Source organism: Pseudorasbora parva, chromosome 19 (assembly GCF_024679245.1).
Source record: "Pseudorasbora parva isolate DD20220531a chromosome 19, ASM2467924v1, whole genome shotgun sequence".
In the NCBI taxonomy this organism is placed as follows: domain Eukaryota; kingdom Metazoa; phylum Chordata; class Actinopteri; order Cypriniformes; family Gobionidae; genus Pseudorasbora; species Pseudorasbora parva.
Window position 1 is genome coordinate 39,459,678 of NC_090190.1, and position 121,896 is coordinate 39,581,573.

Sequence of the window (121,896 nt, forward strand, 5' to 3'; positions counted from 1 at the left end):
GATGTGTATTTGTGTAACAAGGGAGGGTGTGGCCTAAGGAGATCAATACCCTATATCAAGGTGTGCATAATTATTAGGCAGATTTTTCTCTTCAGGACAAATGGGCCAAAAAAAGAGATTTAACTGACTCTGAAAAGTCAAAAATTGTAAAGCCGTTCAGAGGACTGGAGCACTCTTGAAAAATCTAAGATTTTGGGACGTGATCACAGAACCATCGAACGTTTTGTCGCAAATAGTCAACAGGGTCACAAGAAACGTGTTGAGAAGAAAAAAATGCAAATTAACCACCAGATTTGAGAAGAAAACATGAAGCTACCAGGAACCCATTCTCCTCCAGTGATGCTATATTCCACAACTGCAACCTACCTGGAGTGTCAAGAAGTGCAAGCTGTTTGGTTCTCAGAGGTAAGAAAGGCTGAAACCCGACCACCTTTGAACAAGACATAAGTTGAAATGTTAAGAATGGGCCAAGAAATATCTGAAGACAGATTTTGCAAAGGTTTTGTGGTCTGATTAGATGAGAGTAACTCTTGACAGACCAGATGGATCGGCCCGTGGTTGGATCACTAAAGGACACGGAGTTTCACTTCAACTCAGACGGCAGTAAGGTGGAGGTGGGGTACTGGTATGGGCAGGTATTAATAAAGATGAGCTAGTTGGACCTTTACGGGTTGAAAATGGACTCAAACTCTCAGACCGCCAATTTTTAGAAGACACTTTCTTCAAGCGGTGGTACAGGAAAAAGTCTGCATCTTTCCAGAACACTTTGATTTTTATGCAAGACAACGCCCCATCACATGCATCAAAGTACTCCACTGCGTGGCTTGCCAGTAACGGCCTTACAGGTGCAAAACTAATGACATGTCTTCCCTCTTCACCTGATTTAAAACCTATTGAGAACTTTTGGGCCCTTAAGCAGGAAATTTACATTGAAGGTAAACAGTACACCTTTCTGAACAGTGTCTGGGAGGCTGTGGTTACGGCTGCACAAAAAGTTGATCAAGAAACGGACTCTGGGAATGTAAGGCTTGAGACTGTAATCGAAAAGAAGGGTTGCTATATTGGTCACTGATTTAAAAAAAAAAAAAATTTATTGTGTGGAAATTTCAGCAATGTTTTTTTTTTGTAAAGTGAGATTGTTTATTATTCTTACTTTAACCGGTGAAAATAAGCGAGTGAGATGAGAATCTTTTTTTCATTTAGTTGTCTAATAATTCTGCATACTAATAGTTGCCTAATAACGGTGTACATATACTTAAATGTTCAGGTTTGAGGTTTTTTTTAACATTTTGGATTGACCAAGAACACTGTAGTTGCACAATAACAAATGTGATCCTCAAAAATACAACTTTCTTAATAATTGTGCCCACAGTGGAAAGAAAGGTGTGTGTGCCTTTCCAAATCATGTCCAATCAGCTGAATCAAAAAAATTTTTATATATATAAATTTGCTCATATTTCAAACAAACTTCTTTCATGTTGTCATTATGGGGTATTGTTTGTAGAATTTTGAGGAAACTAATTACTTCAATCCATTCTAGAATAAGGCAGTAACACAAAATGTGGAAAAAGATAAGAGTTGTGAATACTTTCTGGATGATGTATGAAAGTTCTTACATTGTATGGTTATGTTTTGACAAACAATTTGGTCAAAATGTAATAAACTTACTCATGTTTTAAGATTTTGTGTTGTCTTGATCTTCTGAATAATTAGAACGAGCTGTTAATGCTATCGCAATAGATGCTCTTTAAGATGGCATGAAGGCTTGTTTCTGCTACAGAACAAAAATAAAAAAGGTAATTGTTTTTTGGGGGGTAATGCATGGGGGGGGGGGTAAATGCGCTATTGTGTCTCCTGTCTTACCACGGTGACACAAAACAATATAAATTAAAATGATTTGAAGTGAATGCACATTCGAAATGAGACACCAAAATGCTTAACCTCATTTGAAGAGAAGAGCTCATACACAACACCACTTTAAACATTAGAATGTAGCTTTCGCATCATTTCTGATTTGCAAATAACAAAATAAAACCTGCAATAAGAGTTATCAATAATAATAAAGACACTTCTTTTTGAACACATTAAAATCGTAAAACCGTGGTTCAAAACACTTTATTAGAACAACACACACTTATCAATACATTAAACATGGAGATACAGTTCATGCAGGGCCAACTCTGGAGCAGGTTAGCCTGGACCGTAAGTTACTATGGAGGTGAATACTGCTAAAAGCCAAACCGCTTTAATGGTACCTAAAACCCAGGATTGGCGCAAACTAAGCTTAAACACATCTGGCTAGCCAGCTAAACCGGATTCATGGTATAGGCTCCTGGTGCCCTGTGTATCAAGTTTTTGTAACGCACTGATGTCGTTTTTATTTTAATTTTATTGAATCCTGAGTCAGACTAAAAGATCTTACCTGCTAAAAGATCTGGGGGAAAGTGAAGAGATCGGAGCTGATGTAATCAGAGAGCTCCGATCGTCAGCTGATCTTGCTCTCCGTGCCAACAAGGAGATGGTCAGATCTGTTGGCTGTTCTATGGCAGCCCTGGTGGCTACAAGGAGGCACTTATGGCTGAACCGCACCAAGATAAAAGATAGATATCAAAAGAGCTTTCTGTTGGATGCGCCGTTGTCTCCTGAGGGTCTGTTCAGTGACGCCGTCACTACTGTCACCGACAGATTTCAGAAGACTAAGAAATAATCAGCGGTGCTCCAACAGTTTCTCCCTCGTAAACCCCAGACTTCTGCTGCTGCTGGGCGGGAGCTAGAGAAAGGCAGAGAGGAATTTTCATATATGCATATGCTGTGCCCTGATGAGCAAACTTTATTTTTGATGTGATACTTGTGAACTTTTGTCTTTCCTCCCTCAGATCAAAACTCATAGGTGGAGAAAACTATTTGGGGGCCACGGCCACCTAAAGAACATGGGCCATATTTCTGCACACTGGACTTTGAACTGTCTACACAAACTTTTACATTTTTACATTTAAATTCCTTCTTTTCCCTCACAACAGGGAGAGGGGAATCATTCTGAAGGGATGGGATAGAGAAACCCTGAGTGTGGTACTCAAAACCTCTCTGGATGCCAAACTGATGTCTCGACAGCCTCTTGTTTCCCTAGGGTGGTAGTCGACCAATGTTTCGATGCGGTTTCTCTTTTTTATGTGCATAATTAACGCCCAAGAAGCTTGGAAAAATAATATAGAAACTCACCTTAACACATTAGTTATCCTACTCTAAGTCACTCAACAAACGTAAGAAATATATTGCATTTAGCATGTTACCTTGTAACTGTTAAGCAATAATTCCCAAAATCTGCTGAGAACAGCTTCTGAAATCTTCAATGGGAAATTTTCCATCTCAGGTCAGTCATTCTGTAACAGATTGGTTGTGGAGTGGAAGGAGAGGGCAAGGAGAGTTGAGGCAAGGATTTATTTACAGCTTTTAATACAAAACAAGAAGATAATGCAAAACTAAAGGGGAAATACCAAAAATAAAAATGGCCTATAACAGCAGAATGAAAAAGAGGGTTATAAATACACGGGGAAATCAATTAAACTCGAAACAGTAAAGGGAAATAATGAACTATGGAAGTGAACTCAAAAATAGGAAGTAAATTCAGGAGATGAAGACAGAAACAATGGAAACAGTCCATTCAAATGATTTAATGGATTTACTTGGTTAAAGACACTTTCAAAAGTATCAACAAAATAAACTAATTCTCAAATAGGTAAAAGTATTACAGTCCATCATGAACAGTGGATCATGGCAATATTAACACTTTGGTGAATGTTCTACATTTTTCGATTAAATAGGTTTATATAGTTTTTGTTTACAATAACAATTCTGTCTTGCACGTGGTTTTTGTTGCCTTATTTTGAAAAGCTCATCCGACACTGAGGACAGGCTTCTCTTCGGTGTGAGTTTTAATGTGATTCTCAAGGCTTCTCTTCACTGTGAAACCCTTTCCACATTGAGAGCAGGTGAAAGGCTTCTTTCCGGTGTGTATTCTCATGTGATTTTTAAGATTATCTTGTTTTCTGAAACACTTCTTACACTGAGTGCAGGTGAAAGGCTTTTCTCCAGTGTGAATTCTCTTGTGATTCTCAAGGCTTTTTTTCTCTACGAAACTTTTTCCACATTGAATGCAGGTGAAAGGCTTCTCTCCAGTGTGTGTTGTCATGTGATTCTCAAGGCTTTTCTTCACTGTGAAACCCTTCTCACACTGAGGACAGGTGAACGGCTTCTCTCCGGTGTGAATTCTCATGTGTATTTTAAGTTGACTTTGCTGTACGAATCTCTTTTCACACTGAGAGCAGGCAAAGGGCTTCTCTCCAGTGTGAATTCTCATGTGATTCTCAAGGTTTGGTCTGCTTCTGAAAACCTTTTCACAATGAGAGCAGGCAAAAGGTTTCTCTCCAGTGTGAACTCTCATGTGACTCTCAAGGCTTTGTTTGATTATGAAACCCTTTCCACAATGAGAGCAGGCGAAAGGTTTCTCTCCAGTATGTATCCTCAAATGTCTCTCAAGGCTTTGTTTTCCTGTGAAACTCTTTCCACACTGAGGACAGCAAAAAGGTTTCTCTCCAGTGTGAATTATCATGTGTCTCTCAAGGCCTTGTTTGGCTGTGAAACCCTTTCCACACTGAGAGCAGGCGAAAGGCTTCGCACCAGTGTGAATTCCCATGTGACCCTCAAGGCTTTGTTTTCCTGTGAAACACTTTCCACACTCAGGACAGGTGTAAGGCTTCTCTCCAGTGTGAGTTCTGATGTGACTCATAAGGTTTTGTTTGATTGTGAAACACTTTCCACACTCAATGCAGATAAAAGGCTTCTCTCCGGTGTGAATTCTCATGTGAATGTCGAGACTTTGTTTCGTTGTGAAACTCTTTACACACTGAGAGCAGGTGAAAGGCTTCTCTACAGTGTGAGTTCTCATGTGATTCTCAAGGTTTTTCATTGCGAAACACTTTCCACACTGAGGACAGATGAAAGGCTTCTCTTCAGATGTGTTCTGCTTAAGGTGGCAAGAGACGGAATCTTCTTTTAGTTTCTTCCAATCTAAAATGAACATTAAAAGATTAATGTCAAAAATCAATTGAAGAACAATGCACATGAGATTTACATGGAAGGGGTAATTTCCTCAACCACAACCAATGTGCAGTATCCCACTGTACGATGCGACAGCAGCCATATTGTGCCAGAACGCCCACCACACACCGGCTGGTTGGTGGAGAGGAGACAAAGTGATGAAGCCAATCAGTATGTTAAAGAAACAAATTAAAATTTAAATATCCAAGTCCAAGCCGTGACTTTAATTCAAAAGATTAAAAAAAATGACCATAATAAAGAAAAGCCCTATTCGGACTGGATTAGTTTAACATGGGGACATGGGGGTAAAGTCATTTTACCTCAGGACGTCTGTAATATCAATGGCCAATTCGCACGGGATAAGACGTCTCAGTAAAACTAGCAGAAGTGGGAGGAGTAACTCGCTTTACGCACCTCCTTGACGTCATGTGCGTATGACGTTACCCTTATAATGTGAGCAAACACACAACCTGAGCGCCAGTCTGAACTCCGTCTCCAATATATATGTGTTTTAATAAACAGTTAGGTCCAGTCTAACGATTCTGATTGGATTATGTTGGTAATAGACACTTTCCTAGAGCTAAAATGTGTTGTGCCTCTAATAAGTGCTTTTGATCTTCTTTTTGCTTTAAATGATATGCGGAAAATACTGGACATTTTCCACACAGATTTGTCCCACCACCTACAACGCAACCGAATGCTTCAAGCGCCTCCAAGGTCGCAAAATGTGCTCTTTTTTTAACTTTTAAACAGGCAATGACGGAATTTTACCATACATTTTTACAGCGGGTCTATTCGAACGGGATTAGTATTACCTGAGGTAATTTTTCCGGACCTTTTTACAGAAGGTAAAAGTCTTGGTAATCTTTACTGACATTGTCCGTAATGATTACCGAGATGGCACATTCGGACGGGACTAAAATCACCGAGAACCTCTGGTTATAATTACTTTACCCCGACGTCCCCATGTTAAACTAATCCAGTCCGAATAGGGCTAAAGAAGTAAATCAACTTCCTATGGTTGACCAGGCTTTTTAATAATTCCGATACTTTTACCAAATCAGATTAGAACTAAGGATTGTCCCAAGTACCCAAATACCTATAAACTAACGTGTGGTTTCAATTTTATTATGTGGCCCTGTAAAATACTCAATTGATTGGTCAATCATCCATGGCAAAGCTATCAGTATGCTCATCGGGATAACAAACAGCACTACTTTAACATCATTCGCGGACTCATGCCTTCATTTCATACGAATGCAACTGGTGCCATCTTGTCTCATTTATTGTGTCTTCAGGTATTGATTGCAGTAAAACTAACCTCAGTGTACTTCAGTGTATTAAAAGTACTGTAATATTCCTCTATTGTTCGTCTTGTTTGTTAAGATAACAGGTTTTCTACGAAAGAAAATTAATGAAATATCTTTTTGAAACAAAAATGCTCCCTATGTGCATCAATGAGCCTTGGCCGCCCATGACCCTGTGGCCGGTTCTCCACTGTTCCTTCCTTGGAGCACTTTTGATAGATACTGACCACTGCAGACCGGGAACAGCCCACAAGAGTTTTGGAGATGCTCTGACCCAGTCGTCTGACCCATCACAATTTGGCCCTTGTAAAACTCACTCAAATCCTTACACTTGCCCGTTTTTCCTGCTTCTAACACATCAACTTTGAGGACAAAATGTTCACTTGCTGCCTAATATATCCCATCTACTAGCCGTGATGAAGAGATAATCAGAGTTATTCACTTGTTGTTATGCCTAATTGGTTTATATTTAGATATATTATTTAAAAAAAACACTTATTTAGACCGCTTATTATACTGATTGCTATATGGATATGAAGAGACTTTCAACCGGCATAACAAAAAAAAAATTCTGTAGATAATGCACCTTTTATTTTGCTTTTAAAATTGCTTTAGTGGTTAAAATTCAGCAGAAAATTCAACATTTCAAATCTACTGGGAACTGCAGGAATATCAGTAGAGTGCAAATTAAAGATCTCCTGTTAGTCAGCTCACCAGCAGGTGGTGCAAACGGCTGTTCACAAAGTCCAGGAGCAGCAGGCAGAGAGACTTGTTCATTTCATTCACAAAAACAGATTTACAGAAATGGAGCCGGAAGTAAGTATTTATAAAGATTTTTAGGGCCAGTACATACACTATCCCTGCGTCTCAATTCGCATACTATCCATACTAAATAGTATTCAAAAATTGAATTAGTATGTCCCAAATTGTAGTATGTTGAAAAGAGTATTCAAAAGATACCTGGATGGGGTATCACAAAAAGAGTACATACTTTTAGGACGTAGTATAAGTAGGTGAATTGGGACGCAGCAAAAATTGCCAAAAGTATTGGGCCAGCCCTCATAATTATTGAATTCAGGTGTTCCAATCACTTCCATGGCCACAGGTGTATTTCAAGCACTAGGCATGCAGTCGTTTCTACAAACATTTGTTAAAAGAATGCGTCGTTCTCAGGAGCTCAGTGAACTCAAGCGTAGTACCTTGATAGGTTGCCACCTGTGCAAGAAGTCCATTTGTGAAATGTCCTAACTACTAAATGTGCCTCGCTCAACTGTTCGTGGTGTTATAATGAAGTTAAGGCAACTGGGAACAACAGCAACTCAGCCACAAAGTGGTAGGCCACCTAAAGCAGTGTCACAGAGCTGGGTCAGCGCATACTGAGGCGCACGGTATGCAGAAGAAGTCGCCACCTTTCTGCAGAGTCAATAGCTACAGACCTCCAAATTTCATGTGGCCTTCAGATAAGCCTTCATATACAGATCAAACATTGCATCTGAGGAATTACAACTCGGTTATTTAGCTTCCTCAACTTCATATCACGGCACTGTGCTGCAGTACAAGGGTTTTCCATTACATGTCAGGCTATGCAGGAAAAGTAACCGTTTCAGACACTGAATTAAACAACCACAGATTTTGTGTCTATCATCTTTTCCGCATATACTGACCCTGATAATTATGACATACTAATCGCTTGCCATTTCTGTAAAGCAGTTTTTGTGAATGAGTCTCTCTGCCTGTTGCACCACCTGCTGGTGAGCTGACTAATAAACTACAAATGTGTTTGAAATAGGGGTGTGCAATGCATTGCGTAGATGCTATTTGAGCCTCAAAATTATATCAAAATATTTCTAGAATATTTGCGATGATATTTATGACGATATAGAAAAAAATATTTAGAACAACATTTTATTATTATTATTATTTAGTATTATTATTTCACTTTGTATTGGTTATTGCAGCTGGCAGGCAGCAGCATTTATTAGTGCAAACTAAATGAAGGGCATTTTCCATCCTTTTCCAATGAGCTACTGTCATTAATGAATGAATACCTTATTTAAAGTGCAAATTTATTGTCTGGCAGCAGCAGCATTATAGAGCAATAGTAGTGACACAGTCCAGCACGATTCAAATGTAACCAAAGTTGAAAAAAAGTAGCCTTGGTACAAGTTGGTACTGGTAGTGTTAGCCCTAAAAATCTTAAGTAAAAGTATAACATTTCCGTAACATTTTAGTTTAGCAATAACTAAAATAATTTAACCATGTAACGTTCCATCCTCTGTTTACTCTCAACTAATGTGCAGACATGTACACTCTATGATTATCAGTTTACGGTCCACAATATTGTTATGTTTAAAGACATTATGAAATTAAGATAATGTCTATACTATGTTATAATTATACTGTACAATTAAATACAATCGCTGCCAAATCTGCAACCTGAACATTTTACCTCAGGCGTAGTTTAACTGAATTCATTGAAAATCTCACCTGAAAATCTGAAAACATCAGCAATCTTCAGCCACACAGCTGATCCTGAATCTATTTTGTCCCTCAGAATCAGTGGTTTGTCGCATATAATTCAAGGGATTTCCCAATTGCATGCTATCGCTATGCTATTTTCAGCAATAGTATCCAGCTGAAGTTTTTTTTCCTATAGGCCTATGTTTAGGGTGTATTACAAAAATTTAACTATAATTGAAAAGGTAAAGACATTTTGCAGCACATGGTGAAAATATGTACATTAACGATAATTTGAGACAATTATAACGTAAATTTAATATAAAACTATATGTAAATGGCGCAGCAAGGTTTTTTAACATTTGAGGCAAATTTCAAAATATCCTATAGTGTGACTGTCTCAAGCATGGTTCGATATGCATAATTTTACAAGTGTCTATTTTAGTAAATGGCAATCCTTTTTTCCCATCCATATATTTCTAAAAGCATAAGATCTTGATACATTTTGTCTCTGAAAACTGTCCTTCGGTGTGACACCATATCCTGTAAACTGGGCAATTCCACTGACAAGTTGAATTAGTTAAAAGACTGTTTTCAAGGTAATTTTACTAAAGCCCCATGACACAAGCACATGGTTAGTTTGTGTCTAAGTGTTCGTGTGGACAAGGCCTAAGAATTGTTCAAATATTTAACTCTTCTGGAACCACTATAAAAGTGTTCCATTTTGTTGTCCCTAATTTATATATTTTTAAATAAAAATGTGTGTTAAACTACATAATTATGGAAAATTATACAAATATGTGTCTTGCTAACTGCTAATGACAGCTTAGCTACAAATAGCAAGATCATTAACTGACTCAAATGCTGAAACATCCTTTGACACCTGTACTGTCACACACTTTGTCACACCAGAGATTTTTCTTCTTTGATAGTCAAATTTAAATAAAATAATGTAATACCCCTCACATTCTTTAATACAATATAACTGCCATTTCTGTCCTTTAGAGTGACATAAGGTCCTCTGGTGTGACACATAAAAGAACCTCAGATTTGTTTTATCTCGAAATATCTTAAAAGAACAGTTGAGTGTTGCTGAAGGGCAGATATAATCACTCATCTTAAAATAGCATCTTTTACAGCAGTTTTGAAAGGATGACAGCAAAGTTTGTCTCATATTTATTAAAATGTCCAACAAATCATGGGGGAAAAATAATTGTATTCGTAATTAAATACATAGCACTATATAAAAATAAGTGTCTAAATAGACAAACAGACAAATCTCTCTCATGCTATGTATATCATTTAGTTTTTGCTGTCACACCATCGGAGACATTTACAGTACAGTTCAGTAAAAAAACTGAAAGAATTGATAAAGTTAGTGACCCCTTATATTTTCTCAAACAAATGACGTCACTACATTAAAAAAATTGTCTTCTTAAAAAATGGTTTTTCGCAACAAACAAAGAAAAAAAAATACTGTCTATTTGTCAACTACCGAGTACATCTTTGGTTTTTGCAAATCACTAAACAGCCCCATAAGTATTTTCTATGGGAGGAAAACGCTTAACTTGTAATTAAACGCGTTGTGCTCATATTCCGGACTCATCTGCTTTTCTGTATGTTTAATTATTATTCTTTATTAGTTTGGCGTTTACCGAATTTGGTCTTTTAATACCACTAACAAGCGTGTTTCACGTTTGGGTTAAGCTGAGGGAGGTTTATTTACTGTTGGTTACTAGGTTACCAATACCACCGTCATCCGCTCAAACAACTCGATAGAAACGCGCCCCTAATTCACATTTTTGTTTAGTTTTTTGCAAACTTTGAAAATATTCGCTTTACGTTTGAATGGAAACCAAAACGGCCTCTGGTCTCCTTCCTTGTGTACCGACCTATGGTACCGACACAGAGCCGACCGTTAGCATTAGCCGTTTCGTTTTTCGGCTAAGTTATAGGTTGCAGGCTTGCCTTCTGGTGACCGATTATAAAGCAGCGACATATTTCGCATTCCCATGTGTACGAGTTGAAGTCAATACAACGAGAAAACAATTCACCTCTTACGTTAGGTTTTATGAATAAGTCGTTTCACGCATGCAAGTTAGCTTTGCATTAGCCATGATCAACAATGAACAGATCGATTCTTTGTAAGTTTAGATAATCAACTTACCCTGGTTTGACGTTATATCCGTCAGATCTCGCTCTGGTGAAGACTGGCAGGTTTTCGTCTGCACATCTGTCGTCTGGCTGTTTTCATGCTGCTCCATCTTTATAACCAGAGAACGTTTGCTCCTGCTCCTGTCAAAGATCACTCCATGTCTGCTTCTCAAGTGAGTCTGTGTCCTTGCTAGTCCAGTCCTGCGGTAGAATGAGACGCTCTAGCGACGCGTTTCTCATCGGGGGGCGTTTATTTACATTGGGGGCGCCGCCGCTGGAGCCAGTATTTTCGTAAAGGGGGCAGGGGCGTTGAGGTCTTCTTGAGGAAGAAGTTGCGTTAAATATTTTACATGTTGAAAAGTTTCACATCCATGTGTCCGGTTATGTGTTGTGTGTCAGAACTAGAACGGGGCAGCGACTTTTCAGCCGTTTACTGTTCGATTCTAGACAAGACTAAATCTCCCCATTATACAAATACAACTTTGTATTTTTACACTAACTACTGTAATGTTCTATTTATCAAAACCAATTAAAATGTATTATATTATATATATATATATGTGTGTGTGTGTGTGTGTGTGTGTGTGTGTGTGTGTGTGTGTGTGTGTGTTTATATATATATATATATATATATATATATATATATATATATATATATATATATATAGTGTGTGTGTGTGTGTGTGTGTGTGTGTGTGTGTGTGTGAAGCTCTGAAGGTTGTGCTGCAATAAGGATTACAATTATCGCTCATACTTTTCTTAAAAGTGTTCATCGCTTTTTTTCAGATAAAAAGATAAATTTTTATAAATAATAAATAGTGATGAATAAAGGGTTTATTCTTGAACATTAATAAAACTTGATTATGCTAACAAAAGACAGTGGAATTAAAGACAGGTAGTACACAAAATAGTATTTTTTTATTTTATGTTTTTACATTATGACCTAATATTGTGTCGGTCCCCCTCTAGACCCCTGAAGGTGTGCTGTGGCATCTGGAATCAAAATGTTAGCAGCAGATCCTTTAAGTCCTGTAAGCTGCGAGGTGGGGCCTCCGTGGTTCAGACTTGTTTGTTCAGCACATCCCACAGATGCTCGATTGGATTGAGATCTGGGGGATTTGGAAGCCAAATCCTGAACCATTTTGGCTTTGTGGCAGGGCGCATTATCCTCCACAGCCACCAGAGAAAACTGTTTTCATGCTACAGATTTCTAACTGAATAATAATTAAAAAAAAAAAATCTTTATTTAATTTAAATGTTAATTCACATCCTGACAAATATTGTCCTACAATGTTCATATTAAAGACCATGCAGTCTGTGTAAAAAAGGGGTCAAATCACATTACATTCCAATATTGTAAAATTACAATCTTACAAAATAATGATAATGAATTTTAAAGCAGAAGTTTAATCCCCTAAACTAATATTAAAATAAATAAAAGACTAACACACTAATTATTACGCTATATTATTGCCCTACAATAGTCACTTTACAGTTACTGCTATCATAAACGCATGGCGCATTATGTTCACAGTAAAATGGAAATATTTGCTTGAGTTCCCTTTTCGCTGCATATTTTAGCGCACAGACAATTTGGATTGCAAGGTTTCTGCAGGCTATAATTTTTAATAATTATTCCAGTCTCGTGTGAGAACTCCGGACTGGTGCACATGTGATTTTGCTGTGTTTCCTTGTCACACCTCGCGTTTGTATTTGTTGTGAAACGTAGTTTGTGGCCAGACCGAGTTGTCGGCGGTTCTTCCTATTATAAAGTCATACAGTGTGAAACCACCGTTTGCCGATCCATCGTGAAGTGCATCGTGCATAGTGCCATGCTACCCCAGATATTTGTGCAGTGTGAAAGGAACTGTGATCTGACGAGTTTGAAAATCGTGCAGCGTGAACTCGGCATAGCAGGCACTCAGGTACGAGCAGACGGCGGCATTCTGCTCATGGCACAGTCGAGTCCAGCACTCTGAAAGTGGGTGACTCCATAATCAGAAACCTTAGCAGCAGGGATAGCGACAACTACATGCTTCTTTCCTCAAGCAACCGTTTCTGATGCAAACAAGGAACTCAAGAACGGTCTGAAGAAGCACAAAACTGCAAAGGGTTTTATTATTCATGTGGGGAAGGAAAATATTTGGAAAGACCAGTCAGAACTCCATGAGAGGGATTTCAACAAACTCCTTGAAATGCTTAGAAGACTGAAAATTCAGTCATTTATCAGTGGTCCCCCAAACCCCAACAAGAGGAACTAATGTTTTCACGTTTGCTTGGGCTTAATACATAGCTGGAAAAAAACATGCAACAGAAGAGGACTGAACTTTTTTTGACACCTTAAATCTTTTCTTGAGTCCAAGATAACTGTTTACATCAAACGGCCTCCACCTAAACAAACTTGGTGCAAGAGTGCTAAAGGACAATTTCTACTTCTTCCTCCATCATCCTTTAGCAGTGTGTGCCACTACACTTAACCAAAATGAAACGCACATGCAGAAGAGTTGCGACAGGACTTCACACCAGATATAGCTCTCCCACTACTGCTGCAGCCCCCAGATATCAACCAAATCACGGCGAGCTCTGCAACCACTGCTAAAGCCTCTCTGGCACCCCGCCCTCCTCCTCCTCCTCCTGTGAGAGCTCTTCGGCCTCAGCCACAATGCCAGAGCCCACCCCTCTTCCATCTGCTCTAGGTGAACCAAAAACACCAGATAACAGCTCTCAGTGATATGTGTCGGGTCCCTGCTAAGTAACTGTCTCGTATGTTTGCAGAACAAGCAGGAACCCAGTGTGCCTGTAGCTTTTTCTATATCTGTTCTGTTGAGTGATAGAAATTCTAAAGCCTTCTCAAATTGTACATCTAATCTGCTGCCTATTAAACGCCAATCTGAAATTGCTTTGTGGACAAAAACTAACACTAAGTTAACGCTTTTAAACAGCCGCTCACTTCAGAATAATAATTAAAAAAAAACACTATAATAACAGTTTAATACTCTTAATACGCCGATCAAGCATAACATTAAGATCTAATATTGCGTTGGTCCCCCTTTTTCTGCTAAAACAGCCCTGACCCGTTGAGGCATGGACTCTAATAGACCCCTGAAGTTGTGCTGTGGTATCTGGCACCAAGATGTTAGCAGTAGATACTTTAAGTCCTGTAAGCTGCGAGGTGGGGCCGCCTTGGATCAGACTTGTTTGTTCAGCATATCCCACAGATGCTCTATTAGATTGAGATCTGAGGAATCTGGAGGCCAAATCAACTCCTTGAACTCACTGTTGTGCTCCTCAAACCATTCCTGAATCATTTCTGATTTGTGGCAGGAGCATTATCCTGCTGAAAGAGGCCACAGACACCAGGGAAGTTTCCATACAACATTTTTCTATTTGAATTAAAAAAAATTTTTTATTTAATTTAAATGTTATTTTACATCCTGACCAATATTGTCCTACAAACAATGTTCATATTAAAGGCTATTAAAAAAAAAATGTGAATGCAGTCTGTGCAAAAATGGGGTTAAATCACATTACATTCTAACTTTGTAACATTAAGATTTAAAAACAAAATAATGATTTTCAAAGCAGAACTTAAATCCTCTAAACTAAAGGTGAAAATAAAAACAAAACAAAAGCGACAGACTAATTATTAGGCTATTTTAATTACCCTACAATAGTCACTTTACTGCTGTTATAAAAATACACTAATTTGTAGGTTTGAAATTCTACATCTGGCACATTTATGTTCACCACCAACTATTCAACAACTAATATTTGAGCAAATGTGTATTTTAGTCAGAATTATTGCGCTCCAATACTATTTGATCTATTTAAAAGTGATCGTTGTGTTGCCGTCTATGGAGCAGTCAGAAAGCTCTCGGATTTCATCAAAAATATCTATATTTATTTTGCAAAGATAAACGATGCTCTTACTGGTTTGAAACGATGTGAGATTGAGTGAACTAACCCTTTAATTTTGTGTGTGTGTGTGTGGATGGATGGATGGATGGATGGATGAATGGATGGATGAATGGAGCTCTGAAGGTTGTGCTCTATGGATTTCACCAAACCCCTGAATGTGTGATTCACCAAGATGTTAGCAGCAGATCCTTTATGTGTTCATAATGTTATGCCTGATCTGTGTATAATATATTGTCCAATATTTGATCTGAAGTAACTAGCTTCTTGAGTAGTTTTTCATTGGATAACTTTTTACTCTTACTCAAGAACCAGTTAAGATTATCATAGCTAGATTATCTTCAATAAGATTTGTATAGATAGTTACTTTTACTTGAGTACAGTTTTGTTGTTAACTGGCTAGCATGTTTAAGCATGTTGTCCTTTACTATTGATAGACAGCTACTCTAAGTTATTGTATGAACGTTATGAACCCCTCAAAGAAAGTTTATGGCAGGGGTGCCCAATCCTGTTCCACGAGATCTCCCTACCTGCAAAGTTGAGCTCCAACCCTGATCAAACACACCTGAAACCTTTAATTAAGATCCTCAGGAACACTTGAACATTAAAGACACGATTGTTGGATCATGGTTGGATCTGAACTCTACAGATAGGTTGGTCTCCAGGAACAGTATTGGGCACTACATGATTTCGGGTCTATGGGAATGTTTGGAAGTTTTATATGGGATTTCCCAAAGTTGAATACGTTAGAAAATATATAGCAACCCGAGTCAGAACAGTATGAGTGAATTTGATGTTTTTAGCTTTATAGTGGTTTGTCGGATCTGTACGCTAACACAGGTTGAAGTATTTATAGTAACTAACCTAATAAAACAGACTGTGTGAGTATGAGGAATGATGACCTCATAATGTGCAAAATGTAAAAGCTGGTCTAGCTCAGAGTGAGTCAGAGGAGCCAGAGACCAGAAAAGAAGAGAAGACCATGGCAAAGCCAAAGGAGATTAAGACCATCATGGTGAAGATGGTGGAAGAAGAGACCACTCTAGAAACGGTGGAGGGGAAAAGCATGGGAAAGCCTGAGTAAAGGACATCCCTGGTGAAGCCAGAGGGGCTGCTGACCATGGTGGAGACTAAGATGGAGCTGAAGGAATGGAGGACCAAAGCAATGACTCAGGCTGTAAAGAACATGGTGGAGCTATAGGATCGGAAGACTGAGGCGGAGCCAGAGAGATGGAGGAGCCAGTTGGAAACAGGGTTTAAGGGCCAAGACAAAGCAGAAGGACCATCATCTACTGAGCATCATTGCCTGACAGAGAAGAGCAGGGAACATTACTCGTTTTCACGTGAAAAGATCTAAGACAGCCAGGCAGAATCTCTACCACACCATGAGGATCACTTGGAGGAGAATCATTCACTCCCCGTACAGATGATTCCCATTGCTGCCCTTTTTATTATTCCTAGAAGATTCATCACAGGTAATGACAGGTTTTTGCTGCTCCACATAATCAGTTTTTTTGCTAAAGATGTGAAGCTTGTGACAACGTACTCTGCTGATTTATTATGCATATTGTATTGTCCGTCCTGACCAATACATGATGATTCTTGGGACAATCCACAAAATGTCTCAGTGCTAGGAACATTGTCATTAGCTCTAAAAAATGAATGTGCTTCATTATCTGTGCAAACCAAACTCCTCCCCCTGTTCTGCCCTCGAACACCACCCCCAAGCTCTTGAGAGATCCATCTGTCGTCACCACTTTCCTCAACACTGTAGGACCCAAAGGGCATCCTGTCCTGAGAAAAGACTGGGCTCTCCAATGACGGAGAGCGCTCATTTATTCTGGTGAGACACGCACTGTGTGATGACTCTTGGAGCGAATGCCCTGCAATACTGCAAGGCCTGCAATGCTGTCTAGTTCTGAACTTCTCCTCATTTGTAGTATTCCCAGGGGAACCACTTACACTGTTAATGCCATTAAACGTAGTAACCAAGGACACGTCTTGAGAGAGACTGATCTTCCTAGTTGAAAAAGGGAGACAGTTGTGAAATGTCTTGATGCGTTCCTAATAGGAATGCTTGAAACATCACTGAATTCAACCTGAGACCCAAGTAGACCATCTCCTGTGAATGAGTTAGAAAACTCTTGGTCTGATATATTTGAAACCTAATCTCTCCAGATGTGTGTGTGTTCACATCGCTTACCTTTTGCTGCGGACACGTCAGGCAGACAAGCAGATCATGAAAATAAAACTCTGACCCCTGGATTCCTGTACATGTCTCAGAGCCCCTTCCACACATTTGGGGAATATCCTGCGAGCTTGAGAAAGGCCGATAGGAATTTTCTTGTACTCATATGCTGTGCCCTGATAAGTGAACCTTAAATATTAAGCATTGTAAGCCTGTAAGCATTAAAATAATAATAATAATTTAAAAATATGCATCCTGGAGACCTAACAAGGTGAACCAATCTTCTTGATGAATATTCTGACACAAAGTTCTCAGTGAGAGCATTTTAAATTTGTATTTTCTGAGGTGTTTGTCGAGAACCCGTAAATCCCAGATGGGACAGAGACCTCCCCCTCCCTCCCCCCATGCCTCAGTGTTCCTATACCGAGATACCAAACAAATGTTAGAAAGAATGATAAAAAGAAGAAGCAGGAACCATGTAACTGGACGAAAGCAGAGTCAAGCATTCAGGCTTGACATTACCAGTGGAGGAAAAGTGGATAGGGAACTGAACAAGATTAGACATTTGTCAGCAGTGCTCAGGATCTGCATATCATTTGATCCTATCAGTCATCTTTCCTTACTCTCTTCATGTGGTAAGAACAATCTGATGTACCATGTCCCCAGGGCACTGATTCCAACCACATTCCTGGAGGCCCACCAACAGTGCACATTTTGCATGTCTCCTCAGTAAAACACACCTGATTCAGTTCATCAGCTCATTAGTAGTGACTTCAAAACCTTATGTGGGTATGTCAGACAAAGGAAACATGCAAAATGTGCACTGTTGGTGGGCCTCCAGGAACGTGGTTGGGAACCACTGCCCTAGGGGTTACATAGAATGGTTAGTTCATTTTCTGTGCATTTCGGGTTATGGATTTAGGCTTACAGGCAAGGTAGAGTTCAGATCCAACCATGATCCATGTCTGTAATGTTCAAGTGTTCCTGAGGATCTTAATTAAAGGTTTCAGGTGTTTGATCAGGGTTGGAGCTCAACTTCGCAGGTTGGGAGATCTCTAGGAATATAATTGGGCACCCCTGCCTTGGACTTTCATTGAAGGGGTTCATAACGTTTATACAATAACATAGAGTAGCTGTCTATCAATAGGAAAGGACAAGAAGGTGATCAGTTGTTTTGATGTTTTTGATGTCAATACGACCGAAAGAACACTTTACTGTTAGCAATATAAAGGGGTAGAGGCTTAAATCTGTGGCCAGTGGAAGGCTAATCCCTGGCCAGCCTTACAACACATGCTATGCCTATATTTGCTCATTCCAAGAGATCACTGGTTCACTCATTCCAGCATGGTAAAACGAAATCAAGAGACTATCCAGGAAGTACGCTGAAATAGCCAGTTGGATAAACTCACAGAAGTAGGAGACAGATGGCTGCTTGATTCATCTTAGTTCAGTCTTTCTGTAATGGATTGGTTGTGGTGTGAAAGGAGTAGAAGGCAAGGAGAGTTAAAATGAGGATTTATTTACAGCATTGACCATCATTAAAACAAGAAGATAATCCAAAGCACTTCTCTTAGCTTCTGTTTCTATGTTAAGCAATTTTATTTTAGTGTTCTCCCTCCTTAGACAATGATCTACAACAACAGACAGAAAAAGAGGATTATAAAGGGACACAGGATAATCAACTAAACTAGACGCAGGAAAGGGACATAATTAACCATGGAAGTGAACTAAAAAAAGAGGAAGTAAACTCATCAGATGAAGACAGAAACAGTCCACTAAAGCAAAAGCATAAGAGAAAGCATGACATGTAGTCAGAGCAGTTATTCTTTCCATCAGTTAAGACATTTTCAAAAGTATCAACAGAATAAAACTATTTCTTTAGGAGGTAGAAGTATTAGAGTCCACCATGAACAGTGGATTCTGAAATTAAGTCAACAATTTTGTACTTTTTGTTTCAATGGGTTTATATAGTTTTCTTTTACAATAACAACTCTGTCTTGCACATGTTATTTTTTTTGTGCCTTTTTAAACAGTATTGCTCATCCGATACTGAGGACAGGCTTCTCTTCAGTGTGAGTTCTCATGTGATTCTCAAGGCCTTTTTTCAGTGTGAAACCCTTTCCACACTTAGAGCAGTTGAAAGGCTTTACTCCAGTATGAACTCTCATGTGAATTTTTCGTTGACATTGTTGAGTGAAACTCTTTCCACACTGAGAGCAGGTGAAAGGCTTCTCTCCAGTGTGAATTCTCATGTGATCCTCATGGTTGGGTCTGGTTCTGAATCTCTTTCCACACGTAGAGCAGGTGAAAGGCTTCTCTCCAGTGTGAATTCTCATGTGACACTCAAGGCTTTGTTTGACTATGAAACTCTTTCCACACTGAGAGCAGGCAAAAGGTTTCTCTCCAGTGTGAATTCTCATGTGACTCTCAAGGCTTTGTTTCTCTGTTAAGCTCTTTCCACACTGAGGGCAGATGAAAGGCTTCTCTCCAGTGTGAACTCTCATGTGTTTCTCAAAGTTTTGTTTTACTCTAAAACTCTTTCCACACTGAGAGCAGGTGAAACGTTTCTCTCCAGTGTGAATTCTCATGTGACTCACAAGGCTTTGTTTGATTATAAAACACTTTCCACAGTGCGTGCAGGTGAAAGGCTTCTCTCCAGTGTGAACTCTTGTATGAATCACAAGGCCTTGTTTCGAAGTGAAACTCTTTCCACACTGAGGACAGGTGAAAGGCTTCTCTCCGGTGTGAATTCTCATGTGAATCCCAAGGTTTTGTTTCACTGTGAAACTTTTTCCACACTGGGAGCAGGTGAAAGGCTTTTCTCCAGTGTGAATTTTCATGTGAGTCACAAGGTTTTTTTTTATTATGAATCTCTTTCCACACTGAGGACAGGTGAAAGGCTTCTCTCCAGTGTGATTTCTCATGTGAAGCTCAAGGTTTTGTTTCATTGTGAAACTCTTCCCACACTGAGAACATGGAAAAGGTTTCTCTTCAGCGTGAGTTCTCATGTGAATCTCAAGGTTTTGTTTCATTGTGAAACTCGTTCCACACAGAGGACAGGTGTAAGAGTTCTCTTCAGTGTGAGTTCTCATGTGAATCTCAATGTTTTGTTTCATTGTGAAACTCTTCCCACACTGAGAACAGGTGAAAGGCTTCCGTTCAGTGTGAAGTCTCATGTGGATCTCAAAGTTGTGTTTCATTGTAAACCTCTTTCCACACTGAGAGCAGGTGAAAATCTCTTCCTTTTGAGTTGTCATGTGCTGTTTAAGGTTTGCTTGTTGAATGAGACACATCCCAAGTTGATGGCAAGAGACGGAATCTTCTTTTAGTTTCTTCCAATCTAAAATGGACATTAAAAGTCAATGTCGAAAATCAATTAAATGACAACACAGGTGGCTAGCCAAAATAATTTATGCTCCCCAATGACAGAATGCAACAGGTCCTTTTTATCTTTGACATGCCAGTACTAAAGATTAAATCTGTAATTCTCATGTTATCATTAAACAGTAATATAAGTAATAACATTTTTAGATGTAATTTGCTATAGCATTTACTCTATTAGACACTGTTATTTATGTTAAAGAAACAAATTGACATATAAATATCAAGGTCCAAGTTGCATAGGCTGTGACTTCTTTTCCTCTGAATCTGATGCATTTTAATTCAAAAGATAAGATAAAATGACCATAATAAAAAACTAAATCAAGTGTCAAGCCATTCTTTTAAATAATTCTGATATTTTTAACAAATCAGACTAGAACTAGGGATCATCAACCAAGTACCTATAACAGGGCTATTCAAATCTTACCCTGGAGGGCCAATGCACTGCAGAGTTTAGCTCCAACCCTGATCAAACACACTCACCTGTGATTTTCTAATGATCCTGAAGACATTGATTAGCATTTTCAGGTGTGTTTGATCAGGGTTGGAGCTAAACTCTGCACCGCATTGGCCCGCCAGGGTAAGATTTGAATAGCCCTGACCTATAAACTAACACGTGCTTTCAAGTTAATTATGTAGCCCTCTAAAACACTCAATTCCGGTTGGCCAATCATGGCATTAAGTGGTCGATACTTCCTAATATTCATTGTCGTTCATGGCAATGCTTTATATAAGTCCGCTCATCAGGGTAACTGAAACCAGTGCTACTTTCATATTACTCAGGTCATATCACACCGTGGAATAACCTCAGTGTACTTCAGTGTATTAATACTACTGTATTATTCCCCCAGTGTTCACTTCTATGGAAGAACATTAATGACACATTTTTTTGAAACAAAAAGCTTGTTGAATTGCACTAATAAAAAAATAAAAGAAGCATTGCATTAACCACGCTTGCATTTTAACGAGCTGCAGCTCTTGTGGGCTGTTCCCGGTCTGCAGTGGTCAGTATCTATTAAAAGTGTTCAAAGGAAGGAACAGTGGAGAACCGGCCACAGGGTCATGAACGGCCAAGGCTCATTGATGCACATGGGCAGAGAAGGCTGCCTTTGTGGTCTGATCAAACAGACGACCTATTGTAACTCAAATTGCTCAAAAAGTTAATGCTGGTTCTGATAGAAAGGTGTTTGAATACACAGTGCATCTCAGGTTGTTGTGTATTGCGTATCTAGTTTATCCTCAACCAGGACCAATGTGCAGCCCCCATCTGGATGATGTGACGGCAGCCATGTTGCACCAGAAAACCCACCACACACCAGCTGATTGGTGGAGAGGAGACCGAGTGATGAAGCCAATCAGGATATGGGGATTATTAGGAGGCCATGATGGACAGGGGCCAATGGGCAAATTTGGCCAGGATGCCGGGGTTACACCCCTACTCTTTACTGAAGGACATCATGGGATTTTTAATGGCCACAGAGAGTCAGGACCTCGGTTTAACGTCTCATCCAAAAGACGGGCATTGTTGCAGACCATGTACACCAGTAAACGGTATTCCTTGGCGGCTGTGGCTCTTTCCACAGGATAATGCGCCCTGCCACAAAGCAAAAATGGTTCAGGAAATTGTTTGCGGAGCACAACAAGTTTGAGGTGTTGACTTGCGCTCCAAATTCCCCAGATTTCAATCCAATTTGAGCATCTGTGGGATGTGGTGAACCAACAAATCCGATCCATGGTGACACCACCTCGCAACTTACAGGACTCAGGCCAGATTCCACAGCATACAGGGGGACCAACACAATATAATTTCCCCATATATATTTTATGATCTGCAGCCATATCACCCTGTAGCCCAAGACTGGTTTCCCACTGAAGCTAAGCAGAGTTGAGACTGGTCAGTAACTGGATGGGAGACCAACTGGGAAAACTAGGTAGCTGCTGGAAGAGGCGTTAGTGATGCCAGCAGGGGGCACTCACCCTGTGGTCTGTGTGGGTCCTAACACCCCAGTACAGGGTGGGCTACAGGGTGATAATGATGGGGACGCTATACTGTAACAAGCACCGTCCTTCGGATGAGACGCTAAACTAAGGTCCTGACTCTCTGTGGTCAATTAAAAATCCCAGGATGTCCTTCGGAAAAAGAGTTGGGGTGTAACCCCGGCATCTTGGTCATATTTGCCCATTGGCCTTTGTCCATTATGGTCTCCTAATCATCCACATCTGATTGTTTTTCATCACACTCTCCACTCCAGTCTCCTCTCCACCAATAAGTTAGTGTGTGTGATGGGCCTTCTGGTGCAATTTGGCTGCCATCACATCAAAACCACCACATTGTGATGACGAAGAAAACAACATTATCAAACGCTTTATTGAACTTATTTTTTATTGATTTTGTTTACGTGTCTATCGCGATACATATCATTATCGTTTTATCGCCCAGCCCTAGTCACAATCATACTCAATGGTGGTCAAATGTGACCATGCACCTTAACTATTTGTCAATTTAATAAATGTTCTATATTTTAGTTCAATAATATTTATTGCATATTTTGAGCAGATATTTTGGTAGGCTACTAAATACTAGTGCTATAATTATGGTCCTTCAATGACCACTTAAAATATTTTTCTTATTATTATTTATATTACAATTAGTTTAGTAATTAAGGTTAAAATAGATAATTCCAATGCAAGGTAAATTAGTCATTTTGTGGCTGGAAAAATAGGCGCCTGTATGGCTCTTTAATAAATGTTGCTCAAAAAAGTATTGCGGATCATAACTGTTTATTTATTTTTAGAGCTGAATAGGGAGAAAAAAAGTGTCATAAATGGGTGTCCCTTATTTTGCTAAACTATGGGTGGCAACCTTATGTTGAACATTGTGGACATGGCAGTCGATTCCTGCAAAATAGCTGATATTTCCTCACAAAGGCCGTTTATGCACTGTAGTGAAGACTCTTTCACATAGACACCCATTTAAAAACGGCCTCTGGTCTCCTTCCTTGTGTACCGACCCGACACAGAGCCGAGCGTTAGCATTAGCCGTTACACTCCTCGGCTAAAGGTTGCAGGCTTGCCTTCTAGTGACCGATTATAATGCAGCGAATTATCCCGCATTCACATGTGTACGAATGGACGTCAATAGAACGAGGAAAGGTTTTATGAATAAGTCGTTTCACGCATGTAAGTCTGCTTTGCATTAGCCATGATCAGCAATGAACAGATTGATTCTTCGTAAGTTTAGATAATCGACTTACCCTGGTTTAACGTTATATCCGTCAGATCTCGCTCTGGTGAAGACTGGCAGGTCTTCGTCTGCACATCTGTCGTCTGGCTGTTTTCATGCTGCTCCATCTTTACCATAACCAGGGAGTGTTTGACGCTGCTAATGCCAAAGATCACTCTATGCTTCTCAAACTAGTGAGTCTGTCCGGAGGAGGTTACAGTCCTCCTCATCTAGAGAGTAGAGACTCTTCGGGGCGTTGAGGTCTTGTTGAGGAAGAAGTTACACCAAAGATTTACATCTTTTTATGAGGCTGCATATCCGGATGCACGGCTAAATTTGCAGAATTAAATAAATAAATGTATAAATACACGAATTAATAACTAAATATATGAAGAAATGCATATAGAAATATAGAAATAAATAAACGAATGAAGAAATAATTAAATGCTGAAGTAAATACATATAGAAATAAATAATTATTTAAATGCTAAAATAATGAATGAATACATAAGTAATTTTGTCAAAAGTATAATTTTTAATTGTGCTAGTTTTGTACCATTTGTGTTACACTTAGACTATATTTTTTCTACATTTATTTATGTATTTCTATCTTTATTTCTTCATTTATTTACGCATTTCTATATTTATTTATTTATTCATATATTTATTTCTTAATTAATTTATGTACTTCTATATTTATTTCTTCATTTATTAATTTATTTCTACATTTATCTTTTTAGTAATTCTGCGTTTATGTATTTATTCATACTTTAGTAATTTTTATTTACACTAATTTGAATTTGAGCTGCTGTACTCATTTCAACCACTAGCTGTCAATATTACATACAAGTGCATAATATTGTGTGTGTGTGTGTGTGTGTGTGTGTGTGTGTGTGTGTGTGTGTGTGTGTGTGTGTGTGTGTTGAATGCAGCCGTGATGAGGATCATTGCTGTTTTCAGACTAATAAACATGCTACTCTATCCCTTGTATTAATTAATAAAGCTGGATTACACTTACAAAAGACAGAATTAATGACAGATAATTCACAAAATAGAAAAAAATGATGACCATAATCCATTTAAGACAGCATGCAATGTTACATAAATCTTTTATTGACATTTGCCTTTGAACATTATTGTAAAAATGCAGGTTATAGAAAAGACGTGTGTGATTTCTATAGCAACGGACTGTAAATATATTGCTTTGAATCTGTCTTTTTTAACATTAAGTCTTATATTAAGAGCATATCTATATTTACATTTGCAAATTACAACAACACCCCATAATGTTTGTCATCTCAGTGGCTTTCTGTACTTTAGACAATGGCAGGTCTGTCCAGACTCCTCCCGACTAAAACTCAGTTGTAGACGCTCATCAGTTCAGCACAAGATCAGACACAATCCACGAGCTTGAACAGCAAACCTCAAAATAATTCACTCAAAAGAGAGAATCTCACAAAAACTCTCACAAAAAAGATCCACTGGCCAAGTTAACACTGTTTTAGGATCTAAACTGATGAAATAGCAATTAGTTAGGGCTAATCAATATTACTTTACGAATTCAAATTAGTCAATCTACTTTTTAATGTAACTGACTTAAAGTTATGACCAGTCTAGAAGAAAGAAATTAGATGATTAACTTGTAAGATTAGTCTAAGCAGTTTATGCAACCGGCCACAGGTCATATTTCACCCCTCCCAAAAAAAGGGAGGCTTAAACGTGTTTAAGAGAAATTAAAATAACGCATCAAAGCGGGGGAAAGTTGAATGAGGTCTTTAAAACCTATTTAATTCTTATATGATTATAAAATAGAATGAATCACATTTATATAAATATATATATATAAAAAGTTGCTGCCTTAAACATCCAAGTTGACTGCACTTAAAAATTTAAGTAATTTTAACTTAAATTACATTAAAGACTTAAGAACATTCGTTGAATCTTGTATAACTTATAAAAAGTTGATATATACATATATAAAATCATGATTCATACTATTTTATAATCATGTAAATAAAATTAAATACGTTTTAAGGACCGAATTAAAAATAAATTCTCGGATTGTGACATTATTTCCAAGAAAATTAAGCACATTTAAACACCCTCGCAATTCTCTTACTGCAAATAATAAAAAATAATAATTCAAACTTCCATTCCATTGTGAAGCATTCATCATGGTAGTATTTGTTGTACTGAATTAAATCTTATTAAAAAAAAATAAAAAAAATAAATGTATTTCTTATTTATTACTCGTTGGGGTGAAATGTGTGACCCAGAGATATTTTTGTGAGATTCACCAAACCTTCAGACAGCCAGTGTTTTATCATCATCCTCCTCCTCCTCATCTCTGTCTGTTCTGCACCCTTCAAACACACACTAACACAAGTGCTAAAGATAGATAGATATATAACAAAAGCTCTGTGTTGTCAATCACAGGACATTCAGGTGAGATGTTTGCACTTCTGTGTCCGTGTGGAAAATGTGGCAGTGTGGAAACAGATGAAGTTCAGAGGGCACAGCGAGCCGAATTACACCGTACAAATACTGTAGAAAATCAGACGTCTGTGGCCTAAAAACTCGGACTCTTTCCTGAGCTGTTCGTTTAGAAACCTAGAATTCACTTTAATTTAACAAAGCAAAGGAAATCAAGTGACGCAATCAACTCAGGCTTCGACATTAAGAAGTTTTGTTCTGCGCACCGGATCACGTCACGTCAGAACGAAGCAGGGTTCGTTGCTGCAGCTAAGGCTTTTATAAAACATTTCACAATATTAAAATGTCCTCATATTGCATTGCTCTCCCATAATAGTGCTTGGCACAGAAACGTGTGTTTGCAAATGACTCTCAACTTATCTCTTTACAACGTATTTACATTCTTACACGATAATGTACAAACAAAGATGTAAGTGCAAATACAATATGCATGCATGTCACTTTAAAATCTCTTAAACGGAAATGAGTTTCACACTAGAGCTTCAGAACTGCGAATAGAAACGACGGTATCCAAACGCGACGGCAGAGCGCGAGTGAAGGGCAAAAACTCCACAAAACGAACATCTTCAAGAGCCTCGGCCATCGAGCGGACGAGCAAATAATGACTATGAAATAATACTGTCAGGTCACTGTAACAATCACACTGGAGAAAAGCTTCAGTCACTGCATGTCTAATGTGGCCAGTCACATCTGGACTGAGCTCCGACTGGAGACATTAAATAACAGGAAATTAAAAAGCCCTCGACATCATGACGAGATTCAGTATAAAGAGAGTACTTGGCTCTATATGACATCATCATGACCTTTGACACGTTGTGTTTGTTCGTTCGGTTTACACCATAGGGCCGGGCGATATTTTTTTGTGTGTTTATAAAATATCACATATTCATAAAACGAAGCGACATTGTGATGCTTTTATTTGGCCATTGAGCTTCTGATTTTGTCTGTAAAAGTTTGATTCTTTTCCATGAATCAGTTGAACAGATTTGATTCATGATTTCGTTATATGTTGAGTTTTGCTGTATTTTTACTTTCTTGCATTAATTGTCAATCTAACTGGCAATTATTTCTATTTGGTTGAAATTACTAAAAGAAATCAGCCTTTATATCTATATCAGTGGAAATATATAAATATTAATATATATCGGACATGTTCAAAAGGCTGAAAAATTAAAATATAAATTTTTTAAAATAAATAATATCCTATTATCTTTATAATATCGCCCAGCCCTAACTATCTAAGTAATAAATTCATATATAAATATGGTCCAGAATGCTGGTAGCATTTCAACAAAACAATGCTGAAACGTTTACACTCTTCCTGTCGACTCTTCGACTCTCTATTTTTGACATTAAGAAATAAACTTTTATTCACATGAGGAGAACATCCTGTTTGCTCAAGCAGACTGACTGACTGTGTTCTCTCGTTAATTTGGCTGTGAAGGAGCTCTGTGGTGGAGTATAACCCTCTAACGGTGTCCGTTCGGCCAGTGCTGGGATCTGGAATCGGTCTGTGTGTGTCCGGTCAGGATGCCCGCCTGCGTGTGTGACGGCCACTCGACCTGTATGCGTTTCCAGAGAAGGTCCAGCAGGCGGCGCTCTCGCCCTCTTAGACTCTGGGCTCCAGTCTGTGGGACAGTTCAAACAGGGTCTGCTGATTGTCAATGATGTGGAGGTAATGGACACTCGATCGCACTTCAGCACTGTCACACGGGGAAAGCTCATTTCCTGGGAAGTGGAGAAATCGATGGAGTTAATAGATTTATTCACCTCCGTTCAAATGAAGAGAGAGAGAGGATACGCTGATGCATTTTATAGAGCTTGACCCGAGATATTAATTAGAGCATTACATCAATAAAGACATAGAGCTGATAATTAGCATCTATCTATCTATCTATCTATCTATCTATCTATCTATCTATCTATCTATCTATCTATCTATCTATCTATCTATCTATCTATCTATCTGTCTGTCTGTCTGTCTGTCTGTCTGTCTCTGTCTATCTATCTATCTATCTATCTATCTATCTATCTATCTATCTGTCTGTCTGTCTGTCTGTCTCTGTCTATCTATCTATCTATCTATCTATCTATCTATCTATCTATCTGTCTGTCTGTCTGTCTGTCTGTCTGTCTCTGTCTGTCTATCTATCTATCTATCTATCTATCTATCTATCTATCTATCTATCTATCTATCTGTCTGTCTGTCTGTCTCTGTCTATCTATCTATCTATCTATCTATCTATCTATCTATCTATCTATCTATCTATCTATCTATCTATCTATCTATCTATCTATCTATCTATCTATCTATCTATATATATACACACAAACGCACATACACACACACGCACATTTTATTATTATATTGATAATTATTTATTTTTCTTTATTACCTATTTCAAATATTTAAGGCTGATCGATCCAGTATGACAGCTGATGAATTGTAATGTTTTAATATCAGAATAAAAATAATATAAAACACTAAGATTGGCTGATACTATTATAATAACTCAAATATTGTATATATTTATTAATAGATAACCAGAGATTAGAAATGTAAAGCATGTATGGTTTTGATTTGGCTGATATTTTGGTTTGATAATTGCTCTTTATAACTTTAAAATTAAATTAATTAATTCTCAAGCCAGAAACAATTAGAAAACGAATTAAAACAAATGTGATGGGTTTTTTTTTGTTGAACATTTAGATTGCACACCAAAAAAACTATTAAAATATTGGAAATAATAATAACGTATTATTTATAAGTATAAATTTTGTATTCTTGTAGTTAAATAACAGCTTATAAACAAAAATATGCAATTATGATACATGTTTACAATATATGTAATATTGCTTTATTAAACAAATTATCATAAAAAGCAGCATTATTATATTTGAATAATAAAATATAAACTAAAATTATGAATATACAGATAGCTGATAATTAGCAGTGGCTGTTTATATATATATATATATAAAATGTTTTTTTTTTTAAATCTATTATTTAATTTTAAATATAAATGCATATTTTTATATGCATATAAAATGATATATGAATTATGATAGCTGATGAATTTGTAGGGTTTTATTATTATAATCACTCAAATATTGTATACTTATTAATTTACAGTATATAACCAGATTTTAGAAATGGTTCAAGGAACCAAACCAGGAAGCACGTTTCTTTTAAATAGTTTCAGAGTGAAAACCTTACAAATTAAAACATTATTTTGAAATGCTGGTAACTGGTTAATAATGTTATTTTGTCATTTTTAATTAAAATTTCTCATTAAACCAAAGACCCACGGTTTTTGTTCCACATATTTACTCCGAATTACATCACTAAGAGCAAAACATCTGCATAAAGATAGTTTCTGCTAAGAATGCTAAACAAAAACAAAATCACTTAAAATCCCTGATGTCGAACATAATGTGTGTATATTAATTACACCTTATGGAATATCAATGATGTAAGGCTCAGTATGGGGAAAGACTGACCTGTTTGATCAGTCTGACAGTGGCGGATGAGCCGGACGGTGTCGGCTATCATGTGCTGGAAACAGACAAACACATCAAGAACACATCTGAAGACCGACATGTGAAGACCGTCATCACACACACACACACTCACCAGCTTCTCGAAGTTCACCAGGTTATCATGAAATGTTTTGTTCCCCTCATGGATGAAGGTGATGTCTGAAAACCAACAGAGATCACGACATTACGAGACCACGAAACAGATCACCGTGAAGCGTGTCATCATTTTCTCTTCATCAGCGGGCGGCACGCTTACCTTTCAGCAGCAGAGGCATGAAGGGGATCTTGGGCGGCTTCATTTTCTTGAAAGCGTCTCTGTAGGCTTTGTGATTCATAGATGGATCCTGAGGGAGAAGTCAGATGAATCTCTTCATGTTAGTCTTGAGGCACGACGACTGATGTACATTTCAGAAAGTCGACGGGAAATCAAAAGCGAGCATATTTATGTTTGTTTTATGTTTATGTAACTGGGTTTGTCTTACCGTCAACAGCTCGAGTTCAGAGAAAAGCTTCTTGAATTTTCCAGGAACTTTCTGCAGGAATGAGAGCGACAGAAACTGATGAAGAACTGAATCTCCTCGTTTAAAGAAATCAAAATCAAAATTCTTTTTTTAAGGGAGTATTGCAGTATTTATTACAAATTATTTATCTGTGCACATCATTATTATTGAAATGATTGACTCTTGCAGCGACTTCTCTTCTCTGATGATGAGGGCGGGGCTACCTGTCACTAACATGAAATCGACCAATAGCAAACCACAACCATCCAATCAATTCACCCTACATTTGTTCTAGTTCCAGAAACCATTTCACTCTGGAAGAAAAGACTATCACAACTTCCGGTTTATGCCGACTTTTTCTTTGTTAACTCAGACCTTCATCCCAAAACTGACACAAAATCAGTGTTTATCAGCTGTGTAATTATTTTTCTGTGTGCTGGTTAGTCTGTATATTAAACATCTTATGTTGTTCACGGTTGGTGAACCAGGAGCAGGCCGAAGACTAATACAATCAAAATACAAACTTAGACTTTAATAAAGACGCTCAGGAACAAACGGTACACCGTGTCCTAACTACACGCGACACGCCGCCACGACACGCGATAAAAGGTATGTTTCCATGTTAATTCGAGTTTTTGTCCTAACCAGCCGCAACCATGACACGCGATGAATCTATTTTAGAAACGGTTTCAATTTTTGTGCGACGTTGCTGCTGGAACAACAACACAAAACATGGCAATGTTAATCTCAGTGTAGTGTTTATGTGCTTTATTTAATGTTAAAAGTGTGTAATGTTACTTTGAATATCATTTAGCGCTCCCAGCTTTGTCATACTTAAAGCAGCAACGGATAATTCACCTCAGATCTTGAAATTAAACACATTGAAACAAAAGCGTTCAAACTGTGAACAACAAACAAGTATATTCTATGACAAAGATTGTTTTAGTAACTCAGTATGTATTTTAGTAGTTTAAATAGTGTAATATTTGTGAATTTGATAATGTAAACGTATTCATTTCCTTGCGAGTGCCGTCAAGATTAATCTCCGGTGTCGTGCACTTGCCGCTAGAGCCCGCCCACTCGCTGTTCTGATTGGCTGTGGTTTTTGATTGATTTGTTGTATCTTGTAGTTGCGTCGTGCCTGGTGTCTACAGACAAGTTGCTTTTCGCTGGAATCTTATCGCGTCGCGTGTAGTTAGGACCCGGTGTCAGGCAGGGAAACACGCAAACATAACAGTGACTAGACACAGCTGGGACAAATTAACTAACAAGGGTAACCATGGGGACGGAGAAATGGCGGGAAACTGAACAAAGGAACACAGGTACAAATCAAAATACAAACTGAAGTGATGAAACCCTAAGGTAACCGTGACATATGTTCTGTGATTTTGCCTCTGTTCGCTTTCAGCAAAGTGAGCATGTGTAGAGTCAGTACAGCTGTTTTACCTCCCATGTCTGGTTGAGACGGCTGACGGATGCGGTGTTTAAACCCATGATGATGGCAAACGAGGTGTTCAGGTTCCTCTGCGCTTTACAGCTGAAACACACACACACACACCACCCACACAGTGATTAACCTGCATCATTAACTCTAGCTCTCTGACTGGTTAGAATACAGATATTAACCGCCCACAGACGGTTCCCTGACCCGCTGACGCATGAGACACACAAACACTGGCGGCGGGTAAAAACTGGCACTGACACATTGTTGGTTTATGGAATCAAATCATATTTAATATACATAGATTTTTAAATATTTTAGGTAAAATATTTTTGGTTATGATATTTTGGTAAAAAAAAAAAAAAAACTGAAACTATTGAAAATAAATGTGCGAACATTTAGATTGCAAAACAACACCCCAAAAGATAAACACAAAATTACAAAAATTACGAAAATAATAAAAACGGAGCTTTTCTCTGAACTTAACTGGCCCTAAAATATTAGAAATAATATATAATATTGTATTCTTGAGGTTAAATAACATCATATAAACAAAAATATGAATCTATATCTATTTATTTATAATATATTTAATATCACTTTATTAAACCAAAATAATCAGTGTCTGTCATAAAAAGCAGCATTTAATAATTATATAAAAATTTTAATAATGAAAGCATTTTAATAATAAAATATAAATAATATATCAATAATTGTTTATTAACATGAGTAATTCTCTCATAAAATATATAATTATTATATTGTAATTATAAAATAAAAATGTATTTTAAATATATCAATATTATTTTATTTAAAAACAATCAGTAGCTGTAATAAAATATAATATTATTTTAAATATTAAAATATAAACCCAAATACACTTTTTTTGGTATATTCATATTATTTTATTAAATATAAAAACAAACACTATATGTCATAAAATAGTATTATATTCTTTTAATAATAAAATATAAACTAAAATAATAAAATGTTTAATATAGTATTCTATTAAAGATTTAAAAACAGTATCAGCCATTAAAAGCAGTATTGGTTGATCAAAGCAAAGCTGCATATTCCAGTTTGTGTTCTGATTTATGTCTGTGAAATGATCCGTGTAATAGTTTCGGACAGATGTGCTCTGAGCTGTACGTACTGAGCGGCGATCTTGATGAACTTCTTGAGCAGCTGGACTCGTTTCCCGAGCGACGGGCACAGCAGCACCTCTGACATCACCCACTGCTGCACCTCATTACAGCGCTGCAGCAGGAACTCCAGCGCCACCGTGTGTCCGCTGCTGGCCTGACGGCTGAACGTGTAGAAGATCAGCTCTTGCTGAGAGAGAGAGAGAGAGAGAGAGAGAGAGAGAGAGAGAGAGAGAGAGTTAGAGGAGGGAGGGGGAGAGAGAGAGAGAGAGTTAGAGGAGGGAGGGAGAGAGAGAGAGAGAGAGAGAGTTAGAGGAGGGGGGAGAGGTTACTGTTTACATGCTCTTTCAAAGGTATCACTTTAGTTTAGATTGTTTAGATAGTTTAGTTTATTTGTTTTTAGGGTGTGTTCACACTTGTCATGTTTGGTTCGATTAAAACAATCCCTGGTGCGGTTGCTCGGTTAGTGCGGTTCATTTGAACATATGTGAACGCTGCCATCCGAACCCTGGTGCGCACCAAACAAGCGGACCGAGGCCGCTAAAAAGATGGGTCTCGGTCCGCTTCCAAACGAACTCTGGTGCGGTTCGATTGATATATGAACGCAACACGGACCAAAGACATGTAAACGGACCAAAAACCAGACGTAATGTCACAAGATGCGACGCATAGTCAGCTGATTTGACGACGCGGAAAGATCGGTGTACGTTATCCAAAATGAGTAACTTTAAAGTTAGAGGGCAAACGTGGAGCAATGAGGAAGAGCCTCATCAATATTTGGTCAGACGAGCATGTTTCGAAAATGCTAGAGAAAATGCACAAAAAGCATACCTGGCTCTTCTCATCAGAGGACCTGTTGTCCATTATTAGCAGGTGCAGACGACAGAACGGCCGTCTCTTTTCTGCACAACGGAGGAAATCCTGCTGCTGTTTTGAATGTTTTGAACATTTCATGAGCTCTTCATGAGTTCTCAGCGGGTACAAATAATGCCATATGTACGCGCATACAATGCCCGCGCGTGTAATCCGCACACAGCATTGTTCTGAATGTTCGGTAAACGAGCTCCTACGTCATATAAGCCGACCAATCAGGTTGTGACCGTCTCCCTATGCCTTTGGTTCGGTAACTTTAGGTTCGCTGTTAAAAATGCCCGTGTGAACGCTAAGCGGACCAGGACTATTATGTTTGTTTTTATTTTTTGGTCCGGACCAAACGAACCAAACTAACCGAACTACAAGTGTGAACGCACCCTTAGAGAGACAGAGATATTTTATAGATGTGCTTTGTAGAATATAATTCAAAAGTTTGTGGTCAGTGAGATTTTTTTCAAAATAAATTAATACGTTTATTCAGCAAGGATGCATTAAAGTCACAATATGTAATTTTTCACCGCTAGAAGTCGCTTATTCAAATCAAGGCGTGGCTTGATGATGCCTTGATTTGGCGGAGCTTTTATTCTGCCACAGACGAGCTCTTCCTCTTCTTCCGCTCATGTGTATGTGTGGATCGCTGTGCTGTTTTATCATATTACACACATTGATTTGAGTGTATTAAAGTTATGTTATAATGCTACTCTGTGTGTTGGCTCGGCTGCTACTATGAGACGCACACTGCAGTGATATTAGCCATGGTAAAACAAGGTGCTCGCGGTAAATCAAGAAAACCAAGACTAACTGTGCTAAACTGTAGAACAATGATTCGTTTTCTGATGATGAATGTCTAATTAAACACATCATATATTAAAGCATCTTTGGTGTTTTCATGGTTTCTACAAAATCAAAGCAGAAATCGGGTAACGCGGGTATGCTGTCATAGGTGACGCACTATCCTGGTTAAAATGGCTTATTTCTCTGGATTGAGCGATTATAAAAATCATCGACAACGATTCTCATTATCGATTAGTCGGGTCTGCCACCAACGTCCACCAGTGGCGGTAAACTACAGCAGCTTTACCTCATGGATGGAGTTGAAGAGATTCCAGTCGAAGTTGGTAAGAGCCACGGCGACGTCCCACGTGTTGATTCCCAGCAGTCTGACGGGTCTCTGTCCCAACTCAGGACATTCAGTCAGGGGCGGCTGAGACACACAAACACCATTACAGAAGAGTATTTTGGGTTTTCAACAGGTTCAAGATGTTTAAACCCCAGAAGCGAACACAAACACAATGCAGAGCTGATATAGTCAATCCTACCAGGATCTCGCTGAGGTCTCTTCGACAGGCCATCAGTCTGCCCGGCGCCACCAGAGACTCGGAATAAATACTGTCGTGCGGCTGAAGGACGCGCTTCTCTGTACACAGAAGAAAGAGAGAGTGAGTGTGTGTGTGTGTGTGTGTGTAGAAACTACAGGATGAGGTTCATGTCTGAGTCGCGTGTGTATGAACCTCCGCTGTACGTCTGGGCCGTCAGCATCATGTCGTCTTCAGATCTGTCCATCCGCTGGGCCACGATGTGCAGCAGCTCCTGAGCCACGACCGCAGGCTTCACACGCATACTCAGATACGAGTCACTGCTCACGTACACGCGACACATCACTGACAGACACACACACACACACACAGAGATAGTCATACATATATTAATATATTAAAAAAGATTTAAAGATTTTGTGTGTGTGTGACTTTGTACAAGTGTGTGTCTGTGTGTGCGAGAGTGTCTGTGTGTGCGAGAACGTGTGTGAATGTGTGTGTGTCTGAGAGTGTGTGTGAATGTGTGTTCGTCTGTGTATATGTGTGCGCCTGTGTATGCAAATTTGTGCGAGTGTGTGTGAGTGTTTTTGTGTGTGTCTGTGTGAGTGTGTTTTTGTGTGTGTGAGACTGTGTGTGTGTCTGTGTGTGTGTGAGAGTGTCTGTGTGAGTGTGTTTTTGTGTGTGTGTGAGAGACTGTGTGTGTCTGTGTGAGTGAGTGTGTGTGTGTCTGTGTGAGTGAGTGTGTCTGTGTGAGTGTGTGAGACTGTGTGTCTTTGTGAGTGATTGTGTGTGCGTGTGTGTGTGTTTGTGTGTGTGTGAGACTATGTGTGTCTGTGTGAGTGTGTTTTTGTGTGTGTGTGAGAGTGTCTGTGTGAGTGTGTTTTTGTGTGTGTGTGTGAGACTGTGTGTGTCTGTCTGTGTGAGTGAGTGTGTCTGTGTGAGTGAGTGTGTTTTTGTGTGTGTGTGAGACTGTGTGTGTGTGTGTGTGTGTGTGTGTGTGTGTGTGTGTGTGTGAGACTATGTGTGTCTGTGTGAGTGTGTTTTTGTGTGTGTGAGACTGTGTGTGTGTGAGAGTGTCTGTGTGAGTGTGTTTTTGTGTGTGTGTGTGTTTTTGTGTGTGTCTGTGTGAGTGAGCGTGTCTGTGTGAGTGAGTGTGTTTTTGTGTGTGTGTGTGAGACTGTGTGTGTCTTTGTGAGTGAGTGAGACCTGGTAATCCTTACGTTATGGGGACAAAATGTCCCCACAAAGATGGCAATATCCGAAATCCTTGTCCTTGTGGGGACATTTTTAGGTCCCCATGAGGAAAACATCTTATAAATCACACAGAAGGAGTTTTTTTGAGAAAGTAAAAATGTAGAATGTTTCCTGTGATGGGTAGGTTTAGGGGCAGGGGCAGTGTAGGGGGATAGGATGTACAGTTTGTACAGTATGAAATCAATTACGCCTATGGAAAGTCCCCATTAAACATGAAAACACGACAGAGTGTGTGTGTGTGTGTGTGTGTGTGTGTGTGTGTGTGTGTGTGTGTGTGTGTGTGTGTGTGTTTGTGTGTGTGAGACTATGTGTGTCTGTGTGAGTGTGTGTGTGTGAGAGTGTGTCTGTGTGAGTGTGTTTTTGTGTGTGTGAGACTGTGTGTGTGTGAGAGTGTCTGTGTGAGTGTGTTTTTGTGTGTGTGTGTGTGTTTTTGTGTGTGTCTGTGTGAGTGAGCGTGTCTGTGTGAGTGAGTGTGTTTTTGTGTGTGTGTGTGAGACTGTGTGTGTCTTTGTGAGTGAGTGTGTGTGTGTGTGTGTGTGTGTGTGTGTGTGTGTGTGTGTGTGTGTGTTTGTGTGTGTGAGACTATGTGTGTCTGTGTGAGTGTGTGTGTGTGAGAGTGTGTCTGTGTGAGTGTGTGTGTGAGAGTGTGTCTGTGTGAGTGTGTTTTTGTGTGTGTGTGAGACTGTGTGTCTGTGTATATAAAAATTTAATTTTTTCCTAGTTTGAATCGATTACTTTCCTCATGACATCCCAAAATGTAGGGTTTATATATATTTGAATATTTTCGTTTTTAATTTAGATACAGCCATTTAGCTTTGATTTCTGTTTAATTTCTATTTATGTTATTGTCAGAGACTTTCCCATGGGTATATGAGTGTGTGTCCTATATATGGGTGTGTGTGCTATATGTTCTATGTTCACACTCAGAGGAGCTCTGAACACGAGAGGACTGAAGTATTACCGTCTTTAGTCTCGACTGGAGACACTCGAAGAGGAACGCAGTTCTCCTTCAGACTCAGCTGCTGGTACAGCGCTTTATTCTGGAAGGACAAGGAACATTTGAGAATGGCCTCCAGTTTATACCAACCAACCAGGTTTGAGTTTCATTTTTGTGCATCTTTCTTTTCACAATTTCTTCTCTCACCTTTTGATGTGGAGAATAGTCGTCCATCGTGCTGAGGGAAAACAGGGAGAAAGCAGTTTAGAGACACTCAGATGAGAGTCTGACAGACGCTGCAGCAGGCAGTGAGCTGAGAGACGGGCTGCTTTAACACCTCTGTCAGCCAGTCACGAGTGAGACGGAGAGACGTGTGGGCCAGCTGTCTCCTGCGAGACTCTTCTCTCGCTCTACATTTGTCTCTGTTGCAAACTACATCCATCTATCTGAAGAGCGACACTCTAACAGGAAGCGAAAGCCATGTGTGGCTGCGCCGCAGACTGAGAGACGGTTTGTTTTAACAGGAAAACAGCAGGATAAATGACTGTTTTAATCATTGTCCCATCCCTCATTTCAACACAAAACCTTTCAGCGGAGAATAAAACGCTCACTTTCTTTTCTTCCCTGTGACGGAAGTGGGAGGATTGGGCTCAGAAGGACTCAACTGTCAATTTTCTCTCAAAGTCCATAAGAAGAAATGAAAATAGACACAAATGAACAAGTTAATGTCGTACAAATGAATGTACACGACAGATCAGATTAGTTTTGGGAGAATTTAATGAGAAATGAATAACTGGTTGAGTTTATAATGAGATTTCTGACTTTTTTTAGTGTTTTGGCCAATCTGAGCACAGTTTGAGATATTGATGAGATCTGAAATTTTATAAGAGATGTGGAGAAAAAAAGTTTAATCTTGTGCTGTCCAGCAGAAACAAATGAGATTTTAAATAAATTCAGATTAACCTAATGAGAAATTGACTGGGGGAACTGTTATAACTATGTAACTTTACATCATATAATTATATTATATTTAATTTTAATATTATATTTTTGTATAAAAAAAAATTGTGTAAAATAAACTTTTAAAATTGTATATAAATATATGAATTAAAATAAATAAACTGATTAAATATGTAAAATACATATTTATGACAATATTTTAATAACAGTGAATAAGAAATATTTAAAAATACAAAATTATTATAAAAATATAATGCATAAATATGAATAAATGTCATTTTTTATTACATTTTTATTCAAATGAGAAATAGATTGGCACATCTGAGCACAGTTTGAGACATTATTGAGATCTCTTATGAAACACGTGAGATTATTAAAGGAAGTGTATGTAAGATTGTGCCAAAACTGGTCCTGCAATCCCTTCCAGATGACTGTAGAGCGGTGTATCCCCCTCCCCCCGACTCGAGGTTGCCAGATTGGCTGCAGGAACGTTTGAAGATCTGCAGCTGTGGTAACTAGAGCAGATCTGGCAACCCGGATGCCGAAACAGTTCTGACTTAGTGATTGGTCGATAGGTGGAGGGCGGAGCTTCAGGCCAAAACACAACATGTCAACATCAACATCAGTTGAGGGCTGCAACAACAACTTTTAAATGACAATATCCTGGCCGGACTACTGTTGTCAGTGATAGAAGTATTTGAAATGAACATGATTTCTTAATGTCTAGCCATTTTATGATTAACTGAAATGCATTTCTTACATACAGTTCCTTTAAAGCTCCACTGTGTGATATTTTCCCCCATCTAGCGGTGTAAAGGTATATAACCATCTAGTGAATATTAGTTTCTGTTCCTCTCAATTCTGATTTCGTTTTAACTCCTACGGTGGCTGATTTAGTCCAAGATTAACATGGCAATCCCCCTCTTCACATTCAACACGGTGCCATCGAGTGTTAAAACACGAAAGGCGAAGCCTGAATTTACGGGTATGTCCCTCTTTGGCTAATGTACTTTCAAGATGGAGGAGCAACATGGCGACCGGCATTCGAACCCCTCACCCGTATGTATTTTCAATGGCATATTATTAACTTACGAGAATACTTTATTACTTAAAAGAAGTAAATATACATTAATGAGCACATATATTTTTGAAAGAACTAAGTGTTTTTAGCTAAAAATAAACTAAAAAAGTTACACAGTGTAGCTTTAAAGAATCAATTCTCTATTTAATCTCAATGCTCAGTTACATCAATGACGCTTTTCCCTCTTTTATTCCTCTCGCATACGTTACGCCCATCTGCCGCTCGGGAGCCAATCAGATCTCTTGGAATGGGCGTGAGCGCAGTGTAGCTCCGCCCCTCACAGCAGTCATCATTACACCTCTGAGTCTGTCAGCTCATTTAGTGAGATTACAAACATCCGCCTGCCAAACCCAGAGGATGAGCGCCGCTCCAGCGGGACCAACGGGAACGCTTCCATGCTGAGCTCAATTCACTGAGGCTCAGCTGAGGAGACGACAAACGTAAGGAGCTCAAAAGAGACCCGCTTCTAGAGCCGCAGGATGTGTATGTTCATCTGCAGTTGCTTTACTTTACTTGGAAGGGCCACATCTGTCTAAATGTCCTGCTAAAAATGCTCAAAGAGTGTCTCAACTCAAATAAAAAATGTAAAAGTGTGTGAGACTCACTGCCTCCGCCGCAGAAGCTTCTGGAACTCCTTCAGGTCCTTCTCCAGCGTGGGGAACTCATAAACGTCCTCCAGCACATATCGATACAACGTCTGCAGAACAACACAATATATTCACATCATCTGGAGACAGAATCTGCCAAACACGCTTCTCACTCGGATGATTATACTTCAACTGCCTACTATGATTACATACATACAAATATACAATAATAGAAAATCAGGGGAAAAAAAATAAAAAAAACGAAGACATGGTCATTGCACATATGATTCATGCACACCAGAAAATCCCATTTCATTAAAAAAAATGCCATATCCCATATAATTTCAGATCTTTTATCTTTTAAAAACTGTTATTTTAGTATAATTTATATAATATTAATATTAGAATTTATAAAGTTTTTGAATTAGATATTATTTTTATATTTTCATTTTAGTTTTAGTTAAGTTTTACTAATTGTCCCAATTTACTATATTAGTTTTTTAAAGATTATATTTCTATTTAGCTAAAAAAAAATTTTTTGTAGTTTTAGTAATTTTAGTTCTTCGGCTTAAATGAAAATTAACTAAATCAACGGAAATTAAGCTTTTCATCTATTATTTATATTTTGTTTCATTTCAGCCGTATTTAAATTAACAAAAAAAAATGTAATAATTTTTTTTATTAATAATAGTCCCAGTTATAGGCTTGAATATACATTATGCATACAGGTATAAGCAGAACGGGATGGCGATTGAATGTGTGTATTTGTGTACTCTGTGTTTATGCAGACTCTTGACCTTGAATGCATGCTGGGCAGTAAAGGGAAGATTAATTACCCAGCATGCACTAGGAATGTAGGTTATAATGGACATAATGTGCATTCCCTCAATGTCAGTACACAAGTACAGTGAGGAAACAATGTACTTTTACCGTTTCAGCGCTGTAAAACAACAGCACCTACATCCTCATTTGCGTGCACACACACACACACACACACACACACACGCACACACACACAGTGCTGTAGCGTGATGGAATCCAAATGTATTTGTGTGTGTCGTGTCGTGTGTAATCGAGCTGGTAACATGCAAGCGTCCGCTGTGAGTGCGCCTGACCCATCACTGGGTCTGCCTGTTACTAGGCAACTATCACCTGGGAAACGCTCCATGTAATGATCTATACGGCGACCGTGAAACAGCCTCGTCACTGAAATGACACTACAGTTGTCATGGAAACACTGCTTGAGTGTGTGTGTGTGTGTGTGTGTGTGTGTGTGTGTGTGTGTGTGTGTGTGTGTGTGTGTGTGTGTGTGTGTGTGTGAGAGAGAGTGGGTGGAGACAAAAGCAGGTAAGAACAAGATGTGCATTTGAGCTGTGTGTGTGTGTGTGTGTGTGTGTGTGTCCTGAAGATGACAGACTGAACATCGACATACATGCACATATTAAATACCTAAACACAAAATGAACAACTACACAAACACTCTGTTTCGGTGAACACATGGTTAGTGCTTTTAATGACGTTTGAAAGCGTTTTCTGAAGTGTTTTGCTCTGCGTGTGGCCTTCAGCAACGAGCAGAAGGGAGAAAATATGTTTTCTGGAGCGAAAATGAGAAAAGCCATTAAACTCAAGTCCTGACATGAGGCCGGGACGATCCCTGAGGAGAAGAGCAGGTCCGTGAGTCACCAGAGCTAAACTAGCAAACACACACAATCCCAGATCGTCATCACAACACCAGTGACAGATCACTGCAGCTCAAAACATAGTAGCTGTTTTAATTATATAACTTTATATTATATAAACATCATATTAATATCACATTTTAAGTAAATATGTACAATTTTACTAACAGCTCTATTATGAATTATTGATTATTACAATTATGAATCAGCGGATTGATTCATGATTCGGATCGCGTGTCAAACTGCTGAAATCACGTGACATTGGCGATCCGAATCATGAATCAATTCGCTGATTCATAACCGTTTGAATCTTTATTTGAGGATTGAAAACAAACGCGGAAGAGAAGACAATGCTGAATAAAGTCGTAGTTTTTGTTATTTTTGGACCAAAATGTATTTCCGATGCTTCAAGAGACTCTAATTAACCCACTGATGTCTCATATGGACTACTGTGATGATGTTTTTATTCCCTTTCTGGACATGGACAGTATAGTGTGCATACACTTAGATACGCTCTCGGACTAAATATTAAATATCTTAAACTGTGTGTGAAGATGAACGGAGGACTTACGGGTGTGGAACGACATTAATGACATAATTTTTGTGTGAACTAACCCTTTAATACTTGCACACAGATTTCACTCTCCGTGTTAAGCGTGGAATAATAGCTTCCCAGAACATTTGGCTAACCTTCATGAAGAGTTTGACGTTCTCCTCCTCTCGCAGGAAGTCCTTGTAGAGCGTGCTCCACTGGGAGACCAGGTGCAGGACCTTCCTCTTCCTGAAGAGGGCCTCCTTTCCTTCCTCCTTCCCTCTGCAGCGCTTCGTACAGTAGGTGCGATCGAGTTAAAGACTGATATAACAGGCATCGGCTGAATCTACACTTAAGACCTTTACATAGCAAAGCCATGCTGATGAATTATATAACATACACAATAAATCTGCATCTGGCATTTCAAAAGCCCTTCCTAACATGCTATACGCTGTGCTTTTATGAGCATGCTGAAGGATATTGTCCCAGCAGGGCTTGGCAGAGCTCACTGGTGGACATGAAGACCAGATACGTCAACAGGAAGTCGTCCAGAAGCATTTCTGAAAGACAAACGTACAGTAAAACGTAATGAACCACCACATCCAAACAGATTAATGATGTCCCCATCATCAGCAGATATTAGCCCATGCAAAGACAATTAATCAGACCTTCAGCTGATCTACATTTCACTCCGCTGGAAGGCAAGTTTAATGAGAACTTTAATGAGATTCATGAACGCGGGGCTAATTAGTGCTGTTTGATAAGGCAAGCATCACTATTACTAGTGCTCATACTTGGGGTTAGCGGTTTGAACGAGCCCCTCATGCCAAGTACTGAACATTAAGGGATTCTTGTAGAGGGAATGTGTTCTAATACTTCACAAAACCTGTTTTTCAGCTGGTGGGCGATAAAATGGGCATTTGAAGGATCTGAACTTTCATTAACGCCTGAAAACATCTGCTCAGTCTCCTGAAGGCTATGAAAATCTGCTCTCTTCATCACAGCTCCTGTTAGTGGGTGGGATATATTAGGCAGCAAGTGAACATTTTGTCCTCAAAGTTGATGTGTTAGAAGCAGGAGAAATGGGCAAGCGTAAGGATTTGAGCGAGTTTGACAAGGGCCAAATTGTGACGGCTAGACGACTGGGTCAGAGCATCTCCAAAACTGCAGCTCTTGTGGGCTGTTCCCGGTCTGCAGTGGTCAGTGTCTATCAAAAGTGCTCCAAGGAAGGAACAGTGGAGAACCGGCCACAGGGTCATGGGCGGCCAAGGCTCATTGATGCACGTGGGGAGCGAAGGCTGGCCCGTGTGGTCCAATCAAACAGACGAGCTACTGGAGCTCAAACTGCTCAAGAAGTTAATGCTGGTTCTGATAGAAAGCTGTCAGAATACACAGAGCATCTCAGTTTGTTGTGTATGGGGCGGCAGAGCCGCTGACCAGTCAGGGTGCCCATGCTGACCCCTGACCCCGCCGAAAGCACCAACAGTGGCACGTGAGCATCAGAACTGGACCACGGAGCAATGGAAGAAGGTGGCCTGGTCTGATGAAACACGTTTTCTTTTACATCACGTGGACGGCCGGGTGTATGCGCCGTCACTTACCTGGGGAACACATGGCCCCAGGATGCACTATGGGAAGAAGGCGAGCCGGCGGAGGCAGTGTGATGCTTTGGGCAATGTTCTGCTGGGAAACCTTGGGTCCTCGATCCATGTGGATGTTACTTTGACACGCTCCACCTACCTAAGCATTGCTGAGACCATGTTCAGCCTTTCATGGAAACGGTATTCTGGTGGCTGTGGCTCTTCCAGCAGGATAATGCTCCTGACACAAAGCACAAATAGTTCAGGAATGGTTTGAGGAGAACAACAACCAGTTTGAAATGTTGACTTGGACTCCAAATTCCCCAGATCTCAATCCAATCGAGCATCTGTGGGATGTGCTGATCAGACAAGTCCAATTGAGGCCTCGCCTCACAATTTACAGGACTTAAATGAATTGCTACTAACATCTTGGTGCCAGATCCCACAGCACACCCTCAGGGGTCTAGTGGAGTCCATGGCTCGATGGGTCAGGGCTGAGGAGGGCAGCAAAAGGGGGGCCGACCCAATATTAGGACTGTTTTTAAATGTTGTGTAATACTGGTAGAAATGGCTATTACTGGCAATCATGAATGGAAACTATTTTCAAATATTCAAACCACTAAGACTTTCTGCACTGTATTCCTCTTTATCCACAAACCCCTTCTTCATCTCCCTTCATCCTTTCTGTTTGTCTTCTCTGCGTCTGCTGATAAATATTCATTTCCATTTTTATCATCGACTGCCTGTGCTAACAGAACGCTGGCCCACAATGCAGCGCTCCATTTTCACCAACTGCTGAGAGACTGAATCAAATAAGAGTCCGAAGAAGCAGGAGGGATGGAGGAATGTGGGAATTATACAGTGACTTTCAGAGAGGTCACAGTCAAAACAACATGTCTCGATCACTTTGTCTAACACAACTCAAACTGTCGGACGACGCTTCCAGCACAGTTTAACAAACACTTATCATCTGGGATACATTTCATACTAAAAACTGATGTATTTTTGATTTGTATTTAGATGATTTATGATGATCCTAATAAAAAAATAAAAAAAATGTGGATTAAGAAAAATTATCTATATATTTTATAAATATTGTGTAAAACAAAAAAAACAAAAAAATCTGCTAACAGCTCTAATACATATTTAAACATTACATTACTATAAAAATGTAAATAACCTTTTTTTATATAAATATCTGTAAGTACTGATAGAGATTAAAAAGTAAAAAATGTCAAAATATTATACAAAATATACATGTCATTTTTTAATGGTTTTTAAACACTGGTAGAATTGTTATTGACAATACCAAATAAAAAGATATATTAGAAAATTACATAAATGTAAACAAATATATATGTGTAAAATACATAAAGATATTTAAACTAATTCAACCCACATAAAAATATATATTTTGATAAGAAATGTTATATATATATATATATATATATATTAAGTTAATATTGTGTAAACACTTTTACTAACAGCTCTAAAACATATTAAAATATTACATTAATTTTAAAATGTAAATACATTTTTATAAATACTTTTTTATATTAAATATTGGTGTAAAATATTTTAATAATTTAGAGTAAATATTGTGTAAAATACTGATAGAGATTAAAATAAATTCAACCCACTTGCCAAAGAAAATGAAAAAAAGTTACAAATTCTAATTATTATACAAAATATACATATCATTTTAAATTTTGTTAAACACTGGTAGAAATGTTATTGACAGTACCAAATAAAATTAATTATTAAAATATTACATAAATATAAAATTATAAATAACAAAAAAAAATATTTTGAGTAAATATTGTGTAAAAATACAGACAGATATTTCAAACAACATATATAAAACACTTTTAGAAATTTGAAATAATAATATTAAATAATTGTTTGTTTTTTTACTATTAAAATATTACATAAATATAAAAGTATAAATAACAAACAATTTTGATTAAATGTTCTCGTCAAGTGAAGATATACACTATGATTGACTTTTTAATCAAACTTGGCCACCGAAATGATTAAAAAGCAGATTTAGATGATTAGTTCTGTATATTTAGCTATTTTTAATAACCCCAAAGCGTTTTGACTTCTTCTGGAGATGTTCAAGGTTTAACTGTTGCAGTCAGACTGACCCTTCTACATCAAATATGAGTTTGCATCACCCATGAAAGCTAAAGCAACTGGATTTGAGCCTCATTCATAGCCCTGATGATTAAATTCACGCCTCTTTCTTCTAAAAATACTGAACCGCACGGTTCCCCGCCGGGAAACACTAACACGATTTCTCATGAAGTCTCTGAAAAATTATCACTGAACACGGACGCAGGTCTGAACACAAACACTGACTCAGAGTTACTCTTCTCTATCATACACCGTTTGACATTTACACCGCTCGAGGCGGAGCACAGTAGCGCTTGAAAACAATAGTCAGCCTGATATCAGTATCTGAAGGCCACCGGGAGTCTATGGGAGTGTCTAATGAGAAACTACCTCCTAAATATACACGTCTGCACTGATTTGGGAGGAAATGGTGAGACTGTTGGCGTTTAATAAAAGGTTAAAAAAAGCCTTTCTCTCTTCTCACTAGCAGGAGGCACATTTTAATGTTAAACACAGCTGCCAACACACCGGTAATTACCCAGGATGCACTGCACTGCGAGGTTAATTTATCGCCTATGGGTGTGTTATACATCACACAGGGGTCATTGAATTACACTCACACACACATATATTAAATATACACATGCACAGACATGCATACACACAGAAAAGCTCATTATCGTGTTGCTTTTCTGTGTTTCCTTCCTCATCTCGCATCATCCCACAGCCTCGTTCTCCTTATTTGGGTTTCTTTAATTAAATACAAACACTGAAGACGCTTCAGTGAAGATGTTTAAACTTCTTCTCTATAAAAAGAGGTTATATATCACTCTGGATGTCTCGGAGAAGGTTTTTTTCCAGTCGAACACTAGACTCGGGAGTCTGGGAATTTGCATTGAGGTCATAAAGGACCTCACCTGACCTTCAGAAACGAAACACACACACACACACACACACGCGCGCGCACACACGCGCACACACACGCGCGCGCGCACACACACACACACACACACACACACACACACACACACACACACACACACACACACACACACTATCAGCCCTCCGCCAGCATTACACCGTGTGCAAATGCACTCATGAATAATTATGCTTTTGCCAGAATAAAGGGAGTAAGTGTAAGCCCCACTCGGTGCGAGTCAATCGGTTTTGCATGCAGCCTCAGAAACTTGGCTTGAACTGCAGCGGTGTAACTTCACCTGGAGGCACAAACTCCACACAACAGAAAGCAAAAGAAAACCCCGTCGGCTTTAAGACACAGAGCATTCCAGGAGCATTCACGGACAGAGTCGTCCTGACACGCCACGCTGTGAAATAACTGACAGCTGGAATGCTTTATGAGTGAATCTGACCAAATGATGGGAGTAATGTTACCTGCGCTGATACTCTAGTCCTGAAGTACTCAACAATAAACCAAAGGTTATTTAGCCGACTAGTTCCGGCTGGTAAGAGAACGCCATAATTACACCGCAAGGAGTATTACTATAGATATTTATTCATGTAGATTTAATAGCTTAACGAAAAAACCCTTTTCTGAGCAGTTATTACCAAAATAAAAAAAAAGGATATCTATCTATCTATCTATCTATCTATCTATCTATCTATCTATCTATCTATCTATCTATCTATCTATCTATCTATCTATCTAGTCTTCAATTGATCGTTGGTCATATTATATTAATATATATATATACATATATATATATATATATATATATATATATATATATATATATATATATATATATATATATATATATATATATTATACATTTATTAATACATATATTAGCATTTGTAATATATAGATATATATAATAGCCTGACAAGCCAGACCCACATCAAGATGTTTGGTCTGGAAACTCACCCATGACAGCTCAATCTGAGGGGCGGATAAACGGTTGTCTTTCAAACTCCCTCTGCACGCGATAGGATAGCGCTACACCAACCAGAGCAATGAAGGTGAAGCAGAGCTCGCTGACAGATTAAACATTCGCCGTATCCGGTCGGCTAAACTCTGAACACATCTTCCCTTCTTAAGAATGACTTCAGTGCCGTTCTTTGTTCTTTTCTCAGAGAAAAGCTTAACTCCAAGTCTTCCAGAGTCGCGGTCAAAGCTGATTCGAAAGACCGCCGTCGTTCGCCAGTTTCTGTGTTTACTAGAAGAACGCAAACGCAACTCGGCCGTCGTTATTATGACCACCGACTCTATACATGATGTGATTGGCCCGGCCAGATTGTGAGGAATACAGCTCAGATAGGAATTGAGAGTTACTAGACGACACTAGCGGGCAGATTAAATTTGCTGCCGCTAGGGTGCGTCTAGATTTCTAGGCTATATATATACTATTTAAAGATATATTTATTAAATGTAAAAATAATATACATTTCAAATATTAATTTCTAACAATTTTTGTATTATTGTTGTTATATATATATATATATACTCAACTATAAAGTTTTTTATTTAATATAAAATATTCATTATATTAAATATATTTAACATTCTGACATTTATATTTAAATATTTATGCTGTTTAAATTTTTGACATTTATATTTATATTTCATATACTGTGTGTGTGTGTGTGTGTGTGTATATATATATATAGATAATGATGTTAAAATAGTAAGATAAAAAATTACTTGTATGAGGATACTTTTATATATATATATTCCTGCATTATTTCCCACTTAATACTCAATTTCACATCGAAATGCTTCAGATTACGCAGGTGACATGCCTTTCAAATTTCATTCACTAATGTCAATCATAAATTCCTCCTGTGAAGTGTCAGGTCACTCACCCGCCTCTTTGCTCTCCGTCGCCCCCTGGTGCTCGTCCAGACGCAGGTCACTCAGAAGGTGCTCCAGGATCTTATGGGGCGTCCCGGACACCACCACGTACCTGTCGGACAGAGCAGAAGAGGAAGAATCGCATGGGTACTCTTCATCAGAGGAGGAACATGTAGAGCAAGAGCCGCTCCACCGCTGTCTGTTGAAGACATAATCATCCTCCTCCTCCTCATCTTCATCATCATCATCATCGTCAATGAAACGAAAATGAGGAATATTAAACGTGGGAATATCATCGTCATCCTCCAGGCTGCTGCTGTATTCCCAATCTCCATCTTCATCATCATCATCATCCTCTTCGGCTTGCACAAGCGTGACGGGTTTAAGTTTCACAAAAGTCTCGTCGTCCATTCCAGCAGGGACATGTGTGCTGCGTCCTGCCCGACGCAGGCGTCCGTTTCAGGGCTGGAGAGAGGACAGACTCCCCCGTGTGCAACCTTGCAGCAACCTACAAACAATATCTGTGCACAAAACCCTCGCAGTGTGAGTGTGTTTACATGCACACGCAAGTTTTAGGCTGTCGAAGGGCTGCGGTCCCTCCTCGAGCCCTGCTGACGGCGTAATGAGGAAGCAAACATCAGGAATGTGTTAGGAAGAGAGAGAAAGACACTGATTGGAGGATGAAATGTGCTTAAAGATATGTAAAGAAAAGGGGAGGGGTAGATAAGGGGGCGTGGCCTCACCTCTTATCACCATCGTCGTCTTTGACTCCGGCCGTTTGGGGAGACGCAGGATCTGACGGGACTCGCTGGAGGACCAACACGTCCTGACCCCTCTCCTTCAGACAGACGCGCACCACACTTTCCCCCTGCGCCTGAGAGATCGACACAATCACTCACTGATTCACAGATTACACAGCAAACACTCTGTTATCATCGTTACCGACTGAATCATTTGACTCAACAGAATGAATCAATTATGAAAGATTCATTACTACTTCTCTTAAGAAACACTAGGGTGAATGTGAAGATCTTCAGTGAACAGTGACTTCAATTTAAACCTGTTCCACCTAAACGCTTAACATTTGAGTAATATAGCACACAAGAACTTCTTTTAATGTTGTTTATATGAAAGTTTCTTGTCATTTCTGGACATTCGTGTCATATTAATTATAATTTTTTTAAAAGAGCAGTTCAGATATTCTTCATATATTGTCATTTTGTGTTTAGGAATTTAAACAGGTATGGGATGACATTAAGATGAGTAAGTGATGACAGGTTATATAGTACAGTAAAACAGTATTCATGTCAATACTGTAATTCATATCTAGTGAAATATCAAAATCATTCATTCTCAAACTACGCACACTGTAAAAACAGATTGAGACTATTCAAAAACACATCACATGTGATCAAAATGTCACGTTACACACACAAAGGAAAACTGGTGCGAGGACTCAAGTGCAGAAAAATGATAATTTATTATAAAATAAAACAAACTCAAAACAAAACCCACAAGGGGGGAAAAACACATAATCATAAAACATAAACCAAAGACTCAAACATACCAAAGGAATGACGGGGAACCGGGAGACGTAGACGAGACATATACAACGATCCGACCAAGACTGACAAACACAAGGAGCTTATAAAGGGAATATATCAAAAGGGAATCAGGGAACACAGGTGGGGCCAATAAACACTAATCAGATAACAAGGGGGAGGGAACTGACAGGGACACGAGCACATGCTCAACATAACAAAACCCACAAGTGCACACAAGACAGGACAGGCATGTGACATTACCCCCTCCTTAAGGAGCGGCTACCAGACGCTCCACTAGGGACGGGAGGGACAGACCCGGGTGGGACGGGAGGGACAGACCAGGGAGGGACGGGAGGGACAGACCAGGGAGGGACGGGAGGGACAGACCAGGGAGGGACGGGAGGGACAGACCAGGGAGGGACGGGAGGGACAGACCAGGGGGGCACGGGAGGGACAGACCAGGGGGGCACGGGAGGGACAGACCAGGGCGGGACAGACCAGGGCGGGACGGGAGGGACAGACAAAGAAGGTACAGACAAGGGAGGGGTAAACAAGGGAGGAACGAGGAAAACAAAAAGTTCAGGAGGCCATGGTGGCCCACAAAGTTCGAATGGCCAGGGCGGCCCACCGAGTTCGGGAGGCCCACCAAGTTCAAGCGGCCGGGGCGGCCCATAGAGTTCAGGCAGCCAGGGCAGTGCGGGTAGAGCAGGGCGCCAGGGAGGCGTGGTGAGAGCAGGGCGCCAGAGAGGCGCGGTGAGTGCAGGGGGCGCCAGGGAGGCGCGGTGAGAGCAGGACGCCTCAGTGGCGCAGGGAGAGCAGGACGCCTCAGTGGCGCAGGGAGAGCAGGACGCCTCAGGGGCGCAGGGAGAGCAGGACGCCTCAGGGGCGCAGGGAGAGCAGGACGCCTCAGGGGCGCAGGGAGAGCAGGACGCCTCAGGGGCGCAGGGAGAGCAGGACGCCTCAGGGGCGCAGGGAGAGCAGGACGCCTCAGGGGCGCAGGGAGAGCAGGACGCCTCAGGGGCGCAGGGAGAGCAGGACGCCTCAGGGGCGCAGGGAGAGCAGGACGCCTCAGGGGCGCAGGGAGAGCAGGACGCCTCAGGGGCGCAGGGAGAGCAGGACGCCTCAGGGGCGCAGGGAGAGCAGGGCGCCTCAGGGGCGCAGGGAGAGCAGGGCGCCTCAGCGGCGCAGGGAGAGCAGGGCGCCTCAGCGGCGCAGGGAGAGCAGGGCGCCTCAGCGGCGCAGGGAGAGCAGGACGCCTCAGCGGCGCAGGGAGAGCAGGACGCCTCAGCGGCGCAGGGAGAGCAGGACGCCTCAGCGGCGCAGGGAGAGCAGGACGTCTCAGGGGCGCAGGGAGAGCAGGACGCCTCAGGGGCGCAGGGAGAGCAGGACGCCTCAGCGGCGCAGGGAGAGCAGGGCGCCTCAGCGGCGCAGGGAGAGCAGGGCGCCTCAGCGGCGCAGGCAGGGCGTTGGGGAAACTTCTCCAGTCCAGCAGTATCCACCGGCACTGGGACCACTAGAATACGATCTGCTGGCATTGGGACCACCGGAACATGATCTGCCGGAACTGGGACCACCGGAACACGATCCACCGGCACAGGGACCACCGGAACACGATCCGCCGGAACTGAGACCACCGGCACACGATCCACCGGAACTGGGACCATCGGAACTGCCTCCGGGGCTTCGGATAAAGCCCTGTGCTCCTTCCACGCATGCAGGACTGCCACCACAAAGCATCCCATCACAGCCCTCCAGGCCGTTTCCGGACTCGGGACCACCGGAACGGAGTCCACCGGCACAGGGACCACCGGAACACGATCCACCGGCATAGGGACCACCGGAACACGATCCACCGGCACAGGGACCACCGGAACACGATCCACCGGCACAGGGACCACCGGAGCACGATCCACCGGCACAGGGACCACCGGAACACGATCCACCGGCACAGGGACCACCGGAGCACGATCCACCAACACAGGGACCACCGGAGCACGATCAACCGGCACAGGGACCACCGGAACACGATCCACCGGCACAGGGACCACCGGAGCACGATCCACCGACAGAGGGACCACCGGAGCACGATCCACCGGCACAGGGACCACCGGCACAGGGACCACCGGAGTTGTGGATGACACCCTGTGCTTCTCCCAAGCATGCAGGACTGCCACCACAAAGCCTCCTATTACAGCCCTCCAGGCCATGTCTGGACTCAGGGCTCCCGGACTCGGGACCCCCGGAACTGGCACCGAGGGAGGCCTTCTCTGCTGAGTCCTCATAGTAAGGTCGGATCGTTCTGTCACGTTACACACACAAAGGAAAACTGGTGCGAGGACTCAAGTGCAGAAAAATGATAATTTATTATAAAATAAAACAAACTCAAAACAAAACCCACAAGGGGGGAAAAACACATAATCATAAAACATAAACCAAAGACTCAAACATACCAAAGGAATGACGGGGAACCGGGAGACGTAGACGAGACATATACAACGATCCGACCAAGACTGACAAACACAAGGAGCTTATAAAGGGAATATATCAAAAGGGAATCAGGGAACACAGGTGGGGCCAATAAACACTAATCAGATAACAAGGGGGAGGGAACTGACAGGGACACGAGCACATGCTCAACATAACAAAACCCACAAGTGCACACAAGACAGGACAGGCATGTGACACAAAAACAATCAGGTTGGCATGCAAATATATTTCACAGAGTGTGTATTTCTGTCACCACATCCGACAAGTTTCGGCTTGCATAGTTGTCACAACTTTCTCACTTTCTGATTCAATTAAGCCACACGCCATTAGGGAGAATCGAGTCACATTCATACCGGAGAATAAACACAAATTACAAGGACTTGCTCATATTTAAATGTCATATTTAAAACGTAAATAATGTCAAATAAGTAGTTATTGGTGGTTGTGGAATTTGGAAAAACTCCAAAATCAAACCCACAGAAAAGCTTCATCAATACAGCCTGTTCATGTTTAGTCCTGAACAACACACTCGCTTCAAATCAATTCTTGCTAAATGATCTATGAATTTACAAATGAATCAAACTGGATACTCAATCAGTGTTCGCTGATGCTCTAAATAACATTTCAGTGACACATCTGACGTGTGTGTTTATTTGCATGAGTTTGTGTGTGTGTGTGTGTGTGTGTGTGTGTGTGTGTGTGTGTGTGTGTGTGTGTGTGTGTGTGTGTGTGTGTGTGTGTGTGTGTGTGTGTGTGTGTGTGTGTGTGTGTACTTTTAGACGTGTCTGGACAGCAGCTTTTGAGGAAGATGAAAGCCAGGAAAAGGATTAAGAATATCTGAAATGTCTCACATCAACACACACACACACCAGCCGGATTCACAGGTGTGAATCATAATACACACATTCAGACACACAGTGGTTTGCTGCACAAAACAAAGATGGCACATCCGACACTTCTTACCCGGCTCTTATTACAGTCTTTTGGCGCTGCAGGTGTAAATACTTTAAATACTATATACTATAGAAAAAACATGTTTTACTCTGAAATAAGGCCATATGGCATTTAATAATTACATATAATCACAATTTAGCTATAAAATCAAGCAATGAATTTGATTCATCAGTGCTGTATTCATATTTCTGTGGCAACCATGAAGAGAAAGTTCAAAATAACAGCATTTATTTAAAATAGAAAGACATTAAAAATGTCTTTACTGTCACTTTTGGTAAATTTAATGCATCATTGTTGAATAAACATATTAATTTCTATCTAAAACAAAACTTTCTGACCCCAAAATTAAAAAAAGGCAGCTACTGAAATTATACTGCTCTGAAAAAAGCTGTCATTTCAAATCAAACACACACACAAATATCAATATTGATTTTTGTTTTGTTTAGCTACATCCGTTTTTTTATTTTTGTGTTAATAAATCACAGTAATTTTAGATATGATATCAGTCCAGGTGTCTTTAATAAATCTGTTGAACATCTGCTGTTTGAGTCAGCACTAAAACAGGTCTTTCATCAGACAGATGTGTGGCGGAGTGTGTGTCGAGCGTACGTCCGCTGAAATGACTCATTGACTGAAATGATTCATTGACTGAGCACCTTCACAGGTGAGTGAGATCATAAGCTCCGCCCATGCTGTCTGTCTGGGAGCAGGTGGGCGGAGTCAGACAGGTGATGACATGATCTAATGCAGGACTTCAAACTGGGTCATCTAAACAAACTGCCTGCAGTTACACCTGCAAGTGTGTGTGTGCGCAAACTTTAATAACATTTTGAAAGACATGAGAGTTGCCCTTTATTTTACAGCACCTGTAGCTACTTACCAAAGACAGTACTGGGTAATATAAGGTTAATACATGGGTTAAAGACACCATGAAATCAAAATGGAAATGTTTTGGCTTTTAGTATGAATACGTTAGCCTTACTATTATCAGATTTTCTGTCCAATCAAATGCTCTTTAGAATCTGGAGCCCCGCCCCCTACATTATAAACATTCCACATTTCTGTGTTCTCAGGTTGCACTACTTGCAAATAAACACTAAAAAAACATCTGATTGTGTGACAATTCTTGCTTTTTGCACATCGTACTGTTATTACTTCTTGTCCGTGGTTGCGCCTCCAAGCATGAAAGCGGTGGAAAGTTAATCCATTTTCGACATTTCCCATGGTGATAATGTGTTGCGCTGTTACACCCCAAAATGCAGCAACGGTTTACCATAGTTGAAATAACGCCAAAATAATCAAATTAAGACACACGACTGAGAGGGAGTACGTCTATAAACAGTGCACAGTAGTCCGAGTAGTAGTAAAGGATGCCATCAACATGGCCGCCACGCCAAGTAATGACGTCATGACGCCCAAGCCCTATAGGCATACGGGGTCCGCGGGTTATGAGACGACCCACATCACTAGTTCAGGGCTATCAGGATTGTCATGTCAACAAATGTACACGCGATGGCATCCCCTGTTGTAGGATGGCAGCTTACGACAGTTGTTGAGGACATTATTTTTTCCAAACTGTAGGGGGACCCCGAGAGCAAAAGTAGCCAAGTGCGGCTTTAACCCAGCATTTTTTAGAGTGTGGTTTCACAATTGTTTCACGTTAGTGTCAGTGAACCACCACAGCCCTGGTCCAGAGACAAATGAAAATATTCAGTAAAACTGCTTTGAAATGATACCTATTGTGAAAAGCACTAAATACATGTGAACTGAATTGACCATTAGCAATTTTAAAAAGAGGACAAGTCTTTTCCCAATCCAAGTTCCTTTCTTCAACATCCTCCAACTAAACCATTTAAAAATCCATTGAAATGTAAGAAATATCTGTGCTCAGACACACACTGACCCCTGTACATGACATCAGTGAAATGCTATCGACGTAACCTTGTTAAAACTGCCCACAGGCATTGAAAACCCTGGACAAAATGTTCTGGAACGTGTTCACTAAAATATACAAAATCCATTAGCAATTCAAACTCAGACGTACACGGCGCTTCCATCCCCGAACGACCTTCAGTGGAGAGTGCGCTGGCTGTCTCGGGCCTCAGAGGCCGTGAGCGATGATTGGTCATTTCAGCCGGCCTCCCACAGAGTGAAGGATGCTGGGCCGCCGCAGGAGTCGCCTGTCAATCAGCAGACCGCCGGGACGGGAAACAGATGGATTATCTGCACTCAGACAGACAGACGGACACGTGGGGTCCAAAACATGACCTCTGACCTCTCAATCAAGCTGGGGTTTCGCTGTTACTTAACCGGAATAGCCGTTCCAAAAAAAACCTCTGAACATTTTAAAAATAAACTCCAGTCTGACCGCAAATTATTCAATCCGGAACAAACATGGAATGTTTTCCCAAACATTCCCTAAACACTCCAAAATAAGCACGGATATCAGATCCTGCGCAGCTTCTCCCTGCAAATGTGTTTACGTTAATAACGTTAATAGGATTTTCCTGCAGTTACGTAATTCCACAGAAACACACATACATTAACAAACACACGGCCAGATGCTGCTGGGAAAAATGTTAGCGATGCAAACGATAACAAATAGTTTATCTGCGGCGGCCGTATTCCTCTCGAGCCTTTCCAAAATCAACCCGCGCCTCTCTGGGGAGCTAATGCACTAAAGAAAGCTGCACTTGGAGTCAACACACACACCGGCATTTCAATGTCAGATTTTGGCCATAAAAGCCTGTCTGCTCATGAAAAATACATTTTTTTTATAATCAAGCTGGCGGTGAGAGCATTACGCAACATGTCTTCGGTACATTGTGAACGTCTGAATGAGTTCTCACAGGATCTGCAGGCGCGTACTAATAATAAATAAAGTATGCTTTCAGAGCATGTGGTGATGGATTGGCTACTGGAAAGTACAACAGGTCAGTTTGGCGTCATATTTGACCAGAGAAGGATGAGACTGACCCAATCAGAGATATAATGAGGGCTCAGCGCTCACCCAGAACCATCAGCTAAACCAGATTATATCATAACCACATCACATTACAGCACGCAGACGAAACCAGACCTTCCCATCCTCCAGTTCCTGTCGGAGAACCCCACCCCTCCCTCTCCGGGATATCACCTGACCTCCTCCAAACCCTCTCTCGCTCTTTATGTTTGCATGTATACATTGTGCAGATGCCTTTATCCATTGTTTTGTTGTTTTTATTAATTGTTTTCAACAATGGCTGCGTTCACATGCACACCAGTGAGCTGATTACTCACAAATATCAGCTTATTGAAATAATCAGTTTTCCCCGTTTACATGCGAACCAGTAAACGGACAAAGCAAATAACCCACGTTTACATGACTTTATTAAAAAAACGGGTTATTTCCTTGTAGTGACGTCAAAAATAATGATCTGACTCTGAGTTTTCCAAATGTTTCGTCATTTGTGATGTTAATAAAGCGTGTGAGCGGGAGATTTACGGCTCATATTATCGCTCATCAGTTCCAGATGCAGCGTTTAGACTGAACCTCTTCTACTTCTGCTGCATGAGATGAGAACACATCTTTACAATTTTCTGGGTCTTAAAAGAGTCTGCGTTTGTGATATATGTCCTTATTTCATGTAAAACGCTCGCTCTGTCTGGATGCGTTTTAGGGTGCGTTCACACTTGTAGTTCAGTTAGTTTGGTTCGTTTGGTCCGGACCAAAAAACAAAAACAAAACATATAGTCCTGATCCGCTTAGCGTTCACACGGGCATTTTTAACAGCGAACCTAAAGTTACCGAACCAAAGGCATAGGGAGACTCTCACAACCTGATTGGTCGGCTTATATGACGTAGGAGCTCTTTACCGAACATTCAAAACAATGCTGTGTGCTGATTAAACGCCACCATTTTATGCGTGTACATATGGCATTATTTGTACCCGCTGAGAACTCATGAAGAGCTCATAAAATGTTCAAAACATTCAAAACAGCTCCAGGATTTCCTCCGTTGTGCAGAAAAGAGACGGCCGTTCTGTCGTCCGAACCGAATAATAATGGGCAACACAGGTCCTTTAATGAGAATTACCAGGTGTGATTTTTGTGCGTTTTCTCTAGCATTTTCGAAACATGCTCGTCGGACCAAATATTGATGAGGCTCTTCCTCGTTGCTCCACGTTTGCCCTCTAACTTTAAAGTTATTTATTTTGGATACACCGATCTTTCCGCGTCGTCAAATCAGCTGACTATGCGTCACATCTTGTGACATTACGTCCTGTTTTTGGTCCGTCTACATGTCTTTGGTCCGTGTTGCGTTCATATATCAATCGAACCGCACCAGAGTTCGTTTGGAAGCGGACCGAGACCCATGTTTTTAGCGGTCTCGGTCCGCTTGTTTGGTGCACACAAGGGTTCGGATGGCAGCGTTCACATATGTTCAAATGAACCGCACTAAAAAAGCAATCGCACCAGGGATTGTTTTAATCGAACCAAACATGACAAGTGTGAACGCACCCTAAATCTGCTCTAAGTTTGCGTTTGTCACCTATCGCGCATGCGCACTTCAATAAGTCGACAGAAAGCAGGTTAATGCGTTTACATCCATCGCGAAATAAGAGTCAGAGGCAAAAAACGACCTGTCCCGACCGGTTTATGCTTACGCCGTTTATGACCTTACGCCGATAAAAGAAAACGGGTTACCGCGTTTACATGACCATGTTCATTGTCGGCTTATTGGGCATAATCGGCTAAAAAACGTGCATGTAAACGCACCCGCTGATAATAATCAGATGTTTCTTGAGCAGAAAATCATGAGAATGATTTCTGAATGATCATGTGACACTCATGCTGAATATATTGAAAATGTCTATTTTAAATCACAATAATACTTCCCAATATTACTGTTTTACTGTATTTTTGATCAAATAAAAGCAGCCTTGGTGAGCAGAAGAGACATCTTTCAACGTTAACATCTTCCCAAGTCTCTTTTGTTAATGTTTTAGAAGAGGAAAGCGTCACGGGTGTGAGCTGATGAGGGGGGACACGAGCAGGTGTGTTAAACTACAGGCGTCACTAATGACAGTTCTCAAGCAGCGGTGTGTGTTTAAGCAGCGCCTCCACCTGTCCTGCGGGTCAGCGGTTGACGTTCGTTTCTCACGCTGGGTGGAGAAGCTGTCCGCAGATCTCGCTGACGCACAGCACTCCGCAGAGAGGAAAGGAAAGGCGAGAGGAAGCACTCTGTGTTCCTTTCCTGTGTTTCAGCACACAGAGTGTGTGATAGTGTGTGCTGCTTTGTTTCCTTGATTATGCCAAAAAGTTGCAGAGAAAACTCCCATGTTCCTGGAAAAACCAAAGCACATGATCTTTACCCTAAACAATGCAACAGGACCAAAACACCCCAAACACACACACACAGACTCCACCTAAGACCGCAGCACAACCTTTGGTCTCCGTGCAGGACCCGGGAAAGGAAATCCCATTATATAACCCTGGGAATGATTTGATTACAAAAGCTGCATAAAGATCTTTTTAGGAAATAGATGTATGAACGAATGTCTAATCCAGGCGCTGTGTGTGTCTCCAGACATCACCCTGGCTAACGTAAGGCCTCTCTGGAGTCTGAGATAAAACCAAATGTCATGAACGGGGAAAAGAAACAATGCGGCACTTCTGTCCAACGCAAACATGAGCTGGATTATGTCAATACACTTTTTGGCATTTTTGCTGCCGATAATGTGTGTAATGGAAGGCTAGGAGTGCCACTGTAATATAAAATGAAGGAATCAATAGTCAATTTATCAATTCAACATTAATAGCCAGATGTGGCCTGTAGAAAGCAGTTAAATGCCCCCAAAATTCAAGACATCAAAAATGCCTCATATTTATATCATGAGTTAAGCAATATCACACAAGAGCTGTTTTTGTCCCGAATAGCACGAGTGCAAATGTGATATTGATGTTGTATAGCAGTTCAATAAATATATGTTAATATTGTGTTATATTTTAGACATTATCGTGACATAATCATATTTTAGACATAATCACTCAATTTTGCCAATGAAAATATTACAGCCAGAGCCACAGGGTGTTTTGGTGTAGGTTCATGTTTCATGTTTTTAGGTTTTCATGTTCACTGTCATGTTGTCATGCACTTCCTGGTTTCGTCATGTGTTCCCGTGTCATGTGACTCAATGCCCTCATGTGTTCTCGGCTGTGTCCCAATTTAGGGGCTGCATCCTCCTAAGGCCGCATTTGAAGGCCGATTGCGTCACCGCAGAGCGACGAGGCTGTCCCAATTCGAAGGAGCCTTCTAATGCGGCCTGCCGTCAGTGTTGCCAAGTACGCGGTTTTCACGCCGAATTGGGCTACTTTTATGTTGTTGTTGCGGGTAAAAAAATATTTCCACGGGTTGGTTTTCAACCTTGCAAGTACGATTTCGGCGTTCCACCATCCCCAAACGCACAAATTCAGGGGAGAATTTGGCCGCTCAATGGAGACAATTGCATTGGGAGTTTTGGGTTAGTTTTGTTGCAGAGACCTGGCAACCCTTTCTCCCCGGAACGCGAAGGATAGAACGGATTCTCCGCAGCCTAGCCCATCCCACGGCAGAGGAATACAAATATAAATGTAAGTATTGTGTTTTAATTTACTCAAATAACCAACGAAACGTGTTAAAAACCTGGGGTCTTTATTTCTTAACGTGAACTTGACGCCTGCGTTACCACTGCGGCTTTATCCTTAGGTTTGTTTTGTTTTATGGAGCAGTTATAGCAGACAGCTTTATTAAAATAAGGGCAGCAAATTAGTATTTATTTACCCGCCCGAAAAACTCGGCCAGTGTGGATTGACACTGATCACTCTGTCGGGGTTTATTCTGCGATAGGCTGGGTGTACATAATCCTTTACTTATAGCCCCCCTTATCCAGTTGATAACAATAGTCTATCATAAAAGCTGTGTCTACAAATGTTTTAACCAAATTTGAGTATCTAGAAATATAATTTCTGGAGTATTTTGTATACATGTATAATACATACAAAATGTATAGCTGCATCATATATTTAAAATTCCACCCCTGCCTTGCAGGTATACAAAAAAAATTGGGACAACTAAAAAAAATACATGTATGCAAGTTAATAGACATATCTTTGCTGACATGTATTGCTGTTGTGTTTGTTGTTTTTAACAGGAATGTTTATTTTCTCTGTATTAGGATTGCAAGTGTCCTGGGACAGGTGAGGGAGTGGAAAACTTGGCCATGTTTTGTCCTCATGAATGAGGTGTTGGGACAGGCATTCTAACCCTCCTCTCCTCATGGCCTTCACCCCTGAGGACCATGGGCGTCGCTAGGCCCATTTCAGAGCGACTTCAGCTTTTATTTGTAAATAAAAAGTTATTTCTCTGCATTGTTTATTTTTGTAATGCAAATTATTTTTTTTTAATGAAACCAATAAATTGCTTACATATTTGTCATGCAAGTTTTGTAAATGAAATCAATTATTCTGTTGGCTACATTTATTTTTGTCATGTCAATTAATTTGTAAATGAAACAATAAATTGTTCTAAAAAATTTTTTTACAGTACTTGTTTACAAGTATTTACAAGATAAGTTACGTTTAAGATGGGAAAAACTAAATAAAATGTTAAATGAACTGTACATAAAAAATAATGGAAGAAAGGGTTTTATGTAGACTATTATTGAGCAGGGTGGAGACCCTGGATGGGCTGCACAATAGAGACCCTGGTATAGCCTCTGTCAGCGGGACATCATCTGGGATCAGCGCATATTTCCACCTGTCCAACAGGTTTGCAGTGCTGACTCAGTTGACTGCTGCCATGTCGCTTAGATGTTTTCAGAAAGAGTGATGAATAAATTAAATGAACTTACATCCTCAAAATCAAACCATAACATATTTTAACATGCATAACTGTTCTATGAGCTGAACTCTGCAGGACAGCGGCCCTCCAGGACCAATGGTTCCTATCCCGGATCTTGAGACATATTTAAGTGTATTTTATTTTTGGATTCTATAATGTTCATGTTTTAAACAATATCAAAATCTAATACCCATGTATAAAAAGTCAGTTTTTCATACAATATTTGCCTCTGAGATTAAGTTTAAACTCAAATACAGAGTAAATATATTTTGTTGCAGCATTTGTAATGTTTAGCAACTGTGACAGCTGCCGTTGAAGAGTAGCAGTAACAAACTGAACTGCCTAACAACAAAACAACTAAAGATGTTCACTTCCGTCCATTTATGTACATAATAAAGAGTATAAACTACATAAACTCGCATGTTGGTTACACATTAGTTGACATTTGAATATTTATTGCATTTTTTATTTTTTTTATCATTAGATAAGGCTACTGGAGTAAAATGCTTACGTTTCATTTATGTGTAATCTGGCTTTCTTTTTTAAAAAAAATCTGACGTCGCGGCGCGCAATGAATTCTGGGGTTGGCAAGGCTGCGAAGCATCCATCCGAGTATCCTTCGTTTCACGGGAAAAGAAGGACGCATTTGCAGGCGTTGTTTTGAAGGAGCCTTCGAAGGACCTTTGAATTGGGACAGCCTTCGTCGCGCCGCGGTGACGCAATCCGCTATACCTTCCACTGTAAACAAGTCTCGGTGCGTCCTTTGAAGGCCGCGTCGGCCGCGCACTTCGAAGGACACAGCCTTCAGAGGACGCAGCCCTTGAATTGGGACACAGCTCTCATGTCATGCTGTCTTTAGGTGTGTTTGCCATCGGCTGCGGCTGGATGGATGCGATCGGCGAGAGTAGCCGAGTGCAGGCGGGGAGGAGCTGCAAACGGAGACGTGAAGTCGGACACTTTCTGCTTCCCGTGGTGACGCTTGCACTGCGTTTGCAAACTTTATCACAGCTGAAGTTAAATAAATGCAATATTTCTTAAATACACAGATGTTTCAAATTACATTTTCATTTATTTACTGCTTAATAAAGCGTCTATTTGGACAAGATTAAAGTTCAACATACACTATCAATGAAGTGTTGTCAACGGTTTTTATCAGTTTTAGTTTAATAAACATGACAATATAACATCGCGACTACATGACAAGAGGTTTTACTGTTATAAATGATTTGTGAGCATTAGTGTAACATAAGGTTTTAGAATAAACACGAAATGCACGTGATCGCTGTCATGCGGTGAATCGGCCAATCGAGGATCAGCTGTGTCGTCATCAGAGCCAATCGTGGATCAGCTGTGTCGTCAGCAGAGCTCGAGCAGCCTCCTGCAGTCCGGGGGGCGCGCCAAGATGGCGGAGAGAGCAGACGTACTGTGAACAGCTCAGAGTAGCAAAGCCTTGAGAATAAACGGAACTAACTTGTAACTTGTTAAAACCCTGAATTATCAGATGTAAAACCGTAACGATCTTATCATAATAATTCAGAACCCTGCAAATGACCCTGAGCACCTCCTGGAGTAGGCTACGATATCGCAGACCATAACATGCCTAACGTTAGCACAAAAGCTAATGCTCAATTGAAGGCTCTCCAAGATCACGACTATGGTGGTCCTGAAAGGATGGAAACTAACACCAGAGGAACTAAGAACACCTTAGCATCCCCTTCCAAACCACCAGCACCACAGAAAAAGTCAAAGCCAGACGACGTCTCTGTGGATGCCCATGCTGAAGACTTCTCTAACGCTGCAATATTGGCTGCTATCGGCACTCTTCAAAACATGATGCAGGACTTCAAAGCGGAGTTAAAGCAGAACACGCTGACCATAGCCAACATCGCAAAAGCGGTAGAGTTTAACTCTTCCGAGATCAAAGATTGCAAAGAACAATGCCAAAAACTGCACGCCGAGGTGAAACAACTGAAAGAGGTGAACACAGATCTGGAGAAAAAAGTAGCAGAGGTGGGGAAAAGAGCTGTAGAGTTGGAGCGTTATAAAAGAAGATGGAACCTGCGCTTAAATGGTTTAAAGGAGGAAAAGGACGAAAACACAAGACAAATCATCTCTGATATCATTGGAAAGATAGCACCACATTGGAGGGAGAAAATGGAATTCATCCTAGATTCTGTGCATCGTCTGGGGCCGAGTAACACCAACCGCCCTCGTCAGATAATCATGCAGTTCACAGGACGCCACTTCAGGGACGAACTCTGGCGAATCACCAAACTTCACCACGTCTGCAAGGATCTCAACATCCGCTTCGCAGAAGACCTCACTAAGGAAGACAGAGAGGCACGGAGGGCTGTGTGGCCGAAAGTTGAACAAGCAAGGAAGGCTGGTCTAAAGACAGTGTTCCGGGGCCCCCATGCTTTCATTAATGGTCAAAGAGTCTCACCATAGACACAACTGTCCAGGTTTTTTTTTTAATCCCGAATATAAGTGAGTTTAAATGAAAACGTGTTCTCAGGGTTTTGCTACTACAATATTTTATTTTCCTGATAGGAAACTTCTACCGTTGTTCTGAGTAAGTTCAGTAATCCGTTGTTATTGATTATTTCTTATCCTTATTGTTATTATTTTCTTCTATGTTTTGTTTGAAGAGTAACATTTCTCTAATTTCTGTTAATGCAAGGGGACTAAGAGACATGACAAAAAGAAAAAGTATTTTTTTATTTTGTAAAGGGAAGAGGTCAAATATAATTTTTTTGCAGGAAACGCACTCTAAGATTGATGATGTTATATTTTGGTCTAAACAATGGGGAGATGAAGCTTACTTTAGCCATGGCACTTCGAGATCAGCAGGTGTCGCCATCCTCCTAAATAATTTCAAAGGTCATATTGTGTCCCATATGGCAGATGAAGCTGGCCACTGGTTGATTCTTATTATAAACATAGATGGTCTGAAATTCATCTTAGTCAACATTTATGGATATAACATCAGTAGACAAAACCGAAACCTACTTGAGCAAATTGAATTAAAGTTAGGCAATATTAAATTAACACACTCAACTGATAACATCATCATTGGTGGCGACCTAAACCTAGTTCATGATGAATTTCTTGATAAATATCCTTGCAGGTACTCTGTAAATCATCCAAACACTATATTCACAAACTTCTGCGAAAAACTAAATTTGGTTGATACTTGGAGGCACTTAAATCCAGAAATACTTAAATACTCCTGGTTTAGTTCAAGCCACAATTATAAATCCAGAATTGATCACTGGTTAATTGCAAATAATTTGATGATCTATAATATCAGTTCTGATATCTCAGCTGCACCACTAACAGATCATAGTGTTATTCTACTACAAATCAAACCCAATAACAACAATGCTCACTCACACACATATTGGAAGTTCAATTCCAGTCTGCTCAAAAATAATGACTACTGCCAAAAAATCAAAGTATTAATTAATAAATATGCCAGCTCTGAGGAGCTAACAACTGCTACCAAAAAGTGGGAATTTCTAAAATATAAAATACGTCAATTTACCATCTCATTCAGTAAAATGCTTAAAAAAAATTGTGAAAAACAAGAGGTAGACATTATTAATCAGTTAAATTTGTACTGCAACAAACCAAACCCATCAGAAGATGATAGACAGAAGATATTATGCCTCCAACCTATACTAGATGAAATCTACAGTCGTAAGGCCCAAGGGGCGTTTATTAGATCCAGAGCTAAATGGATAGAGGAGGGGGAAAAAAATTCATCGTATTTCTGTGGTCTTGAAAAAAGAAGACAGGAAAAAAATAGCATAAGATCCCTGATGGTTGATAATAATGAAATCTCAGATGAAAAAGTAATCTCTTCAGAAATCTGGAAATTCTATAGCCAGCTCTATAGCTCTAAATTCTCTAGCATGGACTGTCAGAACTTTTTTCAGGATATAGCAAAACATATTCCAAAAATAAAAGATGACCTCAAACAAATATGTGATAATCAAATAACAATTGCAGAACTAGACGCAGTAATTGGTCGTCTATCTATTAACAAAGCCCCCGGATCTGATGGTCTCACAGGTGACTTTTACAGACATTTTTGGGTAGATCTAAGAGACCTGCTGCTACTAGTCTTTAATGAAATATTTGAAACATGTGTACTCCCACCAACAATGAGGCATGGAGTTATAATATCTATCCCAAAACCTGGAAAAGATCCCAGAATTATTGATAACAGAAGACCCATTACACTTAGAAATTCAGACTACAAACTTCTAACCTATATATTTACTTCTCGTCTTCAAACAGGAATTTCAGACATTATTGCAGATACACAGTCAGGATTTTTAAAAGGAAGATCAATTCATAATAATATAAGATTGGTAATGGACATTATTGAGTATAGAAGCCAAATAGAGGATGATGGTTTCCTTCTCTTTCTAGATTTCTATAAAGCATTCGACTCCGTGGAACATCCTTTTATTCTTTCTGTACTCAAACACTTTGGGTTTGGAATCAAATTTAGAGAATGGGTTGGTGGCTTATATCGAGATATTAGTAGCTGTGTCCTATTACCTAGTGGTACCACCCCAAGCTTCAAGATTAATGTGGGTATCCCTCAAGGTTGCCCCATATCACCATACCTATTCATCTTAGCCACAGAAATGCTAGCAATCTATATTAAAAACTGTAATGAAATAAAAAAACTTAATGTACTGGGCACAGACATAATAATCAGCCAACTAGCGGATGACACTACAATATTCTTAAAAGATAGATACCAAATTTCAACAACTATTGCCAAAATTGAAAAATTCTCGAAAGCCTCAGGTCTAAAATTAAACTTAAAAAAATGTGAATTGCTTGCTGTACATGACACTTCATTGAAAACCATCTGTAATATCCCTATCAAATCAGAAATCAAATACCTGGGAATTTACCTTTGCAAGGACCAAAAACAAAGCCAACTTCTAAATGTAGAAAATAAAATTAAAGAATGCAAATCAAGGTTAAATAGATGGCTACAGAGGGATTTATCAATTCTAGGTCGAATTTACCTAACAAAGATGGAATGTTTATCAAGATGTATTTACCCAGCTTATTCCAATGCCATTTCAAACAAATTAATTAAGTCTATCAACCAAATCAACCTAAACTTCATTTGGAGAAACAGACCACATTATATGAAAAAGAGCAATATGGTTAAAGACACAAATGATGGAGGGCTAAAAGTTATTGATTTTGACTGCCTTAATGGAACCTTAAAAATAAATTGGCTAAAATCTTGGATCAAACACAATAACTCCTTCTGGTATTGTATTCCAAAGACCTTATTCAAGAAAATTGGAGGATTAGAATTTCTTCTTAGAGCGGACTTTAATGTTGATAAATTACCTATATCATTATCAGAGTTTCACAAACAAATACTCTTGTATTGGAAAATGTTACACATACATAACTTTTCACCCCATACATTTGTACTTTGGAACAACAGGTACATCTTGCACCGCAACCGATCTTTGTTTTTTGAGGATTGGTATGGGAAAAACATATGGTCCATGGCCGACTTAATGGATACTAACGGACATTTTTTAAATTATGAACAACTTTGCATCAAACATAATTTCAAACCTTCAAAATCAGATTTTTTTAAATTACATAAAGCACTACCTCAAGGTTATGTCCTTCTAACAAGAAGCATTTTGGAATATTATACGATTCAACCACAATTGGCCCCACTATCAATTCAAGGGATCCATGTTCTGGATAAAAAATGCACTAACCACTTTATTAGAAGATGTTTTATCGAGTATCTCTACCCTAATAACCAAAATAAAAATAACATCCTACAAAAATTTGATAAGGATTCAATCTCTAAGCTAAGAACAATGTATCTAACACTCCCTATTGCTCCTAAAGTGAAAGAAACACACTTCAAAGTAATGAATAATATTTACCCCTCTAAAGATTTACTACATCTTCGTTTTGGTATAGATGATAATATATGCACATTCTGTGAAAATGATGTTGAAACCACGGACCATGTTTTTTTCTCATGTAATGTAATTCAAACTTTTTGGTGTGATATATATAAATGGGTTAAGCCAAAGATGTCCTCACTCCCAACTTCTCTCTCTAGGGACGACATAACATTTGGACTGATATTACAAAACAAAGGTGATGAGCTCTGTATTAATACAATTGTATGTCTAGCTAAATTCTTCATCCACAAGTGTAGAATTGTGAAATCATCTCCCAAATTTGTTGTTTTTTTAAATGAATTTAAAATGTATATGAAATCTCTAAAAATCTTGAAAGGTCCTAAAGCACAAAAAATATTTGACATCCTAAAACACCTCCCAACTGAGGCTAATAACTGAACAATGTTTGAATTCTCCCCTTATGTCATGTCATTATACTTTTGTTGTTGTTTTAATTATTCATTTAATTTTCACTGTTTATATTAAGAGCTGCTCCCTCAGGCTATATCCTCTATGTCCTATTTTAGGACATGAGTAACTGTTTAAGTAACTGATTCTATGCAGCCATGTTTGTTTGTAAATCTTGATTCTTTAAATAAAAAAAAAAAAAAAAAAAAAAAAAAAAAAGCCTCCTGCAGTCCCCCTTGAGAATCTGCAGCGGCTGCTGTCGGTACACGATCCGTTCCACCTGCACGATCCGTTCTACGCATGCGTAGTAGACTCTTTAGAAAATGCGCATGCGCAAATGAAAATACTGTTTTGCAACTATTTACGACACTGCACGATCTGTTCCACGCATGCGCATATTTATACCACGAGACTTTCATTCACTCACACAGCAAAAGAAAAGAGAAGCGTCTGGCTGCAGACTATGGGCGATTTTTTTTTTTTTTTTATGTTTATTATTATTGTTGTTAATTACAAAGTATGACTATGGGCGAGTGGAGCATGTATGAGTATGAGCTCGGTGGGAGGGTTTGGGGTCAAATCATTGAAAATCATAAAATCATTGGCCAGAGGTTACCATCTTGTCATCATGTGCCTTGGAGATATTGGCTGATTGGACTGCTGTCAAGTTTAATACCACTGCCCCCCGCAAATCATCCACTCAGCAACAACTCGGCAACAAAGTAAGCCTATTTCCAGAGGTGAGTAACTTTTTATTTTTGCACAAACTGTTTAAATATTATAACTAACTTCACGACTAAAAAAGAAATCTAATAAAAATAAAGTGATAAGGCCTAGATGACACTGACAACAGAGGTTACATTGATTACATGATTTTATAAAGTTGTGAAGAAATGACAGTAGCATGTAATATTTTCTGACAGGATTTGGTGTCAGAGAAGGGTTTCTGACAGAAATTTGTTTTTTTAAAGTAATTGTTCACCTTATTTCATATTGCATACATGATTTTTATAAAGTTGTGAAGAAATGACAGTAGCATGTAATATTTTCTGACAGGATTTGGTGTCAGAGAAGGGTTTCTGACAGAAATTTGTTTTTTTAAAGTAATTGTTCACCTTATTTCATATTGCATACATGATTTTTATAAAGTTGTGAAGAAATGACAGTAGCATGTAATATTTTCTGACAGGATTTGGTGTCAGAGAAGGGTTTCTGACAGAAAAAAAATATTTTTTCTTATAGAATGAAAATGGAGTTCAGAGGAAAAACAGAGAAGTTTGCCCTTTACGATGCCGTTCAGCGATATTTGGTTTACGGGCTAGTGGATGCGGTGTTGAAGAAGAAGGTCTCACGCATGGCTAAAAATTTTGCTATAAGAGGTAAGTGAGTGGAGACGGGTAGCAGCAGCTAGGAGTAATGGGCGGAATAGTAATTTTAGGAATATCTATTTTAAAGTCAGTCCAAAATGAAATAGAAAAAGGGCAATACAAAAAATAAATGTTTAATATCTTCAAGTGATGTGTTACAAAAAGTGCATTCATTTTGTAAAAACATTGTTTGTCTATCACAGAAAGTCATTATTTTTCTCTTTAACAGTATGCCCTCTGCATCTGTACTGGTGCCATGTTTCACTTTTTGGATGTAAGTTGTAGTTCATGTAATGTATGTATCCAAGAATGTTAAAAAACAAACAATGCAAGACTCCAATATTACATGTATATTACAGACTGACATACCATCTATTCGGAAGTGGTGGTGTCTCCAGATCCTGGAGAAATTCTCGATCGCAAGGTAGGACACATTTCAAGCACTAAAACATTGCTTGCAATGTCTGCTTTACAATTGTGCTGCATTAACAGTACCATACTTTTAAATAGGAATGGGCAGAACTTAGGGCAGCGCTTTGCCTTCTGGACAGAGGAGGCAGAACAACTGATGGCAGGCACCCTACCACCTATTTACAGCCTTTATCGACCCCAAATAGTCAAGGTATGGCCAAACTAACCAGACAACCATTTCCACGTATGCATTCTATATAGGTAGGTCTCCAAAAATTAGAATATTTTGGAAAAGTGTGTGAATTACTGAATTAAATGTAAAACTTGAAACGGATACATTATATAGATGTATACAACATGCTACATCATGTGATATATTCAAAAATAGAAGATCGTAACAAACAGTCAAATGGATTTATAATTTAATTAAATTACTTATTTAATAACCAAATATAACCTGTAATACAACACGAACCCCGCCTCAGATCTGTTATTAAGAATGTGTGGACGCACTTCCAAGAACAACGTGCTGAAGCGTCACCTCAACCCAATTAATTCAAAACGATTTATTAAAATATTGTTTTCATTAATGTTATGTAATGTGACAGTCCCAATCATAGTTATTATTAGTCGTGCGTTGCTGTTTGAACTGCGCGAGCTGAAGCGGATGCGCTGAATTAACACCGGTAAGTTAGGCAAGGTAAGGCACTGAATCTCTTTGTTAGCGCATTATTTAACTAAACAAAAAGCTTCCTATATGAGATTCATGGGCGTAGGTTTAGGGGGGGACGCTAGGTACTAGTCCCAATCAATATTTTAAGATAGCAAAATTGTCCCCACCAATATTTTAGAAAACTCATTCGTGCTGCTATATGGATAGATTCCTTATCGTTCCATATTTACAAGCAAAATGACGCGTCCCGCCGTATCAAACCAATACGGGATGCGATGCACAAGATTGCGTTTTAGCGGCTTTGCTGCCATAGCGACGGAGTCTAGAGAGCATGTGCTGGAAACTTGCGTGCTTTTTTAAAAAACATGTCAATCTCGCGTCCACCGTTTAAACGCAAGAGGATTTCCAGATATAGGGCTGAATAGAAAAAAAGGTATCAGTGGGTCTGTCCAGTAACTTAAGATGAACCTAAGACAAACTGCAGCCTTTGCAGAGAAGCATTTCAGTGTCTCAGACTGTCTGACTGAAAGCAGCAGTGATGACGGACACATCCGTGCTTCTAGGTAGGCCTATTGTTTTTTTAATGGATAATATAATATTCTATACATTATCAAAGCTTGGCAGACTTATTTTTCTAGACATTAGACCGGTTAATTAATAGATTATAGCCTAATTAATGTTATTGATTTATCATTTAGCTATAGGCTATATTAATAATAAATAATCCTTTCATATAAAGTTTGACATTTAAAAAATATTTAGATAAAAATGGGACAAATAATTGCATAATAATATAGTCATAATAGTAAATTAATATAGAAAAATTAATTTAATTTTTGAATTTCAGAAAATTTTTGTCAGTAAAGTGGTTACTGGTTCAAAATGTCTGCTTAAAAAGACAGTGCACCCAAAAATTAAAAATCTGTCAATTTCCTTTTTAAACCTGTATACATTTCTTTGTTATGTTGAATTCCTACCATGGAAGTCAATGGTGCCCCCAAAGCAGCCTGGTTACAAACTTTCTTCAAAATATCTTCTTTTGTGTTCAGCAGAACAAAGAAACTCATACAGGTTTGGAACATCATGATGGAGAGTAAATGATGACAGAATTTTTATTCTTGAGTGAGCCATCCCTAAAGTGCACCAATATAGGCTATTAAAGAGTTCTTTAGAAATAAATAAAATAATCAAATGTAAAATAATATAAAATGTGTTTTGTTGCAAGCTTGCATAGGCCTTCTTGATTCCATGTTTATTGTTGAGCTGTTGTCCTTGTTTAATTCTTACTCTTATCACTCTTTAAATGCCAAGTTCATAAATGATTTTCAAAAACCGATTCAAAACTGATTTGGAAAAAAAAACTTACACACAAAATAACTTATTTTCAATATAAAAAGTGATTGTGCATGATTATATAGCATGATGGCTTTACAATCAAAAAATGTGGTTATAATGGAAGTCAAAGGGGCAAAAACAGCCACGAACAGTAAATGAGGGAGAAACAAAAACTGATCCTGTACAAAAACTAACAATGCATCAAATCTAAAGTTGTTACTAATCTTTGACATGCTCAATAATGTGATGAGGTAAAAAAAAAAAAAATTCAGTCCACAATCATTTTTTATATTTAAAATAAGTCATTTTGTGTGCATGTTGGGTTTTTTTCCAAATCAGTTTTGAAAATCATTTATGAACTTGACAATTAAAGAGTATTTTGTATTTTATTATTATTATGGTACTGGATTGGGCTGAAAAGCCTCATAAATTAATAATCGTATTCATTCCTAAACTATGGTGCATTTCCATACTCAGTAATAAATAATAGACTATATAATCTGGGCAAACCTGGTGGGATGTCCCCACCAAAGCTGAGACTAAACCTACGCCCTTGATGAGATTAATCAGATTTATATAAAGTTAACAAAATATTACAAATTATATCTACACAAAATTTTGCGAATGCACAAGTGAACTTGAATTGAGTTGCTGATATTCATATTCAGAATGGGAGACGCGTACACACGCTCCTCCTAGAACGCTCTTAACACGGCACCTTAACCCAATGACTTTACAACCATTTATTAAAATAGTGTTCTCATTTCTGGTATATAATATGATCGTCCCAATCATAGTTATTATGCATTGCTCTGTATGCGCTAAAGCCGAAGCACTGAATGAAAACCGGTAGCCATCACTGACTGAAGCCACTTGCTAGTGCGTTTTATTTCACTAAAAGAAACGCATCCTGATTCATCACATATATAACGTTACAAAATAAATGTAATATTTCAAATTACTTCAGCACAATCTGATGCGAATGCACAAGTGCACTTGAACTAAGTTACATGCGCGAGTCAGAATGCGTGACTCATGTTGTGCATGTGCTCTTCCTGGATCAATGCAATGAAACACACGGCAAATAAACCCAAATAATTAACAATCACGATGTTTTATTACACTAGTGTTCTCATTAATGTTGTGTAATATGACAGTCCCAATAATAGTCATTATTAGCTGTGCATTGCTGTTGGAGCTGAAGCTGATCACCGCCATGCTTTAACTACCGCCTCTAACGTTAATGATTAACCAAATGCATCCTTATGAGATAAATCAGCTATAGATAGGCCTGCACAATATAAACACAATATTACAACTTACATTTGCACAAAACAAAAGGCTGCGACTGCACATGCAAACTTGCAGTCATGATGAAGGAGTAACTCCAGCTGTAAAATGGTCCCAAATAGAACTGGGGCACGCTCGCATCATTTTTCCTCCCGTTTCGCGGTTGAGCAGCACGCACGCGCATGACCCTGCTTAATCGATGATCGATAAGTCTTATCGATCAAATGTCTTATCGACAATTAATCGATCATCGATTAATCGTTGACATCCCTAATGTACACCAATAATGCGCTTTTTTCCAATGATCAGAGTAAGGAGTTAATCGCAGTAAAATGTTTACATGACTGGAGCAAACCTCTTCACTCCTACATGCAGTTTTTATTTTCGTTTTTTTTACACATAGCCCAATGCAGAACACAAATGATGAACTAATATACTGTCCACTGTTTTAATTTACGGACGTTAAATAATTAATAGGTTCTTATGGACGTATTTTGTTATTCTGTGCTGTGATGAAGACAGAAATATTATGTCGGTGACTGTAACAGTTTTATACACTACTGTCACGTTATCTGAGCTGTTTCTGGATAAAGGCAGACTGCTGCCGATTAATTGACAGTGAGTCGTGTTGACAGAGTTCAGGGAAAACGTCCTAATTTCTGTAATTAAATTTTTGTTTATTTTTGGTTGTATGTGCTATTCTAATTTTGTGAGATACTGAATTTGGGGTTTTCTTTAGATATAAGCTGTAGTAATCAAAATGAACATGCATAATATAAATATTTCGCATAGTGTCTAATGAATTTACATAACGTATGAGATTCACGTTGTAAATTTGAATTATTGAAACTTCCACAATATTCAAATTTTGTGAGACCTACCTGTATTTACTTTGTGCATGTTATGGTTTATTTGAGCTAGCAGATGCTTTTGTCCAAAGTGGCTTACAAATAAAAACAGTACAAAGGTTCGCAATTAATAGCCTAATGAAAATACAATATAAAAGCATAAAAAACCATAACTAATAATAACTATTTAATTTATGCTGAAAATATGTCTTAAGGCCCCTTTTGAAAGACCCAAAACATCTTATGTTGTATTAATGGTATTTTACTTTGTCATAGGAGGAACAAGTAGAAGTGGAGGAGCTGCCCCTCACATTGAAACACATGTACCAGGCAGAATACATTGTGAGGAACAGTGTTGGGCTTTTCACTGGCCAGGTGCAAGAACCAAAATACATGTCCATGGATCATGATGAACGAAGGAAAGCATGGAGGGAGCTGGAGTTGATGAACTGTGATGCCATGGAGCCTTTTACGTTTATTTTTGAAAACCTCCAGGACATGGAAACATTCATGATAATTTGCAAAGACACCCTCAACCTGAGAGTAAATGCTGGAGTTGGGGTGCACAGTCACCCATATACATTTTGTTAGTGTGGGTGTATCTGGGTGACTGTGCACCCCACACTCTGCGTGAGAGGGAGAGAGTGTGTGTGTGGGAGACGGAGGGAGAGAGACGTGTGTGTGTGTGTGTGTGTGTGTGTATTTGTACTCATAAATAAAACTTCTGTGTGAACAAATGCTTCTTTCAAGTCATTTACACATAGCAGTCAACATCAAACATTGAAAATAATTTTACACAAGTCATTATAGAAGTATTATTGACATTATGCAAGAGCTGCATTGGTCTGCCATTGTCTGTGATGTTTGTTTGCTGTAATATTTACCAGTAAAGAGTAGGTTATTGCAACTAAATTAATTCATAAAACAACAATATTATTATTGTTTTCATTTTAATTTAGTTTCTATTAAATTTCCCACAAATTCTACAGTACAACAGTGATAAATTTCTCAAGTAAAACCGAACTTTCATTTTGACGAGTTGCCGTGAATATACCTTTTAGTTTCTGCGTGTTTATGATATGACGGTGGTTTTTCTCAAATGAAACGGTGAAACGCAGATGAAGTGACTCAGAGTGGCTCTGGAGATGACGGACATGCGTTTATGTCCTCGTATGAGATGGAATCACACGACTGTCAAGCTCAATTCTTTGTAGGCCTTTGGGTTTGAGGTAAACTGCGGATCAGCGCCATTCATACCCACACACAGGAGTCAGGAGGACACTCAGGATTCGTAGCATAAATAGTTTTTTTTGCTGTTTAATATTCACATAAACTAGTCTATATCACCAGATGCGGTAGGGTATTATGTCCCTTGTCTTCTGTAAACAACAATGAAGGGATTATTTTCCTCATTTAGATTATATAGATAGCCTATATAGATCCATACTAATACAAAATTACTCAATTTAAAGGTTAACTATTAGCAGATATTAATTTTAAAAAACGGCACAAACCGCCTTTGACGGTTGATCATACGTTCATGTAACGACTCACGTCCTTTGCTATTTATTTTGTGTTACATTTAAAAGCATCCAAATAGACATGCTGTTAAATGTAACACAAATATGACGCAAATTGTGCCGCCTTGCCGTCAAGTGTTTCATTTGTGCCGATAGTGTAGGAAAACCGTGACGTTTTCTACTACGTAATTATGCGCATGCGTAGAACGGATCGTGCAGGTGGAACGGATCGTGTACCGACAGCTGCATCAGCCGGCTACTCTCGAATCGCTCTCGCGGTATTTTGTTGACATACGTCACAGTCACGTGCCGTCTCATTGCGCCTCAAATCGGACAAAATTTCTAACCGGCTTTAAGTCGTTTTTGCACTGCTTTAAGTCAGCCGCCGATCGGTCTGCGCATCGCTGGGTGAAGTCGAACAAGCCTATTGGTTTATGGGTTAATCATTGTTCACAGGTGTCCCTCGTCTTGTCATTAGCCCTTGTGTATTTAAGCCCTCATGTTTGCCATAGTCTTTGTCAGTTATTGAAGGTGTAAGTCTGCTGTTGGTGGGAGTTTAAGTCAAGTCTTCGTTTGATGTTTATGATTGTTCTCAGTAAAAGAACTGCACTTGGGTTCTCAACCTCGCCTCTTCAGTTTGTTCTGTTACAGCCAGAGCAGAACGTTTTGTTTATTTACATTTACTCACCATCGTGTCGTTTCAAACTTTTATGACTTTTTTCTTTGCGGAACTATATTTAAGTATAGAAATATAGTTTTAAAGAAATGTTTGGTCTGTAAATATATCAAAATACCAATTCAGATGCAGCTTCTGACAAATAAACATGCCTAAACGTTTATGTGTAATAAATTGTTGAATCAAATAAAATATTTATTTATAACTTTTTTTGCAACATCTGTTTGATGCTTCTCTCATTTAACCCAATAATGACTATCTTATGGGCTTTCGGGTATAATTTGGATGTAACAGACAATTTACACATACATATATAATTTTTGCGAAGCGAAATAAAGATAAAATAAAATATAAAATATTGAATAAAATTACACTTAAGTTTCAGACATACGAAAATGACTAGAACTAAAATAAAAACACATTAAAGCTAAACAGAAATATTACAAAAACAAAACAAAAAAAACAAAAAATTTACAAAAACAAAATGAATAACACTGAATAAAACTAACTTTATTAAAATATAAATATAATTAAAATATTAATAAACACTATAATAGTATATAAATAACACTATAATTGAAATATTGCATTTTAAATAATGAATAGATTATGATTATGTAATACTGTTTGCTATTGACTTCTTTATTCCATTGGCGCCTGTAGTCGGTGTCACCACGGCTGTACAGAAAAACGGCTCAGTGACAGGAAGTGAGATCGGCCACACCTTCAGCAGTGCGATTTATGTCCAACACCGGAGCACACAGAGCACTAATTAACATGAGCTGGTGTGGCCTACAAGTGGTTAAAGTTTTAAACCCTGAAGGGGTTAATCTATCAACAACACCTAATGCCAATGAGGAAAAGGCTTATAAATACAACTTATGGTCTGTACTCTCACCACATGGCATTTACAATCCATTTGATTTCCTTGATGTGATGGATCAAAAAAATGGGGCGGTGCTTAATCAGGAGTTGATTGGATCGTGAAAAGTGGGCGTGTACCAAATTATTTAGTCAGAATACTTTCAAGATCTGTAGTAAGTTGCAGCAAAACCCTCAAGTTAAGAACTTATAATGTTACGTTTATTTTTTATAATTATGAATAAAGTGTTTTCTTGAGTTCAATGAGTTTGTTGTAACCAGAGCTTAAACTCACTTTACAGACAGACAAATCAAAGACAATATTGTAAAAGATGAATGCTCAACCCTGATGCGTGTGTAAAAACAGCAGAAAATGAGCTGCAAACGGCGCAGAGGAGCCCTGAGGGGTAATTCACACAGAAGTGAGCACAGTTTATGAGAGGCATTAGTCATGAGAAATGTTTAATCACTACAGAGAGAGAGAGAGAGAGAGAGAGAGAGAGAGAGAGAGAGAGAGAGAGAGAGAGAGAGAGAGAGAGAGAGAGAGAGAGAGAGAGAGAGAGAGAGAGAGAGAGAGAGAGAGATCCTCACAGGCAAGTCCAGCCCTGCCGATGCCCTGAATGAGCTTCACCAAACCATCTCATACCCTACACACTCTTAAAAAGGCAAGGCTTGATCACTTCACTGCTCACCGGAGATAGCAAAGGTTTTGCTGTTGGCTCTTTTAAGAGGTTCTTTGAGACTAATAATCAATTTGGTTAATATTTTTTTTTTATAGCCAGTACCTCTGTACATGCACAGATAAACTCACTTAAGTGAGAAATAGTTAAACTTAACACAAAAATACTAATATATTCCAATAATAATAAATGTGCATGAATGGTATAAACAATAATAATAAATCTACAATATTATTATTATTATTATTATTAACATTATTGCAATTATACATTTAGCAAAACAAAATTGTATGAATACAACAGTGTAGTAATAATAACAACAACAACAACAACAACAACAACAACAACAACAATATAACTGTACCATATTATTTTAAATAATAAATATATTGCAATTATTTTATTTTGCAAAATAAAAATCCTTATTCATATTATTATTGCAAATATGTTGCAATTATTTATTTTCTCAAAACAAATTTGTAATACAATAGTGTAAATAATACTAATAATATAACTGCACCATATTGTTATGATAATAATAAAAAAAAATAATAATTTAAAAAAAAAATAATAATAATAAATATATTGTAATTATTTTATTTTGCTATTTACATTGGCATTAATACAATGCACTTTAACTGAACATATTCATATTCATATTAATATTATTATTGCAAATATATTGCAATTATTTATTTAGCAAAAGAATATTTGTATGAATACAATGTTATAATACAATTAAAATGTATATTAATAACAACAACAATAATATAACTGTATCTAATTATGGTTCTATCTAATTATCTAATTATTACTAATATTAATAGTAACATATCTTCAATTAATATTCATTATTTATACTGTAGTCTAATTATTATTTAGTTAACATGGTGCCAAAAAACCTACAAACTTAAAATGATCTTAAACTTAAATATGAAAATGATCTGTTTATCTATATGGTTTTCTTTATGTAACTGAAAAAATGGTTCTCCTGTGAGAGTCCTAAAGCTCATTATATGTATATATATGACCCATGAGCTTTAGAAATCGCCACTCTACAAGTGTTTGAAGAAAGTTGATGTGGTGAGTTAACACAGTTGACCTGACCTCATAATCTGACCCCTTCCTGCTGTTACTATGCCAACAGACGCTGTCCTACCTGAGTGGCGCGGTCCGGGAGCCGGTAGTTCTGGTTCTGAAGGAAGCGATACCCGTCTTTGGCCAGCCGCTGGACCACCTCCAACCGGGAAAAATCCTCCGGAGCTCGGAGAGCACAGACGCCCGCCTGCTGGAAAGCCGGAGGCAGGGAAAACAGATACTTTAATCCACAACCCCACGACATCACACACACACACACACACGAGAGGCACAGCGGCCACGCTTCCAGATCCAATCCAGACACGCGCGGGAGTCACTGAACCACAGGGTCCATCCTCTCCTTCATTCTGACTGAGGGAAGTTTCCTCTGGAAGAAACTCTAAACGCATGTGAGAGTGTGTTTGAAAGAGAGAGAGGGCGTGTCTGTGTGGCTCCGCCCATAAAGAGGCGGGGCTAGAGGAATGACATCATCTACAGTAGATTCAGTCATGCTTTGTAGTTCATTTCTAGGTTTGAATTTACCTTTCAAACGTTTGGGGCCAGTAAGATTGTAATGTTTTTGAGTCTCTTCTGCTTCTGTTTCAAATATTTAATCAAAAGTACAGTAAAATGGGGATATTGTGGAATATTATTTCAAATTAAAATATCAGTTTTCTATGTGAATATATAGTAAAGTGTAATTTATTCCTGTGATCAAAGCTGAATTTATCATCTTTACTCCAGTCTTCAGTGTCACACGATCCTCCAGAGATCATTCTAAAATATTAGGGTTTGATGCATAAGAAACATTTATGATTATTACAATGTTGAAAACAGTTGTGGAAACATTTTTCTCATAATTCTTTTATGAATATACAGTTCAAAATAACAGCATTGATTTAAAATAGAAATATTTTGTAACATTATAAATGACTTTTGATCACTTTATCATTGCTGAATTAACAGTATTGAAATAAGGTGCCATTAGTTAAAGGGTTACTTCAGCGATTAGCATATGGCTTTGTATCAGTAGAAACCCTGGAGCATATTCAATTGATCGTGCTCCCCCCTTCATATCCCCCTGAGTAAATTGTAAATCGTAAATTTGCGCCATCGGAGGAATTGTTGGCCAGAGGCTAAAGACTACAGCCAGCAGCGGGAGCCATTTCCGCATGTTTTCAACTCGCGCGTGGGGATGGAGATCACACTCACAGCTCAGCTCGCAGCTGCAGCCTCAGGCATTCATGTTTAAACGGTGCGGCCAGCGGACAAAAGTAAGTCTTTCAACTTCTCAAACTAATTCCTATGAAAGTTAAGCTTTCAAAGGCATGAAGTGAAAACGCGGCAGACTGAACATGCGCTGTGAATCTATGCCGCGGACGCGTTTACCTCAGCTCTCCTCAGGAGCTCATCCATGACTGTCAATATATCTGACTCCTGCAGCGTTTGGGCTGTGAGACTCCCTCAGCGGCTAAATCACATATTGAAATCACGTTCAGTTTTTAATTGTAGTGTCTGTTCTCTAACTGAACTGATTTTATGAAAATGAACGCGGTCGCGGTGGGAAAGTGATCAGCGATTCAGTAATCTAGTAGTGGTGGCTTTGCGAGTGGCCTTACAGGGCAGCGAAGCATTCTGGGAATTGTAGTCTTTCATCCCCATGAGACAAAAATACATTTTCTGTCTGTTCTCAGTCTAGAAAGCACCAAATTAAAAAATAATTTCATATTTCTACTACATTAATTTCTACTACCCAGCGCTGAAGTACTCCTTTAATTTTAATTTTGCACTTTGAGATTCTTCGGAATGAAAAGTGCATTATAAATAAAATCTATTATTATTATTATTATTATTATTAATTCAAAATGTCAGCTCAGGTTAAATTATATGAACAGAAACAACTTTTAATTTTAAGAATGTGTTACTAAGATAAAGGGCCCTATTTTAATGATCTGAGGACGTGGTCTGAAGCGTACGGCGCTGAATACACTTTTGCTCGTTTAAAAGGCTGTTGGACGTAGTGGTGTATTAGAGGTTAAAGAATCATATAAATACTGTTGGGTTTCTCACACAAACCGATCATTTCGTGTCTTAAGACATCAATGTGCCATCACGAGCCGCAGGGTTTCATATTGATTTTTTCTGAGCATGTTTTTTTTACTCTCATAGATTATGTTACCATTCACATGCATTATACGACTGACAGACTGCAACGGCTGGAGTTAAACATCTTGTTAAGATTCCAGTCAGTCAAGAAGAAAGAAATAAAGTCACCTAATTCTTATGCCTGGCTCAGACTACAAGATATTTTTTTCTGTTACGATAGTCACTGTGTTAGATTACGCGATTTTGACTCCTAAAATCTTGTCGTGTCTGGACTAGAATCATGTCAGACTACACGCTGCTACTCGACCAATCATCGCGTGATGTCACTGACTTTCAGAAACAAGAGCGTAAACAAACGATGTCTGAAGCAGCGTGTTTTGGCTATTTTATGTTTAGAAAAGCGCAAAAGTAGAAAGAAAACCCGACAAAGGACATGTTCCTGGCTTGCTGGAAGAGGATAGTATGGGCTGTCAATCCTCCAAAGAGAACGTGTGGCGAAATATAGTTATTTTTATATTAAATATTTAGTTATTATTATTAGTTATTAGCCAGTAGTAAAAGCTTGCCACCTATTAAGCTTACATTCCAGTAACGTTGCTCACTGGGTTCCTGAAGGGCTTCTGCTATCGTTCGCCAGCCTTTTTCTTTATTATTCGGTCGCGGTAGTCCCTCGATGATGCATCGTACAGGTAGGAATACTGTTGCCACAGCTCCACGAACCTTTCCTCCATTTTTTTGTTCCACCTAAAGTTAGCCGCACCATCATCTCTCATACGTTTCGGCGTGTTTGAAAGCTGTGTATGAAAACTCTCTGTGCTCCGGTTGGTCAGCGTCACACGTGACAGAACCCTTCGTGAAGGACCGCAAAAAAAATTCAACATGCTAATCTTTCTGTCGTGACGTCGTGAACTATCGCCGACGTGGATTCGGTTGTCATACACTGACACACTATACGAGATGAAGCAATGGATTCTTGAGTCCCAACGTCCATTATCGATGACGAATCCCTACGACACCTTACGTCAAACAGATCGTGCCAAATTCGGGCTAGTATCGTGTAATCTGAACCAGGGATTAGATGTCCTGGGAGTAAGCAGATAAACATCAAATTTTCATTTTTGGGTGAGCTATCCCTTTAACGACAGGAAGAACGGTCTGCGCACCAGGCTCATGGTCTAAAGGGATGTGTTTTGGGCTTAATGTGCAATAAATCAATCAGAGTCGGAGTCTCCCTTTCCCTTTAAAAGCCAGTTGTGCTCACACCATGGCGGATTCACAATCTACATTTGAGCAGAAAGACTGAACGCTTCTCCAGAGAGCAATCCATTTATTGTTAATATTTTGAAATGTGTGTGTGCTGCTGCGCGTTCCTGTGTGTGTAATAATCAGAGTGTACGTGCGTTGTGCCCCCGCCTATAGGCGCATATTACTAACACACCCTTTAAATGACACAAAAAATACTGCACTATTGACTTTAGAGCAATGGTCAGTCGTTTTCAGTTCCTCAAAATAGCAACTTGCCAGCAAAGCGCCTAAACACACCTGGTTTAGACCAGACGCCCAGACCATTGCATTTGCTATTTAAACAACTGGAGCTGGACGTGAGAAACTGAGTCGGGCTGAAACTAGCAGAAAAACACTTGTGTCGTGTCTGGTGTCGCATTGCACCACATGTATGATAGGGTCCATAAACTTGCATTTTTGAGAAAAAAAGTCAGAATTGTAAGATAAAAAGTCGTCATTATCTTTCTTTCTTTTTTTTATACTGTGTCTGAAACAAGCTTCCACAGAAAGCAGATGTACTGAGTGAACAATGGGCTTTTAAAGTAATCCTGAAGCACAGATCGGCACTATCACCAGCAGATAAAGCTTCTCTGGCAGCGAGGGAGGGTCAGCTATCATCAGAGTCCGGCTGCCCACTGTGTTTATTTACTCAGCGCTGTGTTTGGATTGGCTGAAGGTAAACCACCGTCCCACAATACCCCTGACACACAAAACCATCCCAGACCGGCACGGGCAGGACGAAAGCAAAACAGACACACAGCGCTGTAAAAACATCGAGGAATTACGCCGCACTGCCATTCAGGGCAACAGACACGGAAAAAACGCAAGCTGGCGCGCTCATGAATATGTCATGATAAACTCTGCGCTCCTTTAGCCCAGATACACTGAGGTTATAGTGAAGCTGGAGTATTCACGTGACCAAACACACACTACAGTAATCAAGCCACTTCAAAGAGGAAGTTTAAGATCTAACCGATGATAATTAGTGTTAGCTGAAGGAAATCATCAGTGTTAGCGCACACACCCACAGCCTGAAGCCTCAGACAAACACTCCAGTGCTAGTGTTGCATAGTGTTGTATCATTTTTACTGAAGACGACTTTGATTTGCATTAAAGCTTTCTGACTCCACATTTGTGTGAAAATGAAAACTCAAGAGTTTATCTGAAACGCACTACTACAACTCTGCAGAAATTAAAAAAGAAATGATAAATAATACATAAACTGTGACGGATTAATACAGCACCTTAATAGCATTCACGTTTTTGTGCAGTTTACCCAGTTAAAATATTCTAATATACAATATAGCAACTGCATTAATATCACTGCATAAACTGAAAACATTAATTCAACAATAGAAAATAAAAACACATGGGTTTAACTGGCGCACCCTGCAATAATGCATGAAAACAAAATGTACTTATTAATATAATAATAATAATAATTTAAAAAATGTATATCGTAATTTTTACATACTGTAAGACTTAACATAACAGTTATAATAAGAAACAATAATACGCAATAAAATAAAACAATAAAATAATTGTATTCTTTTAAAGTCAATTAAATAATTTTAAAAGAATAAATAAATTCATTAAAATTTTAAAACTGTTAAATGATAATCTAATTATAATTGTTTTGTATAATAATATATTCATACATGTATACATGAACTGACATGAATTAATATAACAATATAAAAACTACATTCATCTGTTTTTCTGTGGCATTTATAAACCTATAACAATAATTTTAAAAATATACATAAAAAATATATATTTGTATTATTTATTATTTACAAATTTCTATACAAATATGATACTATAAAATATAGCAATAACATTAATATCTTTGCATAAACTGTAAAAAATGTAAGCAGAGAAAATGAAAACACCCTGCAATCTTGCATGAAAATAACATTAAATAATAATAATAATATTGAAAAATAAAATGATAATATAATATAATTTAATTAATCTAAACAGCATTAAATAATTCACAATTTATTTAAATTAATTATTATAAATGTATTAATTTGTATACAATATTTTTTTAAATAAAAAATAAAAAAAATACAGAATACCTTTTTATTAAAATACAATTATTATTTTCTTACATAATACTTAATAATAACAACAAACAATAATGCCCTCGTGCATCCCTGCAAAGAGCTAATGCCACGATAGAACATGAAAAAACACCAAAATGTTACTTTCAAATTATGAATATTGTTTTAACATAATATTTAATATAACAATAATCATAACAATAATATCTGTAAAGAAGTAATGCAACAACACAACAGCCACCACGTCCCTCTCATGCGATAAGAACCAGCATGGCATTATAACAGCTCAGCTGCTGTCGTCCTGTAAGACATACTGGAGGTGTCAGGAAAACCCTCACCAGTAGATCATTTAAACGGGCTCGCATGGCAGAGCATGACTCCGATTGTCTTCAGCAAATGTAATATCGAATTGGAGACTACAACTGAATCTATAGAGCTGACAGACGATACTAAAGACGGCAGTCAGGGAGACGAGGAAGATAAAGAGAGCTGTTATTACCTTGACTGTAATTATGGGCTAATGAGCGTCCAGGCTCTGGGTTGATGCTAACCACAGAGGAGAACTAATCAGATCTTACCCTGCTTCACTAAACACACACACACACACACACACACACACACACACACACACACACACACACACACACACACACACACACACACACACACACACACACACACACACACACACACAATGTCTCCCTGTAAACTTCATTAGGTTGATATGGTGATGCAAACCGACCACAACACTCTCAGCAAACGAACTTCCTGTCGGACAACGACACACATCAGCCGTTACACAAGCCATTAGTGTGTTATTCTGGGTCTGTGTTACCACTGAGACCTGAGCGATGAATCATTTAGATCTGGAGTAAGAGGTTTCCTACGTTTGAAGATGCCGAGGGGCTTTGACTACCACTTCCTGCAGCCCGCACCGTCTCTTACACACACACACACACACACACACACACACACACACACACTTTATGAAAAAAACATGACTGCACATAATCTCATGTCCCTTCAAACATGGAAGCAAACGTCTAAAGGAGAATAAGACTCTATATGAAAACCAAAAGCCCAGCCGATTAAGACGCTCTCGCTCTCGCTCTGCCTGAACCACACAAACGTCACCCCTGTGACCGCTTAGATCTCATTTCATTGGTTATTTTTGAAAATACACAAATGGTCAGTTTTGACAATTTGGTCATAAATGTTTCTTGAGCAGTAAATCATCATATGAGATTGATTTCTGAAGGATCATGTGACACTGAAGACTGGAGGAATGATGCTGACAAATCAGCTTTGATCACAGGAATAACTTGCACTTTAATATATATTCACATATAAAACAGCTTATTTAAAATTGAAATAATATATCACAATAAAACTGTTGATAGCATATAGCCAACATGATTTAATGTGCTGCTATCATATTTTAACATGTTATTAGCCTGTTGTTGCACATTGATAACATGAATTACACACGTTATGTGTGTGTGTGTGTGTGTGGGGGGGGGGGGGGGCATGTTTTTGTGAAATATCAGGACACAAATGTGTATAATGCCATGGGTATGACACAGGTATTACAGGAGAGGGTGACTAATGAGGACATTGGCCATGTCCCCACTTTTCAAAAGGCTTATAAATCCTACAGGAGGAGTTTTTTTAGAAAGTAAAAATGCAGAATGTTTCCTGTGATGGGTAGGTTTAGGGGTAGAGGCAGAGTGTGTGTGTGTGTGTGTGTGTGTGTGTGTGTGTGTGTGTGTGTGTGTGTGTGTGTGTGTGTGTGTGTGTGTGAGTGAGAGAGAGAGAGAGAGATGGGTAGGTTTAGGGGCAAGGGCAGTGTAAGGGGATAGAAAATACGCTTTGTACAGTAAAAAAAACATTACGCCTATGGATTGTCCCCACATGTCACAAAAACAAACCTGTGTGTGTGTTTGCGAGCGTGCATGTGCGAGCGTGTGTGTGTTCACCTTGCTCTTGTCTTCAGTGGGTTTCGGGGCTTCTTGTGGAGAACTGTCTGATGTCTCTGAGCTTTCGTCTTCTGACACTAGAGTAAGAGCAGCACAAACACACAGAGTTAACAGAGGCAACACACACACATCTGTGACGCATTGACCATCTGATCAATTCTGCAAAAAAAAAAAAAAAGCACAGAGCATCACAAACTATATGGACAGACTGCAAATCCTTGACAGCAAATCCTATACACACATATGCAAACACGTTAGCCAATCATAACACAGCAAGAACAAAAACAGGCAATTTATTGGTAAAGTTCAGAGAGATGATGAAAAAATATCAATTAAAAACGATTAATTATAGGTGCAAAAAAAAACTTGACAAAGTGGAAAACGAGTGAGATTGAGAATATAAAAGCGTCTTACTTGATTTCTTGGCTTTTCTTGCGAGAGCAGCAGCGAGTTCATTCTGCACCTGTAGTAAAAGCACAGTGTTTCTGGATGTAATCCCGTTAAACCACAGGAGTACAGCAGCTTGGCTTTATTCTACATGCAAATGAGCCGATCTTCACCCGCAGCGGAAGCAGAAAGCAGACGATCGGCCTGTGTGAAGATCTCTAGAGCACAGCAAACCCACGGCTGTTAATACAACAGCTCAGACAGCAGGGACTCATGGGATACTGGAGGACGGCTGTGTAGGTTTGTCTCCGTTTTGAGGCTGATTCAACATTTAGAATAGAGAGGGCTTTACCTCGATTGGGTAAACCCAGCCTGATCTGTCTGCGATTTGATTTCGCCCGGCAACATTCATTTCTACTGCTTCTGTCACACTTTTGCGGGAACCAATCACAGACTGGCTTATTCACCTGATGCGCTATTGGCGGGTTTAACACGATGACAGATAGAGAAGTGATGGGTCGTTGCCCGTTGATCACGCCTCTTGTGATCTGATTGGTTGGACTATCCAATTGCGGACAGACTCATTTGAATAATGCTCGTTGATCACTTCTCTTGTTCAGTAGAAAACACAGAGCAGACCAGTGTTCAGTCTTAAATTGAGCTTGGTCTGGTGATCACCTGACAAGGTTTTGCCTCTTTAATGTTTCGTGACACAATTACCAGTTCCATCTTTAACCACTAATTCACATCAAGGCTGTAACTTTGTTTGTTCATTGGTTCTTCTCTTTATTCATTTATTCTATTGTTCATTCTAACGTTTGTTCGTTCATTATATTGTTTGTTCGTTTGTTCATTCGTTCTATTTTTATTCTTTCATTCTATCGTTTGTTCATTCATCATATTGTTTGTTCGCTAGTTTGTTTATTCGTTCTATCGTTTATTCATTCATTCTATTGTTTGTTCATATAAATATTTTATACATAAATAACTTTTTTTAAATATATAGTATTTATATATATATATAATAATTATACACAGCACACACATATATTATGTAAACACAAACTTGTATTTTGTATGCGATTAATTCTGATTAATCGTTTGAAAGTTTGAAAGAAATATTTGAATGCATAATATATATTCATATATTTTAATCTAGCTTTTAAAGGTGAACTATGTAGTATTTTTGCAGTAAAATATCCAAAAACCACTAGGCCAGTGTTATATATTTTGTTCAGTTGAGGACTTACAATATCCCAAATGTTTCCAACTATTTGTAAATTGTGAGATAATTGCTATTTTAACTAAGGACCGGGACGTGTCAGCATAGCGTTTGAGGAAGTCGCCTGTCAATCGCGTCATATCTGCGCTACCCTCGGTTTTATTCTGCAGAAGCGCTTTACTCTTAACAGTGTGAACATGTCACAGCAGCGCCGAGCGAACGCACAGAGGAACGTCATGACATCATTTTAAACACACTTAGATGTATCTAATATGATAAACAGAGCTTCTTTACCTGACCGAAAAAAAGCGGAAGTGCGAGCGCCCGGCGACTGTGTCCCGTCCCGTCATAATAAAAGTCCCGTTACTCGCGAGCCCTGTGTGTGTAACAATCGCTCCAGCGGCCGTGCTCAGCTCCACAACACTCGGTCCTGCTCTGCTTTACACTACAGTAACGTTAATAACCGCATCCATGAACGTGATTTCTGCCCGTGTCCTATTTTCCACCGGCTGTGAGGTGAAGACCACATGTCCCAAAATACTGCGCTCAGACATGGCGTCATCAAACTACACCTTTGTTTAGAATAGGCGCCCTCCAGTGGACGGAAAGTTGCATAGTGCTCCTTTAATATAGTTTTTTAACAAATTTTAAGTTCATATTTTAACATTTTCTATTTAACTTTTTTAGTTTATTCTTAGCTAAAAACACTTAGTTCTTTCAAAAATATATGTGCTCATTAATGTCTATTTACTTCTTTCAAGTAATAAAATATTCTCGTAAGTTTATAATATGCCATTGAAAATACATACGGGTGAGGGGTTCGAATGCCGGTCGCCATGTTGCTCCTCCATCTTGAAAGTACAGTAGCCAAAGAGGGACATACCCGTAAATTCAAGCTTCGCCTTTCACGTTTTAACACTCGATGGCACCGTGTCGAATGTGAAGAGGGGGATTGCCATATTAATCTTGGACTAAATCGGCCACCATAGGAGTTAAAATGAAATCGGAATTGAGAGGAACAGAAACTATTATTCACTGAACTGGACCTTTACACCGCTAGATGGGGGAAAATATCACACAGTGTAGCTTAAAAAAAAAAAAAAAAAAAAAAATATATATATATATATATATATATATATATATAATCTTTTCAAAAAAACATTTAATTTCAACATTTCCTAACTTGAGAATTTTTTTAAATTCCATGAAATTTTCAAAATTCCTGCACTGTAAAAACAGTCCGTAAACTGTACTGTATAAATATGAAGGAATTTTCCGTATTGTTTTTTTTAGGTGTTTTACCTGTATTTTGAATTACACATTGCATTAGCTTGTGTTTTAACATAAATTTCCGTAAAATTACTGGATAATGTACTGGCAGAAAATGTAAAAAAAAGTAAATGTTGCCCAGCAGCGATGGTGACGTGTGGCCGGGACTCTGCAGGTGTTTGCTGGAGAGCGAGTGAGCGAGCGGTTGGTGTAATGGATGCTTTCTCTGTCCGCTGGTGTCAGATGAGTGTCCGTGTGATGGATGAGATTCTTTCAGGCTGGAGTGGATATTTACACACACCAGGGGACTGAAGACATGGAGTCAGGGCACTGCCGTATGGGTCAGCAAACACACGCACGCTTACCGTAGACGTGAGTCTCTCCAGAGCCTTCATCTGGAGTATCTCACTGCAGATATCGCGCTTCCTCTCCGGGTCTTCCTCGGGTCTGCAAAAGAACACACACACTTGATAAAACACCTCTGAAGTGACAATGCATGACTGTCTCATGTGAGCTGACCTCTATGACAGTGATGTCCTGTAAGACAAGAAGCAGATGTCATGTTCAAAATAGGCCTCGTCCCAAATGGTGCACTTGATGTGTGTCCCAGGTTTCAGAAGTGCCCTTGAAGCACGTATGAACTGATACGGATTCAGGCTAAACGATGTTATCGCAACAAATCGGGGACTTGAAGGAAAAAGACGGCAAGGGAACCATTTGGGACACGAATACTAGTGTACTACACTGGAAGAAGCATTGCAAGTAAATTTCACACAATGGTAAAATAACACATTCAAATAAACAAAGTATAAAAAAAGCATTTACTTGTAGTATTATACTCGAATAATCTTTGAAACATACAGTGTACCTATCTATGAATACTACTGTACCATATCCTATGCAATAAAAACAAGCTTTACAAGATGAATATTACATTGTAAATTCAGAGAGTGCATCCCATGTGTCAGAAATAAAACAGCAATTGCGCATAAACCTACATTTTTGGCAATATGATCATATAATGAAATCAGGAGCCACTCTGGAAATGGAAGGTCAAGTCAAGTGCAATGCATTGTGGGATGCAATAACTCATGCAGTGTGCTCTGGTTGCAAACTACACTTTTTGGCAAATGTTGTAGTGTGTATGTCTATGGTACTCCATGCCAACAGAAAATGCACATACTGTGCACAGTTTACATATCGCATACAGAAAAAATAGTGGGCCTATGCCTGATCTGTTATGGTTCCCAGCAGAAGCCCTCTCTGCTCTCTCCTGCCTCCTGCTGGTGGTGCACTGCACAACACGGCGTACTCCAAAACACATCAACAGCTCAAACTGGGTGAAGTTTAAAGTACATATGCGGTTGTTAAGGCTGACGTCACGCAGCAGCGCTTCCGGGTCCAAACGCTCTCTCTCATACCACAAGAAAAACTACAAACGGTGCTAATGTACACACACAATCTGGTGTAATACTACAACAAAGTTATAATAATAACCTTTTTCTCCATACCATAACTCCAGATGGCCAGACAGTGATTAATCTTTTATAAATCGTTAAAATATTAATGTAACGCTGTGACCATAGAGAATGTTGTGTAGACTGTAAGTATTTAAAATGTTTAACTTTTTTAAATGTTTGATGTTTAATATGAAAAAATAGCGCTCATAAACGGGCGTCAATGACATTCTCAAGTGAAACGAGTTGAGGCTTGGACCCAGAACCGGCTTTCTTTACACACATGTTGTTCTTTACACACACGTCAAGACTTAACATTCGGATAAGGTCTGTTGGATCAAATTTAGGCAAAATAAGGCTAATCAAATCCCCACCCCACACTGTAAAAAAAAAAAAAAAATATATATATATATATATATATATATATATATATATATATATATATATATATATATATATATATATATATATATATATATATATATATATATATATATATATATATATATATATATATATATATATATATATATATATACACGTTTTGTTTTTTGTTTTTTTAGCCAAATGCAGGGTTCAGCCCAGTGACAGTCATTTTATTGGGTGATTTGTAGCATTATTACCCATGTGCTGGGTCACTGAAAAATGCTGGGTCAAATTTTTTAACCCAAAACGCTGGGTCGGTTTATTGGGTTATTTTAAGCTTCTTCTTTTTTTTACCCATGTGCTGGGTCACTTTAAAAAATAGCTGTTTTTTGTGTTTGTTTTTTACCCAAATGCTGGGTTTCGCCTGCTTGGTCATTTTATTAGAATATGTATTCCGATGTGCTGGATCAATCTGAAAAATGCAGGGTTCTGGTTTTTTTAAACCCAAATGTCATTTTATTGGATTATTTTGGGGATTTTTACCCAGTGCTGGGTAGTTTTTCTGTAACAGCTGCTGGGTCATCATATCAGTGTAACCCAATACTGGGTGTGCCAAACTGGTTAAAACTGGATTGTCAACGGTCATTTTGTGTTCTGTTCTGAGAGAAAATGTCCGGAGGGGAAACTTACTGAATAAAATTAAGGTTTGTATTACACTGTATTCCAATCAAATTATTACTGTACAAAGAGGAACATGTCTGTAGTCTCACATTTTACCTTTTGAGTGTGTAAGTCACAGCTTACGTCTGCTGGAACACTAGCCGAACGACGCACCAGCGCCATCGGGAAGTTTCACCTCCCGCCTAACGAATGCGCGACCAGGGCAGAAATACGACGCTACACCGCTGTCCCAAACTGCGTGCGCTCCACTGACTTTTGATCGAGGGCGCGAGAATCGCGGCTGTGGTATCGCCATATGTTTGACGGGCTGAAACTTAAATGTCTGACAGACAAGATGGCACAACGGAAAACTGTTTTTTGTCACTTTTCAAAAACATATTGTCGTTTAATGAACTGGACAACCCACTGATAGATAGCAGTTTTTCTTCCCACAGATTTCCATTGGCTGCTGTTGCTGCTCCTGTCGTGTCCTAAAACATTTACTAGCCTAAATGTTTTTGAGTATTTTATGACTGTAGAAGACTGACTTGCCATGGAATAAAACATATATTGTTCCTGCCCTATATAATAGATTTTAGAGTCAGGTGCACCTGATTGACTACTGACCTACATGTAGGCTATTTGTATTATTTACAATAAAAAACTTTCAATATCCAATTGACTGACCCAGCACTTTCAAAAAACAACCCAGAAAAAGGGTTAATGCATAAAACCCCAAAATAACCCAGCATTTGTCCTCTTCGCTGGTTGTTTTAAAACCCAGCATTTTTAAAGTGTACATTTTTGGTGGCTGTTGGATTTTTTACAATGTGTTCTTCAGATGATTTATTGGGGTTCTTTAAAGCACCAAAACATACTAAAGTGTTTATGCATTGGCTATATGGCTTCTTTGGGGATTTTAAAAAGTTATCTTATCATTTTTTAGAGCAGGTTGTGCATGTATAAACCACAACATGAGCAGAATAAACTGAAAACTTCTATCATCTGGGACAAAGCATTTGTGAAGTGGAAACGTCCAGCACATCCCTCCATATCACGCAGATAAAACTGGGCCAGTGAGTTTGAGAAGTGGGCCAAAGTTTCCCTCCTTCTCCTCCACTGTCAGTCCATTCATCACACCGACTGACGCGCTTTCATCACACGATTCATCTCTCCTCCTCGTCTGTCTCTACTTCCACCAGACACGAGGGGTGAAGTGATTCGTAATGGCGGAGACTTCTAAATGAGTCAGGCACACTTGCATGAGAGTCCAATTCACACACACACACACACACACAAACACACACACACACACACACACACACACACACACACACACACACACACACGTGCATGCAAACACAGACACGCTCACACATATAAACTCAAATGCACACAGGCAAATGTAGACATAGACACACACATACGCAAATGCACGCCCATTCAGCCCACAGAACCATTACTAGTCTTGCAGAGCTGAAGATAAAATTCAAATAACATGCAAATGAGCATTGCAGCACAAGGTTTGTGTGTGCGTGTGTGTGTGTGTGTATGTGTGTAGGTGGCTGAAAGGGAGGCAGTATCCAAACAATCTTGGCTAAAAGCCGTCCTTCCTGTAGCTCCAGGGGTTTTTGATTCTGCTGAAGAGACCAGCACAACACAAATCAACAGAAACCACAATCACATCCACACAGCACATATTCACACCAAACCACACAAAGCTCAGACTCATTTGACCATCTTTTTTACATGCTGCATCCCAAGCGGCATCCTCCCCCAGTTTCTCTTGAAGCCTATTTGCAAGTGACTTAAACTGCAATTCGTCGACTGGCCACTAGGGACTTTGAGTGACAGGTGGATTGCCATCTGCTGTCTGTTAGTCATCACGTCACCTCAGCTCCAGCCACTCCTGCCTCTTTTCCCATTTTCAGTTACCTGGGAGTGACGCGATGACGAGATGGCAATGGCCGACTTTGAGGCTGCTCTTCAGAACGCTATGGGTGAAATCCCAGACACTACATCAGTGGCGGCTGGTGAAAAATATTATAGGTGGGGCTATTTTTTTTGCGGGGTGTCTGGGGGTCTTCTAAATAATAATTTATTTCAGAGTTTAAAAAAATATATATTTCGTAGATGTGGTCGTGTGCGAAAACATTACAATGTACATGTTAACAGAATTGTTTCTATAGAATTATTCCTCCCATAACTAGACCTAACCAGTCTAGTCAGCTGGTAAATACTGTAACTAAACAATAAAATAATAAAGATCTTTCAAATGCCGTTCTTTGTTCTTTTCTCAGAGAAAAGCTTAACTCCAAGTCTTCCAGAATCGCAGTCAGAGCTGATTCAAAAGACCGCCGTCGTTCGCCAGTTTCTGTGTTTACTAGAAGCACGCAAACGCAACTCGGCCGTCGTCATTATGGCCCCGCCCACCGACTCTATACATGATGTGATTGGCCAGTCCAGATTGTGAGGAATACAGCTCAGAAGGGTATTGAGAGTTCCTAGACGACACTTGCGGGCAGATTAAATTTGCTGCCGCTAGGGTGCGTCTAGATTAGGAAAATAGTATTTCCACATAAGAATTTTAATTCAAAGTGTCATTTTCAGTGTCTTTGTAATCGATTGTGAAATTTTAATTGCAATTTCTGAGTGAAATCTTTACGCCAGTGTGCACCACTAAACAGCCATTCAGAAGTATATATATATATATATACATTTGTTTTTTTTTGACAAAAGATTACCACAAAATGTGGCCTTCATTGCCAATCTCTATCTGATTATGGGAAATATATGCCATAAGCATTAAAAATCGGCTAAAAGAAAACCCAAATTTTGATTTATGGTAGAAATGAGACATAGTGAATTACTGAAAAATAGTAAATCTATCTATGTGGAGCTTTAAGTTGTTTACATTTGATCATTTTTTGTGATCTTTTCTTTATTTATTTTTTTCTATTTGTTGTACGTCTGTTCAACAAAGTGTTAAATATTTTGATATGTAAGACAAGTGATTATTGTCATGTTTATTGATTATTATTGTCATGCAATTTGAATGGCAATAAAAAAAACATTCAGAAGTTCCAGTGTATTCTGTATATGAAATAATTCTGTATATTAATTATTAAATTAAATAGACATTATTTAGATGTTTTTCTAGAGCCAGGATATTTGCTACTGAACAAAACAACACACTATTTTTTGTTGTTGTTTAAAATAACACATTTTAGTGTTTATTTTTATTTACTGGTGTTTTTTTAACCACATTGGAATTAAAAGTGCAGTGTGTGATTTTTGCACCACTAGCAGTCAACTGATATTTAGCCTGTTTTATTAATCATTTTCTTAGACAAGTTAATTTACCGAAGGCTATGAACGCTAGGTAAATAAGTTTATTTAATCAGTTCACAATATGTACACATTCATTATTAATCTTATGCCTAATCTGATGAAAACAGCCTTCCTGTCCTCTCACATAGACCGTTCATTATTAGGCTAATTATTATTACATTATATGAATCACGTAGTTAGTCCTAATTTCAATTCAAAATGGTGAAAGTAGACAAAACTTTATTAGTTTTCCTGATTATTTTTGTCGGTTGTTTAACATTTATATCCTAAAACAGCTGTCAAATATAAAAGTTTAGTTTAGCTATTTATAACTTATCTCGCACAAATGTTAACAACTGAAGCATCGTGCTGGAATTCACGCTCAGCAGCTTCTGTGAACATAACGCCTACTTTGATTTGATTGGTCATCAAAAATTTTGACATTGACAAGCAGTGACAGACCAGTGAGCGGCTCAGATGAGATGATCTTGGTGCTATTAAATCCTTGCAGCACTAGTGTTAATGCTATATTAGGCAATTATTTCACAACATTTATTATGTACACCTCACAAGTTCTGGACCTCGGTCACGTCATAGCTCAAAACCAGGAGTGTTCAGGAGAATTGTTGGCGTGTTGCTATTTTGAAGAACTGAAAAGAACTGCGCCATTGACCAACACAATCCTAGCCTGGATGCCAGCCGAACTTAGCCCCGCCCACAATTTTTTTAGGTCTGGCGTTTCCGGCCTCGCTCCATAGAGGAGTAATTATCCCCGAACAGAAACTGTTCGGACCAATTAAATCATCAGGACGGGCTTTAGACGATGACGGACAGATGATCAACAGTAACGTAATCATCACGTCATCAAAGGGGCTTGGGTTATATTAACTCGAATCCTAAACGGAGAGCTTGTTTGTATCTGCATTCACCTTCACAATTTCTTTCAGAAATGATGATCATGTTGGGTAAGTACTCTGTGTATCATTATATTATTTTATTTTTTTACAACACCGGCAAAGATTGTGTATTCCAGCCTGATTTCAGCACGCGTGCAGACAGGGTTGCCAAGTTTTTACAACAAAATCCGCCAACTACTAGGCCTAAACAATAGCTTCTCGGGGTTCTCTGGAAAAAAATGGTGTTTGGGGGGTAAAATATGGGTTATTTTGGCAAGGTTGCCTAAAATTCGATCTCTTGGTCTATATATCACATAATAGTCGCTTCAACCCGCGGACATAGAAAACAACCCGCGGAAAAAAACGCGGACTTGGCAACACAGTGCAGTTGAGCTCTGTTGACATTTGACAATGCGTCGCTTCGTTGCTCTGATTGGTTGTTGGTCTGTCCAATTGAGGTCTTTCCTGGTTGGGTTGAAGCACGCCCCATAATCACAGCCCAATGGAGCATCAGACTCATATTCTGACTAGAATTGAGTATGACCGCGTCAGGCTAACACAAACCTGCTCTAAAGTCAAAAAGCGCCGTATTTTATTACACACACAGGGATGCGCAGCAGCACACATTTGTAAATATCAAAATAAAATGGATTACAATGTAACAGATTTTTAGTGTGTACATAATGATAAAAATGGCGTAATGGATAGTCATTGTTTGTATCATAATTCAAAATACCTATATGCAGTAATGACGAATAAAACTGGCTACTTATTTAACCAATCGTGGCAATACACACATGTATTTAAACTAACTCGTCAGGTTGAGGGTGTCCATATTCCCCCATGTAAATATCGAATCCGCCTTGGTGTGAGCGCAACTGGCTGTTAAAGGGGAGATCAGTCTCTGATTGGTTCATTGTACGTTACGCCCAAAACACACGACTCATTAAGAGATGAGATACAACCCTTTTGGACCATACACCTGGCGCCACATTTTTTCTGTCGTTAAACTACTTTCTCAAATAAAAATATTGTCCGATTTAGTGGCTTACAACTTACAACATGTACCGGCAACAGGATATTTGATGTATAGAAACGAATAAATAAATGCAACATGCCATCAACAATATCATTATAAAGTGCATTATAAGTAAAATATGATAGTAAAAGGAACATTTCATTAGTCAACTTCATTATACGGTGGTCTTTGCCACGTTTTTAAGCATGAAAGTCAATACAAAGTCTGTTGTGATTGATGAGTCTGACCCAAATCGATTACTCAAGTCTACTTTGATGAATCGGACTGCACTGGTCAGTCATGCAGTTTGTTTTTGGTGTGCATCCAGCATAGGTGCAATAAAAAGACGTGCTATCTATTTATTTTGTATTGTTATTCTGCAGTATTTTATCTCATCACGTTCAGCTCAGACTGCAAGCTCAATCAGAACTCGGGTAAACTAGAATTTCTTTTGCCGTGAGGCTGTAGATTCAGAAACGGCGCGGGGTATTGCAGCGGCGTAATATCAGCAAACTTGCATGAGGTTTTTATTTGATCTCATTTGGTTGGCTAGTGCGTGAGGATCTCATTTCTGGTTTAATACACTCGCGGCTGCATGCGGCGTGATGAGAAACGCGGAGGCAAAGAGATTCTGGCTGATTGGGGTCGGAGCGCAGCTCTGTGAAGCCGAACGGGATCGAACAGCCCGCCGTCTGGTGTCACCGAGGCCAAGCTGTGTCACTTCCAATTCTGTCAAAGAGGGAAAAAATGCTGCCGTGGACACGGGATGCCATCCCATGTTCACCTTCCTGAAAATGACATCAGCTGTCTGTTCAAATTTAATCTTGCAGTTCACATCTCTCTGCGATATCAACCTCGCCCTTCACTGCTAACACAACAGCCTGGCTGAATCAAATCTCACCGCAGACACACTTGAAGAGATGAAAGCATTATAGGATGGACACATTCTCAATCCCATCATCTTTAGCAAAGACATTCTTAAGCCAATCAAACGCTTTAATCTAAACGTAGCTTAGTTCAATCGAATTGAGGCTGAGTGAATGACCCAAAAACTGGCCACGGGTTTGTTCTGATCGGGTCGTGGACAACAGGGGGAAACAGTGATGAATGACAGCTTATCTTCTTTGAAAAAAAGACCCATATCTTTAGTATTTTTGATGTGAAAGGCCTTAAATTCTGGAGCTGAACTGGGATTTTGGAGGTGGGAACAATAACCATCCACCTGAACCTCTTTAATAAAATAATTACGTATTTTGTGATAGTAATACAAAAATACAATACAAAAGTTTGGGGTCAATAAGATTTTTAAATGTTTTTTAAAGAAGTCTCATGCTCACCAAGGCTGCATATTATTTAATGAAAAATACAGCAAAAATAGTAATAGTATAGTAAATAGTAAGAAATATTACTCCAGTCTCCAGTGTCACATGATCCTTCAGAAATCATTCTAATATGATGATTTGCTGCTCAAGAAATTTTTCTGATTCATTATATTCCATATATCGGTCTCCATATCGATATCGGCCGATATATATATAAAAAAAATATATTATTTGCCTGATAAGAAGATATTGGCCAATATATTAAAGCCGACAAATAATGTATTATTTCCTTCAGCTGAGACACTTCAAATGCCATGATGGTTTTAAATTATTTGAAATATGATTTGAATCACTTCAAAAAAGGAAAATAGAGTTCAGAGCAACATGAGCAGCGCAAGTCTGTCATAAAGACTACATAAAATTACAATGAGAATATTATAATTGTGTGCTTGGGTCATGGGTTTTAATGGTGATACTTTAGTTTTTGTAATCAGGCTCTCAAAAATTAAATAAAAATTTGGATTTAGATTTATCGACCAATATATCGGTTATCGGCCTTCAAATATAAAGAATTGGTTATCGGCATCTGTCACAATTTTCACAACGGTGCGTCCCTAATCATCAATGTTATAAACAGTTTATTATTGTGTAAACCCTGATAAATAAAAAAATGTTACTTTGATGAACAGAAGAACAGCATTTAGTTGAAATAGAATCTATTGTCAACATTATAAATGTATTTTTCTGTCGCTTTTGATCAATTTTGTGCATCTTCACTGACTAAGAGTATATAAAAATACAAAAAAGAGAAAAATAATAAAAATATTAAACAACACAACCTTTTCAACATTGATAACAAAGGTTTCTAAAAATAAACTGTACTGACCCCAAACTTTTGAACAGTAGTGAATAACTTTAATAATAATAAAAAGGATGATTAGCAAAGATAATGCCTCTATACAAGAAAGAAATAAAGCTCATGAGCCAATAATCACTCACACACATTTAATTTCCTGCTTCCTGAGAAGGATTTGTGGTTAAACAGGATTAACAGGGAAAAGCCAAATCAAAAGGTCAAAAGAACAATCGGTTTCCTGCTGGATCCAAATCAGACAGCCAGACGCATGGAAGACAATGATGGAGACTAAAGACTAGAGTATACTGCTTACTATTTCTTGAAATAATGTCAAACTCTGATACAATATTCTATTAACCTATATATTTATATACTGTATACTTCCTAATATTGTGTTGGTCCCCTTTTTGCTACTAAAACAGCCCTGACCCATTGAGGCATGGGCTCCACTAGACCCCTGAAGGTGTGCTGGGGTATCTGGCACCAAGATATTAGCAGCAGATCCTTTAAGTCCTGTAAGTTGTGAGGTGGAGCCTCTATGGATTGGACTTGTTTGTTCAGCTCGATTGGATTGAGATCTGGGGAATTTGGAGGCCAAGTCAACACCTCAAACTCCCTGTTGTGCTCCTCAAACCATTCCTGAACCATTTTTCTACAGTAACTTGTTTGATCGGCCCACACGGGCCAGCCTTCGCTCCCCACGTGCATCAATGAGCCTTGGCCGCCCATGACCCTGTGGCCGGTTCTCCACTGTTCCTTCCTTGGAGCACTTTTGATAGATACTGACCACTGCAGACCGGGAACAGCCCACAAGAGCTGCAGTTTTGGAGATGCTCTGACCCAGTCGTCTAGCCGTCACAATTTAGCCCTTGTCAAACTCGCTCAAATCCTTACGCTTGCCCATTTTTCCTGCTTCTAACACATCAACTTTGAGGACAAAATGTTCACTTGCTGCCTAATATATCCCACCCACTAACAGGAGCCGTGATGAAGAGATCATCAGTGTTACTGGTATTCATGTTATGCTTGATCTGTACCAGTGGCGATTTCTTTAAGACTGCAAGGGAAGCTCGGCTTCCCTTATAATGTCTCAAAATTAATGGTCAAATATGTACTATTATATTAACATTGTATTGACTAAAAATGCGTTAGAAAACGTTCATCTCAAAGACGAGTTCGTTCAGAATCAGTTACATATAGCAGGTCGGCTGACTCGATTTCCTTCTCATACATTCCCGCAGCGTCACAGTGCATTTCCCTATTGAAGCCCAGCGTCCATTGACTTCAATGGGGCTGCTTTGAACGTTTTTTTTCAGCGCTTCGAAACTAGACAGTCATTGGATAAATGCTGCGATTATGTCCCGCCCACGGACGCTCAGCGTCTCTGGGAGTGAATGGGGAGTGGGCTGGCCTGGACTCCGAGCCTCTGCGTGATGATTGGAGGGTCTGCATCTCCTTTTGACTGACAGCGATTCTGTACTATAAGGAATCACTGAAGCTATTCGCGCTCAGTCCCATCGCGGATTTCTCAAGTTCAATCGAAATAAAAACTGCTTTAACCTATTTCTTTGATATTTGCTTGGCGAAATTGCTTGATTTTCATCATACATTTCACACAATTATACACCACATTCCTTGTTTCAGTTTTACAGAGTTTAATATTTTTTTAGATCGTTCATTCATTCACAGGGTAAAAGACAATTTTCTTGAAAAGGAACGTAGGGCAGAATTTACTTTTAAATAAATAAGACAATTGGCCAAAAATGAGCTTCCCCTCTCTGACAGACCAGTAGCCGCCACTGATCTGTACATATATATATATATATATAATGTGTGTAATCCTTGATTTCTGTGCATACAGAAAGTCTGCTGTACACAATGTACAGTGTAGTACAGTAGCATTCTTCTGTGCATATTAACTGCCTGAGCACATTAACCAAGAGTCAGCATGTAACATGCGTGTTGTTTGTACTTACGGACTGACGACCCTGAACTGGACGTAGGGGACGAGCTGCAGAAGAAGACGGACGCCGTTCTGCCATTCCTCCTCGTTGCGAAATTCACAGCCCTGAGCATCGCACTCCTCAAACGAGAACTGATAGTACGTGTTTGAGTCTTCAAAGACCAGCCGCTGGTCCACTGAGGGGAGGACAGAGAGGGATTTTCAACACACAACACACTACACATACACTTGGAAAAAATCTTTTTGAAATTGTAAATAAAACTTTGATTGGAGTATGTCTAACAAGGAAATACTATTTCAGTCTTTCTACTTCAGAAATTTGTGGATAAAAGTGTTTTTCTTTTTTGTAATTAATTGTTACGTTTACTAGCCATTTCTGTGAAAATAGTTTCTGAACCTATTTTTTTTTTTTTTCGGTTTATGATGTGATGTGTGTGTGTGCGGTTGATATAGAGTTGTTTGAGTTTGAGCTCCTAGAGAATTACAATTTTCCCAGTGGAATTTCTGAAATGGTTCCCTAAAAACCCATTATAAATTCCAGAGGGAACCTAGGGCAGGGTTGGCCTACAAATTGACATCATGGCTGAATAACTCAATTTTATATCAAAGTTGATTCTTCACACTTCACACTACAGTATTAGAGATACAGTACTGCACACAGTGTGCTCTAGTTCTGCACTGCGGTCCAGGCTACAGGAAAATCTATGTATTATCAGAAAGAAAGGTTCAGTGGGGTTCTCTATAAAGCCCTAACACTTTTATAAAACCCTTAATGACAAAAAGGTTGTACTGTATATAAAGCAAAAACGATTGCTTAATATTTTCATTTTTAACGTATGTTTACGAGTTGCTTAATTTATAAAATTTAAATAAATTAAAAAAATAATCAACCCTTTGGTGCTGTTGGGCATTTTTTGACCAAAATGGGATCATGATATGTTTTGTTTTTATTCTTTACTTCATTGGAATGGTAGAAAACCTGGCAAAAATCATGGATTGGTTAAATGGTCCTAAAAAAAGACACACTTGCACTATTCACATTGAAAAATTAGTGCATTGGAAATGAATAAGAAACATATTTCATCTAGTGAAAGCGTTTGGTAATGCGCCCAAACAAAATATTACCCAAAGCTCATTTTTTGAGATATCAACCTCAAATTTGGAACCCAGCTTGTTTAGATTAATGGCTTAAAAATAGTATTTTTCTGAAATGTTTATATTTATAAATTTAATTTTTTAACTTTAACTTTTAGCAATAATCTGCCAAGTGTAAAAGAAGCCAAATTTAAGTCTGATCTCCAAATCATTCAAGAATTACCACAGTTTGAGTCGGAAATTTCATTTTCAGGTCCATGCTCAAAAAGGTTAATTAATGGATCATAACTAAGTATAATTTAGTACCATAAAATCCCCTAAAAAAATTTATATAAATATATTTAATATACATTAAAACCATTTTTGACTGCACCACAAGCAGTTAAAACAAAATTAGGTAAATTGAATTAAATTATTTTATGATGGAATCCCTAAAAGATTCTAAACGTGAAGCGCCTGACATCATAATTTTATATATATATATTTATATTATTTCAGTTAGTTGCCATGGCAACATTTCTCATCTTTGATTAGTTTAAGTACTAAAATAAATAAACAACAATTAAAATTAAAATGAAACATTAAAAACATTTTTTTTTAAACAGGACAGGTTTATGGGTGGGTTTGGTGTAAAGGAAGAATCAACAGTGTCAGAGATATAATTACAGGAATTAATTAAATGCAGGTACTTAAAAAAATTATATAAGTACAATGTAAAACCACGTGTGTACATAATAAATGCATTGTATCAAATTATTAATTGAAATGTTAGTACATAGTAGTTTACGACATAATATAAAGTGAGACCCCCTAAAAAAATCATAAAAATGACTTTTGATAATTAAATTATCAAATTATTAATAATTATTTAATCATTACAAATTAAAATGAAAACAGAAAACTAAAATCTAATTCAAAGCAATTACCTGAGTGCAGTATCCCCAGCTCCAGAAGCACCTGCCAGACGCGGGACGCCATTAACCGGCACTGAACCGACACACACTGTTCCAGGAGCCACTGGACCAGCTCCACTCCAACATAACTCCTCCTGCACGGACACACACACGTTACTCTCGCCCCGTGTCACACACACTCGCATTACTGCTCAAAAGTGTGCAGTCAGGAAGATCACTTTAATGCTTTAATCCAGCACGGACACATTACACTGATTAAAAGTGACATTTATAATGTCATAAAGATTTCTATTTTAAATAAACGCTGTTCTTTAAACTTTCTGTTCATCAAATAATCCTGAAATATGAAGCAGCACAACTGTTTCCAGCATTGATAATAATCATAAATGTTTCTCATCATCAGATCCTCATCTGAGAATGATTAGTGAAGGATCAGTGACACTGAAGACTGGAGGAATGATGATAAATTCAGCTTTGATCACAGGAATAAATTACACTTTACTATATATTCACATAGAAAACTGATATTTTAAATTGTAATAATATTTCACGAGTTCCCACTTACATCAAATTAAATAGAGTAAAGATTATGCGTATTTGGCGTGCTGTCCAGGGGAGGGCTCCGGGCTCGGATTTTTGCCCGAACCCAGAGTATCCCCCCCCCGTGATAAGGATACTCTATAACTAGACTGTAATGTTTTATGAATTGTAATGGCATCTATTGAGAGTTTATTAAATTGGAGTGAGGAGATGGGGTGGTGGAGGGATGCTAAAATAAAAACGGTCAACGAGAGGAGGTAAATCTGTAGTATAAGTACACCTCCTATCGTTGATCAGATTGATTAGCTTACCATGCTCCACCTGTGTTTAATTAGGTTTAATTATCTGACGTGCTCCCCTTGTTAATTAGGTTTGATTAGCTGACGGCTCCGTTGTTTAATTATCTATTAGTGCTCCTCCCGAAATTAGTTAATAAAACTTCACTTCACAATTTTACTGCTTTTACTATATTTTTGATCAGCAGAAGAGAAAAATATTTTAAAAAAATTGCATGGTAGTGTACCTTCATTAGCAGACTAAAACACATAACAGTTTTAAAGACTCAGCAACATTAAAGCAGACACACACACACACACACACACACATATTTTTTTTAACACTAAACCAGATTCTTTAGCTATTTTCATGGCGAAAACCTTAGTTATTAAAATTTTAAATAGAATAGGATAAATAAGATATTTATGACCTATTTCCCCTAAATATTCTAAAAACGGACACACACAATTAAAACACACGATTAAAAACCTTTCAAAGGGAATCAACAGAATAGCAGAAAAATTACAATATAATAAAACATTTTTTGTAATGTTGCATGACATCCATAACCACATGTCTTTCCTGTAGCTCAATGAGTAGAGCGTGGTGCTAGCAACGCCAAGGTCATGGGTTCGATTCCCAGGGAAAGCAAGAATTGACAAAAATGTAAAATGTGTACCTTGAATGCAATGTTAGGTTCTTTGGATAAAAGCGTCTGCCAAATGCATAAATGTAAATGTAAAACCACCTGCGGATATGCTAAATTAACTACATAACTGTGCAGACAAAATATTGTAATTTAATAAATGCAATTATTTTTAGTATTGAGTGTTTTTATCATATTTCTACTGCCGCTGTTCACCCATTAAAATCAACATAAGACCGTGTTTGCGACCCATTTCCATTCTGAAATGTGAATCACAGCCCTTCCAAATAAAAGGCATGATGATGAAAGGCAGTCTCTATATGAGAAGTGGACGGAGGGGGTTAAAAATAAAACAAAGAAAATGTAAAACACATTGACTTCAGATGTGTTAAAGTCACTGTTACACTCTGATTGCATTTGCTTTAATATTAAATGCTGTGTAAGATTATCACACTGTCGCTGATTTGCATTTTTCAGTCAGGCTGATTTCCATTAGCTTCATCAAGAGCTCAGCGCATCGCTAAACGCATCTACAGCTCTCTGATTCTGTGAAGCTGTCACACGTTCACACTCCGCCTTCTGACGGGACGGTTTTATCCAATCACAGTGAGGTTTGGACAGCGGCCATCTGTGAGAGCGAGCGATAATCGACAGCTGATGATTCAGCCCAACCGTACACACACACACGTACACACACACACACACACACACACACACACACACACACACACACAAACACACTGATCCTGCGTTTAATGGACATGTTCGTAATGTCACATTATAGTTATATCACAAGTTATATCACACAAAAGGTATGACAAAAATCATTACCAGTTTTGAAATTAGTCTCTTTTGCTCTCCATTTATTTGATCAGTAATATTGTGAAATATTGTTGCAATTTAAAATATCTTTCTTCCCTGTGAATATATAGTAAAGTGTAATGTATTCCTGTGATCAAAGCTGAATTTATCATCATTACTCCAGTCTTCAGTGTCCATGACCCCCTTGTCCATGATGATTTGATACTCAAGAAACATTTATGATTATTATCAATGCTGGAAACAGTTGTGCTGCTTCATATTTGTTTGTGTGTAAAATAGAGGATGACACGGGAGTGGATTTTCACTCCTGTCCCGTCTCACTCCCATAGAAAGAAATCTTGTCCTGTCCCACTCCCAGACCAAAGTTTAAAAAATAATCCCATCCCGCTCCTGATAAACTGACTCCCGCTCCTGTACCGCTCCCATATATTTTTTTCTTCAATTAGTGTTTAGTTAATACATATAATTTGATTTAATCTGCTCTCCATCCTGTTTTAGACCAGCTGCTGAGCCCCTTTCTAGATTTTCTCCAGAAAATGGAAGACAGTAAATAAAAGAAAAACAGTACATAGTTCACACCATGTCTACAATAGTTTAATAAATCTAAACAGCACATAAAGCTGCATTTTACTCATTTATTGTTGAGTAAACAATACATTTATAGTTTACATTTATAGTTTTAGTTATAATTCTTAGAGCACTGCTCTTTGAATTCTGGCGGGAAGCCTTGACAAAAAGCACTGATGGCTTCTGGGATGGCTGGGTCGAGTAGTTATTTTTTTAATTGCGTTACATTGTAGGCGTATTAACAGGAAACTACAAAATGTTGCAATTACTTTTTTTTCTTTTTTTCCGTCTTTGCTATTGGTTGATTCCCGCTCCCGTCTGCTCCCATTAACCATTTATCCTGTACCGTCCAAATCCCCTGATTAATAGCAAAGATGACTCCCATTCTGCAGGAATCCCACGAGAATCCCATGACCCGTGGGATTCCCGGAAAAATGTCAGCCTCTAGTGTAAAACCCTGATACATTTTGTTTTCCAGGGTTCTTTGATCAGAAAGTTTAAAAGAACAGACAAAACAACATTTGTCACATTATAAATGTCTTTACCGTCACTCTTGATCAATTTAATGTCTGTTGAACACAATTTCTTGTTTATGCTGGTAATAAGACTGAATAAAGTGGCTATAAATGTATAAATGTAAAGCGGTTACCTGATGATGCGCGCGAGGTGGATCTTGTCTTTTGCCGGATACGGTCCATGAGACAGAAAGGCATTTCTCAGAGCACGTCCAGCGCACGGGAAACTCTGTGAACACGTCTGTCACACACACACACACACACACACACACACACACACACACACACACACACACACACACAGGAATTTCAGGTTATAATTAAGACTTGACGCGGTGTAACATGAATGCTTGTTCTAATAAAATACTTTAAAATATAATTAGATCCACAGGAAAGAAAAATGCACAAATATTGCTCCTAAACGACAGTAAAGAGGTCTAAAACGCTGTCAAAGCTGCGTTCTCATGAATGACCGAAGCTGCTGTCCACATCGGTTCACAGCTCTGACTGAACAATGACAACTGACTCTTCTGTGCTGGTTTTTATCTCCTAGGAAATGAAATGAGGAAATATTTTTTTACAGTCACACTAAATAATATCTTAATGAGAACATAGAAAAGGTTATAGTTATGGCTATGGGATAGAAATAGCATTAGATAAATATAAAAACAATTGAAGTCAACTGTAAAGTCATGATTAAAAACAAACGGTGCGTGTGTCTGTGTTTGTGTGCGTGTTTGTGTGCATGTATCTATCTGTGTATGTTTGTGTGCGTGTGTGTGTCTATCTGTGTGTGTGTGTGTGTGTGTGTGTGTGTGTGTGTGTGTGTGTGTGTGTGTGTGTGTGTGTGCATGCGTGTGTATTTTTTGAACATTTCTTGAATTTCTTGATTATCATTATTAATTATCATTATTAGTTTGTGTGTGTGTGTTTGTCTGTGTGTGAGAGTTTGTGTGTGTTTGTATGTTTCTGTGTGTGTGTGTCTGTGTGTGTGTGTGTGTGTTTGTTTGCGTGTGTATGTGTGTGTGTGTGTGTGTGTGTGTTTGTGTGCATTTGTATGTGTGTGTGTTTTTTATATTTGCTTGTGTATGTTTGTGTGTTTGTGTGCATTTGTATGTGTGTGTGTGTGTGTGTTTGTTTATGTGTGTTTCTATGTGTGTGCATTTGTGTGTATGTGTGTATGTTTGTATTTTTTGAACATTTCTTGAATTTCTTGATTAAAACTGGGGCTCTAATGCCATTTCATGCTTTCTGACTTATTTACACCGTTAAAGAGTTGATTCTCATGCCAATCGTGGCCAAAATTTAAAAAAATGAAGTTTGGACATATGATGGAGTATTTCTGTGCCAAATACACTCCTACAGGATTCAAACAAGTTTCGAAATGTTTTTTCCGAGTATGGCCCTGTTGTGTGATGTCATGAAGGGTGGAGGGCTTGTATGGGCATTTATCCCGGATGAGCTCGTGCACACATTACCCAGAGCGAGAGCAAGAGCGCGTCCATCAATGAGCTTAGTTCAGGTTTCGGAAGCTGCCATTTTGTTTTCACTAAAGAAGTGTTTCTGGCTGTGAGAGAAAGATCACCTTGTTCAGCTTTCCAAATAACCCAGCATTAAGGAAACAGTGGATGCAGTTTTCCGAGAGCACAGTGTGTGTGTGTGTGTGTGTGTGTGTGTGTGTGTGTGTGTGTGTGTGTGTGTGTGTGTGTGTGTGTGTGTGTGTGTGTGTGTGTGTGTGTGTGCTTGATTACAAAAAATACAGAAGAAGAATAAATAGAAATACAGTACAATACAATCAGCCACATTTGACCTACATATACACAGTGACATAACGTGTGTGTGTGTGTGGTTGTGTGTGCGTGTGTTTCTGCTGACAACCACAGTTTGCATATCTGATATTTTATAACGCTTCCTCCTAAACCTCTTGTTACATCTCTCTCTCTCTCTCTCTCTCTCTCTCTCTCTCTCTCTCTCTCTCTCTCTCTCTCTCTCTCCTCACTTTAATCAATACAACACTGGCCTCTCTGATCCACTCAAAAGCACCTTCAGCATTATTGATCATGTTTAATAACACTGTCAGAATCCATAGCGACACCTTCAGCACACAGATGCCCCATATGAGGTCAGAGGTCATGACCTCAGGTCGTAACTTTTGACCCACAGAGCAACCGACACCAAAAGACGCACTGCTTTGAGCTCCAATGACGAGTCTCAATACTAAACGGATGAAAAAAGAACATTTACATTAGTATTAATACATTTAGCGATGTATTGAACATTTCTTGGGCTTTATTAAAGCAATAAGGCTGTGTTGTACATAAAATTTACCAAAGTATTAATCAATTATAGGGACCTGGCTTTGCAATATGCTTAAGTGCACCCATTACTGAGGTCAAATCACTGTAAAACAAGGTACGGTAAAGCAACAAGTTCTTATTATTATCTTATTCATAGTATATTGGCTAGAAGTCTCTTGGCTGCTGTTTATTTGCTGTCAGACAGGATAGTCCCGCCCACAGAGGAATCTCATTGGTCAGAACTCCACATTAAACACCAAAAGTTCTGATGGGAGTTTTGCTGTCAGATTTAACCGCGGCTGGTTAGATCACAGGATAATGCTTGTTCTCTCGTGGCTTATTGCTTTAATAAATTCTGAGCTCACTGAAAGAACAAAACCGATAAAGATCATAATCTCTAGTCAGTGATAATCATCTATATTCATACGTTTTTTATTGTTATGTGATGATCTATAAAGCAGAAGGGCCTATAGAGGGGCTTCAGGCATTTCTGGCATTGTCTCGTTCATGTGTTTGAGTCCGTATCTGATGTATGTTCTTTTACGCACACACACACACACACACACACACACACACACACACACACACACACACCCATCAGCGCCGCACTCGGGCGATTAGACGTTAGCTCGAGCATTTAGCAGAGCTCAAGCGTGGATTAAAAAGCTTCAGAGATTCTAATGAGACGCGAAGAGGATCCACAGATTAACATCACAGAACTCACTGTCATGTGTGTGTGTGTGTGTGTGTGTGTGTGTGTGTGTGTGTGTGTGTGTGTGTGTGTGTGAGCCTGTTTATGTGGTTTATGAGGACACAAATTTGTATAACTACATGGGTATTACACTGGTATTACACTATAAATGTGGTTTATGAGGACATATCAAATGTCCTCATAATTCAAATGGCCTTAAAAACATACTAAATGATGTTTTTTTGAGAAAGTAAAAATGCAGAATGTTTCCTGTGATGGGTAGGTTTAGGGGCAGGGGCAGTGTAAGGGGATAATACAGTTTGTACAGTATAAAAACCATTACACCTATGGAGAGTCCCTGTAAACCACATAGACCAACGTGTGTGTGTGTGTGTGTGTGTGTGTGTGTGTGTGTGTGTGTGTGTGTGTGTGTGTGTGTGTGTGTGTGTGTGTGTGTGTGTGTGTGTGTGTGTGTGTGTGTGTGTGTGAGACTATAGTGCTTAGAACTACAACTAAAACAAAGAAATGCTAAAAAAAGTTAATTGAAGATGAAATTAAATAGAAAATATAAATATTACATAAATTAAAAATGGGTGACTAACTGAAATTAAATTGGATGGATGGATGGATGGATGGATGGATGGATGGATGGATGGATGGATGGAACGAGATAGATAGATAGATAGATAGATAGATAGATAGATAGATAGATAGATAGATAGATAGATAGATAGATAGATAGATAGATAGATAGATAGATAGATAGATAGATAGATAGATAGATAGATGATGGATGGATGGATGGATGGATGGATGGAACGAGATAGATAGATAGATAGATAGATAGATAGATAGATAGATAGATAGATAGATAGATAGATAGATAGATAGATAGATAGATAGATAGATAGATAGATGATGGATGGATGGATGGATGGATGGATGGATGGATGGATGGATGGATGGATGGATGGATGGATGGATGGATGGATGGATGGATGGATGGATGGATGGATGGATAGACATAGATAGACAGATAGATAGATAGATAGATAGATAGATAGATAGATAGATAGATAGATAGATAGATAGATAGATAGATAGATAGATAGATAGATAGATAGATAGATAGATAGATAGATAGATAGATAGATAGATAGATAGATAGATAGATAGATAGATAGATAGATAGAAAGTTTCTCACCTTGGCTCTGGGTGTGCCGCCGCCGCTGGGTCCTGGGATGGTGTCAGGTGACTGCTACACAATCACAAAGAGAGAAAGCAGAGGAATCAGTTCATGAACAAACAGATGAAACTCAACACAAGCACACATGAACACGATGAAGCTTTCGCCACACGCTCACAGATGAGAAGATGATCTGATCTTCCTGCAGAGGGCCTTTCAAACATCACGCGCTAACGTGACCTTCACATGAAACGCGCTGAGACGGAGCCGCAGAAGTGACTGGACAGGGTAATGCCATCCTAAAGTGACATTCTGCCATGTTTCCGATGTCATGATGAGCCTTTGATGTTGTTCAAATCTATGCATATTTCTTCATGTTTTGTTTGACACCGCACAATGACACGTCATGCAAATCATGCGGTAACCTTTGGCTGTGCGCTGAAAGGTGAACGAGGGCAAACCTTTGGGGATGTTGATATATATGAAGACTTCCACATACATATACCATGGTGCTTAAAAAACATACTATTGCCATAATACACATCCAAAAAAAAACATGGTAATTCACAGACGTGTCACTAAACCATTTTATAAAAATAAAATAAAATAATAATAATAAAATAAAATAAATAAATAAAATAAAATAAAATAAAATAAAATAAAATAAAAAAATTAAATAATAATAATAATAAAAAAATATTAGAGTAGATTAGATTAGATTAAAACGTCAAAATAAGAAATGTTGCCTCAGCAACTAACTTAAATAAGATTATAAATCATTTATAAATAGATTATAAATAGAAAGAGTAAAAATCAAATAAAAATGACCAAAAATAACAAAACAAAAAAAAAAAAAAATTAAAGCCAATTAAAAATATTAATAGTGCTGTTGAATCGATTAATCACATCTAACAAAAGTTTGTAAATATATACATAAAGCATATACACACCTGCAAGTTTTTATGTTAGATGCGATTAATTGATTCGACAGCACTAAATATTAATAAATATTATAATAACATTTAAATAACACTAAAATAACGCTGACCCAGGGTAATACCATGGCAGTTTTCTGTTTGTGGATGCTCTTTGCAGTCTGACATGAGGGACCTGATGACATCCGACACCCAGACACGTAATAATGCTCTCTCAGCAGCACGACAGAAGTTAATATTAAACATGTGCAGTCATGTGATCATGTCAGCCTGGAACGGGCTTCGCTAAAGCGACGTTCTGTTAGAAAGAAGGCTTGTTAGGTTTTATTTGGACAAACTCTCAGTGTCGGGCCTTCATTTGGAGAGCGCCTTAAATGAGGAAGAGCCGGATCTGTGGACATGAGCTGGAACAAAGACTTTGATCCTCATTATAACGATCAGAACTTTGATCAGAATGAGATTTATCTGTCTGGAGTGGCCCACATTCGTTCCTTTATCTTCTGCTTCCATTGTCCTATCATACAAGAGCGTAACAGAATACACACTGCAAAAAATGCTTTTTTTTGTCTTGTTTCTAGTCCAAACATCTTCAAATTCTTAAAACAAGAAGTGTTTACTAGACAAGCAAAAGTGATTGTCTTGTTTGGGAACAAATAACTTAAAATGAAGAGAGTTTTTGCTTAAAATAAGCAGAATAATCTTAATTCAAACAGAAAACGAGATTATATTGTTTACCTCATTGGCAGATTATTTATCTTATTTTAAGGAAAAACTCTCTTTTGAGTTATTTCTTCTCAAAACAAGACAATACTTTTTGCTTGTCTAGTAAATGTTTCTTAATGCAAGCATTTTTTGATATTTTGACTATAGAAAAGGGACAAAAATACTAAGTAAGAAAAGCATTTTTTTGCAGTGCATAAAGATATTTCAGATTGTGTGTATTGTCTTATTTTAGTCACATTCATATTGTTTCCTTATTTACATTCTGCAATCTGTGTCACTCAGGTCTGCTGATCGGTCAGATCTCAGATCTGTTGAGCAATAAAGCTAAACTTTAAAACATTAAAAATAGATATTCCAATTGATCAAAAAAAGAAAAAAATCCCCCCCAAACACTTTGTTTGTGGTTCCAGGTGTTTGCATATGGGTCCAAATGAAATGAGCCACACACACACAGTTTCTCTAGATAATGTATCTATATCGAGATCTGGGGGCTTGTCCGGGATATTCCCAAGGAAACGGGACTGGTATTATCACTCGAGATGGGTTTTCAAATCCTCAACTATGATCATTGCTAACGTATCTGGATAATGTGTTATATGAGATACATTTCAGATAAATGTGCAAAATTGATTTAAATCTATCAATACAAAAATAGGGATGCACAATATATTGGCCGATATATGCTCATTTTTAATGTTATTCCTATCATTCAGACAAGAAAATGTAGCCGATATATTAAAACCGATAAATAATGTATTATTTCCTTCAGCTGAGATACTTCAGAGGCGCACATGATGGTTTTGAATTGCTTGAAATATGATTGTAATCACTTCAAAAAAAGGAAAATATAGGTCAGAGCAACATGAGCAGCGCAAGTCTGTCATACAGACTACATAAAATTATAACAAGAACATAATTGTGTGCTTGGGGCATGGCTTCTTATGGTGAGCCATAGAATAAGGACGCATCGAATATGTGTCTCCTGAGTAAAGAAATATTAAAGAGCATTAAAAACATACGGCAATGCAACTCTGAAGGTAAGTGTTTCACAATAAATTAGTGTGCAGTATTTAAAAATATATATATATTCAAACTAGCCTGACGCGATCATACTCAAATCTAGTCAGAATATGAGTCTGATGCTCCATTGGGCTGTGATTATGGGGCGTGTTTCAACCCAACCAGGAAAGAGCTCAATTGGACAGACCAACAACCTATAACGCATTACGTTAGTTGTCAAATGTCAACAGATATCAACTGCACTGTGTTGCCAAGTCCGCGTTTTTTTCCGCGGGTTGTTTTCCATGTCTGCGTCTTGAAGCGACTATGATATATAGACCCATGAATGTGAATTTTAGCAGGCAACCTTGCCAAAATAACACACGTTTTTCTAAAGCTCGCCCTGATGATTTCATTGGTCCAAACAGTTTCTGTTCAGGCATAATTACTCCTCTATGGATCGAGTCCAGACCGAACCGCCCAACCTCAGATCTTGTAGGTGGGGCTGAGTTCGGCTGGCATCCAGGCAATATTCAAACACTGCAGGATCAATAATTAGTGTTAAAGGTTTGTTGAAATCGCTAATCTTATGCTTGAGCAGCCACAAACTAATATTTCCAAACCAGTGTCACAGACACTCAAATCAGGCCGTTTAGATTAACAGATCAGGAAGATTAAAATCACAACCAACATTCCCATTCTGCTATCATGCTTAACATCAAAGAACTATAGTAAACAGAAATAGATGGATCTGTTCAATGGCTGAATATTGTTTGCAATTCCTGAGATTGCCTGAGCTGATGGTATCGTCCGTGACGCGAGCTGACCTGCAGGTGTCCACAGACAGACTGCTATCAGCAAGAGCTTGTCTCTCTGCAGACCAATCTCTCCAGGGGCCGTGTGTACGTATGCGTGCTGGATTTGTTTTGACTAGGCTCTGAAGACGGCGTGTGTATCAGATTTACTGTATTGATTTGCTGTGGGCTGCTGTTGCAAATCTGGGAGCTGAACTCTGTTTAGGCCGGAGAGGAAATGGAGCAGACAGGCCACCGAGATTAGCAGAAAAGGGTTTTTAGATAAAAAGGGACATTCTTGTCCTTCATGCATACCTAAAATCTTTCGATGAAATCACCTTTCTTGTTCTTTGCGGCTCATAAATCACAAAATTATCCCATCTCCTCAATGTCATTTGAACAACTCTTAAACTTAAGTATTGAAAATTTGTGCATAGCTCGTGATATCACACCCTTTGTACTCCAGACATGAATGATTTATCATATAAAATGTGGAAAGGTTTGCTGTTACCTATTAACTACACAGGAAAACACATAGCAGCACCCCGAGTAACCACCCAGCACACCCCAGCAACCGATTAGAACATGAACACCCTAGCAACCACCAAGAACACCCTAGCAACCAGTTATAACATGAATACCCTAGCAACCACTTAGAACACCCAGACCACCCTAGCAACCACCCAGAACACCCTAGCAGCCACCCAGAACACCCCAGCAACCAATTAGAATATGAACACCCTAGCAACCAGTTAGAACACCCAGACCACTCCAGGAACCACATAGAACACAAATGCCCAAACAACCACCCAGGATATCTCAGTAATAACTTAGAACAAATAAATCACCCTAGCAACTACCCAGAACACCCTAGCAACCAATTAGAACATGAATACCCTAGCAACCACTTAGAACACCCAGACCACCCTAGCAACCACCCAGAATACACTCTAGCAACCACCCAGAACACCCCAGCAACCAATTAGAATATGAACACCCTAGCAACCACTTAGAACATCCAGACCATGCTAGCAACCACTCAAAACACCCCAGCAACCAATAAGAACACAAACACCCTAACAACCATGCTGAACACCCTGGCAACAAATTAGTACATGAACACCCTAGCAACCACTTAGAACACCCAGACCACTCCAGGAACCACATAGAACACAAACGCCCTAACAACAACCCAGGACATCTCAGTAATAACTTAGAACAAATAAAACACCCTAGCAACCACCCAGAACACCCTAGCAACCAATTAGAACATGAATACCCTAGCGACCACTTAGAACACCCAGACCACCATAGCAACCTCCCAGAACACCCCAGCAACCAAATAGAATATGAACACCCTAGCAACCACTTAGAACATCCAGACCATGCTAGCAACCACCCAGAACACCCCAGCAACCAATAAGAACACAAACACCCTAACAACCACGCAGTACACCCTAGCAACCAATTAGTACATGAACACCCTAGCAACCACTTAGAACACCCAGACCACTCCAGGAACCAAATAGAACACAAACGCCCTAACAACCACCCAGGACAGTTCAGTAATAACTTAGAACAAATAAAAACACCCTAGCAACCACCCTGAAAACCCTAGCAACCAATTAGACATGAACACCCTAGTAAACACTTAAACACCCAGACCACCCTAGCAACCACCCAGGACATCCCAGCAACAACTTAGAACAACTAGAATATCCTAGCAACCACCCAGAACACTCTTGCAACCAATTAGAAAACAAACACCCAAGGAACCACCCAGGACATACCAGCAACCACTTAGAACACCTAGAATACACCAGCAACTACCCAGAACACCCTAGCAACCAATTAAACATGAACACCATAGCAAACACTTAGAAAAAACAGACCACTATAACAACCACCCAGAACATCCCAGTAATCAATTAGAAAATTAACACCCTAGCAACCACCCAGAACATCCCAGTAACCAATTAGAACAAATAGAACACCCTAGCACGCAGAACATGCCAGCAACCGTCTAGAGCACTCTAGCAACACCCTGACAGCCCTATAGCCCTCTAGGATTGTGCTGATGAATTAGGCTATGCAAACACTTCCATTTTACATTTCCTGAAGAAAATGTGTGCAAGTTAGTTCTGCATCGCACAGACACAAACACTTTTTCCTTCCAGAAAGAGAGATGAGGGAGAGGATTTACAAATGCATGATGGAGATGAGAAATGGTGATGAGAGGGAAAGAGAACAGGCGGGAAACAAAACACAGGAAAGGAAGCATAGAAAGCATCCTGATTCACTATGTAGTGCACACTGATCCAGAGTGCAGTGAGTCTGTGTGTCATTATGTGTCAGAAATGGATAACTCTCAGATTAGAGCGCTCTCACACACACACACACACACTCACACACACACACACACACACACGCGCGCTAACGCACCTCTCTCTTGCATGGCTTGCGGATAAATCTGTCGCTCTGGATGAGTGCACAGCAAGATGGAGACATCAAACATGCCTTGTCTTTCTCGTTAAGATTTCATTACATCCAGAGGCGCGCACACGCACACACACACACACACACACACACACACACACACACACACACACACACACACACACACACACACACGCATATCCACTTAGCAGCATGTCATTAAGTGCAGCTTCTCCATCAGAGAATTGTCACATCACCAGGGCTGGTTTTGAAACGCCCTTGCAGACGAGCGTCTGTCGGCCCATCTGAGAATAATCCAGCACATAAACCGTTTTGCTCTAAGGGAGATCTTTCACAGCGCACAAGACTTCTCAGTTAGGAATCAATGCTGATTTCAAGACATTCATAGGTTCACATACTGCAGAAGCATAGAGCAATTATATTAATGTTAAAATTAATTTGATATGGCAGACACTAGACAAGACTACGAACATCTTTTTCCTCCGGAGAAACATCTGAGAAGCTCTTCATTTAATGTTATCGCTGTCTAGGAGATACAAGTAGATATTAATGACATCTAACATGATTTTTCTTTCATATAGTTTGTCCTGAACAGCACACAAGATTTTTTTTGAGTTCACAGTTCTCAATGGCAATAAAACATTTTTTTTTACCAGCCATGAGACATATTAATCCTTATTAGAGTTATTAGTCAAGAGCAGTGATGATTGTTCTGTCTTTTGTTGTTTGATTAACAGCACAGGAATATTAGGCGGTTGTCACTTTAAGAGTTAATGCATGGATCCAATATTCTGTTACACATGCATTTTATTTCTCAACTGGTTACGTTCAGTGAAGACGTGCCTGACTATATTTACCAGGATACTTGCCAAGACTGGCATTTTGATATAATTTTGTTTGAATATGTCTGTTCAAGAGCAATAAGTCGTGAAAGAGAGCTCAATTCAGTATTCGCACACTGTCTGAGATGCGGCTTTCTGGGCGTATATATATATATTCATTTGTCATTTATTTTGCTATAATGTCTTATAATTTGGATTTCTCTAAATTTCTCTTTCGTCATATATTGTTTTAGACTTAGGATTGTGTCTGCCTGTTATTTGTTAATATTGTTCATTTGATGCCTGCTTTGTTTGTATATAAGTCTGATTACAATTTTTTTTTTTTAAGTGCACATGAAAGATTCCCAACACCGTTTCCAAGACCTTTCACGTCTTCATCTGGAGCTTGAAAATTTCATTTGGCAAGGCTTAAACTTTCATGAAGATGCAACACTACCCCATCAATTTTCCCAAATCTTGTTCATGTCTATGTTCTCTCAATTTTGCATTGTTAGAATTCATAAAAATGTTACTGGCCAACTTTCAATTGACACCGTTTGCATATCCGCCAACTTATGTATTTTGAGTAATGTTAAATGATAACTCGATTGCTTTTTTAATGACAACATTAGGGTTTACAGTGCATTTCATAACAGAAACCTCAACCAAGAAGCTGTGTCATTATTGGTGTGTGTTCACACTTGGCATGTTTGGTTGAATTAAAACGAACCCAGGTGCGATTGCGGTTCTAGACCTCTGAGTGTGTGTTTACACTTGTAAAACAAGTTTCAAATAAACTCTGGTGCAGTTTGGATGAAATATGAACAAAACACTGACCAAAACCATGTAAACAAACCGAAAACAGGGCATGATTTCACAAGATGCGACCCTAAAAAGGACAGAATTTAGTTCTCGTCATAGTCATGATGTGCCGATTACAGTTTGGTACAGGCATGCATCAGAACCGCGTCTCCTCACAGCAAACCTCGGTTTGTGGTGTGACGAACGGATTCTTGCCCCCGTTTTGACTCCTTTACACATTTTTAAGCTCTTCACGAGTTCTCAGCTGATCAAAATACCATTATATGTAGCTACGCATACAGTGCATTAAGCCCAGAATTGGAAGTTCGCTAAGTTCTGTCTCAAAATACACGTCATAAAAGACGACCAATCAGGTTGTGAACACATTCCGATGACTTTAGGTTATGTGTCTTTAGGTTCAGTGTTAAGAATGCCAATGTGAATGCTAAGTACACCAAGCTTGATGTGGTCATACTCAATTCTAGTCAGAATATGAGTCTGATGCTCCATTGGGCTGTGATTATGGGGCGTGTTTCAACCCAACCAGGAAAGACCTCAATTGGACAGACCAACAACCAATCAGAGCAACGAAGCGACGCATTGTCAAATGTCAACAGAGCTCAACTGCACTGTGTTGCCATGTTCGCATTTTTTCCCCCGCGGGTTTTCTATGTCCGCGGGTTGAAGCGACTATAATGTGATATATTGACCCATGAGTGTGAATTTTAGCAGGCAACCTTACCAAAATAACACACATTTTACCCCCCATACGCCATTTTTCCCCCGGAGAACCCCCCGAGAAGCTATTGTTTAGGGCTAGTAGTTGGCGGGTTATGTTGTAAAAACTTGGCAACCCTGTCTGCACACGCGCTGGAATAAACGATCTTTGCCGGAGTAAAAAAATGAAATAATTTAATGATACACAGAGAGAATTGTGAAGGTGAATGCAGATACAAACAAGCTCTCCGTTTAGGATTTTAACAAATTCTACCCAAACGCCTTTGATGACGTGATGATTACGTTACTGTTGATCATCTGTCCGTCATCGTCTAAAGCCCGCCCTGATGATTTCATTGGTCGGAACAGTTTCTGTTCGGAGATAATTACTCCTCTATGGATCGAGGCATGTTTAAACATTTTGTGGGCAGGGCTAAGTTTGGCTGGCATCCAGGCTAAAGTACACCAGGAATAAAGGTTTTTTTTTGTTTGTCCGAACCAGGCGAATCGAATTACAAGTGTGAACACAGTAAGGTCTTCCTGTAGCAAAGCCTTCAGGAAAAGCTTTGCCCGTGGGGTATTTTAAGTTCTGTATTTTACCGCATCAGAACCTGGTAAACCCATGCTCCAGTAGCTGCTGTCAGAACGAAACAAATGTCACGACTGTAATATTTGTTTCTCATTTAGTGCTAATGAGGCTTTCATTTTTTAATTCTCTAATCACCCCGGGGGCGCATGACTTGAGTCAAATGAGCCCGAACCAAACATTCTGTTCGAAGGCGTAGAACCCTGACGGTAAAACACATCAGAGATGAAGAGATGAAACCCTGAAGAGCAAAGCGATGCTGACTTTCAAAAACAACTGAATTTATTGGATATAATTCAAAAGCTGTAGTGTTATAAAAGCGGATTTTCCTCTCATCATTACAATTAATCAGCCCGTATACAAATGAGAGATATTAAGCTATACACACACGCACACACACACACCAGCGAAACAATTCCAGTCTTCAACCCTCTGAAGCGCTGAATAGCCCCTCTGTCATGTCAGGAGTGTATAAACAGAATATATATCAGCTCTTTCCTTACAGTCCACAAAAACCTACTGTGATGGCACTATGGTGAAATGAAGGAATCTGATGCCATGGCACCAAAATATCACTGAATTTCAATACCATATATTTACATGCTCTTAAAAAATAAAGGTTTCTTATTTGCACTATAATGTAATAATATAACCTTTGTAAAGTGAGTATTTTTAATGCTCCTTGTTGAATGGTCTCTTTAAAGATATCTGATCCTCTCCCCCAAACTAGGTGTTTAAATAACAACAATCTTTAATATTATCCCATTATGCAATATTCTGACAATAGTGCATATTTCATACAACAAATGTGTCCAAATACCACATAGCACCATGTCGACCCAAAACCCAACAAAAAAAATCTAATTTGTAAACACCCTTATTGACATATACAGCCTTTAAAATATAATTATGCCATTACATTTACTATGGTAACCAGTTTATGACTGCTATTGTTATATTGGTAAAACTGTGGTATATTGGTATGACCAAAATGACAGAAATATCCTCAAAGCATCCCATATTAATGTATCATTTTACAGCAGAAATAAAACAGATGTATTTGTACTTTGGCTGAAACTATGGTTACCATGGTAACTTGTATAAGGGTGCAATATTGCAAATAATATTAATCAAATTCGGCAAATATGTTAGGAAGTTGTAGCTGGTGTGTGTTTGTGTACATGTGTGTGTGTGTGTATGTGGACCTCAGTTTCCTTAGATACCATGACTGAAAAAAAAAAAAACATTACAGCCTCTCCTTCATAATCAATGACATTTGGATTAACGCATTAATGCACTGACAAGACGCCTCAAACACATTTTGTCATAACGTCAGGTTGTTCATGCACATTATAATATCAGTGATGGTGGATATGGGTGGTGTATTGGTGATGAAACACACATCGTGCATTGGTAACTCACGCTCTTTTTGCGCAGGTTCAGTCCGTGTTTTAATAATCCGGGCAGATCTCTGATCTTCTGTTTGATCTGGACCTGATCCCTGGCGGTTCTGTTCCATCTCCAGCTCGACAGGAGTCCGTCCTCCGCGGTGCAGGGGATGCTGTCGGATTCCTCCATCATCCTCCTCCACCTGCTCTTCACGCACACGGACGCCGGAGCGACATTCTGCCGCCGCTCGATGGATCTCCAGCCGCCGCAATGAGCCGCTCAAACGAGAGAGGAGACAAGAGAAGACCTGCCGTACACTGCTGCTGCTCCACCCACACACACACGCACACACACACACACACACACACACACGGACTGTACATTCACATACAAAATACATGCAGTAGGCCTACTCACATCGCGGCTAAATGAGGACATTCAATAGCACACACTTCTTCATTAATATAAAACCTAAAAGAAAAGTTGGAATAACATACATTAGGCTTTATTCACTGAACGTATAACCGTAAGAGGAACATGCCTGAAGGGAGGTTGTATCAGTTAACTTCTGAGGATAATCGCTTCAGAAGTAAACGCACGTTATGAGATGTAGTGCCACTTTTGACATATTTGCATTGAACTATATTTTTCCTAACTGTGATCTTTTATCATTATGTCTGGAAATGTCACCAAAATCAGAGATTGGAGATGTGTGGCTTTCCTCGTGATCAATTATCATGAATTGTACTTTTAAATTGTAATTTTAAAGGCACGGTAGGCTATTTGTTTTAACACTTTTTGTTATACTGGTTGAAACACTCTTCATATCCTGATAGCAATCAATAACAGAAGTGGTCTAAATATTAAAACATCTTCTGTGAAAGTCTCATATAATGGGTCCTGCACACTGTGCGATTTTTCAAAATCCTTTGCGAATGTCCCTTGTCAGACTGTACGAACATGATCGCCATGTCACACTGTAAGATCTCAGTTGTCATTAATGTCAGACTGCACGATAGTGAAGGCGCGCTAAAAACGGACGCGCGCAAGAAAACTCACCCAGAGTTTTATATCATCAATGAATGACGCGTTCAGTGACAGTGAGCTGAATTACACGCGGGACTGAAATGCTGGCTACAAAGAAATCTCTAGCTCTCGTTTTGGTCATAGTTTGTCTTGAAAAACGGAGATATTTGACTGTCGTCGTAGGAGAAGTCACACTGCAGGATTGTGTGCCAAATCTTCTGACACTGCCAGAATTTCGTCTGAGGTAAAATTTGATCGCAGCGCTCATTAATCGGCTGCCGGTGAACATGTCAAACTAACGACCAAAGACGTCAGATTTTAGCCTAGGATCTGAGGAATCTTTTAGGATTTGCTAAATTTGTCCCAGACGGCCAAATCGTGGCCAAAATC

General features: G+C 38.9%; 2 protein-coding genes across 3 annotated transcripts; both read right to left on the reverse strand.

The window, feature by feature from the left end:
• Window positions 1-3,651: 3,651 nt before the first annotated feature.
• LOC137047411 (zinc finger protein 585A-like) lies at window positions 3,652-24,072 on the reverse strand. Its single transcript, XM_067425041.1, has 6 exons — window positions 23,754-24,072; window positions 19,159-20,458; window positions 17,134-17,139; window positions 13,629-13,707; window positions 11,029-11,236; window positions 3,652-5,067 (listed from the first exon to the last, which is right to left on the reverse strand). Exons 1-6 carry the CDS (start codon window positions 23,857-23,859, stop codon window positions 3,893-3,895), a joined length of 2,874 nt encoding a protein of 957 aa, XP_067281142.1. The 5' UTR covers window positions 23,860-24,072; the 3' UTR covers window positions 3,652-3,892.
• Window positions 24,073-25,933: 1,861 nt separating this feature from the next.
• rapgef5a (Rap guanine nucleotide exchange factor (GEF) 5a) lies at window positions 25,934-120,852 on the reverse strand. Of its 2 annotated transcripts, none has more exons than XM_067425837.1 (26): window positions 120,514-120,852; window positions 110,277-110,330; window positions 106,219-106,325; window positions 102,731-102,852; window positions 100,723-100,885; window positions 89,207-89,288; window positions 86,378-86,426; window positions 85,964-86,040; window positions 78,614-78,739; window positions 49,308-49,438; window positions 48,576-48,676; window positions 42,539-42,617; window positions 42,216-42,360; window positions 39,865-39,956; window positions 37,426-37,456; window positions 37,243-37,321; window positions 35,223-35,372; window positions 35,031-35,128; window positions 34,793-34,915; window positions 32,850-33,028; window positions 31,702-31,792; window positions 30,238-30,288; window positions 30,012-30,099; window positions 29,850-29,914; window positions 29,717-29,771; window positions 25,934-27,943 (listed from the first exon to the last, which is right to left on the reverse strand). In XM_067425837.1, the coding sequence occupies exons 1-26, from the start codon at window positions 120,670-120,672 to the stop codon at window positions 27,825-27,827; spliced, it is 2,616 nt and encodes an 871-aa protein (XP_067281938.1). In that variant the 5' UTR covers window positions 120,673-120,852; the 3' UTR covers window positions 25,934-27,824. The 2 variants fall into 2 exon arrangements, with proteins under 2 accessions (XP_067281938.1, XP_067281937.1); XM_067425836.1 differs by having other exon boundaries at window positions 78,614-78,742; window positions 120,514-120,850.
• Window positions 120,853-121,896: the final 1,044 nt, after the last annotated feature.

What these genes read in the sequence shown, in the direction of transcription:
- LOC137047411 (XM_067425041.1), bottom strand. Translation starts at nt 23,859, where the DNA reads ATGGTAAAGATGGAGCAGCATGAAAACAGCCAGACGACAGATGTGCAG. An exon ending in GGATATAACGTTAAACCAGG is followed by an intron (nt 20,459 to 23,753) that starts GTAAGTCGATTA and finishes TGTCCATTTTAG; the next exon opens with ATTGGAAGAAACTAAAAGAA. An exon ending in GGATATAACGTCAAACCAGG is followed by an intron (nt 5,068 to 11,028) that starts GTAAGTTGATTA and finishes TGTTCATTTTAG; the next exon opens with ATTGGAAGAAACTAAAAGAA.
- rapgef5a (XM_067425836.1), bottom strand. Translation starts at nt 120,672, where the DNA reads ATGATGGAGGAATCCGACAGCATCCCCTGCACCGCGGAGGACGGACTC. An exon ending in GCGGCACACCCAGAGCCAAG is followed by an intron (nt 106,326 to 110,276) that starts GTGAGAAACTTT and finishes TGTGTGTGACAG; the next exon opens with ACGTGTTCACAGAGTTTCCC. An exon ending in CTGAACTCGAGCTGTTGACG is followed by an intron (nt 30,100 to 30,237) that starts GTAAGACAAACC and finishes CTTCTCCCTCAG; the next exon opens with GATCCATCTATGAATCACAA.